The sequence below is a fragment of the Pistacia vera genome, unplaced genomic scaffold, assembly GCF_008641045.1.
Source record: "Pistacia vera cultivar Batoury unplaced genomic scaffold, PisVer_v2 Contig138, whole genome shotgun sequence".
Lineage (NCBI taxonomy): Eukaryota > Viridiplantae > Streptophyta > Magnoliopsida > Sapindales > Anacardiaceae > Pistacia > Pistacia vera.
In genome coordinates this window covers 560,075-702,809 of record NW_022195444.1, presented here as the reverse complement: position 1 = coordinate 702,809, position 142,735 = coordinate 560,075, and the positions used below count along the sequence as shown (strand labels likewise).

General features: G+C 35.6%; 15 protein-coding genes and 2 pseudogenes across 17 annotated transcripts; 10 read left to right on the top strand and 7 right to left on the bottom strand.

The window, feature by feature from the left end:
* Nucleotides 1-1,254: 1,254 nt before the first annotated feature.
* LOC116122817 lies at nt 1,255-2,479 on the top strand (annotated as a pseudogene).
* A 53,828-nt stretch (nt 2,480-56,307) lies between these two features.
* On the top strand, nt 56,308-57,278 carry LOC116122791 (major strawberry allergen Fra a 1-2-like). The gene is made up of 2 exons (XM_031408605.1): nt 56,308-56,593; nt 56,689-57,278. Exons 1-2 carry the CDS (start codon nt 56,410-56,412, stop codon nt 56,967-56,969), a joined length of 465 nt encoding a protein of 154 aa, XP_031264465.1. The 5' UTR covers nt 56,308-56,409; the 3' UTR covers nt 56,970-57,278.
* A 19,791-nt stretch (nt 57,279-77,069) lies between these two features.
* Nucleotides 77,070-77,674, top strand: LOC116122816 (major allergen Pru av 1-like). The gene is made up of 2 exons (XM_031408626.1): nt 77,070-77,253; nt 77,379-77,674. Exons 1-2 carry the CDS (start codon nt 77,070-77,072, stop codon nt 77,672-77,674), a joined length of 480 nt encoding a protein of 159 aa, XP_031264486.1.
* Nucleotides 77,675-78,540: 866 nt separating this feature from the next.
* Nucleotides 78,541-79,294, top strand: LOC116122843 (major allergen Pru ar 1-like). The gene is made up of 2 exons (XM_031408642.1): nt 78,541-78,802; nt 78,901-79,294. The coding sequence occupies exons 1-2, from the start codon at nt 78,619-78,621 to the stop codon at nt 79,194-79,196; spliced, it is 480 nt and encodes a 159-aa protein (XP_031264502.1). The 5' UTR covers nt 78,541-78,618; the 3' UTR covers nt 79,197-79,294.
* A 992-nt stretch (nt 79,295-80,286) lies between these two features.
* Nucleotides 80,287-81,006, top strand: LOC116122863 (major allergen Pru ar 1-like). The gene is made up of 2 exons (XM_031408668.1): nt 80,287-80,514; nt 80,608-81,006. The coding sequence occupies exons 1-2, from the start codon at nt 80,331-80,333 to the stop codon at nt 80,901-80,903; spliced, it is 480 nt and encodes a 159-aa protein (XP_031264528.1). The 5' UTR covers nt 80,287-80,330; the 3' UTR covers nt 80,904-81,006.
* Nucleotides 81,007-82,108: 1,102 nt separating this feature from the next.
* LOC116122867 (major allergen Pru ar 1-like) lies at nt 82,109-82,943 on the top strand. Its single transcript, XM_031408671.1, has 2 exons — nt 82,109-82,350; nt 82,470-82,943. Exons 1-2 carry the CDS (start codon nt 82,167-82,169, stop codon nt 82,766-82,768), a joined length of 483 nt encoding a protein of 160 aa, XP_031264531.1. The 5' UTR covers nt 82,109-82,166; the 3' UTR covers nt 82,769-82,943.
* A 702-nt stretch (nt 82,944-83,645) lies between these two features.
* Nucleotides 83,646-84,432, top strand: LOC116122871 (pathogenesis-related protein STH-21-like). The gene is made up of 2 exons (XM_031408676.1): nt 83,646-83,926; nt 84,018-84,432. The coding sequence occupies exons 1-2, from the start codon at nt 83,740-83,742 to the stop codon at nt 84,314-84,316; spliced, it is 486 nt and encodes a 161-aa protein (XP_031264536.1). The 5' UTR covers nt 83,646-83,739; the 3' UTR covers nt 84,317-84,432.
* Nucleotides 84,433-85,206: 774 nt separating this feature from the next.
* On the top strand, nt 85,207-86,969 carry LOC116122868 (major strawberry allergen Fra a 1-3-like). 2 transcript variants are annotated; one of them, XM_031408672.1, is made up of 4 exons: nt 85,207-85,604; nt 85,689-86,001; nt 86,093-86,140; nt 86,256-86,969. In XM_031408672.1, coding segments are annotated over exons 1-3 (501 nt in total). In that variant the 5' UTR covers nt 85,207-85,417; the 3' UTR covers nt 86,094-86,140; nt 86,256-86,969. The 2 variants fall into 2 exon arrangements, with proteins under 2 accessions (XP_031264532.1, XP_031264533.1); XM_031408673.1 differs by lacking the exon at nt 86,256-86,969 and having other exon boundaries at nt 85,208-85,604; nt 85,701-86,148.
* Nucleotides 86,702-88,422, bottom strand: LOC116122869 (annotated as a pseudogene).
* A 2,105-nt stretch (nt 88,423-90,527) lies between these two features.
* On the top strand, nt 90,528-92,046 carry LOC116122855 (extensin-like). Its single transcript, XM_031408659.1, has 3 exons — nt 90,528-90,640; nt 90,735-90,819; nt 90,913-92,046. Exons 1-3 carry the CDS (start codon nt 90,623-90,625, stop codon nt 91,710-91,712), a joined length of 903 nt encoding a protein of 300 aa, XP_031264519.1. The 5' UTR covers nt 90,528-90,622; the 3' UTR covers nt 91,713-92,046.
* A 1,187-nt stretch (nt 92,047-93,233) lies between these two features.
* LOC116122875 (WD repeat-containing protein 43) lies at nt 93,234-99,783 on the bottom strand. Of its 2 annotated transcripts, none has more exons than XM_031408680.1 (14): nt 99,709-99,783; nt 99,391-99,484; nt 99,140-99,286; nt 98,932-99,047; nt 98,352-98,506; nt 97,606-97,694; nt 96,930-97,479; nt 96,121-96,288; nt 95,270-95,433; nt 95,087-95,166; nt 94,671-94,779; nt 94,362-94,436; nt 94,106-94,272; nt 93,234-93,714 (listed from the first exon to the last, which is right to left on the bottom strand). In XM_031408680.1, exons 2-13 carry the CDS (start codon nt 99,478-99,480, stop codon nt 94,126-94,128), a joined length of 1,890 nt encoding a protein of 629 aa, XP_031264540.1. In that variant the 5' UTR covers nt 99,481-99,484; nt 99,709-99,783; the 3' UTR covers nt 93,234-93,714; nt 94,106-94,125. The 2 variants fall into 2 exon arrangements, with proteins under 2 accessions (XP_031264540.1, XP_031264541.1); XM_031408681.1 differs by having other exon boundaries at nt 95,099-95,166.
* Nucleotides 99,784-102,043: 2,260 nt separating this feature from the next.
* On the top strand, nt 102,044-110,042 carry LOC116122801 (hydroxymethylglutaryl-CoA lyase, mitochondrial). The gene is made up of 9 exons (XM_031408614.1): nt 102,044-102,270; nt 102,751-102,931; nt 103,503-103,689; nt 103,953-104,132; nt 108,364-108,444; nt 108,531-108,694; nt 109,027-109,163; nt 109,440-109,555; nt 109,782-110,042. Exons 2-9 carry the CDS (start codon nt 102,765-102,767, stop codon nt 110,028-110,030), a joined length of 1,281 nt encoding a protein of 426 aa, XP_031264474.1. The 5' UTR covers nt 102,044-102,270; nt 102,751-102,764; the 3' UTR covers nt 110,031-110,042.
* Nucleotides 110,043-110,374: 332 nt separating this feature from the next.
* LOC116122800 lies at nt 110,375-112,627 on the bottom strand. Its single transcript, XM_031408613.1, has 5 exons — nt 112,588-112,627; nt 112,269-112,387; nt 111,239-111,309; nt 111,017-111,103; nt 110,375-110,940 (listed from the first exon to the last, which is right to left on the bottom strand). The coding sequence occupies exons 2-5, from the start codon at nt 112,354-112,356 to the stop codon at nt 110,683-110,685; spliced, it is 504 nt and encodes a 167-aa protein (XP_031264473.1). The 5' UTR covers nt 112,357-112,387; nt 112,588-112,627; the 3' UTR covers nt 110,375-110,682.
* A 2,150-nt stretch (nt 112,628-114,777) lies between these two features.
* Nucleotides 114,778-116,188, bottom strand: LOC116122815. Its single transcript, XM_031408625.1, has 3 exons — nt 115,798-116,188; nt 115,074-115,705; nt 114,778-114,924 (listed from the first exon to the last, which is right to left on the bottom strand). Exons 1-3 carry the CDS (start codon nt 116,186-116,188, stop codon nt 114,778-114,780), a joined length of 1,170 nt encoding a protein of 389 aa, XP_031264485.1.
* A 2,894-nt stretch (nt 116,189-119,082) lies between these two features.
* On the bottom strand, nt 119,083-122,082 carry LOC116122847 (probable polygalacturonase). Its single transcript, XM_031408648.1, has 6 exons — nt 122,035-122,082; nt 121,043-121,360; nt 120,742-120,862; nt 120,481-120,655; nt 120,306-120,376; nt 119,083-119,834 (listed from the first exon to the last, which is right to left on the bottom strand). The coding sequence occupies exons 1-6, from the start codon at nt 122,044-122,046 to the stop codon at nt 119,164-119,166; spliced, it is 1,368 nt and encodes a 455-aa protein (XP_031264508.1). The 5' UTR covers nt 122,047-122,082; the 3' UTR covers nt 119,083-119,163.
* Nucleotides 122,071-125,827, bottom strand: LOC116122814 (probable polygalacturonase). The gene is made up of 4 exons (XM_031408624.1): nt 125,809-125,827; nt 123,371-123,456; nt 122,381-122,698; nt 122,071-122,205 (listed from the first exon to the last, which is right to left on the bottom strand). The coding sequence occupies exons 2-4, from the start codon at nt 123,380-123,382 to the stop codon at nt 122,071-122,073; spliced, it is 465 nt and encodes a 154-aa protein (XP_031264484.1). The 5' UTR covers nt 123,383-123,456; nt 125,809-125,827.
* A 1,831-nt stretch (nt 125,828-127,658) lies between these two features.
* On the bottom strand, nt 127,659-132,196 carry LOC116122813 (topless-related protein 2-like; the record flags this gene model as incomplete). Its single annotated transcript, XM_031408623.1, is given in 14 exon segments — nt 127,659-128,044; nt 128,361-128,536; nt 128,610-128,792; nt 129,574-129,669; nt 129,758-129,886; nt 130,042-130,218; nt 130,375-130,485; nt 130,599-130,751; nt 130,994-131,089; nt 131,180-131,262; nt 131,265-131,334; nt 131,446-131,680; nt 131,765-131,892; nt 132,182-132,196. Coding segments are annotated over 14 exon segments (1,863 nt in total), but the record flags the coding sequence as incomplete, so codon positions are not given.
* Between the last annotated feature and the right edge of the window lie 10,539 nt (nt 132,197-142,735).

Here is a 142,735-nt window from a genome sequence, read left to right as displayed (position 1 = left end):
CGGGTTACAAGAGTTCTTAGAGAATCATTAGCCAGTCTCTTTATAGTAGAATTGCTTCTCTATTTTTTTTTTTTTTGTATACAAGTGTCTTTAACTATCTCTTTGAAGAGGAAAGCTATTTATTTATACTCTTTTCAGCTCAATGTTATGAATATTTTTGTAAATTATCATAATTCGCGAAGATCTATCGTTATCTTGATTTGTGAAGGTCTTTCATCCCTATCCTCAAATTTAATGAAGATGAGAAGGTCACGTACGTTCAGTTGATGGCTGCCTTGTTCTGAATTATTATCAAATATTCATAATTAATTTAATATCATATATTTGTTTTGTTATTTTATTTTATTGACAGGAATAATATAGCATCACCGGATGGACTTAGAAAGTATTATAAATGATATAACCACATTTCACGCAAGCATCCTTTATTTATAAACAAAACTATATTTTTTTTAAAGGAATATTTAAGGGAAAAATGCTAAGGATACCGACGTTTTACACTGAATTTTTATACCGAATAATATGTCCATTGAATCAGACGAGCCACGTATCACGTTAACAAATATTTCGCGAATGAACGACTGTCCATCAAATATCGACGACCATCCATTGTCATTGAACGACCGTTCATTTGAAATGGACTCCTGTCCATATTATATGGACGATCGTCCACCTAGAATGGACGCCTATTCATAATTTAAACTAAAAAAAATTAGACTAAATTATTTATAGACACCCGTCCTCTTATAAGAACGACTGTCTATAATAAGAGAATGAGCGTCCATCTTTTAATATTGAAAAATTTTAAATTTTAAATTTATTTAATGTATTAATTTATTGTTGTAAGTTGTTAGATTCGTTCTTTCGTTATCTTGATTTATGAAGATCTTTTATCCCTATCCTCAAATTTAATGAAGATGAGATAGGTTTCAGTCAAGCTGACATGTACGTTCAGTTGATGGTTGCCTTGTTATGAATTATCAAATATTCATAATTAATATAATATCATATATTTGTTTTGTTATTTTATTTTAGGGAGAACAACTTACACATATCTAAAGTTTATTATATAGATAAAATGGTACCCAAAAGATTTAGAAATGACAAACACCCACTTTTCGTCATGTTCTGTTAGGAATTTTCATTTGTTAAAAGAAAAAAATGGTGAAAAGACTGGAATACTCATCGATCTCCATTCCCAAAGCGCGCCAATAAGGGTCAGTGCCACTGTTTATTATCGAACTTTGTAGAAAAATGTTAAATCTGGTCAAAAAATCGATTGATGATGCAAGAGGGCTGTGCAAACGGGCTTGGGGTGAGAATGGATACGGAGAAAAAGATTTAAAATTTAAAAATTTTGTGACTGTAGATGAAATTACTATACTGTATTTTAGTAGATAGAAATCTCTAACAGAATATGACAGAAAATACTTGTTTGCCATTTCTAAATCTTTTGGATATCAATATGTCTTTATGCCAAACTTTGGATAGGTGGAAGTTGTTCGGCCTTTATTTTATTGACAGCTATAAGATAGCATCACCGGATGGACTTAGAAAGTATTATAAATTATATAACCACTTTTCAGGCAAGCATCCTTTATTTATAAACAAAACTATATTTTTTTAAAGGAATATTTAAGGTAGAAAAAAAAAAAAAAAATACTCAATTCACATCAAAGTTGAATGGGCGGAATTTTTTATTTTATATTTCACATGTTGTTGAATATTCAATTCACACTGGTAGGTGGTACTCTCTAGTTAATTCTTGCTGTAATATTGCTGCAGCTTCCATGGCTATCGCTTGATTAGATGAATCAATATAAATGTTAGAAGTTGTACTTAGACATCTCGCATCGCCAATTTAGTAGACTGTTATGATATATATATTTGATTGTCAATTTAGTAGTCTGTTATGATATATATATATGATTGGACTCCCTCCTCACTTGAGTTAGTTTTGAAGGTGTGTTCACGTATGAAATGGAGGTCATTAAAAAACTCGCCCAGCTAAGATGTTCAAGGCCTTTGTCTTCGATGGTGACAAACTTATCCCTAAGATTGTCCGACAGGCCATTAAAAACATTGAACTCATATATTATAATTTATGATACCTACTATATTTTTTTTCATAATTCAATATTATAGCAGAAAATGATAGCACTAAATTGACTAGTTTATTATTTTCTAAATTGCAGGCAGCCAATTCAATTATGTGAAGCATAAAGTTGAAGCATTAGACAAAGAGAACGTCAGCTACTGATACAGTGTGATTGAGGGTGATGCATTCATGAGTTCACTCGAGAAATTTACTCATCAGATCAAGGTAGCGCTCTCTCCAGATGGTGGATCCATCTGCAAGTACTTCACCGTTGGCGACTTTGAGATCAAGGAAGAGCAAATCAAGGGCGGGAAATAAAAGTCTTCAGGAATGTTCAAAGCCATTGAAGCCTACCTTTCAGCAAATCCTAATGCTTATTAAAAAGGTCAATTTTAGTCTGCTGAGAATGTCTTCTACTCTTTATACTGTGATTAATAAGACTACCAAGTGGCTTGAACTGTTTCATTGGAACAAAAAAGTCTCTTGTTTTCAGTTTACGATGAATTTTCTAATAAATAATAATTATCCTTCAGTCAAGCCATCACTATTTACTAATAATTATCCTTTAGTCAAGCCCTCACTTGAAAATGATGGGTGCCTCATCCTGAATTTTCAATATTCACAATTTAAGTTTTGAGATACCAGAAAACTTGTGCAAACTCATGCAGATGCAAGCTCTTGTTCATAAGGAATGGTCTCTGCAATATTTTTATTTTTTAGTAAAGATAGAGACTACATTATTAAAATATATATATATTTTTTTTGGTTATTTTCAGGTCAATATATTATTGTTGAGTGGTTCATTATAGAACCGCCAGTCTTTGAAGCTGTATTATCAACCATATAGCCGCGATTTCACGCAAGCAATACCATCATAAATGAAACCAGTTTTAAAATAGAATGTTGCCTAGAGCAAATAAAAATATGCCCACTTTTTTGTTTGAAAGCAGAACACAGTCCTTGACTGCAATAATGTCTTATTTTATAATTCACATTCTGTTGAATATAATATCTGAATAATGGTTAATGTACTGTTGGAGAAGATGAGCACATGGTCACAATTATACTGGTAGGTGATGACCAGTTTTAATATATTAATTGTTGTTCTAATAATACAGCTTCCATGGTCATGGCTTCATTTTGAAAAATCAATAACCAAGAAGAAGAACGATGAACGTTTGTTTTGAAACTCCAAATCCCAGATAAGAAAGGGCTCAGTAATAACATTTAACTTCTAAACAACAATAATTTATATTTTAACTCACACGATTCATTCCATATGCAAGATCAAAAACACTAACCAAGTCAAATAGGCTCTGATAATGTATTTGATCTAACAGCTAAATACATTACCCAGACTTTATTGTTATTCCATTCTTACGTTTAAGATCAACTAATTTTACCATCACCACTAAGTGCACTTTATCGAGAATTCATGGACATTTAACACTTTAATTTCTACAAATTTTAAGTTAATTAATCTTCTGTCAATGGTAAAATCTATCTTGCAGCAGTGATTTCCATTTGCTTCTACTTATATTACTTAAAAACTTCTACAAAGGAACTAATATTTTGTTTTGTTTATCTGTTGTGTTAATATTAGAAGGTTCTATCAGGTCCAAGGAAATTTTTTGGCAAGGCATATCCTTAGTCAAGCCAGATTACGTGATAAAAAAGATAAGGGATTTAAATATTCAGCTCTGTGTCATGAAATTCTGAATCCCCGGCCTATAAATAGCACCTCCACTTCTAACATCTCCACCAATCAAATCTCCTTACTTATCAGTAATCACTTCTCATTCTTCCTTTTCATTTTCAGTTACTTAAAACTTTATACTTTTTAAGGTAATCGGGAGTTGTCACCGGTGAAATTGAGGTCGCTAGTGTCCTCCCCCCAGCCAAGATGTTCAAGGCCTCTGTCCTTGACGCTGATCAACTCTTCCCCAAGATTATGTCACAAGCTATTAAGAGTGCCGAACTCATCGAAGGTGATGGAGGGGCTGGAAGCATCAGGAAAGTTACCTTGTGGAAGGTTAGGAATTCACAAATTGTTGTAAAAAATTGTTGCATCCTTGAAAAAATAGCACTAAATCTTGATTGTTTTTCGTTATGCAGACGACAGTTACATGAAGCAAAAGGTTGATGCACTAGACAAAGAAAACTTCGTGCACTGCCTATACCAATTCTGGAAGGTGACATGTTGGCAACAATTCGAGAAAATTAGTTATGAGACCAAGGGGAGTCATCTCCTGACGGAGGATCCATCTTTAAGTCCACTGTCAAATTCTACACCTACCTGGCTTTGATGTCCCGGAGAGAATTGATTATACAAGGCAAAAGAAAAGACAGCCGTATGGTCAAGGCTGTTGAAGCATACCTCCAGGCCAACTAATCTGATGCCTGTTAAAATGGTGTGGTGTTTTTCTTCAAGCTATTTGTGTGGTTTGCTTTACCAATTACCAAAATAAGTGGATCATGGATCATTAATGGTGCTAATAAGACCTTAGGAGTGATAAAAGCGGCTTGTCAAGAGATCTTTTTACGTTTTTTTTTTTGTTTTTGTTTTTTTTTCAAAGAGTGATTAGGTAGGATTGTACCAAATCTTGTTTGGTATATTCAGGATCACCAAAAAACAAGATTCCAAGAAGTCCAATATGTTTGTATCATTTTTTATTGAATACAAGTTAATGAGTATATTAAAATCCAATCGACCAACTTATTAGAACTGTTGAAAATTTGGGGAATTATCCCTGGGCAATAAGGTAGATTATTTGTGAAATCTATGAAATGAAATCAAGAACATAAGATTATTTCAACCCCAGATTTTACTCTAGTTCATATTTCCTTTACATGGGTACCTATTATTACATTTCCATCTATTCACTCTCTTAGAAAATTAATTAATGTTTAAATGAGGTAAATTATAAGATAAGTAAACACAGTTAATTTTGTGTCGTTTGGTCCAAGAAATTTGCTATCAGACTAGAAAATTTTCATCAAAACAGTGTCATGAGATCATATTTTCCGTTAAAAAAAAAATGATAATGACCAATTAAATATTGTTGCCTCCACTGAATATCACAGTTCACAGCAGCCAGTCTCCAGTCAAACTGTGTCTCTTCAATTGAGGATAATTCTTCTCCAGCTCTTTTATTGTTTCTTCAATGGCCTTTGTGCAATTAAAACTTTTTGTCTTCTTCTAACTTTCATGTAACAAATGATAATGACTGTAAGTACCATTATGGATAATATTTTCTCACCTCAATTTATAATTTTTTCATTTACTAACAAGCCAATATGGTTAAACACTTGTCATTTACTGTTTCTTTAATTTGCAAGAGGTAAACAAGTTGCCCACAAAAATAAGATCCATCTAATGGATCACATAAGAGTATACAGTGGAAAGATCATATATTATCCTTGTTTAAACTATATGCACGGACTTATTGATCATGAAGATCAAATAATACAAGACCTCACTCAAACTTTCTTCCGTTTGATTGTAATAATATTTAGTTTAAGGCCACTGAAGCCTATTTTCTTTATTGAAATCCTAGACGCCTGTTGAAAAGGTCGATTTTTGTATGCTGAGAACGTCTTTGCTGTTACTCGCTGAATAAGCCTTGGCGATTGTGACCACAATGGCTTGCAATGTTTGAATGTTTATTGAAACAAACAATCTGTTGTTTCAGTTTACAATAAATATACAAATATTATCCTTTGTCAAGCCACCACTTGGAAATAACTGGTGCCTTTTCCTGACTTCTGAATAATCACTATTCACAATGTATCATATATACAGTAAATTTTTTGGGAACGAGAAAACCTATGCAAAGTAATGTAATCTCTTGAGATGCCAGACATCTCTGCTATATTTTCGGTTTCGATATTTTCAGGTATAACTATATTATGTGGGTGTAATAGTATAAGAGCTTTGGAAAGATAGGGGTATCTAGACCTGTTAACATGTTGAAAGTTCTATAGCATGAATAATGGTTCAAATGATGAAGTCTGTGTGAGTAAGACTTGTTTTCATTTGATCATGGACTCGAGGAAAACGGAGATTGGTTTATTAATACTATCATAGATAGTTAGAGCTTTTGACCCAGAAGCTTGATAACCTAGACAGGAGAGTAAATTATACGGTGTATCGTATATTTGCTCTAAACGAAGAATTGACTCAGATCGGAAAACAATTGAAAAGGTCAATTCTGCACTTCAAAAGGTCAGAATACTGGAACACATCCTAACTATTTTACTAAGCAGTAAATAGGAGATGTCCTTGGTTCTAAGTGACATTGAACAACTGTGGCCTATTGAAGGGTACATAACAAGGGTTAACAGGCCGTGTTAGACCTCTGTAACGAAAAACCCAATATTCGAGAAGAGTATCCGACTTGGCTAGGAGTAAAGCGATTTTGGATGTTATCCAAAAGGCATTTAGTCAAGGGTGCACAAGATTTTATGCTTTATCTGACGAATCTCAACCATTGAAGTTCCGAGTTGGAACTTCGAAATAAGTGGTTGGAAAAGGCTGGGGCGGTAATTCCTTATTGGTACGGCGAATCCCAGCCGGATCCGATCCTAACCATATTAAGAGTCGGACTTTGTAGCTAGCTTAAGGATTGATTCAGATGACCATGGGTGGTCAGGACGTTTTGGATTAGTTTGCGGCAAGTCTGCAGGAAAAATATCCTGGATTGCCTCTAGGTATGCCTAGTTTGTGGCCAAAGAAACCCAAGGAGATTGGGATAAGGTAGCGAATGAGGCATTTAAGCTTCTAGTAAAAAGAATCAGGTGTGTTGATTCTTTGGGAGGAAGGATAGAAGCTGTTAGACAACTCGTGAGAACAAGATGTTTGAGCGTCAAATGGAAAAGAGGCCAAAAACTTGAGTTCAATGAATCTTGTTATCAAAACTTTGATGGAGTGCTAGGACAATTGGCTGTAGTCGAGGAATTCGACTAAACATCAAGTTGGCAAAACCTATGAAACGGAAATGATCATTTGGTACAAAGAATTTTAAGCCGAAACGTTTTCGTAATATGGTAAAAAGACCTGTCACCAATAAACAGAATCTTCCAGATCATGGAAGGTTTATTAGGCGAACAGGGAAGGGTAGACTTAATGCTAAGGAACGCAGAGCGCATAGTTATTGTGTTACTTGTCCATCTAGCAAAAACGCAAAAGATTGTATTTGGGGATTTGTGGTAACAAAAATCTTTGCGATAGCTGCCCTCATAAGGGAAAGAGAAGGCAACGATAAGATTTTAGAAGTCAACGCTGAAAGCCAAACTTCTGAACATGGCCAGTTTGGGATACAAAAATAATTCAGATGACGAGGTTTATGAATAATTTTGGATTATTCTGAAGATTCGAATTCTTCGAAGGATGACTCAAAAGGTATGACTTTTGAGGAACAATATTCAAATCTTCAACGCATAGAGTATATTCATGCAAAGGGCTAGAAATCTTAGTGAATATCCTAGGAATAGTGGAATTGGTGATGAGGATGATCTTATCCCAATTAGAAACGAAGATGAAAATCATAGCTCAGTAATTAGTTCGTCATCTAATTACGAGGATCACTCGAGTAACCCGGATAATTGGATAATTCCGAGGTTAACACCTAGAGAAGTTTTCGTGAAACACTCTAAGTGGTTATTTAAAGCCGAAGGCTTGGAAGATGTACACAAAAAACCTGTTCTTGTAGCTTTCTCTCAGTCTCGAGAAGGTGAATTGGTACTTTCGAACGATGAGTGGCTACAGAAGGTTAGAACTCTTGCCAAACGGGCAAATGGCAAGTATAATTATGTGCAACTTGGTGCTGTACAGATATGTGTACAAGTATTATTCCGTGGAGGAATGAATGTACCTGTTCAGGTTGCTTTGCTGGACAGGCAATGTCTTATGTTTGGAAAAGCTTTAGTTGGCGGTTTTCACGCTAACCTGACTTTGGAAGATGCCCACGGGACTACTAAACTAGGATATATGGTTAGTCTCCAGGATCCAAATCTTAAAGATTATGGTTCTTCGAATTCATACTTCAGGGCTAGAAGACTTGATGGCTTCTAGAGACGGAATCGTAATTCAGTATAGGTTGATTTATCGGTTGATAAATTCTATTAATCCTATACGAATGAACTCCAGTACAAATACTGAGGTTCATGGCCCGGAACAAGATTCTGTATTCCAATTCGACCTATGGTAGTCAATGCTAAGGCGCTTACATGGCCGAAACGATGGGTTTTAAAATATTCAACGCAGCCTAGCGTGGTGGAATTAAACCCAAATTGGGGAATTCAAATCCAGAAACTTGATAATGAGGTTGAGGTTACTCTTCCTACGCCTAGAACTCAGTGTCTTTAGAGCGGAATAAGGAAATTCAACCTATCATATCAAGGAAAAATATACTAGAAACAAATGACACTGCTAGTGATACTAGGAGTAGCAATAGCAGGAAAAGAGTTAGATATAAATCTGTACAAATTCCAGTATATGAAGAGGAAACTCCAAGCACGAAAATGATGATGAGTTATGAAATGCATTGTCATGAGCTAGTTCAAGGTACTATTGACACTTGCATTCGTGCTAAACTGTGTTTTCTAGAATATGAGGAATATACTCTAGATGTTCTTGTAGACACAGGAGCAACCAAATGTATTGCAAGAAAGCAATGTTTTCCAGAGGAGCTTTGGAAATCATTGGAAAGACCAATCCTAAATACGGTTGTAGATGGAGGTCAAAGTATGATCACGAATGTGGTTGAAAACGTGATTGTACTGTTAAATGAGAAAAAAATTACTCTAAGGGAAGTCCTAATAGTGGATTACTTAGAAGTAGATTTTATTCTCGGGAATGACTTTCTGCAAGGGCAAGGCAAATGGGCAAATGGCAAGTATAATTAGTGTAACTTGGTGCTGTACAGATACGTGTACAAGGATTATTCCGTGGAGGAAAGAATGTAATTGTTCAGTGCTTTGTGGACAGGCGATGGCTTATGTTTGGAAAAGCTTTAGTTGGCGTTTCACGCTAACCTAGCTTTGGGAGATGCCTAGGGACTGCTAAACAGGATATATGGTTAGTCTCCAGGATCCAAATCTTAAACGGATTATGGTTATTCGAATTCATACTTCAGGGCTAGAAGACTTAATGGCTTCTAGTGATGGAATCGCAATTCAGTATACGTTGATTTATCGGTGTGATAAATGATAAGAGCTTGAAAATACACATTTAGTTAGTGGCTTTTGGGGGATTAAGTGAGAAATTAGGCTTAATTTGGTAAAGTTGCTTAATATTTTCATAATTGCCTTTTACAGGATCACGGGTGTTTTTGAGTGTTTTTCAGGTCACCAGTGGTTAAATGTTATGCTCGGATGAAGAATCATGTTGGCAATGGAATGAGTGATGAGTGGAAACAAACGGATCAAGAATCGGAGTTGAATCGAGAAGTTTGGAAGTTGAAGTAAAGAGAAGATTCCAGATATGTTCCAGCTTCACATGCCTCAGTATTTGCAAATATCTTGAGCTGTGAAAGTTGGATTAAGACGATTCTAGGCCGTTGGAAAGCTGATTCAAACTTTCCAAATTCCATCGTTATCAAGTTCAAAAATAAACCTCTTTGAAGAAAAGTGGAATGATGCGGGAAAAGGGCAGCAGCTACTGTGCCGCGGCACATTTTTCCAGTAGCTACTGTGCCACAGCACAGTGTTGCAGCACAGTCATAGAAGTCACTAGTTGTTGTCCATTTTTAGCCAGGAGAATAGGGTTAAGGGTTCCAAATCAAATAGAATTAAGGAAAAACAAACCCTAACCCTGTGGGATATAAATAGAAGTCTTTTAGCATTATTGAGGGTACTTTAGTGAGAAGAAAGGGAGAAAAATCTGGAGAGAAGAGAAGTAACAGAAATCTGGAGCTTGACTCACAATATAGAAAAGTTTTCCTTATTCTTTTCTTGTAAACTCATGATGAATGTTTTAATAAAGATGATTGTTTCTTTCACGCTTATTATGAACTAATTTTCTTCTAGGGCTAAGATGTAGCCCAATCTCTTAATTATGTATGATCTTTGATGTAATTTGTATTAAGATTCTTCCTAAGTTTTTATTATTATTCCTAATGCTTTTGATTCTTAAGGGCCCAAGAATTGAATGAACTAAGGACTAGGTTGAGATCGAGAGATGATACTTAGTTGGTCTACGTAGTAAAACCATAGGTTGAGCGAATGCTAGAGAAGGTTACCGCGTGTGAGGTTTTGCTAAACTCCATAGAGCGTAATGATCTCCAATTGCTTAAATCTGATTAGAGATAATTCGGGTTAGTAATTAGGGGTTAATTTGATTTGTTCGAGAGAAAGTTATTGGAAATTTAGGGAGTTTGACCTGTAAGAAGAGCTTAATCAAATTAGCATGAGAGATGATACATATGATAAGAGTTGGTGTGAAGTCTATGCCCTAGGTTAGTCATCTTGTTTTTACCCAAGGTTTATTTAATCGTTCTCTTTTCAGTTTTCCTTTTAAATTAAGTTGTTTATTTAATTTAGGTTTTCCTTGATAAAATTTGATTGATCAAATAGTAATATGATAGTTAATTGGTAATTGATAATAGTAATTCCCTTGGGTTCGATATCCGTATTTTATACACTTTATTACTTGCACGATTTCATACACTTGCGAAAATCAACAACAATAAATTATGGAGAGAATTTGAGTTGTGAGAAAAATGTGAGAGTTTAGGGCCAATTTATAGGAAAAAATGGGAAAGAAAAATGACGAAAAAGACCCCTCCAACGGCTATAAAATGACTATATTTCAAGGGTAAAGGGGTAATTTGAAAAATAAAATAAAATATTTTATTTTTTTTATTTTTTTCGACCAACCCCCTGGGTTGGCTGTTGCAACCTGACAGGTTGGCGGGTCTCTTGCAAAAGAGACAAAACAGCAACCCGCCGAGTTGCGGGTTGCCATTGTGTAACCCGGCCTGCCCGGGGGTTGCTGTCGGGTTTAACCCGCATCTTTACGGGCCGAGTTAGGGTTGACCCGCCTAACCCGGTCCAAATGTTCCACCTCTACTAAGTGGTGCCTTGTACTGACTTCTGAATAATCACTATTCACAATGTAATCATATATACAGATAAATTTGTTTGGGATACCAGAAAACCTATGCAAAGTAATATGTAATCTCTTGAGATGCCAGACGTCTCTGCTATATTTTCGGTTTCGATATTTTCAGGGTATAACATATATTATGTGGGTGTAATAGTATCAAAGCTTTGGAAGACAGGGGTATCTAGACCTGTTAACCTGTTAAAAGTTCTATAGCATGAATAATGGTTCAAATGATGAAGTCTGTGTGAGTAAGACTTGTTTTCATTTAGATCATGGACTCGAGGGAAAACCGGAGATTGGTTTATTAAATACTATCATAGATAAGTTAGAGCTTTTGACCCAGAAGCTTGATAACCTAGACAGGAGAGTAAATTATACGGTGTATCGTATATTTGCTCTAAACGAAGAATTGACTCAGATCGGAAAACAAATTGAAAAGGTCAATTCTGCACTTCAAAAGGTCAAGATACTGGAACACATCCTAACTATTTTACTAAGCCAGTAAAATAGGAGATGTCCTTGGTTCTAAGTGACATTGAACAACTGTGGCCTATTGAAGGGTATACATAACAAGAGGTTAAACAGGTCGTGTTAGACCTCTGTAACGAAAACCCAAATATTCGAGAAGAGTATCCGACTTGGCTAGGAGTAAAGCGATTTTTGGATGTTATCCAAAAGGCATTTAGTCAAGGGTGCACAAAGATTTTATGCTTTATCTGACGAATCTCAACCATTGAAGTTCCGAGTTGGAACTTCGAAATAAGTGGTTGGAAAAGGCTGGGGCGGTAATTCCTTATTGGTACGGCGAATCCCAGCCGGATCCGGATCCTTAACCATATTAAGAGTCGGACTTTGTAGCTAGCTTAAGGATTGATTCAGATTGACCATGGGTGGTCAGGACGTTTTGGATTAGTTTGCGGCAAGTCTGCAGGAAAAATATCCTGGATTGCCTCTAAGGTATGCCTAGTTTGTGGCCAAAGAAACCCAAGGAGATTGGGATAAGGTAGCGAATGAGGCATTTAAGCTTCTAGTAAAAAGAATCAGGTTGTTGATTCTTTGGGAGGAAGGATAGAAGCTGTTAGACAACTCGTGAGAACAAGATGTTTGAGCGTCAAATTGGATAAAGAGGCCAAAAAACTTGAGTTCAATGAATCTTGTTATCAAAACTTTGATGGAGTGCTAGGACAATATGGCTGTGAGTCGAGGAATTCGACTAAACATCAAAGTTGGCAAAACCATATGAAACGGAAATGATCATTTGGTACAAAGAATTTTAAGCCGAAACGTTTTCGTAATATGGTAAAAAGACCTGTCACCAATAAACAGAATCTTCCAGATCATGGAAGGTTTATTAGGCGAACAGGGAAGGGTAGACTTAATGCTAAGGAACGCAGAGCGCATAGTTATTGTGTTACTTGTCCATCTAGCAAAAACGCAAAAGATTGTAATTGTTGCTGGATTTGTGGTAACAAAAATCATTTTGCGGATAGCTGCCCTCATAAGGGAAAGAAGAAGGCAACGATAAGATTTTTAGAAGTCAACGCTGAAAGCCAAACTTCTGAACATGGCCAGTTTGGGGATACAAAATTAATTCAGATGACGAGGTTTATGAATTAATTTTGGATTATTCTGAAGATTCGAATTCTTCGAAGGATGACTCAAAAGGTATGACTTTTGAGGAACAATATTCAAATCTTCAACGCATAGAGTATATTCATGCAAAGGGCTAGAAATCTTAGTGAATATCCTAGGAATAGTGGAATTGGTGATGAGGATGATCTTATCCCAATTAGAAACGAAGATGAAAATCCTAGCTCAGTAATTAGTTCGTCATCTAATTACGAGGATCACTCGAGTAACCCGGATAATTGGATAATTCCGAGGTTAACACCTAGAGAAGTTTTCATGAAACACTCTAAGTGGTTATTTAAAGCCGAAGGCTTGGAAGATGTACACAAAAAACACGTTCTTGTAGCTTTCTCTCAGTCTCGAGAAGGTGAATTGGTACTTTCGAACGATGAGTGGCTACGGAAGGTTAGAACTCTTGCCAAATGGGCAAATGGCAAGTATAATTATGTGTAACTTGGTGCTGTACAGATACGTGTACAAGGATTATTCCGTGGAGGAATGAATGTACTTGTTCAGGTTGCTTTGCTGGACAGGCGATGGCTTATGTTTGGAAAAGCTTTAGTTGGCGGTTTTCACGCTAACCTAGCTTTGGGAGATGCCTACGGGACTGCTAAACTAGGATATATGGTTAGTCTCCAGGATCCAAATCTTAAACGGATTATGGTTATTCGAATTCATACTTCAGGGCTAGAAGACTTAATGGCTTCTAGTGATGGAATCGCAATTCAGTATACGTTGATTTATCGGTTGATAAATGATAAGAGCTTGAAAATACACATTTAGTTAGTGGCTTTTGGGGGATTAATTGTGAGAAATTAGGCTTAATTTGGTAAAGTTGCTTAATATTTTCATAATTGCCTTTTACAGGATCACGGGTGTTTTTGAGTGTTTTTCAGGTCACCAGTGGTTAAATGTTATGCTCGGATGAAGAATCATGTTGGCAATGGAATGAGTGATGAGTGGAAACAAACGGATCAAGAATCGGAGTTGAATCGAAGAAGTTATGGAAGTTGAAGTAAAGAGAAGATTCCAGATTATGTTCCAGCTTGCACATGCCTCAGTATTTTGCAAATATCTTGAGCTGTGAAAGTTGGATTAAGACGATTCTTAGGCCGTTGGAAAGCTGATTCAAACTTTTCCAAATTCCATCGTTATCAAGTTCAAAAATAAACATCTTTGAAGAAAAGTGGAATGATGCGGGAAAAGGGCAGCAGCTACTGTGCCGCGGCACATTTTTTCCAGTAGCTACTGTGCCACAGCACAGTGTTGCAGCACAGTCATAGAAGTCACTAGTTGTTGTCCATTTTTAGCCAGGAGAATAGGGTTAAGGGTTCCAAATCAAATAGAATTAAGGAAAAACAAACCCTAACCCTTGTGGGATAGTCATGTAAGTCATGGCACAGTCATGTAAGTCACTAGTTGGTTGTCCATTTTTAGCCAGGAGAATAGGGTTAAGGGTTCCAAATCAAATAGAATTAAGGAAAAACAAACCCTAACCCTTGTGGGATATAAATAGAAGTCTTTTAGCATTATTGAGGGGATACTTTAGTGAGAAGAAAGGGAGAAAAATCTGGAGAGAAGAGAAGTAACAGAAATTCTGGAGCTTTGACTCACAATATAGAAAAGTTTTCCTTATTCTTTTCTTGTAAACTCATGATGAATGTTTTAATAAAGATGATTGTTTCTTTCACGCTTATTATGAACTAATTTTCTTCGAGGAATAAAACACCATTTATCCAATACCATGATTTCAAGAAAGAAAAATATAAAACTTCTCTAATTGGCGAACGAGAACTGCAAGAATTCCGATCTCCAAATAGTAGCCGTCCTTTCTCCTTCTGTAATCCCCAAAAACATTAAAGACCCTTATTTATAGTGCTAGGATTTTGGGTTACTTAGGAAATAATTAAATGCCTTAACCCTTCAGATTCAGACTAGGAGAATGCAATACCCAAACATGCCCGTGACCCATTGCTGCGGCAATCAGAAACGTCGCTACATGTTATTCTTTTTGTCCCATGAGCCCCGTGATCTTCTGAATTTGGTAAAGTCTCAACACTACTTTGTAGCTCTCTGAATAAGCTTTCCAAAGCCATAAGAATCGTCAAATTCTTTTCTACAGCTCAAGTTATGATCGAAACATCGAAGCATGCTCATCTTAACGGATTTCCAGATTTTACATTGTTCTTCAACGTGTCACAACTTTCTTGTTTCAACTCCGATTCTTGCACCATTTGTCCTACTTGTCATGAATTCCATCACATCATTCTTTTTTTTTTCAAATATCGGTTTAAACATGAAAATACCAAATACACCCGTGATTCCATAAAAGGTATTTATGAATATTAATTCAAATTCCACAAATTAAACACATTTTTTCACAAATAATCCATTAAATCACTAAAAATATATATACTTTCACGCTCTTATCACTCTGATACTTCGGAAAGAAGAAACCCAAAATTTCAACGCTTGAAAGGTACTTCTATGAAGGAAGTTACTTTTGAAAGGAGGTACTCCTAAGAAGGAAAATAGAAATCCCCAAAGAAGCAATGGTTTGCTGGTCTTGTAAACAAGAAGACATGAACGGGCTTATTGTCCACTGCAAAGACAAAACTTATGAGGATTCATCATCACGCTGCAGCGTGGTGATCCCATACACTCCACAAAAACAGTTAATTGATGCGGATATTTGTGAGAGGTTTAGCTTTCCAGAAGGCTTAAGATTAACTCCGGCTAGTCAACACTCTGAGGATTTGGAAACCAAAATTAGAATCACACTGGCGACAGGTTAAGGAAAGTAACTGCAGAGGTGTTTGAGAAGTTAGCAAGAAGGATAGCTTGGCTGGAAGCTGACAAACTGTTTTATGAAGACGAGGTAGAGTCTGTGACTCTGCTTTATGAGCAGAATTCAAAAAATCGAGGTAATGAAAAATGTCATTTGTTTGCATGATAGATCTCAAACTCGAGAATTTAAATAATCTAATAGTGAAATTGGGAAAAACTGCCTTGGCGGATTTGGTCCAAGATTAGCAGTTTATCCTAATGGCGCTATGGATTGTACGTTCCATGGAAAACCTTTAGAAAAGGTTATTGCAGAAATCTTTGAGGAGGATGGATCCACAATGGAAATTGATGTACAGGAGCAATGGTGGACCCGAATATGCCTTGCCAGTTAACAAACGCTATGTGTATTGAATATAAATGTCGACACTTTCACTTGCATGATTACTTCCTCTTGCAAGAGAATTATAATGTTCAACCTGTACAGAATGGGAATTCTTGTAGGAGAACCATGACCGAATTATGTTAGATAACAGGTAAGAATGGATCTTATACACTAGAAAAATTCAAAGAGAGAGAGAAGATTGGACCAGGTTGCATGTTCAAAACTGCTTTGTTAAATCCAAGCTGGAAGAACTTGTTAACGCAAATGTTATTGTCCATATCCAATGGGATAGTGGTGTTTTACCAATATGTATGCAACAATCCAGGTACACTCTTCAACAACCAGCCCAGTTAAGAACGCTACTAGATGTTGATTTACCCCTCTATCAAGTAGACTTTAATGGGGTACTATTGATCTTCTGAGGGTGGTCTTAGCCCACGACCAGAAGCCCAAGAAGATGAGACTCTGAAAGATTTGATCTTATAGAAGTGGATAACTTTAAAGATTGATAAAAATCTAGAGGATAGAGATTTGGACAACCGAAAATGTTCAACACGTAATACCTGCCGTGTATCAACAAGTGGAAGATAATGCGTGGACATCTAGGATTTTGTCGACAGAATTCAACGATTCAGATTAAAAGAAGACATTGATGTTGTGTATTGTCATTTGTTATAATTATATTTTGATATGTAAAACGTGTAATGTATACTTATTCTTTATAAGACACGTGAGAGACATAGATCTCAGTGTCATTATCTTAGAGATAGATGCTATTTTCTTATTAGTTTATTAGTCTTTATGGGTTTGACAAGTCATGTTTAGTTGGTGATTGATTAGACTTTTTGTTTGTGTTAATTTTGATTGTTTTTATGTTCAATTCATTTGAAATCCGACTTCTCTATATAAAGAAATTTATGTACATTTTTATTGGAAGAAAATCAAAATAGTTTCAGTTTGTGAAAAATTCATTCCTCATCTCTGTTTTACTTTTGAGTTACATACTCGAAGCAAAAGAAAGGCTTATTCAAGAAGATTGATACCGGTATGAATTAATCTTTAAAATTGAATCTATGTGTTTTTTTTTTTTCCAATTAATCAACTAGTGTTTTAGTTATTAATTGTAATAATATTTGTTAACGGGTTAACAAATATTATGTGGTGTAATGCTATCAATTATATATAGCACATTTCACATAGCATCCTTTATTCATAATAAACTGTTTTTTTAAAAAATATTCGTTAGGTGGAACGAAAAATAAAACTCCCCTTCTGTTTTATACAGCACGAAGTCCTTGACTTTAAGGTTCATAACTGCTGGTCATTGAAAGTATTATCAGTTTTTTTCAAACGCAAAAAGGGTTCAAATGCAATAAATATGGATTCTAAATGCTTTACCATAAAGAACTTTGAAGAAACTCCATTTGTATTAATTGAATTACAGCTTCATTAAAAATTAATAGAAAAATAAAATTTGCACTCTGTGATCACCACTAAGTGCACTTTATCGAGAATTCGTGGACATTTGACTTTAAATGAGTAAAAAATTGAAGTTAATTAATCTTCTGTCAATTGTAAAATGTCTATGATAGCAGTGATTCCATTTGCTTGTACCTTATTCATAAAACTTTTACCAAGAACTATATTTTGTTTTGTTTATAGTTCTTGTGTTAATATTAGACGGTTCTATCCGGTCCAAGGAAATTTTTTGGCAAGGCATATTCTAGTCAAGCCACATTACCTGACTAAGTAAACGATAAGGGATTTGAATATTCAGCTCTGTGTCATGAAATTCTGAATCCCCGGCCTATATAACACCTTCACTTCTAATATCTCCACAACTCAAAGCTCCTTACTTATCAGTAATCACTTCTCATTCTTCCTTTTCATTTTCAGTTACTTAACACTCTATACTTTTAAGGTAACATGGGAGTTGTCACCGTGAAATTGAGTCGCTAGTGTCCTCCCCCAGCCAAGTGTTCAAGGCCTCTGTCCTTGACGCTGATCAACTCTTCCCCAAGATTATGTCACAAGCTATTAAGAGTGCCGACCTCATCGAAGGTGATGGAGGGGCTGGAAGCATCAGGAAAGTTAGCCTTGTGGAAGGTTAGTTACTTTCACCCAAAATGATCCAAATTGTTGTAAAAACTTTTTGCATCCTTGAAAAATAGCACTAACTCTTCATTGTCTTTGGTTATGCGAGACAGTTACATAAGCAAAGGTTGATGCACTAGACAAAGAAAACTTCGTGCCTGTTATACCATCTTTGAAGTGGCATGTTGGCTAACAAATTCAGAAAAATAGTTGAGACCAAGTGGGGTCATCTCCTGATGGATCCATCTTTAAGTCCACTGTCAAATTCTACACCTTACCTGGCTTTGATGTCCCAGCAGAGAATTTAATCAACAAGGCAAAGAAAAGACAGCCGTCATGGTCAAGGCTGTTGAAGCATACCTCCAGGCCAACTAATCCTGATGCCTGTTAAAATGTGTTATGTTTTTGCTTCTCAAGCCATTTGTGTGGTTTGCTTTACCAATTACCAAAAATAAGTGATCATGGTCATTAATGATTTAATAAGACCTTAGGAGTGATTAAAGTTGGCTTGTCAAGAGATCTTTTTTTTTTTTTTCAAAGAGTGATTTAGGATTATGCCAATCTTGTTTGGTATATTCAGAGAATCCACTAAAAAACAAGATTCCAAGAAGTCCAATAGTTTGTATCCTTTTTATTGAATACAAGTTAATTCAGGTATATTAAAATCCAAATTTGACCAACTTATTAGAACTGTTGAAAATTTGGGAAATGATATCCCTGGCAATAAGACAGAGTATTTGTGAAATCTATTTGCAAATAAATAAAAAACATAAGACTAATTTCAACCACCCCAGATTTTACCCAGTTCATATTTCCTTTACATGGGTACCAATTATTACATTTCCATCTATTCATCTATCTTAGAATTAATTAAAGTTTAAAATTAGGTAAATTACTAAGATAAGTAAACACAGTTTAATATTTTGGGTCGTTTGGTCGAAGAATTTGCTATCAGACCAGAAAATTTTCATCAAACAGTGTCATGAGATCATATTTTCCGTTAAAAAAAATGATAATAACCATTAAATATTGTTGCCTCCGCTAATATCCAGTTCACAGCGCCAGTCTCCAGTCAAATTTGTTGTCTCTTCATTGAGAATAATTCTTCTCCAGCTCTTTATTGCCTTCTTGAATGGCCTTGTGCAATTAAAACTTTTTGTCTTCTTCTAACTATCATGTAACGAATGATAATGACTGTAAGTACCATTATGGATATATTTTCCACCCTCAATTTATAATTTTTTTCATTTACTAACAAGCTAGTCTGGCTAAACACTTGTCATTACTGTTTCTTTAATTTCCAAGACAGTAAACAAGTTGTCCACAAAAATAAGATCCTCTAATGGATCACATAAGTTGTATACTGTTAAAGATCATTTATATTATCCTTGTTTAAACTATATGCACCGGCTTATTGATCATGAAGATCAAATAATACAAGACCTCAACTCCAAACTTTCTTCCGTTTGATTGGTAATAATATTTATGTTCAAGGCCATTGAAGCCTAATTTCTTTATTGGAATCCTAGACGCCTGTTGAAAAGGTCGATTTTTGTATGCTGAGAACGTCTTTGCTGTACTCTGTGCTGAATAGCCTTGGCGATTGTGATCACAAGTGGCTTGCAATGTTTGAATGTTTTATTGAACAAACAATCGTTTGTTTCAGTTACAATATATTATCCTTAGTCAAGCCATCACTTGGAAATAACTGGTGCCTAGAGAAAGCAATCCTTCAGCCCGACCCGGCCCAGCCCGTGTGGGTTGCTGTTAATGGGGGGTCGGTCCTGACCCGCCTGGTGACATTGGCGGCCGGGTTAGGCCTCCCAATATTAAGGAATTGGCTGGTCCAACCCGACCGCCAACCCAACCCGCCGGGTTGGGCCGGGTTAACCCACTTTTTGATTTTTTTTTTTTGATTTTGTTTTGTTTTATTGTTTAAGTTTAAATGTTTAATTAATTTTTCAAATGAATAATTAACAATTTATAAATGAATAAATGTAATTGTTTTTAGTTAATTGTTAATTTCTTTTCAAATATCAATAATTAAATTAAATTAATTTTGTTTTGGTTAACATTCCAAATATTAATTCAATTTTAATACATTAAATTGTAATATAAGATAATTAAATTTATTCATTTATAAAAATAAAATAAAATTACAATAATTATTGCCTCGTTAAAAACCTCACCAAGAAAAACCCAATAGGACAAAAACTGGTAAGGAAAAAGAGTGCAATAATTGCAATTAATTTGTCAAGTTACAATTTACAAAACAACTAATTTTGGGGTTCACTAGGACCTCCCTTCTATATTACAAAATGAAATGATTCTATTAAAGTATCGTCGACAACCTCTTATTGACCTTGATGCGCAACCGTTCCCAATCTCGAAGACATGTGAGGACTCTCATTATTTGTGTGAAAGTTTAGTCCCCTTTCATTTAAAATTCTTCCACTGAACTAAATGTTTGTTCGGATGAGACGGTTGAGACAGGAACATGAAAACGTCCAAGCAAGTCTTGATAATACCGGAAAATACATTTCTGGCTCTCCAATATTCTAAGAGATCAATGTTGTCTCCTGTTGTGATCTACTAGTAACTTTAGGGGTTGCCAATATTGTTGAAGCTCATTACTCTGCGACTGCATGGAAGACATACATTAGTTGTTGTTGGTGGTGGAGCTTCTGAAGGAGGTTGTGCTTCGGATTCGGGTCCTCTTCGGCCTATTCAGTGCACCCCAAAGTAAGTCTTCATTTGTTTCTTCTAATGCAGCTTCCCTGGATGTTTCGCCTCTTTGCGGGTTCCCATACCTGTTTTCATACTGAAAATATACTTCGAAAGTGTATTTTTTACCTCTCCTATTTGATTGGCATATGCTTCGGTTTGTAAATTTTCACATAATTGTCAAAACCATTTTCTAAACCTGCTATTTAATTCTAGGATCAAATGACACTTAACAATAAAGAAAAGGATGGGTTCCCAATATTTAAAAAAAAAAAAATTCCATTGCCTTTATTGGTGCATTTAAAATTACATTGTCTTTGTTTTTTATAATAACTCCGAAATTTTATAATTGTATGTATTACCAATGGACTAGTAGGATAATACACACTGAAAGTTGTAAAGTGGATTGGTAAAAAGTTTTAAGAAAAGAAGAAATACCTTAGCTATTTGCCAATCATTTTCTATCAATAATGAGGACCTCTATTATTTGCTACAAATAACTAATTATATTCATAAGGTAAACATGAATCAAGCATTAATATTACTATTCCATCTAACAGTCATGTCTAATGCAAAAGTTCTAGGAGACATATTTGATTTTATACAAGCTCTTGAAATTCAACATTTATTTTATACTACTAGTAACCAAGCTAAACAATCTCTAATTCTATTAATATTTTCTTTAATTGTTTTCATACCACTTTTCACAATTAAATTATAACATGCAATGCCACACTTGGTGAAAAAACTTCAAATGTTAATAAAGGATAATTACTTTGAAAATAATCTATAGCTTTACTATTAGAACTTGCATTATCAGTTAAACTTATCACTTTACTAACAACATCATAATCTTCTAAAACTTCAACATTTTATTATAAATTTGTTCACCATTATGATCAACATCCATTAATCTAAATCCTAATAAAGATTTATTTAATTTACATTCTTATCAAAATAATGACTAGTCACACAAATAATCTTGTTTAGCTCTACCACTCCAATATCGGCACTTAGAACCACACTAACATGACAAGTATGTATTTTATTTTTTTAAAAATTTTATTAAATCATTTCTAGTTGCAGTTTTAGAATAACTTTTAAATCCTGGAAAAAATGAATTTTGAACAAATCTTTCAAAATACTTATCTTCAGCCATATAAATAGGTTGATTAGTTGCAGCAATATATAAGTTAACTGTTCCCTATATACATCAGAATTATAACCCATTAGTACCCATATTAGTATTGAGTTTGATTGCTTTCTCTATTTCCTATTGATTAATATGTTTATTAGCATGCCTTTTAAAAGTACTAGTACCATTACCTGAATCAACTTTATATTTTCCACAGTATTTGCATCTCACTTTCTTGACTTGAACGCCATTTTCTGTCTCGTAAAACTTTGTTGAAATGCGCCCAAACGTCTGATATTTGTCTGTCTTCGCTTTCGACGCAGTTATGATCCCGCCTCAGCTTGGATGAATTTGACGAGCACGACATTATGAGGATGCTTCTAGAACCACCAGGCTGTTGGAATCGGGGGCATTTTTGAGGTTGTATCGGATTATGAGAATGGGAAAGCGGACTATTTGAATCTCCTTCTGCATTTATGTTAGTAAAATCAGCCGGACTAGGACTAGGACTAGGACTATGATAGTAGTTTCCGTCATCATTGTAATTGATGGGAGAATATCTATCCATTGTAGTTAAAAAAATTGATGTAGAAGAAATAAAAGCTAAAGAAAGAGAATTTGAATATGGAAATATGAATTAAAAAACAAAACTAATAAAAATTAAAATACGCAAATTGATAACAAAGAGATTAAGAGAATAATGAATAATTGAGAGATTAGAGAATATGAGAGAATGAGGAATTTGAGTTGTGAGAAAATGTAGAGTTTAGGGCCAATTTATAGGAAAATGGGAAAGAAAATGACGAAAAAGACCCCTCCAACGGCTATAAAATGACATATTTCAAGGGTAAAGGGGTAATTTGAAAAATAAAATAAATATTTTATTTTTTTTATTTTTTTCGACCAACCCCCTGGGTTGGCTGTTGCAACCTGACAGTTGCGGGTCTCTTGCAAAAGAGACAAACAGCAACCCGCCGAGTTGCGGGTTGCCATTGTGTACCCGGCCTGCCCGGGTTGCTGTCGGGTTTAACCCGCATCTTTACGGGCCGAGTTAGGGTTGACCCGCCTAACCCGGTCCAATGTTCCACCTCTACTAGTGTCCTTGTACTGACTTCTGAATATCACTATTCACAATGTAATCATATATACAGATAAATTTGTTTGGGATACCAGAAAACCTAGCAAAGTAATATGTAATCTCTTGAGATGCCAGACGTCTCTGCTATATTTTCGGTTTCGATATTTTCAGGGTATAACATATATTATGTGGGTGTAATAGTATCAAAGCTTTGGAAGACAGGGGTATCTAGACCTGTTACCTGTTAAAGTTCTATAGCGAATAATGGTTCAATGATGAAGTCTGTGTGAGTAAGACTTGTTTTCATTTAGACATGGACTCAGGGAAAACCGGAGATTGGTTTATTAAATACATCATAGATAATTAGACGTTTGACCCAGAAGCTTGATAACCTAAACAGGAGAGTAAATATACGGTGTATCGTATATTTGCTCTAAACGAAGAATTGACTCAGATCGGAAAACAAATTGAAAAGGTCAATTCTGCACTTCAAAAGGTCAAGACACAAGACACATCCTAACTATTTTACTAAGCCAGTAAAATAGGAGATGTCCTTGGTTCTAAGTGACATTGAACAACTGTGGCCTATTGAAGGGTATACATAACAAGAGGTTAAACAGGTCGTGTTAGACCTCTGTAACGAAAACCCAAATATTCGAGAAGAGTATCCGACTTGGCTAGAGTAAAGCGATTTTTGGATGTTATCCAAAAGCATTTAGTAAGGGTGCACAAAGATTTTATGCTTTATCTGCCGAATCTCAACCATGAATTTCCGAGTTGGAACTTCGAAATAAGTGGTTGGAAAGGCTAAGCGGTAATTCCTTATTGGTACGGCGAATCCCAGCCAGATCTGGATCCTTAACATATAAGAAAGTCAAGTCTTTGAATTCTCCTCAATCTCCTAAAAATATTCTAAGTTTTATCCTAAAATAACATTTATCCAAATCTGATTAAATAAAAATAAAATAAAGTCCTAATATAACTAGAAAAGTGGTGTTTCCAGCTGTAACTTTCGTGCACCAGATCTTCAAAACTTTCAATTGTAAACTGCATATTTGAATTGCATGATAAGGTAGAATGTTCCAGAATGTTAGCAGTGTAGGTGCGTCAACTTGAAGCCCAATTCCAACCTTGATGCAGCAAGTATATCTCAAAACTCAAAACATAAAAGTTGTAGATATTTTTCTTGGTGTTCCATAGCATTTTGAATCATCACAATCGGAGATCGGATGAGAGAGTTATGCCCAGATTATGAAGCAATATCGAAACTGTCCGAAATCACCTAATTAGTTTCGTTTTGCATTTAACGCTTCCTTTTGCATCCTAAATCAAAATAAAATAATAATGAGTACATTTAGGCACCAAATAAGTATAAAAGAATAGACATTAAGGGGGGGAATATGATATTTTGCATTCTCATCAGGTATTCAACTTCAAGAACTTATCTCGAAGAAGTTGCTGGAATTTCCAGATGTGCTGGAAGATAAACACATGTTACAACAATTTCTTGGATTAGCCAATTATATGTGCGAGTATGTTCCTAATCTCGCTAATGTAATCAATGGCTTGACACTTAAGGTTAGTGATAAAGTGCCCTGGGTTTGGACACTTGAAGATACTAACTGTATTAAGTGGACCAAAGCCATAACAAAACAATTAAAACCTTTAAAACTCCCGAAAGATGAGGATGCTCTTATTATACAGAGCGATGCGTCCCACTTATACTGGGGAGGTGTGCTTAAGGCTAAGGGTATTGATAATATTGAACGGATTGTTCGATATGCGTCAGGAAAATTCTCTCATGTTGAGATAAACTATCATGTTTATGAAAAGGAAGTTTTAGCAGCAAAAAAATGTATTGACCAATTTCGATTATTCGTAATCAGTCAGGAATTTACTTTAAGGACAAACTCTAAATATTTAAAAACTTTTATGAAACTGTCTTTAAAGGATGACAAAGTTAGACTAATTAGATGGCAAATTTGGTTTGCAAATTATAGAATCAAATTTGAATATATTTCTGGTAAATCTAACTTGGTTGCTGACTTTTTGTCCAGACATTTCTCTAAAGAATTACAGGATAATGATGAACAAGAAGGAAACTAGAAATCATTTCTCATGTTCCAAGTGTAAACAACGAGAACACTTGAGAAGGAATTGTCCCTTGAAGATAACTTCGGCTCCAAGGGTTACTGTTAAAAAGGAGAAGACTGCGGATAAGCGGGTGATCTCTACTCCTGAGCAGGCTACTGCAGCAAAGCAGGTTAAAGAAGGAAAGAGTCGAGACTATGACTCTGTGACAGGCTTTTCGCAAGTGTATAAAATCGCGCAAGAATTAAAGCTCGAGTAAATGAGTGTCGAATCCCAAGGGAACTACTTACCAAGTACCAAATTAGTCTATTTTGTTACTATTTGATGAAACATAATTTTAAGAATGAATTTAATGAAAAAGATAACAAACTAAAAACAAACTAAAAACTAAACAAAAGCAGAATTTTATGAATAATTTGGTAAACAGATCAATATGACTAAACTTGGGGCATATATTTCACACCAATTTAATCCTATGCATTGACAGTTATTGCTAACCTAATTAAGCTTATTCTAAAGGCCAAATTCCCTGATATACCACTTACTTTTTCTCGAACAATTAGCGAATTAACCCTTAAGAAACAACCTAAAATATCTCTAAGTTAGATTTATGAGTTAAGAGATCATTACGTTCTATAGAATTTACTACAGCCTCATAGATCGCGGTAACCTATCTCTAGCATTCGCTCAATCTATGGTTTTATTACCTTAGACAAATTAGGTTTCATCTCTCGATCTCAACCCAACCCATGATATCATTCAACTCTCAGATCCTTAAGAATTGAAAGCATTATACACAATAATAAAACTTAGAATTAATGCTCAATAAGAATTAACAACAATAAAGTCAACACATATTCATAAATTGGGCTACATCTATATATCTTGATTAACACCATATAATCTCACTACACAGAGACCAAGATGACCCTTAGCAAGGCATCATGGCCACCGATAGATACGGATTCAGCGAAGTAGTTACTATCAACGATATGGTTATCGTACAATTCGATCCTTTCATCATCTGTTATCTCGACAAGACCGAGGCATAAAAATAGGTCAACCTTCGGTTACTCTGTATAGTATTCAGTTACTGGACCAATGACCTGTATAATAAACTGGATAGAACAACAACTCAATCCACTGTGGCCACAGTTTTAGTGTCATTGCCATTACTGAATTGCGTCGTGAGATAACTTCTCCATATCCAGGAGTGATGAATCCCTGTCTATCCACCATAGTCTTGATACACTTCTTGATGTAGCCAATCACCACCGTATTGACAGCTCTGAATAGAACTACGTTAGGCTAGTGTCAAACTATATCATTGGTGCCAAGGCGCTCCGGTGATCTCAAGTCTAAGGACACATGCACCACCTTCGTTAGAGGATTTGTTCCATAGACACTGGGGTACCATCCATATGGAATCCTCTGGTGGGTCAGTCCAGTGAACTTGCCTACAACAAGCACTATGTGTTGCACCAGGTGTCACCAAACAACCTTAACAAGTGAGATCAGTCACTGCCTTTCGACAGGGTCATTCAACACTATGATAGCCTTACCGTAATTTGTGTCCTTACTTCATAATAATATTGGGGCTACAGACGTTTCTAGAATGGTCACCTTATGTGCTCATAGGGTTCTCACTATCCGATTTAAAACACTTGATACCCTCGTCACGGTTATCATTCTAAGGACATATATCAAACATACAATGATGATTAACACAATATGTTATAAAATGCCTTTTATTGATCAATGAACATTATACAAAGAGTCAATTCTCAATAATTGATTGGCCTAGGGCATCTACTCTAACATTACGGTTGGTGATAAAGTGCCCTGGGTTTGGACACTGAAGATACTGACTGTGTTAAGCGGACCAAAACCTTGACAAAACAATTAAAACCTTTAAAACTCCCGAAAGATGAGGATGCGCTTATTATAGAGAGCGAGTGTCCCACTTATACTGGGGAGGTGTGTTTAAGGGTAAGGGTACTGATAATATTGAACGGATTGTTGATATGCGTCAGGAAAATTCTCTCATGTTAAGATAAACTATCATGTTCATGAAAAGGACGTTTTAGCAGCGAAAGCAGTATTGACCGATTTCGATTGTTCGTAATCAATCATGAATTTACTTTAGGACTACTCTAAATATTTAAAAACTTTTATGAAACTGTCTTAAAGGATGACAAAGCTAGACTATTAGATGGCAAATTTGGTTTGAGATTATAGAATCAAATTTGAATATATTTCTGGTAATCTAACTTGGTTGCTGACTTTTTGGCCAGACATTCTCTGAAGAATTATAGGATAATGATGAACAAGAAGGAAACTGGAAATCAATTCTCATGTTCCAAGTGTAAACAACGAGGGCACTTGAGAAGGAATTGTCCCTTGAAGATAACTTTGGCTCCAAGGGTTGATTAAAAAGAAGAAGACTGCGGATAAGCAGGTGATCCTACTCCTAAGCAGGCTACTGCAGCAAAGCAGGTTAAAGAAGGAAAGAGGCAGACTATGACTTGGATACTTTGGAAAGAAGAAACCCAAAATTTCAACGCTTGAAAGGTATTTACAAAGGAAGTTACTTCTGAAAAGGAGGTTACTCCTAAGAAGGACAAACAAAAATCCTAGAAGAAAGCAATGGTTTGCTGGTCTTGTAAACAAGAAGGACATGAACGGGCATTGTCACTGCAAAAGACAAAAACTTTGAGGATTCATCATCAGGCGCTGCAAGTGGTGATCCCACACACTCCACAAAAGCGGGTAATTGATGCGGATATTTGTGAGAGGTTTAGCTTTCCAGATGGCTTAAGATTAACTCCGGCTAGTCAAACACTTGGGAAGATTTGGAAACCGAAATTAGAATCGCATTGGCGACAGGTAAGGGAAGTACAGTTGCAGAGGTGTTTAGAAGTTAGAAAGAGGATAGCTTGGTTGGAAGCTGATAACTGTTTATGAAGAGAAGAGTTTAGAGGAACTAAGTTATGAAGTAGGAATTAAAAAAATCAAGGTTATGAGAAAATGTCATTTGTTTGACATGACAGATCTCAAACTCGAGAATTTAAATAATCTAATAGTGAAATTGGGAAAAACTGCCTTGACGGATTTGGTCCAAGGATTAGCAGTTTATCCTAATGGCGCCATGGAATTGGACATTCCATGGAAAAACTTTAGAAAAGGTTATTGAAGATCTTTTGAATAGAGGATGGATAGATACAATGGAAATTGAGTACTGAAGCAATGGTGGACCTGAATATGCCAGACGCGGTTTAACAAACACTCTGTGTATTGAATAGAAAGGTCGACACTTTCACTGCATGATACTTCCTCATAGCAAGAGAAATATAATGTTCAACCTGTACAGATATGGGAATTTCTTGTAGGAGAACCATGGTACCGAATTATGCTAGAGAGTGTGAATGAGATCTTATGCACTAGAAGAAATTCAAAGGAAAGAAGAGGAAGATTGGACCAGATTGCATATTGCAAAACTGCTATGGTTAAATCCAAGCTGGAGAAACTTGTTAAGCAAGTGCTACTGTCCAATCCATAATGGGATAGATACACTCTTCAACAATAACCAAGCTAGTTAAGAACGCTACTCGAAGGGTTTGATTTAGCCCATTATCAAAGCAGGCTTAATGGAAGATACTATTGATCTTCTTAGGGTGGTCTTAGCCCATGACCAGGAAGCCCAAGAAGATGAGACTCTGAAAGATTTATTGATCTTATAGAAGTGGAAACTTTAAGATTGATAAAAATCTAGAGGATGGAGATTTGGACAACCGAAAATATCCAACACGTAATACGTGACGTCTATCAAACAAGCAGAGAAATGCGTGGACATCCAGGATTTTGCCAACAGAATTCAATGATCCCGATAAAAGAAAGCAAGGATGTTGGGTATTGTCGTTTGTTATAATTATATTTTGATATGTAAAACGTGTAATGTAATATTTATATCTTGTAAGACACGTGAGAGACATGTGGACCCTAATGTCATTATCTTAGAGACAGATGTTTTCTTATTAGTTTATTAGTCTTTATAGGTTGACAAGTCACCTTTAGTTGGTGATTGATTGGACCTTTCGTTTTTGTTTTGATTTGTTTTACGGATTCAATTCATTTGAAATCTGGACTTCTCTATATAAAGAGAAGCTATGTACATTTTTATTGAAGAAAAATAATAATAGTTTCAGTTTGTGAAAAATCAATATATTTTCAGGTTAATATATTGTTATTGACTTGAAAATGTAGAATATCTATCATTATATATAGCCACATTCACATAAGCATCCGTTATTCATAAAAACTGTTTGTTAAAAGGAATATTCGTTAGGTGGAAAAGAAAAATAAAACTCCCTTCTGTTTTATAGCAGCACGAAGTCTTGACTCTAAGGTTCATAAATGCTGGTCATGAAAGTTTATCAATTTTTTTCTAACGCAAAAAAGGGTTCAAATGCAATAAATATGGATAGTCTAAATGTTTACCATGAAAAGAACTTTTTGAAGAAACTCCATTTGTATTAATTGAATTACAGCTCATTAAAAATTAATATAAAAATAAAATTTGCACTCTGTGACACCACTAAGTGCACTTATCAAGAATTCATGGACATTTAACTGTTAAATAGAAAAATTGAAGGAATTAATCTTCGTCAATTGTAAAATGTCTATGATAGCAGTGATTCCATTTGCTTGTACCTATATTACATAAAACTCTTTACCAAGGAACTAATATTTTGTTTGTTTATATGTTCTTGTGTTAATATTAGAAGGTTCTATCCGGTCCAAGGAAATTTGTTGGCAAGGCATCTTAGTCAAGTCTGATTACCTGACTAAAAAAAAGATAAGGGATTTGAATATTCAGCTCGTGTCATGAAATTCTGAATCCCGGCCTATAAATAGCACCCACTTCTAAATCTCCACCACTCAAACCTCCTCACTTATCAGTAATCATTTCTCATTTCTTTTCATTTTCAGTTACTTAAAACTTTCATACTTTTTAAGGTAATCATGGGAGTTGTCACCGGTGAAATTGAGGTCGCTAGTGCCTCCCCCAGCCAAGATGTTCAAGGCTTCTGTTCTTGACGTGACCAACTCTCCCCAAGGTATGTCACAAGCTATTAAGAGTGCCGAACTCATCGAAGGTGATGGAGGGGCTGGAAGCATCAGGAAAGTTAACCTCGTGGAAGGTTAGTTACACCAGGATGATCACTAAATTGTTGTTAAAACTTGTTGCATCCTTGAAAATAGCATAACTCTTGATTGTTTTTCGTTATGCAGACGACAGTTACTGAGCAAAAGGTTGATGCACTAGACAAAGAAAACTTCGTGCACCGCTATACCATCTTTGAAGGTGATATGTTGGCAACAAATTCGAGAAAATTAGTTATGAGACCAAGTGGGAGTCATCTCCTGATGGAGGATCCATCTTTAAGTCCACTGTCAAATTCTACACCTTACCTGGCTTTGATGTCCCGGAGAGAATTTGATTAACAAGGCAAAAGAAAAGACAGCCGTCATGGGCAAAGCTGTTGAAGCATACCTCCAGGCCAATAATCCTGATGCCTGTTAATGTGTTATGTGTTTGCTTTTCTCAAGTATTTGTGTGGTTTTGTTACCAATTACCAAAAATAAGTGGATCATGGATCATTAATGATTCTATAAGACCTTAGGAGTGATAAAAGTGGTTGTCAAGAGATCTTTTTACTTTTTTTTTTTCAAAGAGTGATTATGAAGGATTATACCAAATCTTGTTTGGTATATTCAGAGGATCCACTAAAAAACAAGATTCCAAGAAGTCCAATATGTGTATCATTTATTGAATACAAGTTAATTCAGGTATATTAAAATCCAATCTGACCCATATTTAGAACGTTGAGAATTTGGGGAATTATCCCTGGGCAATAAGGTAGATTATTTGTGAAAATCTACTTGCAAATGAAATCAAGAACATAAGATTAATTTCAACCCCAGATTTTACTCCAGTTCATATTTCCTTACATGGGTACCTATTATTACATTTCCATCTATTCATCTCTCTAGAAAATTAATTAATGTTTAAAATAAGGTAAATTACTAAGATAAGTAAACACAGTTAATATTTTGTGCCGTTTGGTCCAAGAAATTTGCTATCGGACTAGAAAATTTTCATCAAAACAGTGTCATGAGATCATATTTTCTGTTAAAAAAAAAAGGTAATGACCAATTAAATATTGTTGCCTCCACTGAATATCACAGTTCACAGCAGCCAGTCTCCACAAACTTGTTGTCTTCAATTGAGGATAATTCTCTCCAGCTCTTTATTGTCTTTTCAATGGCCTCTGTGCAATTTAAACTTTTGTTTTCTTCTAACTTTCATGTAACAAATGATAAGACTGTAAGTACCATTATGGAGATATTTTCTCACCCTCAATTTAATTTTTCATTTACACAAGCTAATATGGTTAAACACTTGTCATACTGTTTCTTAATTTCCAAGAGAGTGAACAAGTTGTCCACAAAAAATAGATCCATCTAATGGACACATAAGATGTATACAGTGGTAAAGATCATTTATATTATCCTTGTTTAAACTATATGCACCGGACTTATTGATCATGAAGATCAATAATACAAGACCTCAACTCCAAACTTTCTTCGTTGATTGGTAATAATTTTATGTTTACGGCTACGAAGCATTTTCTTTATTGGAAATCCTAGACGCCTGTGAAAAGGTCGATTTTTGTATGCTGAGAACGTCTTTGCTGTTACTCTGCTGAATAAGCCTTGGCGATTGTGCCACAAGTGGCTTGCAATGTTTGAATGTTTTATTGAAACAAACAACTGTTGTTTTCAGTTTACATAAAATAACTAAAATTATCCTTTAGTCAAGCCACCACTTGGAAATAACTGGGGCCTTGTCCTGACTTCTGAATAATCACTATTCAATGTAACATATATACAGATAAATTTGTTTGGGATACCAGAAAACCTATGCAAAGTAATGTAATCTCTTGAGATGCCAGACGTCTTGCTATATTTTCGGTTTCGATATTTCAGGGTATAACATATATTATGTGGGTGTAATAGTATAGAGCTTTGGAAGACAAAGGTATCTAGACTGTTACATGTTGAAAGTTCTATAGCATGAATAATAGTCAAATGATGAAGTCTGTGTAAGTAAGACTTGTTTTCATTTAGATCATGGACTCGAGGGAAAACGGAGATTGGTTTATTAAATACTATCATAATAAGTTAGAGCTTTTGACCCAGAAGCTGATAACCTAGATAGGAGAGTAAATATACGGGGTTATCGTATAATTGCTCTAAACGAAGAATGACTCAGATCGGAAAACGAATTGAAAAGGTTAGTTCTGCACTTCAAAGGTCAAGACACTGGAACACATCCTAACTATTTTACTAAGCCAGTAAAATAGGATATGTCCCTGGTTCTAAGTGACATTGAACAAGTGGGCCTATTGAAGGGTATACATAAAAAGAGGGTAAAAAGGTCTGTTAGACCTCTGTAACGAAAACCTAAATATTCGAGAAGAGTATCCGACTTGGCTAGGAGTAAAGCGATTTTGGTTATCCAAAAGGCATTTAGTCAAGGGTGCAAAAGATTTTATGCTTTATCTGCCGAATCTCAACCATTGAAGTTGCGAGTTGGAACTTCGAAATAATAGTGGTTGGAAAAGGCTGAGGCGGTAATTCTTATTGGTACGGAGATCCCGGTCGGATCCGGATCCTAACCATATTAAGAGTCAGACTTTGTAGCTAGCTTAAGGATTGATTCGATTGACCATGGGTGGTCAGGACGTTCTGGTTAGTTTGCGGCAAGTCTGCAGGAAAAATGTCCTGGATTGCCTCCAAGGATGCCCAGTTTGTGGCCAAAGAAACACAGGTGATTGGGATAAGGCAGTGAACGAGGCATTTAAGCTTCTAGGAAAAGAATCAGGTTGTTGATTCTTTGGGAGGAAGGATAGAAGCTATTAGACAACTCGTGAGAACAAGATGTTTGAACGCCAAATTGGATAAAGAGGCCAAAAAACTTGAGTTCAATGAATCTTGTTATCAAAACTTTGATGGAGTGCTAGGACAATATGGCTGTGAGGCGAGGAATTGACTAAACATCAAGGTTGGAAAAACCATATGAAACGGAAATGATCATGGTACAAATAATTTTAAGCCGAAACATTTCCGTAATATGGTAAAAAGACCTGTCACCAATAATAGAATCTACGATCATGGAAGGTTTATTAGGCGAACAGGGAAGGTAGATTTAATGCTAAGTAACGCAGAGTGTGTAAGTATTGTGCTATTTGTCCATCTGGCAAAAACGCAAAAGATGTAATTGTTGCTGAATGTGTGGTGACAAAATCATTTTGCAGATAGATGCCCTCATAGGGAAAGAAGAAGGCAACGATAAGATTTTTAGAAGTCAAGCCGAAAGCCAAACTTCTGAACATGAGGTAGTTTAGGGATAAAAAATTAATCAGAGACGAGGTTTATGAATTAATTTCGGATATTCTGAAGATTCGAATTCTTGAAGGTGACTCAAAAGGTATGACTTTTGAGGAACAATATTCAAATCTTAACGCATAGGTATATTCATGCAAAGGGCTAGAAATCTTAGTGAATATCCTAGGAATAGTGGGATTGGTGATGAGGATGATCTTATCCCAATTAGAAACGAAGATGAAAATCCTAGCTCAGTAATTGTTCGTCATCTAATTACGAGGATCACTCGAGTAACCCGGTAATTGATAATGAGGTTAACACCTAGAGAAGTTTTCGTGAAACACTCTAAGTGGTTATTTAAAGCCAAAGGCTTGGAAGATGTACACAAAAAACCTGTTCTTATACTTTCTTCAGTCTCGAGAAGGTGAATTGGTACTTTCGAACGATTAGTGGCTACGGAAGGTTAGAACTCTTGCCAATGGGCAAATGGCAAGTATAATTATGTGCAACTTGGTGCTGTAAGTACGTGTACGAGGATTATTGTGGAGGAATGAATGTACCTGTTCAGGTTGCTTTGCTGGAAAGGCAATGTCTTATGGTTGGAAAAGCTTTAGTTGGCGGTTTTCACGCTAACCTAGCTTTGGGAGATGCTACGGGATACTAAACTAGGATATGTGGTTAGTCTCCAGGATCACAATCTTAAAAGATTATGGTTCTTCGAATTATACTTCAGGGCTAGAAGACTTAATGGCTTCTAGTGACGGAATCTAATTCAGTATAGGTTGATACGGTTGATAAATTCTATAATCATATACGAATGAACTCTAGTGCAATACTGAGGTTCATGGCCGGAACAGATTCTGTATTCCAATTCGATCTACGGTAGTCAATGCTAAGGTCTTACATGGCCAAAACGATGGGTTTTAGAATATTCAATGCAGCCTAGCGTGAGGAATAAAACCAAATTGGGGAATTCAAATCCAGGAACTTGATAATGAGGTTGAGGTTACTCTTCCTACGCCTAGAAACTCAGTGTCTTTAGAACGGAATAGGAAATTCAACTATCATATCAAGGAAATATACCAGAACAGATGACCCTGCTAGTGATGCTAGGAGTAGCAATAGCAGGAAAAGAGTTGGATATAAATGTACAAATTCCAGTATAGAAGATGAAACTCCAAGCACGAAAATGATGAGAGTTATGAAAGCATTGCATGCGCTAGTTCAAGGACTATTGACACTTGCATTCGTGCTAAACTGTGTTTTCCAGAATATGAGGAAATACTCTAGATGTTCTTGTAGACACAGGAGCAACCAAATGTATTGCAAGAAAGCAATGTTTTCTAGAGGAGCTTTGGAAATCATTGGAAAGACCAATCCTAAATACGGTTGTAGATAGAGGGCAAAGTATGATCACGAAGTGGTTGAAAACGTGATTGTACTGTTAAATGAGAAAAAAATTACTCTAAGGGAAGTCCTAATAGTGGATACTTAGAAGAGATTTTATTTCGGGAATGGCTTTCTGCAAGGCAAACAGAAGTTAGACCATTTATTCAAGATAACGACCACATTATCCTTGGAGGTCATAAAATCCCTATTCTTGCTAAGCTTGAAGTTTCGAAAGTTAGAAACAGTTTTAGACCAATAAAACTAAGGCAAGAAGTAGATCACATTGTTTTCCAAAATTGGAAAAAAGAAAATGGTGGTTGAAAGCTTCTGAAGCAAAAAGAATGGATAAGGCTTGTAATGTTTTTTTCAAAGATTGTTGTTTAGTCATCATATAACCGGATCGCAGGGGTATATCCAGGAGGTTGTTCCCTCTAGTGCATGTCTTAGAGCACAGATAAATCAATAGATAAGGAGATAATCTTGAAGGTTGAAAGCAAGAGCCAAAAAAACCTTTAAGGATTGAGGGACTTGTAAAATCCTTTAAAGAGGAACTTTCTCCACTTTGATGATCAACCGCTAAAGTTATGGGAATAAGAACTATATATGTTCGCTTAAATAAAGAAGGATGATGTACGAAACTACCAAATCATCCTTATACTCCTGATGCAGAGGAGGAATTAGCAAGCAAATACCGGAATTGCTGGAAAAGCAATTAATACGCACTAGTAAAAGCCACACTCTTCGCCGACATTCATGGTCATGAATAGAGCTGAGCGGGAAAAGGCAAGGTGCAGATGGTTATCGATTATAGGCAATTAAATGATTAAACTATTGATGATGCCTATAAGATACCAAACAAATCAGCTGTTGAATAAAGCTAGATTTGGAAAAATCTTCTCAAAATTTGATCTAAAGGCAGGTTTCTAGCATATCAGAATGGAGGAGTCAAACATTCATTTGACGGTTTTCACCGTCCGAAAGGATTGTTTGAATAGATGGTTCTGCCTTTGGGCTAAGCAGGCACCATCAATATTCCAGAGGAAAATGGATAAATTCTTTGGAGACTTATCTAACTTTTGTGTAGTATATATGATGATGTTCTGGTTTTTAGTAAGACTAAAGAAGAGCATGTAAATCATCTTAAACTGGTGATCAAAGATCTTGATAATGGAATGATTCTATCTGAAGAAAGGTAGAATGGTTTAAGAATAAGGTGAAGTTCTAGGCGTTGAGATAGGTGAAGGAGGTATGGTGTGCGGCGCAGGAACCAAATTAAAATCTAAGAATACATGTAGTAGTGCGAGTAAGGATCGTTCCCACGGAGAGTGTCTAGCCTAGTTTATTGCTACGTGAACAAGGATTGGGGGGGGGGGGGGGGTGGGGGGGGGGGGAGGGGGTTGTTGAGTATAACAAAAACAATTTCAAGAAGAAAAAAAAAAAAAACTAAGGGACAATTCCAATCAAATATTGAAATCAATCAAAGAACAAATCTTGGTCTAAGTTAACATCCACCATCGAATTTTACAACTGATCATCGATGTAAGTTATATCAATTCATACTTGAATATTCATCTGGAACTATTTCCTATCTCTCCTTAGTTGCAGTTAATTAGGAAACAAGCGATCTAATTATTTATTACTAAACAACCAAGACAAGCGCTAAAGGTTTAATCTAGTAGTACCTTAAGAACTAGAGAGATCGATAAAGCGAACAACAAAAACACAAGCTGTTGATTTATTTAGTTGAGCGTTCTTTTTAAGATTTAATAATTCCTGAGTAGCAAATCTTAAATTTTAGTTATCACCAATAGAGGGATTAAACAATTACGAATTTGATATCTAATTTAGCGATAGATTGCAACAAATAAAACTAGTAGGCTCCTAGTAATTAAATGAGACAATCATGAAAACAGGCATAGAAGAACATACATACTCAAAGCATATATTGAACACTAAAAACTGATTAGTTCACAGTTTTATTGATTCTGAGGCCTCGTTCCTTCGACCAAGTTATGAAAATTAGCCGTCATGGCCATCATGAAAACTCCAAAGAGAAGAAGAAGAGAGGGGAAGGAGAGCCGTGTGGTGTTCTGTCCCAATCTGATCTCTATCCCCGACTTAAAAATACCAAAACTCCAAGCACGAAAATGATGATGAGTTATGAAATGCATTGTCATGCGCTAGTTCAAGGTACTATTGACACTTGCATTCGTGCTAAACTGTGTTTTCTAGAATACGAGAAATATACTCAAGATGTTCTTGTAGACACAGGAGCAACCAAATGTATTGCAAGAAAGCAATGTTTTCCAAAGGAGCTTTGGAAATCTTTGGAAAGACCAATCCTAAATACGGTTGTAGATGGAGGTCAAAGTATGATCACGAATGTGGTTGAAAATGTGGTTGTACTGTTAAACGAGAAAAAAATTACTCTAAGGGAAGTCCTAATAGTGGATTACTTATAAGTAGATTTTATTCTCGGGTATTGCTTTCTTCTAGGGCAAGCTGAAGTTAGACTATTTATTCAAGATAACGACCACATTATCCTTGGCGGTCATAAAATCCCTATTCTTGCTAAGCGTGAAGTTTCGAAAGTTAGAAACAGTTTTAGACTTTTTAATCTAAGGCAAGAAGTAGATCACATTGTTTTCCATATTTTGGAAAAAGAAAAATGGTGGTTGAAAGCTTCTGAAGCAGAAGGAATGGATGAGGCTTGTAATGTTTTCTTTCAAAGATTGTATCCTAGTCATCATATAAACCGGATCGCACGGGGTATATCGTAGGAGGTTGTTCCCTCTTGTGCATGTCTTTAGAGCACAGATAAATCAATAGATAAGGAGATAATCTTGAAGGTTGAAAGCAAGAGCCAAAATAACTCTTTAAGGATTGAGGAACTTGTAAAATCCTTTGAAGAGGAACTTTCTTCATGCTTTGATGATCAACCGCTAAAGTTATGGGAAAGGAACGGTATATATGCTTCGCTTAAATTAAAGAAGGATGATGATATGATAACTACCAAATCCTATCCTTATACTCCTGACGCAAAGGAGGAATTTAGCAAGCAAATATCAGAATTGCTGGAAAAGCAATTAATACGCGTTAGTAAAAGCCCACACTCTTCGCCGGCATTCATGGTCATGAATAGAGCTGAGCGGGAAAGAGGCAAGGCGCGGATGGTTATCGATTATAGGCAATTAAATGATAAAACTATTGATGATGCCTATAAGATACCAAACAAATCAGCTTGTTTGAATAAAGCTAGATTTGGAAAAATCTTCTCAAAATTCAATCTAAAGTCAGGTTTTTGGCAGATCAGAAAGGAGGAGTTAAGCCTTCATTTGACGGCTTTCACCTGTCCGAAAGGATTGTTTGAATCGATGGTTCTCCCTTTTGGGCTTAAGCAAGCACCATTAATATTCCAGAGGAAAATGGATAAAGTCTTTGTAGACTTATGTAACTTTTGTGTAGTCTATACTGATGATGTTCTGGTTTTAAGTAAGACCAAAGAAGAGCATGTAAATCATCTTAAACTAGTGATCAAAAGGTTCCTTGATAATGGAATGATTCTATCTGAAAGAAAGGTAGAATGGTTTAAGAATAAGGTGAAGTTCTTAGGCGTTGAGATAGGTGAAGGAGGTATTCAACTCCAAGAGCATATCTCGAAGAAGTTGCTGGAATTTCCAGATATGTTGGAAGATAAGTACATGCTATAGCAATTTCTTGGATTAGCCAATTATATGCGCAAGTATGTTCCTAATCTCGCTAATGTAATCAATGGCTTGACACTTAAGTGTTAGGAAACGATCATCTATGGCAGCAGAAAACAAAATAATTTACATGATAGATCGTTCCTTAGATCCAAGATCAGGGAAAAATTTTATAGTTTATATATAAAATAAGAATCTGCAGAAAATCAATTTAGAGTTTAAGAAATCATATGCACGTTTGAAGGCTCCTCCAACTTGTGTCTGAGTGTATTTCGCTACCGACCCAAGTGTAGGATCAAACCGATGTAGTCCATACGAAGATAACCTCAAGGAACTAAAGAGGGATTTGCTAGATCCTCTTTAGCGTTTAAGAACCAAGAAGAAAAATCAAAGTAATTTGATTCAAGCAAAAAATGCAATCTGGCGTGGAGAGTGTTTCAAGGGGCTGGAGTGTTTTTCTTTTTTTTTTTTTCAGTGAATCAAATGAGTGAATGAATATCTCTCTACACATTCACAAAAAAAACTTACACTTATATAGTGCAAGTGTAATTGCCCTATTCCCTTATGGAATAGGCTTGGGCTCCAACCTAAACACCACTTGTATCCAAACATTCCCATTTAGATATTTTAATTTTAATTTATCATTATCTCAATTAAATTCAATTAATATATATTTATAATATATATTAACATTTAACAATAATGATAATTTATTTAAATATATGCGAACATATATTTGAACGTAATCTCGCTTATTTAATTTTAATATCAAATTAAATAAAGGCCACGACCTCAGCAAATTTAATTGCAGTGTGAAATTACCAAAATATCCTTTCGCCTAAAAAGATGAAAACGCCCTTCATTGACTCTTAAATTATCTTCTATGTGTGTACCCCATAGGCTCCTCATCATACTGGTAGTGTATAGTATCTTGATTAACACCAATTAATCATCTCACTACACAGAGACCAAGATTGACCCTTAGCAAGGCATCATGGCCACCCGATAGATACGGATTCAGCGAAGTAGTTACCTATCAACGATATGGTTATCGTACAATTCGATCCTTTCATCATCTGTTATCTCGACAAGACCGAGGCATAAAAATAGTGTCAACCTTCGGTTACTCTCGTATTATGTATTCAGTTACTGGACCAATGACCTGTATAATAAACTGGATAGAACAACAACTCAATCCCACTGTGGCCACAGTTTTAGTGTCATTGCCATTTACTGAATTGCGTCGTGAGATAACTTCTCCCATATCCAGGAGTGATGAATCCTCTGTCTATCCACCATAGTCTTGATACACTTCTTGATGTAGCCAATCACCACCGTATTGACAGCTCTGAATAGAACTACGTTAGGCTAGTGTCAAACTATATCAATTGGTGCACAAGGCGCTCCGGTGATCTCAAGTCTAAGGATCACATGCACCACCATTCGTTAGAGGATTTGTTCCATAGACACTGGGGTTACCATCCATATGGAATCCTCTGGTGGGTCAGTCCAGTGAACTTGCCTACAACAAGCACTCATGTGTTGCACCAGGTTGTCACCAAACAACCTTAACAAGTGAGATCAGTCACTGCCTTTCGACAGGGTCATTCAACACTATGATAGCCTTACCGTATTATTTGTGTCCTTACTTCATAATAATATTGGGGCTACAGACGTTTCTAGAATGGTCACCTTATGTGCTCATAGGGTTCTCACTATCAAGATTTAAAACACTTGATACCCTCGTCACGGTTCTATCATTCTAAGGACATATATCAATACATACAATGATGATTAACACAATATAGTATAAAATGCCTTTTATTGATCAATGAACATTATTACAAAGAGTCAATTCTACAATAATTGATTGGCCCTAGGGCATCTACTCTAACATTACGGTTGGTGATAAAGTGCCCTGGGTTTGGACACTTGAAGATACTGACTGTGTTAAGCGGACCAAAACCTTGACAAAACAATTAAAACCTTTAAAACTCCCGAAAGATGAGGATGCGCTTATTATAGAGAGCGATGTGTCCCACTTATACTGGGGAGGTGTGTTTAAGGGTAAGGGTACTGATAATATTGAACGGATTGTTTGATATGCGTCAGGAAAATTCTCTCATGTTAAGATAAACTATCATGTTCATGAAAAGGACGTTTTAGCAGCGAAAGCATGTATTGACCGATTTCGATTGTTCGTAATCAATCATGAATTTACTTTAAGGACATACTCTAAATATTTAAAAACTTTTATGAAACTGTCTTTAAAGGATGACAAAGCTAGACTAATTAGATGGCAAATTTGGTTTGCAGATTATAGAATCAAATTTGAATATATTTCTGGTCAATCTAACTTGGTTGCTGACTTTTTGGCCAGACATTTCTCTGAAGAATTATAGGATAATGATGAACAAGAAGGAAACTGGAAATCACTTCTCATGTTCCAAGTGTAAACAACGAGGACACTTGAGAAGGAATTGTCCCTTGAAGATAACTTTGGCTCCAAGGGTTGCTATTAAAAAGAAGAAGACTGCGGATAAGCAGGTGATCTCTACTCCTAAGCAGGCTACTGCAGCAAAGCAGGTTAAAGAAGGAAAGAGTCGAGACTATGACTTGGATACTTTGGAAAGAAGAAACCCAAAATTTCAACGCTTGAAAGGTATTTCTACAAAGGAAGTTACTTCTGAAAAGGAGGTTACTCCTAAGAAGGACAAACAAAAATCCTAGAAGAAAGCAATGGTTTGCTGGTCTTGTAAACAAGAAGGACATGAACGGGCTTATTGTCCACTGCAAAAGACAAAAACTTCTGAGGATTCATCATCAGGCGCTGCAAGCGTGGTGATCCCACACACTCCACAAAAGCGGTTAATTGATGCGGATATTTGTGAGAGGTTTAGCTTTCCAGATGGCTTAAGATTAACTCCGGCTAGTCAAACACTCTGGGAAGATTTGGAAACCGAAATTAGAATCGCATTGGCGACAGGTTAAGGGGAAGTACAGTTGCAGAGGTGTTTAGAGAAGTTAGAAAGAAGGATAGCTTGGTTGGAAGCTGATAAACTGTTTTATGAAGATGAAGAGTTTAGAGGAACTACGTTATGAAGTAGGAATTAAAAAAATCAAGGTTATGAGAAAATGTCATTTGTTTGACATGACAGATCTCAAACTCGAGAATTTAAATAATCTAATAGTGAAATTGGGAAAAACTGCCTTGACGGATTTGGTCCAAGGATTAGCAGTTTATCCTAATGGCGCCATGGAATTGTACATTCCATGGAAAACCTTTAGAAAAGGTTATTGAAGAAATCTTTTGAATAGAGGATGGATAGATACAATGGAAATTGATGTACATGAAGCAATGGTGGACCTGAATATGCCAGACGCGGTTAAACAAACACTCTGTGTATTGAATAGAAAGGTCGACACTTTCACTTGCATGATTACTTCCTCATAGCAAGAGAAATATAATGTTCAACCTGTACAGATATGGGAATTTCTTGTAGGAGAACCATGGTACCGAATTATGCTAGATAACGAGGTGAGAATGAGATCTTATGCACTAGAAGAAATTCAAAGGAAAGAAGAGGAAGATTGGACCAGATTGCATATTGCAAAACTGCTATTGGTTAAATCCAAGCTGGAAGAACTTGTTAAAGCAAGTGCTACTGTCCATATCCATAATGGGATAGATACACTCTTCAAACATAACCAAGCTCAGTTAAGAACGCTACTCGAAGGGTTTGATTTAGCCCATCTATCAAAGCAGGCTTTAATGGAAGATACTATTGATCTTCTGAGGGTGGTCTTAGCCCATGACCAGGAAGCCCAAGAAGATGAGACTCTGAAAGATTTTATTGATCTTATAGAAGTGGATAACTTTAAAGATTGATAAAAATCTAGAGGATGGAGATTTGGACAACCGAAAATATCCAACACGTAATACGCTGACGTCTATCAAACAAGCAGAAGATAATGCGTGGACATCCAGGATTTTGCCAACAGAATTCAATGATCCAGATTAAAAGAAAGCATTGGATGTTGTGTATTGTCGTTTGTTATAATTATATTTTGATATGTAAAACGTGTAATGTAATATTTATATCTTTGTAAGACACGTGAGAGACATGTGGACCCTAATGTCATTATCTTAGAGACAGATGTTATTTTCTTATTAGTTTATTAGTCTTTATAGGTTTGACAAGTCACCTTTAGTTGGTGATTGATTGGACCTTTCGTTTTGTTTTGTTTTGATTTGTTTTACGGATTCAATTCATTTGAAATCTGGACTTCTCTATATAAAGAGAAGCTTATGTACATTTTTATTAGAAGAAAAATCAATAATAGTTTCAGTTTGTGAAAAATCAATATATTTTCAGGTTAATATATTGTTATTGACTTGTAAAATGTAGAATATCTATCAGTTATATATAGCCACATTTCACATAAGCATCCGTTATTCATAAATAAAACTGTTTGTTAAAAGGAATATTCGTTAGGTGGAAAAGAAAAATAAAACTCCCCTTCTGTTTTATAGCAGCACGAAGTCCTTGACTCTAAGGTTCATAACTGCTGGTCATTGAAAGTATTATCAATTTTTTTCTAACGCAAAAAAGGGTTCAAATGCAATAAATATGGATAGTCTAAATGCACCATGAAAAAACTTTTTGAAGAACTCCTTTGTATTAATTGAATTACAGCTTCATTAAAAATTAATATAAAAATAAATTTGCACTCTGTGATCACCACTAAGTGCACTTTATCAAGAATTCATGGACATTTAACTGTTAAATGAGTAAAAAATTGAAGTTAATTAATCTCTGTCAATTGTAAAATGTCTATGATAGCGTGATTCCATTTGCTTGTACCTATATTACATAAAACTTTTACCAAGGAACTAATATTTTGTTTTGTTTATATGTTCTTGTTTAATATTAGAAGGTTCTATCCGGTCCAAGGAAATTTGGCAAGCATATTCTTAGTCAAGTCTGATTACCTGACTAAAAAAAAGATAAGGGATTTGAATATTCAGCTCTGTGTCATGAAATTCTGAATCCCGGCCTATAAATAGCACCTCCACTTCTACATCTCCACCACTCAAACCTCCTCACTTATCAGTAATCATTTCTCATTCTTCCTTTTCATTTTCATTACTTAAAACTTTCATACTTTTTAAGGTAATCATGGGAGTTGTCACCGTTGAAATTGAGGTCGCTAGTTTCCTCCCCCCAGCCAGATGTTCAGGCTTCTGTCCTTGACGCTGACCAACTCTTCCCAAGATATGTCACAAGCTATTAAGAGTGCCGAACTCATCGAAGGTGATGGAGGGCTGGAAGCATCAGGAAGTTAACCTCGTGGAAGGTTAGTTTACACCAGGATGATCACTAAATTGTTGTTAAAACTTGTTGCATCCTTGAAAAAATAGCATTAACTCTTGATTGTTTTTCGTTATGCAGACGACAGTTACATGAAGCAAAAGTTATGCACTAGACAAAGAAAACTTCGTGCACTGCTATACCATCTTGAAGGTGATATGTTGGCTACAAATTCGAGAAAATTAGTTATGAGACCAAGTGGGAGTCATCTCCTGATGGAGGATCCATCTTTAAGTCCACTGTCAAATTCTACACCTTACCTGGCTTTGATGTCCCCGGAGAGAATTTGATTAACAAGGCAAAAGAAAAGACAGCCGTCATGGTCAAAGCTGTTGAAGCATACCTCCAGGCCACAATCCTGAGTCCTGTTAAAATGTGTTATGTGTTTGCTTTTCTCAAGCTATTTGTGTGGTTTTCGTTACCAATTACCAAAAATAAGTGGATCATGGATCATTAATGATTCTAATAAGACCTTAGGAGTGAAAGTGGCTTGTCAAGAGATCTTTTACTTTTTTTTTTCAAAGAGTGATTATGTAAGGATTATACCAAATCTTGTTTGGTATTTCAGAGATACCACTAAAAACAAGATTCCAAGAAGTCCAATATTTTTTTATCATTTTTATTGATACAAGTTAATTCAGGTATATTAAAATCCAATCTGACCAACTTATTAGAACTGTTGAGAATTTGGGGAAATTATCCCTGGGCAATAAGGTAGATTATTTGTGAAAATCTACTTGCAAATGAAATCAAGAACATAAGATTATTTTCAACCCCAATTTTACTCCAGTTCATATTTCCTTTACATGGGTACCTATTATTACATTTCCATCTATTCATCTCTCTTAGAAAATTAATTAATGTTTAAAATAAGGTAATTACTAAGATAAGTAAACCAGTTTAATATTTTGTGCCGTTTGGTCCAAGAAATTTGCTATCGGACTAGAAAATTTTCATCAAAACAGTGTCATGAGATCATATTTTCGTTAAAAAAAAAGGTAATGACCAATTAAATATTGTTGCCTCCACTGAATATCACAGTTCACAGCAGCCAGTCTCCAGTCAAACTTGTTGTCTCTTCAATTGAGGATAATTCTTCTCCAGCTCTTTTATTGTCTTCTTCATGGCCTCTGTGCAATTAAAACTTTTTGTCTTCTTCTAACTTTCATGTAACAAATGATAATGACTGTAAGTACCATTATGGAGAATATTTTCTCACCCTCAATTTATAATTTTTTTCATTTACTAACAAGCTAATATGGTTAAACACTTGTCATACTGTTTCTTTAATTTCAAGAGAGTGAACAAGTTGTCCACAAAAATAGATCCATCTAATGGATCACATAAGATGTATACAGTGGTAAAGATCATTTATATTATCCTTGTTTAAACTATATGCACCGGACTTATTGATCATGAAGATCAAATAATACAAGACCTCAACTCCAAACTTTCTTCCTTTTGATTGGTAATAATTTTATGTTTACGGCTACTGAAGCCTATTTTCTTTATTGGAAATCCTAGACGCCTGTTGAAAAGTCGATTTTTGTATGCTGAGAACGTCTTTGCTGTTACTCTGCTGAATAAGCCTTGCGTTGTGACCACAAGTGGCTTGCAATGTTTGAATGTTTTATTGAAACAAACAATCTGTTGTTTTCAGTTTACAATAAAATTACTAAATATTATCCTTTAGTCAGCCACCACTTGGAAATAACTGGGGCCTTGTCCTGACTTCTGAATAATCACTATCACAATGTAATCATATATACAGATAAATTTGTTGGGATACCAGAAACTATGCAAAGTAATGTATCTCTTGAGATGCCAGACGTCTTGCTATATTTTCGGTTTCGATATTTTCAGTATACATATATTGGGGGTGTAATAGTATCAGAGCTTTGGAAGACAAAGGTATCTAGACCTGTTAACATGTTGAAAGTTCTATAGCATGAATAATAGTTCAAATGATGATTCTGTGTAAGTAGACTTTTTTTCATTTAGATCATGGACTCGAGGGAAAACCGGAGATTGGTTTATTAAATACTATCATAGATAAGTTAGAGCTTTTGACCCAGAAGCTTGATAACCTAGAGGAGAGATAAATTATACGGTGTATCGTATAATTGCTCTAAACGAAGAATTGACTCAGATCGGAAAACGAATTGAAAAGTTAGTTCTGCACTTCAAAGGTCAAGACACTGGAACACATCCTAACTATTTTACTAAGCCAGTAAATAGGATATGTCCCGGTTCTAAGTGACATTGAACAAGTGTGGCCTATTGAAGGGTATACATAACAAGAGGTTAAACAGGTCATGTTAGACCTCTGTAACGAAAACCTAATATTCGAGAAGAGTATCCGACTTGGCTAGGAGTAAAGCGACTTTTGGATGTTATCCAAAAGGCATTTAGTCAAGGGTGCAAAAAGATTTTATGCTTTATCTGCCGAATCTCAACCATTGAAGTTGCCGATTGGAACTTCGAAATAAGTGGTTGGAAAAGCTGAGGCGTAATTCCTTATTGGTACGAGAATCCCGGTCGGATCCGGATCCTTAACCATATTAAGAGTCAGACTTTGTAGCTAGCTTAAGGATTGATTCAGATTGACCATGGGTGGTCAGGACGTTCGGGATTAGTTTGCGGCAAGTCTGCAGGAAAATGTCCTGGATTGCCTCCAGGTATGCCCAGTTCGTGGCCAAAGAAACCCAAGGTGATTGGGATAAGGCAGTGAACGAGGCTTTAAGTTCTAGGAAAAAGAATCAGGTTGTTGATTCTTTGGGAGGAAGGATAGAAGCTATTAGACAACTCGTGAGAACAAGATGTTTAACGCCAAATTGGATAAAAGGCCAAAAAACTTGAGTTCAATGAATCTTGTTATCAAAACTTTGATGGAGTGCTAGGACAATATGGCTGTGAGTCGAGGAATTTGACTAAACATCAAGGTTGGAAAACCATATGAAACGGAAATGATCATTTGGTACAAATAATTTTAAGCCGAAACATTTCCGTAATATGGTAAAAAGACCTGTCACCAATAAATAGAATCTTCCAGATCGGAAGGTTTATTAGGCGAACAGGGAAAGGTAGTTAATGCTAGATAACGCAGAGTGTGTAAGTATTGGCTATTTGTCCATCTGGCAAAAACGCAAAAGATTGTAATTGTTGCTGATGTGTGGTGACAAAAATCATTTTGCAGATAGATGCCCTCTAGGGAAAGAAGAAGGCAACGATAAGATTTTTAGAAGTCAACGCTGAAAGCCAAACTTCTGAACATGAGGTAGTTTAGGGATAAAAAATTAATTCAGATGACAGGTTTATGAATTAATTTCGGATTATTCTGAAGATTCGAATCTTTGAAGATGACTCAAAGGTATGACTTTTGAGGAACAATATTCAAATCTTTAACGCATAGAGTATATTCATGCAAAGGGCTAGAAATCTTAGTGAATATCCTAAATGTGATTGGTGATGAGGATGATCTTATCCAATTAGAAACGAAGATGAAATCCTAGCTCAGTAATTAGTTCGTCATCTAATTACGAGATCACTCGAGTAACCCGGATAATTGGATAATTCCGAGGTTAACACCTAGAGAAGTTTTCGTGAAACACTCTAATGGTTATTTAAAGCCAAAGGCTTGGAAGATGTACACAAAAAACCTGTTCTTATAGCTTTCTCTCAGTCTCGAGAGGTGAATTGGTACTTTCGAACGATTAGTGGCTACGGAAGGTTAGAACTCTTGCCAAATGGGCAAATGGCAAGTATAATTATGTGCAACTTGGTGCGTACAAGTACGTGTACGAGATTATTCCGTGGAGGAATGATGTACCTGTTCAGGTTGCTTTGCTGGAAGGCAATGTCTTATGTTTGGAAAAGCTTTAGTTGGCGGTTTTCACGCTAACCTAGCTTTGGGAGATGCCTACGGACTACTAAACTAGGATATGTGGTTAGTCTCCAGGATCAAATCTTAAACAGATTATGGTTCTTCGAATTCATACTTCAGGGCTAGAAGACTTAATGGCTTCTAGTGACGGAATCGTAATTCAGTATAGGTTGATTTATCGGTTGATAAATCTATTATCATATACGATGAACTCTAGTGCAAATACTGAGGTTCATGCCCGGACAAGATTCTGTATTCCAATTCGATCTACGGTAGTCAATGCTAAGGCTCTTACATGGCCAAAACGATGGGTTTTAGAATATTCAATCAGCCTAGCGTGATGGAATTAACCCAAATTGGGGTTCAAATCCAGGAACTTGATAATGAGGTTGAGGTTACTCTTCCTACGCCTAGAAACTCAGTGTCTTTAGAACGGAATAAGGATTCAACCTATCATTCAAGGAAAAATATCCAGAAACAGATGACACTGCTAGTGATGCTAGGAGTAGCAATAGCAGAAAAGAGTTGGATATAAATCTGTACAATTCCAGTATATGAAGATGAAACTCCAGCACGAAAATGATGATGAGTTTGAAATGCATGTCATGCGCTAGTTCAGGTACTATTGACACTTGCATTCGTGCTAAACTGTGTTTTCCAGAATATGAGGAATATACTCTAGATGTCTTGTGACACAGGAGCAACCAAATGTATTGCAAGAAAGCAATGTTTTCTAGAGGAGCTTTGGAAATCATTGGAAAGACCAATCCTAAATACGGTTGTAGATAGAGGTCAAAGTATGATCACGAATGTGGTTGAAAACGTGATTGTATGTAAATGAGAAAAAATTACTCTAAGGGAATCCTAATAGTGGTATTACTTAGAAGTAGATTTTATTTTCGGGAATGGCTTTCTGCAAGGGCAAACAGAAGTTAGACCATTTATTCAAGATAACGACCACATTATCCTTGGAGGTCATAAAATCCTATTCTTGCTACGTCTGAAGTTTCGAAGTTAGAAACAGTTTTAGACCAATAAACTGGCAGAAGTAGATCACATTGTTTTCCAAAATTTGGAAAAAGAAAAATGGTGGTTGAAAGCTTCTGAAGCAAAAAGAATGGTAAGGCTTGTATGTTTTCTTTCAAGATTGTTTGTTAGTCATCATATAAACCGGATCGCACGGGGTATATCGCAGAGGTTGTTCCCTCTAGTGCAGTCTTAGAGCACAGATAAATCAATAGATAAGGAGATAATCTTGAAGGTTGAAAGCAAGAGCCAAAAGAACTCTTTAAGGATTGAGGACTTGTAAATCCTTTAAAGAGAACTTTCTCCATGCTTTGATGATCAACCGCTAAATTATGGGAAATGAACTATAATATGCTTCGCTTAATTAAGAAGGATGATGATACGATAACTACCAAATCCTATCCTTATACTCCTGATGCAGGGAGGAATTTAGCAAGCAAATACCGGAATTGCTGGAAAAGCAATTAATACGCACTAGTAAAAGCCCACACTCTTCGCCGACATTCATGGTCATGAATAGAGCTGAGCGGGAAAAAGGCAGTGCAGATGGTTATCGATTATAGGCAATTAAATTAAAACTATTGATGATGCCTATAGATACCACTCAGCTTGTTTGAATAAAGCTAGATTTGGAAAAATCTTCTCAAAATTTGATCTAAAGTCAGGTTCTAGCATATCAGAATGGAGGAGTCAAACATTCATTTGACGGTTTTCACATGTCCGAAAGGATTGTTTGAATAGATGGTTCTGCCTTTTGGGCTTAAGCAGGCACCATCAATATTCCAGAGGAAATGGATAATTCTTTGGAGACTTATCTAACTTTTGTGTAGTCATATTGATGATGTTCTGGTTTTTAGTAAGACTAAAGAAGAGCATGTAAATCATCTTAAACTGGTGATCAAGATTCCTTGATAATGAATGATTCTATCTGAAAGAAGGTAAGAGGTAAGAATAAGGTGAAGTTCTTAGGCGTTGAGATAGGTGAGAGGGTATTGGTGTCTGTCGCAGGTAACCAAAATAAATCTAAGAACAGTAGTAGTGCGAGTAAGGATCGTTCCCACGGAGAGTGTCTAGCCTAGTTTATTCTACGTGAACAAGGATTTTGGGGGGGGGGGGGGGGGGGGGAGGGGTTGTTGAGTATAACAAAAACAATTTCAAGAAGAAAAAAAAAAAAAACTAAGGGACAATTCAAATCAAATTATTGAAATCAATCAAAACAAATCTTGGTCTAAGTTAACATCCACCATCGGAATTTTACAACTGATCATCGATGTAAGTATATATCAATTCATACTTTGAATATTCATCGTTGGAACTATTTTCCTATCTCTCCTTAGTTGCAGTTAATTAGGAAACAAGCGATCTAATTAATTTACTACTAAACAACCAAGACAAGCGCTAAGGTTTAATCTAGTAGTAGCCTTAAGACTAGAGAGATCGATAAAGCTGAACACAAAAACACAAGCTGTTGTATTTATTTAGTTGAGCGTTCTTTTTAAGATTTAATAATTCCTGACTAGCAAATTCTTAAATTTAGTTACTCACAAATTAGAGGGATTAAACAATTACGAATTTGATACTAATTTGCGATAGATTGCAACAAATAATAAACTAGTAGGCCTCTAGTAATTAAATGAGACAATCATGAAAACAGGCATAGAAGAACATACAATACTCAAAGCATATATTGAACACTAAAAACTGATTAGTTTCACAGTTTTATTGATTCTGAGGCCTCCGTTTCCTTCGACCAAGTTATGAAAATTTAGCCGCTCATGGCCATCATGAAAACTCAAAGAGAAGAAGAAGAAGAGGGGAAGGAGAGCCGTGTGTGTTCTGTCCCAATCTGATCTCTCTCCCCGCTTAAAAATATCCAATTCAAGTCTTTGAATTCTCCTCAATCTCCTAAAAATTTCTAAGTTTTATCCTAAAATAACATTTATCCAAATCTGATTAAATAAAATATAATCCAATATAACTAGGAAAGTGTGTGTTTCAGCTGTAACTTTCGTGCACCAGATCTTCAAAACTTTCAATGTAAACTCATATTTGAATTGCATGATAAGAAAATGTTCCAGAATGTTAGCAGTGCAGTGTGTGTCAACTTGAACCCAATTCCAACCTTGATGCAGCAAGTATCTCTCCAACTCAAAACATGAAAGTTGTAGATATTTTTCTTGATGTTCTACAGCATTTGAATCATTGCAATCGGAGATTTATGACAGAGTTATGCCCAAATTATGAAGCAATATCGAAACTGTCCAAATCACTAATTAGTTTCGTTTTGCATTTAACGCCTCCATTTGCATCCTAAATCAAAATAAAATAATAATGAGTACATTTAGGCACCAAATAAGTATAAAAGAATAGACATTAAGGGGGGAATATGATATTTTGCATTCTCACAGGTATTCAACTTCAAGAACATATCTCGAAGAAGTGTTGGAATTTCCAGATGTGTGGAAGATAAGCACATGTTACAGCAATTTCTTGGATTAGCCAATTATATGCGCGAGTATGTTCCTAATCTCGCTAATGTAATCAATGGCTTGACACTTAAGGTTGTGATAAAGTGCCCTGGGTTTGGACACTTGAAGATACTAACTGTAATAAGCGGACCAAAGCCTTAACAAAGCAATTAAAACCTTTAAAAACCCCAAAAGATGAGGATGCTCTTATTATGAGAGCGATGTGTCCCACTTATACTGGGGAAGTGTGCTTAAGGCTAAGCGTACTGATAATATTGAACGGATTGTTCGATATGCGTCAGGAAAATTCTCTCATGTTGAGATAAACTATCATGTTCATGAAAAGGAAGTTTTAGCAGCAAAAGAATGTATTGACCGATTTCGATTATTCGTAATCAGTCAGGAATTTACTTTAAGGATAAACTTAAATATTAAAAACTTTTATGAAACTCTCTTTAAAGGATGACAAAGCTAGACTAATTAGATGGCAAATTTGGTTTGCAGATTATAGAATCAAATTTGAATATATTTCTGGTAAATCTAACTTGGTTGCTGACTTTTTGTCAGACATTTTTCTGAAGAATTACAGGATAATGATGAACAAGAAGGAAACTGGAAATCACTTCTCATGTTCTAAGTGTAAACAACAAGAACACTTGAGAAGGAATTTCCCTTAAAGATAACTTCGGCTCCAAGGGTTACTGTAAAAAGGAAGACTGCGATAAGCGGGTGATCTCTACTCCTAAGCAGGCTACTGCAGCAAGGCGGTTAAAGAAGAAAGAGTCGAGACTATGACTCTGTGACAGGCTTTTTGCAAGTGTACAAAATCGCGCAAGTAATAAGCTCAAGTAAATGAGTATCAAATCCCAAGGGAACTATCTACCAAGTACCAAATTAGTCTATTTTGTTACTATTTGATGAAACATAATTTTAAGAAGGAATTTAATGAACAAGATAACAAACTAAAAACTAAACAAAAGCAGAATTTTATGAATATTTGGTAAACAGATCAATATGAATAAAACTTAGGGCATATATTTCACACCAATTTAATCTTTGCATTGACATTATTGTAACCTAATTAAGCTTATTCTAAAGGCCAAATTCCCTGATATTCCACTACTTTCTCTCGAACAATTAGCGAATTAACTCTAAGCAACAACCCAAAATATCTCTAAGTTGGATTTAGGAGTTAAGAGATCATTACGTTTTATAGAATTTACTAGAGCCTCATCGATTGCGGTAACTATCTCTAGCGTTCGCTCAATCTATGGTTTTATTCCTTAGACAAATTAGGTTTCATCTCTCGATCTCAACCCAACCCATGATATAATTCAACTCTCAGATCCTTAAGAATTGAAAGCATTATACACAAATAAAACTTAGAATTATGCTAAATAAGAATTAACAACAATAAAGTCAACACATATTCTAAATTGGGCTACACTTTAGCCCTAGAAAGGTATTTAGTTCATATTGTAGTAATAAAAACAACCATTGTATCCAATAACATGAGTTCAATAAAGAAAATATAAAAACTTCTCTAATTGGCGAATGAGAACTGCAAGAATTCCGATCTCCAAAATAGTAGCCGTCCTTTCTCCTTCTGTAATCCCCAAAAACTAATTAAAGACCTTTATTTATAGTGCTAGTGTTTTGAGGTTACTTATGAAATAATTAAATGCCTTAACCCATTTAGATCGACTAGGAGAATGCAATAACCCAAACATGCCCGTGACCCATTCTGCAGTAATCAGAAACAGTCGCTATGACGATTGTTCTTTCGTCCCAGTTCGTGATCTTCTAAATTTGGTAAATTCATCAACACTAACTTTGTAGCTCTCTGAATAAGCTTTCCAAAGCCATAAGAATCGTCAAATTCTGATTTCTACAGCTCAAGTTATGATCGAAACATCGAAGCATGCTCATCTTAAAGGATTTCCAGATTTTACGTTGTATCTTCGACGTGTCACAACTTTCTTGTTTCAACTCCAACTTGCACCGTTTGTTCCTACTTGTCATGAATTCCATCGACATCATTCTTTTTCATTCAAATACGGTTTAAACCTGAAAATACTCAAAATATACCCGTGATCCCATAAAAGGTATTTATGAAATAATTAATTCAAATTCCACAAATTAAACACTTTTTTCACAAATAATCCAATTAAATAACTAAAAAAATATATACTTTCACGCTCTTATCACTCTGATACTTCAGAAAGAGAAACCCAAAATTTCAACGCTTGAAAGGTCTTCTACGAAGGAAGTTCCTTTTTGTTTGAAAAAGAGGTTACTCCTAAGAAGGAAAAATAGAAATCCCCAAAGAAAGCAATGGTTTGCTGGTCTTGTAAACAAGAAGACATGAACGGACTTATTGTCCACTGCAAAAGACAAAAACTTATGAGGATTCATCATCAGGCGCTGCAAGCGTGGTGATCCCACAACTCCACAAAAATGGTTAATTGATGCGGATATTTGTGAGAGGTTTAGCTTTCCAGAAGGCTTAAGATTAACTCCGGCTAGTCAAACACTCTGGGAGGATTTGGAAACCTAAATTAGAATCGCATTGGCGACAGGTTAAGGGGAAGTACAACTGCAGAGGTGTTTAGAGAAGTTAGCAAGAAGGATAGCTTGGCTGGAAGCTAACAAACTGTTTTATGAAGACGAGGAGTTTAGAGGAACTGCTCTGCTTTATGTAGCAGGAATTCAAAAAATCGAGGTAATGAGAAAATGTCATTTGTTTGACATGATAGATCTCAAACTCGAGAATTTAAATAATCTAATAGTGAAATTGGGAAAAACTGCCTTGGCGGATTTGGTCCAAGGATTAGCAGTTTATCCTAATGGCGCTATGGAATTGTACGTTCCATGGAAAACCTTTAGAAAAGGTTATTGCAGAAATCTTTTGAATGGAGGATGGATCGACACAATGGAAATTGATGTACAGGAAGCAATGGTGGACCCGAATATGCCTTGCGCAGTTAAGCAAACGCTATGTGTATTGAATATAAATGTCGACACTTTCACTTGCATGATTACTTCCTCATTGCAAGAGAATTATAATGTTCAACCTGTACAGATATGGGAATTTCTTGTAGGAGAACCATGGTACCGAATTATGTTAGATAACAAGGTAAGAATGGGATCTTATACACTAGAAGAAATTCAAAGGAGAGAAGAGGAAGATTGGACCAGGTTGCATATTGCAAAACTGCTATTGGTTAAATCCAAGCTGGAAGAACTTGTTAACGCAAATGTTATTGTCCATATCCATAATGGGATAGTGGTAGTTTTACCAAATATGTATGCAACAATCCAGGATACACTCTTCAAACATAACCAAGCCCAGTTAAGAACGCTACTAGAAGGGTTTGATTTAACCCATCTATCAAAGTAGACTTTAATGGAAGGTACTATTGATCTTCTGAGGGTGGTCTTAGCCCACGACCAGGAAGCCCAAGAAGATGAGACTCTGAAAGATTTTATTGATCTTATAGAAGTGGATAACTTTAAAGATTGATAAAAATCTAGAGGATAGAGATTTGGACAACCGAAAATGTTCAACACGTAATACGCTGACGTGTATCAAACAAGTGGAAGATAATGCGTGGACATCTAGGATTTTGTCGACAGAATTCAACGATTCAGATTAAAAGAAGACATTGAATGTTGTGTATTGTCATTTGTTATAATTATATTTTGATATGTAAAACGTGTAATGTAATACTTATATCTTTATAAGACACGTGAGAGACATATAGATCTCAGTGTCATTATCTTAGAGATAGATGCTATTTTCTTATTAGTTTATTAGTCTTTATGGGTTTGACAAGTCATGTTTAGTTGGTGATTGATTAGACTTTTTGTTTTGTTTAATTTTGATTTGTTTTATGGATTCAATTCATTTGAAATCCGGACTTCTCTATATAAAGAAAAGTTTATGTACATTTTTATTGGAAGAAAAATCAAAAATAGTTTCAGTTTGTGAAAAAATTCATTCTCTCAATCTCTTGTTTTACTTTTGAGTTACATACTCGAAGCAAAGAGAAAGGCTTATTCAAGAAGATTGATACCCAGGTATGAATTAATCTTTAAAATTGAATCTATGTGTTTTTTTTTTTTTCCAATTAATCAACTAGGTGTTTAGTTATTAATTGTAATAATATTTGTTAGACAGGGTATAACAAATATTATGTGGGTGTAATGCTATCAATTATATATAGCCACATTTCACATAAGCATCCTTTATTCATAAATAAAACTGTTTTTTTAAAAGAATATTCGTTAGGTGGAAACGAAAAATAAAACTCCCCTTCTGTTTTATAGCAGCACGAAGTCCTTGACTTTAAGGTTCATAACTGCTGGTCATTGAAAGTATTATCAGTTTTTTTTCTAACGCAAAAAAGGGTTCAAATGCAATAAATATGGATAGTCTAAATGCTTTACCATGAAAAGAACTTTTTGAAGAAACTCCATTTGTATTAATTGAATTACAGCTTCATTAAAAATTAATAGAAAAATAAAATTTGCACTCTGTGATCACCACTAAGTGCACTTTATCGAGAATTCGTGGACATTTGACTTTAAATGAGTAAAAAATTGAAGTTAATTAATCTTCTGTCAATTGTAAAATGTCTATGATAGCAGTGATTCCATTTGCTTGTACCTATATTACATAAAACTTTTACCAAGGAACTAATATTTTGTTTTGTTTATATGTTCTTGTGTTAATATTAGAAGGTTCTATCCGGTCCAAGGAAATTTGTTGGCAAGGCATATTCTTAGTCAAGTCTGATTACCTGACTAAAAAAAAGATAAGGGATTTGAATATTCAGCTCTGTGTCATGAAATTCTGAATCCCCGGCCTATAAATAGCACCTCCACTTCTAACATCTCCACCACTCAAACCTCCTCACTTATCAGTAATCATTTCTCATTCTTCCTTTTCATTTTCAGTTACTTAAAACTTTCATACTTTTTAAGGTAATCATGGGAGTTGTCACCGGTGAAATTGAGGTCGCTAGTGTCCTCCCCCCAGCCAAGATGTTCAAGGCTTCTGTCCTTGACGCTGACCAACTCTTCCCCAAGATTATGTCACAAGCTATTAAGAGTGCCGAACTCATCGAAGGTGATGGAGGGGCTGGAAGCATCAGGAAAGTTAACCTCGTGGAAGGTTAGTTTACACCAGGATGATCACTAAATTGTTGTTAAAACTTGTTGCATCCTTGAAAAAATAGCATTAACTCTTGATTGTTTTTCGTTATGCAGACGACAGTTACATGAAGCAAAAGGTTGATGCACTAGACAAAGAAAACTTCGTGCACTGCTATACCATCTTTGAAGGTGATATGTTGGCTAACAAATTCGAGAAAATTAGTTATGAGACCAAGTGGGAGTCATCTCCTGATGGAGGATCCATCTTTAAGTCCACTGTCAAATTCTACACCTTACCTGGCTTTGATGTCCCCGGAGAGAATTTGATTAACAAGGCAAAAGAAAAGACAGCCGTCATGGTCAAAGCTGTTGAAGCATACCTCCAGGCCAACTAATCCTGATGCCTGTTAAAATGTGTTATGTGTTTGCTTTTCTCAAGCTATTTGTGTGGTTTTCGTTACCAATTACCAAAAATAAGTGGATCATGGATCATTAATGATTCTAATAAGACCTTAGGAGTGATAAAAGTGGCTTGTCAAGAGATCTTTTTACTTTTTTTTTTCAAAGAGTGATTATGTAAGGATTATACCAAATCTTGTTTGGTATATTCAGAGGATCCACTAAAAAACAAGATTCCAAGAAGTCCAATATGTTTGTATCATTTTTATTGAATACAAGTTAATTCAGGTATATTAAAATCCAAATCTGACCAACTTATTAGAACTGTTGAAAATTTGGGGAAATTATCCCTGGGCAATAAGGTAGATTATTTGTGAAAATCTACTTGCAAATGAAATCAAGAACATAAGATTAATTTCAACCCCAGATTTTACTCTAGTTCATATTTCCTTTACATGGGTACCTATTATTACATTTCCATCTATTCATCTCTCTTAGAAAATTAATTAATGTTTAAAATGAGGTAAATTACTAAGATAAGTAAACACAGTTTAATATTTTGTGCCGTTTGGTCCAAGAAATTTGCTATCAGACTAGAAAATTTTCATCAAAACAGTGTCATGAGATCATATTTTCCGTTAAAAAAAAAATGATAATGACCAATTAAATATTGTTGCCTCCACTGAATATCACAGTTCACAGCAGCCAGTCTCCAGTCAAACTTGTTGTCTCTTCAATTGAGGATAATTCTTCTCCAGCTCTTTTATTGTCTTCTTCAATGGCCTCTGTGCAATTAAAACTTTTTGTCTTCTTCTAACTTTCATGTAACAAATGATAATGACTGTAAGTACCATTATGGAGAATATTTTCTCACCCTCAATTTATAATTTTTTTCATTTACTAACAAGCTAATATGGTTAAACACTTGTCATTTACTGTTTCTTTAATTTCCAAGAGAGTAAACAAGTTGTCCACAAAAATAAGATCCATCTAATGGATCACATAAGATGTATACAGTGGTAAAGATCATTTATATTATCCTTGTTTAAACTATATGCACCGGACTTATTGATCATGAAGATCAAATAATACAAGACCTCAACTCCAAACTTTCTTCCGTTTGATTGGTAATAATTTTATGTTTACGGCTACTGAAGCCTATTTTCTTTATTGGAAATCCTAGACGCCTGTTGAAAAGGTCGATTTTTGTATGCTGAGAACGTCTTTGCTGTTACTCTGCTGAATAAGCCTTGGCGATTGTGACCACAAGTGGCTTGCAATGTTTGAATGTTTTATTGAAACAAACAATCTGTTGTTTTCAGTTTACAATAAATATACTAAATATTATCCTTTAGTCAAGCCACCACTTGGAAATAACTGGGGCCTTGTCCTGACTTCTGAATAATCACTATTCACAATGTAATCATATATACAGATAAATTTGTTTGGGATACCAGAAAACCTATGCAAAGTAATGTAATCTCTTGAGATGCCAGACGTCTCTGCTATATTTTCGGTTTCGATATTTTCAGGGTATAACATATATTATGTGGGTGTAATAGTATCAGAGCTTTGGAAGACAAAGGTATCTAGACCTGTTAACATGTTGAAAGTTCTATAGCATGAATAATAGTTCAAATGATGAAGTCTGTGTAAGTAAGACTTGTTTTCATTTAGATCATGGACTCGAGGGAAAACCGGAGATTGGTTTATTAAATACTATCATAGATAAGTTAGAGCTTTTGACCCAGAAGCTTGATAACCTAGATAGGAGAGTAAATTATACGGTGTATCGTATAATTGCTCTAAACGAAGAATTGACTCAGATCGGAAAACGAATTGAAAAGGTTAGTTCTGCACTTCAAAAGGTCAAGACACTGGAACACATCCTAACTATTTTACTAAGCCAGTAAAATAGGATATGTCCCTGGTTCTAAGTGACATTGAACAAGTGTGGCCTATTGAAGGGTATACATAACAAGAGGTTAAACAGGTCATGTTAGACCTCTGTAACGAAAACCTAAATATTCGAGAAGAGTATCCGACTTGGCTAGGAGTAAAGCGACTTTTGGATGTTATCCAAAAGGCATTTAGTCAAGGGTGCAAAAAGATTTTATGCTTTATCTGCCGAATCTCAACCATTGAAGTTGCCGAGTTGGAACTTCGAAATAAGTGGTTGGAAAAGGCTGAGGCGGTAATTCCTTATTGGTACGGAGAATCCCGGTCGGATCCGGATCCTTAACCATATTAAGAGTCAGACTTTGTAGCTAGCTTAAGGATTGATTCAGATTGACCATGGGTGGTCAGGACGTTCTGGATTAGTTTGCGGCAAGTCTGCAGGAAAAATGTCCTGGATTGCCTCCAAGGTATGCCCAGTTCGTGGCCAAAGAAACCCAAGGTGATTGGGATAAGGCAGTGAACGAGGCATTTAAGCTTCTAGGAAAAAGAATCAGGTTGTTGATTCTTTGGGAGGAAGGATAGAAGCTATTAGACAACTCGTGAGAACAAGATGTTTGAACGCCAAATTGGATAAAGAGGCCAAAAAACTTGAGTTCAATGAATCTTGTTATCAAAACTTTGATGGAGTGCTAGGACAATATGGCTGTGAGTCGAGGAATTTGACTAAACATCAAGGTTGGAAAAACCATATGAAACGGAAATGATCATTTGGTACAAATAATTTTAAGCCGAAACATTTCCGTAATATGGTAAAAAGACCTGTCACCAATAAATAGAATCTTCCAGATCATGGAAGGTTTATTAGGCGAACAGGGAAAGGTAGATTTAATGCTAAGTAACGCAGAGTGTGTAAGTATTGTGCTATTTGTCCATCTGGCAAAAACGCAAAAGATTGTAATTGTTGCTGAATGTGTGGTGACAAAAATCATTTTGCAGATAGATGCCCTCATAAGGGAAAGAAGAAGGCAACGATAAGATTTTTAGAAGTCAACGCTGAAAGCCAAACTTCTGAACATGAGGTAGTTTAGGGATAAAAAATTAATTCAGATGACGAGGTTTATGAATTAATTTCGGATTATTCTGAAGATTCGAATTCTTTGAAGGATGACTCAAAAGGTATGACTTTTGAGGAACAATATTCAAATCTTTAACGCATAGAGTATATTCATGCAAAGGGCTAGAAATCTTAGTGAATATCCTAGGAATAGTGGAATTGGTGATGAGGATGATCTTATCCCAATTAGAAACGAAGATGAAAATCCTAGCTCAGTAATTAGTTCGTCATCTAATTACGAGGATCACTCGAGTAACCCGGATAATTGGATAATTCCGAGGTTAACACCTAGAGAAGTTTTCGTGAAACACTCTAAGTGGTTATTTAAAGCCAAAGGCTTGGAAGATGTACACAAAAAACCTGTTCTTATAGCTTTCTCTCAGTCTCGAGAAGGTGAATTGGTACTTTCGAACGATTAGTGGCTACGGAAGGTTAGAACTCTTGCCAAATGGGCAAATGGCAAGTATAATTATGTGCAACTTGGTGCTGTACAAGTACGTGTACGAGGATTATTCCGTGGAGGAATGAATGTACCTGTTCAGGTTGCTTTGCTGGAAAGGCAATGTCTTATGTTTGGAAAAGCTTTAGTTGGCGGTTTTCACGCTAACCTAGCTTTGGGAGATGCCTACGGGACTACTAAACTAGGATATGTGGTTAGTCTCCAGGATCCAAATCTTAAACAGATTATGGTTCTTCGAATTCATACTTCAGGGCTAGAAGACTTAATGGCTTCTAGTGACGGAATCGTAATTCAGTATAGGTTGATTTATCGGTTGATAAATTCTATTAATCATATACGAATGAACTCTAGTGCAAATACTGAGGTTCATGGCCCGGAACAAGATTCTGTATTCCAATTCGATCTACGGTAGTCAATGCTAAGGCTCTTACATGGCCAAAACGATGGGTTTTAGAATATTCAATGCAGCCTAGCGTGATGGAATTAAACCCAAATTGGGGAATTCAAATCCAGGAACTTGATAATGAGGTTGAGGTTACTCTTCCTACGCCTAGAAACTCAGTGTCTTTAGAACGGAATAAGGAAATTCAACCTATCATATCAAGGAAAAATATACCAGAAACAGATGACACTGCTAGTGATGCTAGGAGTAGCAATAGCAGGAAAAGAGTTGGATATAAATCTGTACAAATTCCAGTATATGAAGATGAAACTCCAAGCACGAAAATGATGATGAGTTATGAAATGCATTGTCATGCGCTAGTTCAAGGTACTATTGACACTTGCATTCGTGCTAAACTGTGTTTTCCAGAATATGAGGAATATACTCTAGATGTTCTTGTAGACACAGGAGCAACCAAATGTATTGCAAGAAAGCAATGTTTTCTAGAGGAGCTTTGGAAATCATTGGAAAGACCAATCCTAAATACGGTTGTAGATAGAGGTCAAAGTATGATCACGAATGTGGTTGAAAACGTGATTGTACTGTTAAATGAGAAAAAAATTACTCTAAGGGAAGTCCTAATAGTGGATTACTTAGAAGTAGATTTTATTTTCGGGAATGGCTTTCTGCAAGGGCAAACAGAAGTTAGACCATTTATTCAAGATAACGACCACATTATCCTTGGAGGTCATAAAATCCCTATTCTTGCTAAGCTTGAAGTTTCGAAAGTTAGAAACAGTTTTAGACCAATAAAACTAAGGCAAGAAGTAGATCACATTGTTTTCCAAAATTTGGAAAAAGAAAAATGGTGGTTGAAAGCTTCTGAAGCAAAAAGAATGGATAAGGCTTGTAATGTTTTCTTTCAAAGATTGTTTGTTAGTCATCATATAAACCGGATCGCACGGGGTATATCGCAGGAGGTTGTTCCCTCTAGTGCATGTCTTAAGAGCACAGATAAATCAATAGATAAGGAGATAATCTTGAAGGTTGAAAGCAAGAGCCAAAAGAACTCTTTAAGGATTGAGGGACTTGTAAAATCCTTTAAAGAGGAACTTTCTCCATGCTTTGATGATCAACCGCTAAAGTTATGGGAAATGAACTATATATATGCTTCGCTTAAATTAAAGAAGGATGATGATACGATAACTACCAAATCCTATCCTTATACTTCTGATGCAGAGGAGGAATTTAGCAAGCAAATACCGGAATTGCTGGAAAAGCAATTAATACGCGCTAGTAAAAGCCCACACTCTTCGCCGGCATTCATGGTCATGAATAGAGCTGAGCGGGAAAAAGGCAAGGTGCAGATGGTTATCGATTATAGGCAATTAAATGATAAAACTATTGATGATGCCTATAAGATACCAAACAAATCAGCTTGTTTGAATAAAGCTAGATTTGGAAAAATCTTCTCAAAATTTGATCTAAAGTCAGGTTTCTAGCATATCAGAATGGAGGAGTCAAACATTCATTTGACGGTTTTCACATGTCCGAAAGGATTGTTTGAATGGATGGTTCTGCCTTTTGGGCTTAAGCAGGCACCATTAATATTCCAGAGGAAAATGGATAAATTCTTTGGAGACTTATCTAACTTTTGTGTAGTCTATATTGATGATGTTCTGGTTTTTAGTAAGACTAAAGAAGAGCATGTAAATCATCTTAAACTGGTGATCAAAAGATTCCTTGATAATGGAATGATTCTATCTGAAAGAAAGGTAGAATGGTTTAAGAATAAGGTGAAGTTCTTAGGCGTTGAGATAGGTGAAGGAGGTATTGGTGTGCTGTCGCAGGTAACCAAAATTAAAATCTAAGAATACATGTAGTAGTGCGAGTAAGGATCGTTCCCACGGAGAGTGTCTAGCCTAGTTTTATGCTACGTGAACAAGGATGGGGGGGATTTGAGTATAACGAAAACAATTTTAGGAAAAAAAACAACTAAGGGACAATTCAAATCAAATTATTGAAATCAATCAAAAGAACAAACCTTGGTCTAAGTTAACATCCACCATCGGAATTTTACAACTGATCATCGATGTAAGTATATATCAATTCATACTTTGAATATTCATCGTTGGAACTATTTTCCTATCTCTCCTTAGTTGCAGTTAATTAGGAAACAAGCGATCTAATTAATTTTACTACTAAACAACCCAAGACAAGCGCTAAAGGTTTAATCTAGTAGTAGCCTTAAGAACTAGAGAGATCGATAAAGCTGAACAACAAAAACACAAGCTGTTGTATTTAATTTAGTTGAGCGTTCTTTTTAAGATTTAATAATTCCTGACGTAGCAAATTCTTAAATTTTAGTTACTCACAAATTAGAGGGATTAAACAATTACGAATTTGATATCTAATTTAGCGATAGATTGCAACAAATAATAAACTAGTAGGCCTCCTAGTAATTAAATGAGACAATCATGAAAACAGGCATAGAAGAACATACAATACTCAAAGCATATATTGAACACTAAAAACTGATTAGATTTCACAGTTTTATTGATTCTGAGGCCTCCGTTTCCTTCGACCAAGTTATGAAAATTTAGCCGCTCATGGCCATCATGAAAACTCAAAAGAGAAGAAGAAGAAGAGGGGAAGGAGAGCCGTGTGTGTTCTGTCCCAATCTGATCTCTCTCCCCGCTTAAAAATATCCAATTCAAGTCTTTGAATTCTCCTCAATCTCCTAAAAATATTCTAAGTTTTATCCTAAAATAACATTTATCCAAATCTGATTAAATAAAAATAAAATAAAGTCCTAATATAACTAGGAAAGTGGTGTTTCCAGCTGTAACTTTCGTGCACCAGATCTTCAAAACTTTCAATTGTAAACTACATATTTGAATTGCATGATAAGACAGAATGTTCCAGAATGTTAGCAGTGCAGGTGTGTCAACTTGAAGCCCAATTCCAACCTTGATGCAGCAAGTATCTCTCCAAACTCAAAACATGAAAGTTGTAGATATTTTTCTTGATGTTCTACAGCATTTTGAATCATTGCAATCGGAGATTTAATGACAGAGTTATGCCCAAATTATGAAGCAATATCGAAACTGTCCAAAATCACCTAATTAGTTTCGTTTTGCATTTAACGCCTCCATTTGCATCCTAAATCAAAATAAAATAATAATGAGTACATTTAGGCACCAAATAAGTATAAAAGAATAGACATTAAGGGGGGAATATGATATTTTGCATTCTCATCAGGTATTCAACTTCAAGAACATATCTCGAAGAAGTTGTTGGAATTTCCAGATGTGCTGGAAGATAAGCACATGTTACAGCAATTTCTTGGATTAGCCAATTATATGCGCGAGTATGTTCCTAATCTCGCTAATGTAATCAATGGCTTGACACTTAAGGTTAGTGATAAAGTGCCCTGGGTTTGGACACTTGAAGATACTAACTGTAATAAGCGGACCAAAGCCTTAACAAAGCAATTAAAACCTTTAAAACTCCCAAAAGATGAGGATGCTCTTATTATAGAGAGCGATGTGTCCCACTTATACTGGGGAAGTGTGCTTAAGGCTAAGCGTACTGATAATATTGAACGGATTGTTCGATATGCGTCAGGAAAATTCTCTCATGTTGAGATAAACTATCATGTTCATGAAAAGGAAGTTTTAGCAGCAAAAGAATGTATTGACCGATTTCGATTATTCGTAATCAGTCAGGAATTTACTTTAAGGATAAACTTTAAATATTTAAAAACTTTTATGAAACTCTCTTTAAAGGATGACAAAGCTAGACTAATTAGATGGCAAATTTGGTTTGCAGATTATAGAATCAAATTTGAATATATTTCTGGTAAATCTAACTTGGTTGCTGACTTTTTGTCCAGACATTTTTCTGAAGAATTACAGGATAATGATGAACAAGAAGGAAACTGGAAATCACTTCTCATGTTCTAAGTGTAAACAACAAGAACACTTGAGAAGGAATTGTCCCTTAAAGATAACTTCGGCTCCAAGGGTTACTGTTAAAAAGGAGAAGACTGCGGATAAGCGGGTGATCTCTACTCCTAAGCAGGCTACTGCAGCAAAGCAGGTTAAAGAAGGAAAGAGTCGAGACTATGACTCTGTGACAGGCTTTTTGCAAGTGTACAAAATCGCGCAAGTAATAAAGCTCAAGTAAATGAGTATCAAATCCCAAGGGAACTATCTACCAAGTACCAAATTAGTCTATTTTGTTACTATTTGATGAAACATAATTTTAAGAAGGAATTTAATGAACAAGATAACAAACTAAAAACTAAACAAAAGCAGAATTTTATGAATAATTTGGTAAACAGATCAATATGAATAAAACTTAGGGCATATATTTCACACCAATTTAATCTTATGCATTGACAATTATTGTAACCTAATTAAGCTTATTCTAAAGGCCAAATTCCCTGATATTCCACTTACTTTCTCTCGAACAATTAGCGAATTAACTCTTAAGCAACAACCCAAAATATCTCTAAGTTGGATTTAGGAGTTAAGAGATCATTACGTTTTATAGAATTTACTAGAGCCTCATCGATTGCGGTAACCTATCTCTAGCGTTCGCTCAATCTATGGTTTTATTACCTTAGACAAATTAGGTTTCATCTCTCGATCTCAACCCAACCCATGATATAATTCAACTCTCAGATCCTTAAGAATTGAAAGCATTATACACAATAATAAAACTTAGAATTAATGCTAAATAAGAATTAACAACAATAAAGTCAACACATATTCATAAATTGGGCTACATCTTTAGCCCTAGAAAAGGTATTTAGTTCATAATTGTAGTAATAAAAACAACCATTGTATCCAATAACATGAGTTCAATAAAGAAAAATATAAAAACTTCTCTAATTGGCGAATGAGAACTGCAAGAATTCCGATCTCCAAAATAGTAGCCGTCCTTTCTCCTTCTGTAATCCCCAAAAACTAATTAAAGACCTTTATTTATAGTGCTAGTGTTTTGAGGTTACTTATGAAATAATTAAATGCCTTAACCCATTTAGATTCGGACTAGGAGAATGCAATAACCCAAACATGCCCGTGACCCATTACTGCAGTAATCAGAAACAGTCGCTATGACGATTGTTCTTTCTGTCCCACAAGTTCGTGATCTTCTAAATTTGGTAAATTCATCAACACTAACTTTGTAGCTCTCTGAATAAGCTTTCCAAAGCCATAAGAATCGTCAAATTCTGATTTCTACAGCTCAAGTTATGATCGAAACATCGAAGCATGCTCATCTTAAAGGATTTCCAGATTTTACGTTGTATCTTCGACGTGTCACAACTTTCTTGTTTCAACTCCAATTCTTGCACCGTTTGTTCCTACTTGTCATGAATTCCATCGACATCATTCTTTTTCATTCAAATATCGGTTTAAACCTGAAAATACTCAAAATATACCCGTGATCCCATAAAAGGTATTTATGAAATAATTAATTCAAATTCCACAAATTAAACACATTTTTTCACAAATAATCCAATTAAATAACTAAAAAAATATATACTTTCACGCTCTTATCACTCTGATACTTCAGAAAGAAGAAACCCAAAATTTCAACGCTTGAAAGGTACTTCTACGAAGGAAGTTACTTTTGAAAAGGAGGTTACTCCTAAGAAGGAAAAATAGAAATCCCCAAAGAAAGCAATGGTTTGCTGGTCTTGTAAACAAGAAGGACATGAACGGGCTTATTGTCCACTGCAAAAGACAAAAACTTATGAGGATTCATCATCAGGCGCTGCAAGCGTGGTGATCCCACAACTCCACAAAAATGGTTAATTGATGCGGATATTTGTGAGAGGTTTAGCTTTCCAGAAGGCTTAAGATTAACTCCGGCTAGTCAAACACTCTGGGAGGATTTGGAAACCTAAATTAGAATCTCATTGGCGACAGGTTAAGGGAAAGTACAACTGCAGAGGTGTTTAGAGAAGTTAGCAAGAAGGATAGCTTGGCTGGAAGCTGACAAACTGTTTTATGAAGACGAGGAGTTTAAAGGAACTGCTCTGCTTTATGTAGCAGGAATTCAAAAAATCGAGGTAATGAGAAAATGTCATTTGTTTGACATGATAGATCTCAAACTCGAGAATTTAAATAATCTAATAGTGAAATTGGGAAAAACTGCCTTGGTGGATTTGGTCCAAGGATTAGCAGTTTATCCTAATGGCGCTATGGAATTGTACGTTCCATGGAAAACCTTTAGAAAAGGTTATTGCAGAAATCTTTTGAATAGAGGATGGATCGATACAATGGAAATTGATGTACAAGAAGCAATGGTGGACCCAAATATGCCTTAGGAGAACGAATAAAAGAGCTGGAGAGGAATTTTCTAAAATAACGACTGAAGGAAACAATTAAATATTGATGTCCCCATACCCCATTGATGTCCCCATACCCCATTGATTTCTCCTAAGGCTCTTGACCAATTAAAACTATTCTTTATTCTTGCAACTTACATGTTACAAACGATAATGACTGTATAATTTGCAAGGACCATTTTAGATAACAGTGTCTCAAATTTTCACACTCCATTCTTCATCTCTAACCTCAAAATCTACCTAAAAATCAACCAATCTTCCTCCTCCGCATTACTATCCTCTCTTCAATTAATTAAATGCATCTAAGTTAATTACAATGGACGGCGGATCCATGTGCAAGAGCATATCATGGAAGAGCAAATCAAGGGTGGGAAAGAAAAGGCTTCAGGAATGTTCAAGGCCATTGAAGCCTATTTTTTAGCAAATTTTAGTACGCCTATCTCTTCTCTATGTGTAATGGTCTCCGCAATAATTTTAGTTTACGATATTTTCAGGTGAATATATTATTATTGACTAGTAAAATATAGAATATCTATCAATTATATATATAGCCACATTTCACAGAAGCATCCTTTATTCATAAATAAATTAAACTATTTTTTAAGAGCAATATTCGGTAGGTGGAAAAGAAAAATAGACTCATGACACCTTCTGTTTTATGGCAGCACAAAGTCCTTGACTCCAAATATAATTATACATAGAAGTCGAATGGGAAGGAATTTTGAATTTTATAATTCACATTCTGTTGAATATTATATCTGAATATTGGTTAATGTAAGTACGTGGGAACGTGGTCACCATCCAGACTGGTAGGTGATAAGTTCTAATTAATTAATTCTTGTTGCAATATTTAACTCACACGTCCATTCAATATGCAACATCAAATCACAAACCCAGTCAAATAATCTCTGATAATGTATTGGATCCAATTGCCAAATGCATCAACAAGACTTCATTGTTTTGTTATTGTTATTATAATTTTTTTAACTCAAAATAGGGTTCAAATGCAAGATAGATCACGGATAGTCTTAATGCTATAACATGACAAGAATAAGTACCTTAATGTTTGTCTTTCCAAAGAAACTCCGTTTGTACTAACTGAATTACAGCTTACTAAAAAAGAGTAAACAACTTTTTCCCACCCAAGGTTTGCCTTAATGATATTTTTCCACCTAAAAAGTTTCAAAATACCAGTTTACTACCCATAGCACAGTTCCGTTAGTAAATTTTATTGTGAAGAAGGACAAGATGGTCAAAAGTCTGTTATAAGTAAGGGTATGATGATCAATTAACCTACTCTAGAAAACCCCCATCGCCACCTAAATAAACTCAATCTTTTTATCTTCCGCATAACCTTAACTTTGTCGACGCTGCCGCCGGCCATTGGGGTGTTGTTTTCTGTCGATTTCTTCACCAAATAAATAGATCTATTCACCCCTTTCATCCATTGAGCCATTCCCTAAATTTGCCCAAGATCTGGTTGAAATCAAACTTTTTTTTCGCAAAATCCTCCACCGCATTAGACAACCAAACAAGGCCTTATCGGCCCGTTTTCGACATCGACAACTACCCCCGACACCACCAAAACACTCCCCTCAACCTCCTAAACAAAACTCATGTTTCCCCTCCCTATTCGTCCCACCAATCACCGGCTACAACCCATTGTTTTGGCCGAGTGATTTTTGCTAATTCTAGTCAACTCCTTCACCGAAAACCACCCCTGTCACCACCATTCTTCTCACCAGCACCCCCTATCCAAAACCCCCACCCCGACACCGTTCACTTGTCGATCACTGTCCTCCTCTCTAGGGTTTGTTTCTTTACAAAATTGGGGTTTTTGCTCATCTAATGAAATTAGGGCATTTTAGAGGTTGATTTTTGAAATTGGAAGTCGTAAAAGTGCTTTGTGTGTGTGTGTGGATTTGATTTTTTGGCCGCCAGTGGCCCCCTATCGTCGGATTTCTGAAACTCTAAACCACCTCCACTAACTACTTGATGAAAGTCCCAAGCCAATTTCCAACAACCCATGCCTGTGTGCGCCACGCTCAGGCGACTGCTTCTACACGCACGCCGACGTGACTGCTTCTACACGCATGCCGATGACCCCTTATTTTCGAATTTTAGAGAGTTGTTGTGTTTGTTTTTACTATTGATTGGACTTGATTGAATGGTGGGTTGATTGATTAAAAAAATTAGATTAGATGGAGGTGGTATTGGTGGTGGTAGTGGAGTAGGAGAAGGAGGAGGTGGAGTTGGTTGTGGTTTTGGCCACAATGGAGGCTAAGAAGAGAAGAGAAGAAGAAGGGTATTTCCATCTTCACAATGAATATCACTATATTTAGCAAAAATTATTAACAAAACATAACGTTTTGTTGGTAAAGTGGTATTTTGAAACTTTTTGGTGGAAAAGTGTCATTAAGACAAACCTTGGGTGGGAAAAAAATGTTTATTAAAAAATAAATAAAAATAAAACCTGCATTCCGTGACTAGGCTAAATCCATTCATTCTTAAATTTAAGTTGAACTAATTCTACCATTGAGTGACTTTATCAAGAATTCATGGACATGCATTTAGCGCTATAATGACTAAAATTTTGAACTTCATCATCTTCATTCTTTTGCCAATAGTAAAATCTATTTTACAGCTGAGATTTCCATTTTCTGTAGGTACTTATATTACTTAAAACTTTTACAAAGGAACTAATCTTTTTGTTTTGTTTTTTCGCTCTTGTGTTAATACTAGAAGGATCTGCCCAACCCCAAGAAAATTCTTCTGCAAGGCATATTCTATTTAGTCAAGTCAGATTACGTGATTAAAAAAAAAAAAAAGATAAGCCAATTAAATTTTCAGCTCTCATCAATCACGAAATTCTATATCCCCAGCCTATAAATAATACCTTCACTTCTGACATCTCCACAACTCAAAGCTCCTTACTTATCAGTAATCGATTGTCATTCTTCCTTTCCATTTTCAACTACTTAAGGTAATCATGGGAGTTATCACTGATGAATTGGAGGTGACTGTAAATTTGAAGAATTGTATTTTCAATTCATTGATTTATCACTAAGGAGTTACACCCTTTATATAGGGAGTATATGATCTCCTAAATCCCCTAATTATGTCTATTACAATTACACAATATTATGTCTGACATAATTAAGAGATTACATAATCTCTAGAATATTCTGAGATCATATACCTGGCATAACTAAACGATTACATAATATTTACATGATTACAAAAGATTTACATAATATTATGGAAATCTTAACACTCCCCCTCAAGTTGGTGCGTAGATGTCACACATGCCCAACTTGTCTAACACTTGAGAGAAAATACGTTTGGAGATAGCGTTGGTAAGAATATCGGCCAATTGATCCTCTGATAAAATCTTTGGCAGTTCAATAATCTTTTCATCCAGTTTTTCTTTGATGAAAAATCTATCTATTTCAACGTGCTTCATATGATCATGTTGAACTGGATTGTGAGCAACGTCACATGCTACTTTACTGTTACAATATAACTGGATTGGTTGATTAGGTTGATAACCCAAATCTTATAGTAAAAATCTTAGCCACAAAGCTTCACAAATCTCAAGTGTCATTCCCCTAAATTCTGCTTCAACGCTTGAGCGTGCCACAACATTCTGTTTCTTGCTTCTCCAAATGACTAGATTACCTCCTACAGAAGTGAAATAACCAAAAGTAAATCGTCTGTCATCCACTGCTCCAGCTTAATCAGCATCAATTTATGCATGCACATTTTGGTAGTCCTTATTTTTAGAAAACAAGATTCCCTTTTCAAGAGCATGTTTTAAATATCTTAAGATACGCATAACTGCGTTCATATGCTGCTCTCCAGGATTATGCATGAATTGACTGACTATACTCAATGCATAAGCAAGATCTGGCCTAGTGCGAGACAAGTACATCAATCTTCCCACAAGTCTCTGGTATCTCCCTTTGTAAAGTGGTATTCGATCAGTCTTGACTCCTAATTTCAAGCCTTCTTCGATTTATCAGTTAGTTGACATGCTGACATACCAATTTCCTACAACACATCTAAGGCATACTTTCTTTGTGATAGAAAGATACCTCTGTTAGATTGAGACACTTCAATTCCAAGAAATATTTTAAAGAACCTAGGTCCTTCATCTCAAATTCTTCTAATAAGTACTTTTGCAGAGCCTTCCTTTCTTCTGGATCATTTCCTGTAACCACCATATCATCCACATATACAATAAATGCAGTGATTTTCCCTTGCTGTTTTTTAAGGAATAGTGTCTGATCTAAATTGCTCTGATGGTAGCTCAAAAACTTCATCGCTTTGGTGAACCTCCCAAACCATGCCCTCGGAGGTTGTTTTAACCCATACAGTGACTTTTTAACTTACATACCTTTTGGCTATGTTTCCCTAGTAAAATACACCCTGATGGAGGATCCATATAGATTTCTTCAGACAATTCTCCATGTAGGAAAGCATTCTTCACATCAAACTGTTGTAATGGTCAATCCAGGTTTGCAACCAAAGATAACAAGACACGTACTGTGTTGATTTTGGCTATAGGTGCAAATGTCTCTATATAGTCTATCCCATGAGTTTGAGTGTACCCTTTTGCTGCTAGTCTTTCTTTAAATCGTTCATTCATACCATCAGCTTTATACTTCACAGTGTAAACCCATCGACATCCAACAGTCTTCTTTCCTAGTGGACGATCAACAAGTTCCCAAGTCTCATTCTTCTATAATGATTTCATCTCTTCATTCATAACAGCTTTTCATTTTGGATCAGATAAGGCTTCCTACACACTATTAGGAATAGATACAGTAGATAATTGATTCACAAATGACAAATTTGATTCTGACAGACGATGGTTAGACATCTAATGACTCATGGGATATTTGACCTTACTAGATGGCTAAAGTTCGTAAGTTGGTTTAGGAATCCCTCTAGTACTCCGTGGTGGTAACTGTTTTCTAATTGGTTTAGATCTATTGGTTTAGACTTTAAATCAGGAACATTTGTAGTGAATAGTGGTTGTGATATACCAGGAATGAGAGATTTAGAGTAAGATGAAGTTTCTATGGATAGAGATACCACCTCGACATTTTCATCTACTTCATCTTCTTGTTGATCAACGGGTCTAGTTTCTAACTCTCTCCCACATCTTGAACAACATAGTTAAGAGTTTGAATTTCTTCCTAACAATACTCCCCCTGAAGTTTAGACTCAGAAGAAAAATACATCAGCTCTTCATGGAACACAACATCCATGGTTACAAATAGTTGTTGAGTTAGAGGATGGTAACAGTGATACCCCTTTTGATGAACACCATACCCAACGAAAACACATGTCAATGCTCGAGGAGACAACTTGTTGCATTAATATTTATGGAGGTGTACAAAAGCAACACAACCAAAAATATGAGGTGGTAAGTTCGCGACTGTTAGAGCATTCACTGTTTTACCAAGAGCCTGGAATCGGGTCTGGAACTCAATTGAGCTAGAAGGTATTCGATTAATTATATAGGCTGCAGAAGTGAGTGCTTCTCCCCAAAAAGACAATGGCATGTGAGCTTCTATTAAGGAAGCATGAACAACCCCCAATAAATGCCGATTTTTGCTCTCAACAACACCATTTTGTTGGGGTGTGTTGGGGCAAGTAGTTTGATGAATAATACCATGTGTTGTCAAGTACTACTAAAGGTCTGTACTTTGATATTCTCCTTCATTGTCACTTCATAGAACCTGAATTTGAGCATCATACTATGTACGAACCATTTGGTGAAATCTTTGAAAAACCAAATTGACCTCCCCTTTAGATTTCATCAAACAAACCCAAGTCATCCTTGTACAATCATCAATGAAAGTAACAAACCACCGTAAACCACTTAAAGTATTAACTTGGGAGGGCCCTTAGACATCAGAGTGAATAAGCATAAAGGGATTTGAACTTTTATTCAATTTTATTGGATCAGAAACTCGATGACTCTTTGAAAGTTCACAAACATCACAGCGGAAACAACTAACATCACTTTGCTTAAACAAACTTGGAAACAATTTCTTTAAGTAACCAAATGAAGCATGTCCAAGACGCCAATGCCATAACCAAATGGAGGATTTCTGGTTGTCATCTTCTAAGCCACTGACTATAAAAGCTTGTTGTACTATGGCAATTTTTTTTCTCTAAATCCAAGAAATACAGCTTCCCTTGTCTAATACGACAACCAATCGTTTACTTTGTTTGAATCCTCTTAAACACACAAACGTCAGGCTAAAAAATCGCCACACAAGATAAAGTTTTGGTTATTTGTGAGATTGACAACAAATTGTAATTTAGAGAGGGAACAACTAAAGCTAAATCTAAGTTTAAAGTATTTTGGAAGGCTATTGATCCTTCTTCAATGACTTGGGTGGACTCAATGTTGGCAGTAGACACAAATTTTTGTGAGGATGGTTTAAAGTGTGAAATATGCATATAATTAAATGTCATGTGATCGGTAACACTAGAATTAATTATCCATGCACTATTAGAAACAGATGTACACATATGTAAAGACTTATTGTCATTTCTAGTAGTTGCTACAAATGATGAGCATTGATCAGCATCTTCTTTCTTTTCCACAATAGCAGCAACAGAGTTTTTCTCGGAATTCTTCTTCCTTTGATCACGACTGTGATCCCACCAGTCTGGATATCCAACCAATTCAAAACATTGGTTCTTGGTATGACCATATTTGTTGCAGTGGGTGTGCTTCTTGTCTGTGTCGTTTGATTTGCTGGATTTTGCATGTTGGCTTCTATTTTGGGCTACCATTACTGAAGTCTCAATATTTCCTGATTCTCCCTTCAAGGTAGTTTGACAGACTACCTCTCGTCGACTTTTGGGTAACTCTCTTCCAGATTTGGAACGGATTTTTTCTTAGAATTTCTCCACAAATTTGTTCAAACTCTCCATCCAAACCTACAAGGAAAATGTGAGCTCGTAATTGCTTGACAGATTTCTGATATGCTATTATGTCATCGGGATCCTTCATAACCACTTTATTTCGGTGGTTTAATTCCTGAAATATTTATGTCAATTCTCCATAATAGACTGAGAGTGGCCTTCCATTTTATTTAGCAGCGAAGGCTTTCTGGTGCAAGGAGAAGACAAGTAACTCATTGCTTCCATCATAGAAAGCTTTGGATAGAGCACTCCAAATTTCGTGAGCAATGGATAAGCGTAGATAATGCTTCATAATCTCAAGAGACATGGATATCAACAACCATTGTTTGACTTTCTGGTTTTTAGCATATCATTTTTTGTACCCCTCGTCGGACTCTTTTGGTGGTGGTTTCTTTCCACAAATATAGGAAAGTTTTTCTCTCTCCGCAATATGCATTTCCATAAGCTGAGACCACACATCATAGTTTGATTTGGTAAGAGTAATTCCTACATTGAAAGCTCCATCGAGTTGAATAATAATGGGTTTTGAACCTGATGATTCAGACATTGTTGACTTTGACCTTTTTTTTTTTATTACTTGGACTTGGCTTTTCTTGACTTTTTTTTTTTTAAATATTACTTGAGAATAATAAAAACTAAAGAAAATAAAACTAAAAGGAAAAATAAAAATAAAAAAGTTAAGAAAAAAAACACAAACTCTCGGACAAACACGGAAGGCAATTCAAGGTGGCGCAGCAGCGGCCGATCAAAGTCGCCAGTAACAGAACGGAGTTGATGTTAGCAGATCAGTGACGTTAGCAGCAGTCGAAGATGATGGCGACAGTGGTTGAGACAACAACAAATCAAGGACAAGACGACAACACATTGGCAGTTTCTCGGCGACAAGCTTCAGCGTTGATCTGGGTTTTTTCATCATGTTGATCTAGTTTTTTCCCTTCTTGGCTCAACGACAGCAGCGTGGTGGTGTTTCTTGGTGATTGAAGTTGTTTGGGTGATTGGGTGATGAAGTGGATTTGCGGCAGATTGGTTGAAAAAGGCTAGAGTTGTTAATTTGTTTTGGATTGGGATTTTTGGTGTTTTGTGGTTTGCAGCGGACAGTTGGTGGTTGGGTTGGTGGGTTTAGAATTTAGATTGTCGTGTTTTCTTCTTTTCGAATTGATGACAGCTGATGGTAGGATTTCTCACCAGTTAATTTCCTGGCGGTTGCTCTAGAGTGAGCAATTTTTTTTAGATCAGAGAGTGGCTCTAATACCATGTAAATTTGAAGAATTGTATTTTTAAATTCATTGATTTATCACTAAGGAGTTACACTCTTTATATAGGGAGTATAAGATCTCCTAAATCCTCTAATTATGTCAATTGCGATTACACAATATTCTGTCTGACATAATTAGTAGATTACATAATCTCTAAAATATTCTGAGATCATATACCTGACATAACTAAAGGATTATATAATATTTACATGATTGCAAAAGATTTACACAATATTATGGAAATCTTAACAGTGACTTGTGCCCTCCTCGCAGCCAAGATGTTCAAGGGCTTTGTCCTTGAGGCTGATGATATCTTCCCCAAGGTTATGCCACAAGCTATTAAGAGTGCCGAACTCATTGAAGGAGATGGAGGGGCTGGAAGCATCGGGAAAGTTAACCTTGTGGAGGGTTAGTTTACACCACAATGATCACTAAACTGTTCTAAAAACTTGTTGCATCCTTGAAAAAATTAGCTCTAACTCTTGATTGTTTTTAGATATGCAGGCAACAAACCCGCTTACATGAAACACAAGATTGATGCTCTAGACAAAGAAAGTGATCAAAAGTGGCTTGTTACAAAATCTTTTATGAATTTTATTTTTCCAATAGTGCTATTATGTAAGGATTAGGTCAAATCTTGTTTTGTTTTCTTTTTTTTATAATAGGAGGGTTCGGGCCAGCTTACGCATACCTCAACTAATCCCTGCGGTCCATTAAACATTCTATAAGCCTAATGGGGCTAGGTAAATCATGAATGTGGTAGGTGATCACTTTGTGGGACTCAAATACAAGACCTCTGGATAGCCTACCCAGATGACTAAATTCTTTTCATCTGGCACATGTTCATAGAATCTACCAATAAACAAGACTTAAAAAGTAAAAAATGTTCGTATCATTTTTATTGAATACAAGTTGATGCAGGTATATATATGATTAAAACATATATAAGTTTCAAATTTGACAAACTTAGTACTGCTAATTAAAAAAAAAAAAAAAATCAAGAATGATATTTCCTTTTCTAGAGGACCTTAATTCTAGAGGGCATTAATTAAGGTACATTATTTGTGAAAATCTACTTGCAAAGGAAGTCAATGAACTTAAGATTAATTTCAACCCCAGAGCTTACTCAAATTCATATTCTCTAAATACTTCTTGTTGATGTAGGATAGCATACATTGATGGGCATCAATTCTAGAGGGCATTAATTAAGACATCACAGGGGGTTTATTGGATTTGGCCAAACCTCAGGGGGTTTATTAATCCAGTCAATATATCATCACTGGAATTTGAAAGTACTATCAATTGTATAGCCATATTTCACGCAAAACTATTTTTTAAAAGGAATATTAGTTAGGAGGAAAGAAAAAATAAACTCACTGTGTTTCATAGCAGAACAAAGTCCTCCACTTTAAGGGTCTATTGATCGGTTCATAACTTATAGAAGTTGAATGGCTGGGAATTTTTATTGTATAATTCATATTCTTATTCAAGTCACATTACGCGATGAAAAAGATAAGCCAAACAAATATTCAGCATTCTGTATCCCCAGCCTATAAATAGCTCCTTCACTTATACCCTTTCCACAACTCATAGCTCCTTACTTATCAGTAATCACTTCTCAGTATTTCTTCTCATATTCAATTATTTAAAATTATATACTAATTAATTAGGTAATCATGGGAGTTGTCACTTATGAACTGGAGGTGACTTGTGCCCACCCCCCAGCCAAGATGTTCAAGGCCTTTGTCCTTGAGGCTGATAATCTCTTCCGCAAGGTTTTGCCACAAGAAGTTAAGAGTGGCGAACTCCTCGAAGGCGATGAAGGTGTTGGAAGCATCAAGAAAGTTACCTTTGTGGAAGGTGCTCCTATAACATAATCCAAATAATTAATCAGAGCACATGGAGCCATTTTATTTAGTTTACACCACACAGTTTTGAAAATTGCTTTGATTATTAGCACTAACTGTTTGTTTTTTGATCTGCAGGCGACAAAACCACTTACTTGAAGCACAAGATTGATGCAATAGACAAAGAAAATTTTGTATTCTGCTACACCAGCTTCGAAGGTGACTTTTTGGTTAACAAATTTGAGAAAATTAGTCACGAGACCAAGTGGGTGCCATCTCCTGATGGAGGATCAATCTTTAAGTCCACTACCAAATTCTACACCTTACCTGGCTTTGAGATGCCAGAGGATTTAATTAAATATCATAAACAGAAGGCCACTAACGCGGTCAAGGCTTTTGAAGCATACCTCCAGGCCAATCCTGATGCCTGTTAGGAAGTTATGTGGTTGATTATTTCAAGTTTTGTGTGTGATTTGTTCGCATTCATTACCAGTTACCATAATAAGTGGATCATAGATTCAAAGTATTGTTTGATTTGAATTTTCCTTTAGCATGATTATGTTGCTTAATAGACCTTGGGAGTGATCGAAAGTGACAAACTTAATTAGAACAGTTGAAAAAATGGAGATCATATTATTGGACGAAAACAGGTGATAATGACAGAAGGAAACAATTAAAAATATTGATTTTCACTGCAGCAAGTGTTCAGTCAGCTTGTTTTTTCTTAAATGAGAATAATTCTTCTCCAGCTCTAGTTTTGTTTAGTATGTTTTCTCCTAAGGCACTTGACTGATTAAAATTTTTCTGTCTTCTTTGCAACTTACATGTCAAAAATGATAATGACTGTATTAGTATATTGTAACATAACAGTGTCTCAAAATTTCACCATCAGTTTATAAAAATGTTTCAACCACTTCCAAGTCTAGTAATTAAGCACTTGTCATGAACTCGTAAATCGCTAAATTTCAATCTATAATGGAACTTGTGGTGAGAATGATCTTATATATTTTCCTTCTTTAAACTATGTGCACCGGACATAAAGATCAAATAATCCAAGAACTCCATGTCAAAACTTTCTTTTGTTTGATTAGTAATATTTATTCATTGTAGATTTTACACTTGATGCTCAGATTTGTTCTTTGTGCAACCATTTAAGAATTACATGTTGATAATTCAGAAAAGAATGGAGGTGAGTACAAAATTTGGAATCAATTCATCACTTTCTACACAAAGTTGCCTTCAAATTTTAGTCTATAAATATAAGGCTCAATTCCCTTCATCTCTCACCTCAAAATCTCCCTACAAATAAATCAATCTTCCTCCTCCACATTGCCACCATTCTTGTTCCCTTCAATTAATTACAAGCATCCAAGTTATAATGGGTGTGTTCACTTATGAAATGGAGGTCACAACAAAAATCCCTCCAGCTAAGATGTTCAAGGCATTTGTTCTTGATGGTGACAAGCTTATCCCTAAGACTGTTCCAGGGGCCATTAAAAATGTTGAACTCATTGAAGGAGATGGAGGGCCTGGTAGCATCAAGAAAATTACTTTCGGCGAAGGCTAGTTTACGTCTTAATAACTAAATTTTTTGGATTTCTTTATGGGAAAAAAAATGAAAGCACTAAAGTGACTTGTATTATTCTTTTTTCACTTGCAGGGAGCCAATTCAATTATGTGAAGCATAAGGTTGAAGCATTAGACAAAGAGAATTTTAGCTACAGCTACAGTGTGATTGAGGGTGATGCATTAATGAAATCACTTGAGAAAATTACTTATGAGATCAAGATAGCATCTTCTCCAGACGGTGGATCCATCTGCAAAAGCAACAGCAAGTACTTCACCGTTGGCGACTTCGAAATCAAGGAAGAACAAATCAAGGGTGGGAAAGAAAAGGCTTCAGGATTGTTCAAAGCCATTGAAGCCTATCTTTTAGCGAATCCTAATGCCTATTAAGAAGGTCAATTTTATTCTGCTGAGAAGGTCTTTCACTCTTTTTATTGTGCTTAATAAGGGTTCGCTATTGTGACCACCGAGTGGCCTGTAGTGTTTCAATGGAACAGAGTCTGTTGTTTTTTTCAGTTTACAATAAATATATTCAAAATTATATGACTTTATTAAAGTTTTTTGTTATCTATTTAAAAATAAGATCACTTTGTTTCATGGCAGAACAAAGTCTTACAGCTTCCATGGCTATGGTTTTCATTTGATGAATCAATAACTAAGAGGAACAAAGGGATCAGTAATAAGATTTAACCTCTAAACAAGTATAAAATTCAGAAAAAATTCAGGATAGGTATATATTCTTCTCTGAATGACTTGAATATATGGCCAATTCTTGATCTTCTAGAAAAATGCAATGACCCACCAGCCCGCGAGCTACAAGCGAATCATATAATAGGATTTCGAACCAAAGAGTCAGAAATATGACACATTCTCATTGAAAAGAAGAGGATTCAAGGTCAGTACTTTAAGCTCTATCAAATATCAATTTCCTTCATTGAACGATTAAACCGGTATTTATTAGTCTGTTAGTATAGGTGCTAATAGTATTCATAACATTGAACCTTTTTTTTTTTTTTCTCTCTTCTTTAATCATAATGAAGACCAAACTTTCATTTCCACAAGGAGTTGTAAAGAGTCAATAAATGCCGCCTAAGTTGGTTGTGATAGACATCCCCAACGCTCATCATCAAGATTTAGGTCCATTTCTTATAGCATATATGATGCCCATTTTTCAACTCTCAGTTTATCAATCTTCCTGGAAAGCACAAAAGAAAAAAAGTTACGGCATTGAATAGGTTGAATAAACGGTTAGAATCATTTCCACATTAACAATCTGCCTCACAAAAACAGATGTGTCTCTCAAATTGACTACAACATTGATATATAATATTTGAGCATTTTAATGATGAAGAAATGAACCTGCATTAAATATTTACCAAAAGTTTCTGAAGCCATTACTTACTGGACAAACTAGTACACTGTCTTCTCAATCTATATATACCACCTTTGGCCTTCACCATGATAACCCATTCAAGAGCTTTCCTATTTTAATTGGTTCATCTTTAGTATTGAAACAAAGCAATCATGGGTGTCATCACTTTCACTGAAGAGTTCACCAGCCCTGTCCCAGCTGGAAGATTGTTCAAAGCCTTTGTTCTTGATTTCGACAACCTCTTACCGAAGCTTATGCCTCAAGCTTTCAAGAGTATCGAAACAATCAAAGGCGATGGGGGCCCTGGAACCATCAAGAAGCTGAACTTCACTGAAGGTCAGTTGCATTTACTTAATTTCACTAGTTTTGACACTTACATTGTAGGAATAATCAAATTTGAAGTGTTTTTGTTGTTCTGTTACTATGCAGGTGATGGAGCTAAGTACTTGAAGCACAGGATTGATGCATTGGACAAAGAGAAGATGATATACAACTATACATTAATTGAGGGCGATGGAATGGACAAGGTTGAATCAGTTTCTTATGAGATTAAGTATGAGGCCTCCCCTGATGGAGGGTGCAAAGGCACCAGTGTTAACAAGTACTACCCAAAACCAGGCGTCAAACTCGACGAAGAGAAAATTAAGGAAGCCAGGGCAAAGGCCATGGGCATTTACAAAGCTGTGGAAGCCTATCTCTTGACAAATCCTGATGTCTATGCCTAAGTGCTTGCAGCTCACAAGAGTGGCTGCACTGTTACCTTATTAAATCTAAATCAGGCAATTTGGGTTAATGAATAAAAGTCTTGTTTCCTTTTCATCTTATTAAGTTTGATCTTATGTTCTGTTTGAACCAGAAATGCCTTGTATAATAGAAACTTAAAGATGAAGCAGATCATTAATTAATAGAAAGACTAGATTTTTCATGGAATAAATCAATCTAATTACAGAAGACTGAACTGCTTAAACACTTTGGTATGTTGGATTAAATATGATAGAGAACAGTCTATAACAACAGTAATGTAATATTTAGTAACAATTTCCTAGTTAAATATTTTATCAGAAGGAGGCAGTCTATTTGAGTTTCTAAAGTTGTGATACTTTGCTACTAATGGAGACAGTAAAATGAAAATATGTACTGAACTTTCTAAATGGCTTCTGTTAAAAGAACGATCTGCATTTACCGAACAGCAGATACTCTTTGATAATTAATTGATAGCTGAAGTGATTGATGATTCAATATTTTAAGGAGTTGAAGCAGGCAAATAAATAAAGCTGAATATAATAGGAAAGGTAATCTAATCTTCAGAATAGGATCTGAATATGCTCAAGAACAGACAAAAATGGCCGATTTAGTGTCTCGGATATTTCAATGTAAAAGCTAGCCACATCTTAACAAATATTTAATTCTCCCAACATTTAAAAAAACACTGGATTTACCAACAGGGTTTCTCCAAAATGACTAAACAAAGAACTCTACTACGATTATAACTGTCTTAATATGTACCAAAATTTGAGAAATCGAGGCCATTTTACTTGTAGAAACCTAAAAAAATTTCGGATCGTTTATGCTTTTGATATGCATTCTTGGTCCTATTTTTCATGATCAGAATTTGTCTTCAGTATGTGTTTAAAGCTATTGGAACTCAAGTTTTGTTCCTTGCACTTGTATTATGAAGTCTGAAAATGCTTATCTAAAAGGATTTTAGTGCCATATTTGATATCCTTAATTTTGTTGTTTGCATTTGTACCAATGTAGTTTCAGCTGTTTCAATTTACTCAGTCTCTGGTCTTTGGAAAATCAGCCCTGAAAATGATTTGAATATTTTTTAACAATTGGAAAACAATTTCAAGAACAAGTATTCAACCAAATCTTGAAACTTATAAATACCAAAGCCCTCTCCCATTATCCCATATCAAGTTTGAAAACAACTCCCCACTTCTCTAGTAATCAAGCTCACTCTTTTGTTACAATTTCTCATAGGTATCATGGGTGTCTTCACTTACACTGATGAATATACTTCCTCAGTACCTCCTGCAAGGCTTTTCAAGGCTTTGATTGTTGACTCTCACAACCTTATCCCAAAACTTATGCCACTTGCTGTAAAGAGCATTGATATCATTGAAGGTGATGGAGGGGCCGGGAGCATCAGGCAGATCAACTTCGGCGAAGGCAATACATTTGGACTATCTAGCATACATTTTCATATATGTTCATTTATGTACCAAAGTTTCCAAAAATGAAACTACTAAAAATAGACTAAATGCAAGTGTTCTGGTTTTCTGATGCAGGTAGCCAAGTAAAGAGTATGAAGAACAGAATTGATGAGCTAGACCTAGAGAATTTTTCATACAAATATAGTTTGATCGAAGGCGACGGACTAATGAATAAGCTTGGCAAGATTACTTATGATGTCAAGTTTGAGCCAACACGAGATGGTGGTAGCAAAAGCAAGATGTCAAGCACTTACTATACTAAGGGTGACATTGTGCTGACTGAAGATGAAATTAAGGAAGGCAAGGAAAAGGCCTTGGGAATGTACAAAATTGTAGAGGCCTACCTCCTGCAAAACCCAGACGCATATGTTTAAATGTTTTCTTTTCCTTATCCCTTGTGCTGTAGTCCTGTCACTTTTGCTCTGGCCTGGCTATGGTAGCCTTTGCCTATTTAATAAGGATGTTAACCCTCTTGTGATTGTGGGTTGACTGCAATGTTTATGGTGTTCTGTTGTTTCAGCTTGAATACAAAGGCCATTGAAAGAAGTTGGCAACAAAATTATGTATACATTTGCTAAAACTGTTTGACTGAATTTTGGCATTCTGGATTTTGCTGAGGTATAGCCAAAAACAAAACTGAAAAAACAGAAAAAATTAATAACAAAAAATATTCTGCCGGCCTCAATGCCATGTACCTCTGCAGAGTTTGTTTATTGTAATATTTATAAAATTGGGCTTATTTTCCATGGGCTACAAAACTGGTCAAGTCCTAGTGTTCAGATTAGAAAGGAATGTTCTCTGGGCTTGATTCGCTTTTATTTTCTGAAGTCTGACCAACCACTTACATGGACCATGTGAGCCTACATTTTTCTGCATTAAAAGCTTGTTGAAGACCAACCGAGCCATATGCTCTGGATTTGTCCTACAAAAGAAGCTTCACATGTTGTCATTTTCAGGTTCATAGACTTTTCTTGATGTTGAGGAGAAGTGATCCAGTTTTCATTAGATGGAGAGTTGGCCATCTAGAATAACAGATATTTTCTTCTAAGTTAATTAAAACAAATTAGAATGTCAACAATTTCCCTTCCTAACTGAGCATAGAGATTCCAAGTAACTTCCAAAATTTTCATATATTCTAGATCACTAACAGTCACCAAGAAAAAATATTCTCAAAAGAACCCTCTATCGGTGTTGAACACTTGAACTGGTCAAACTTACGCCATATTATTATCCTTTACTTTGAATTTTTATGTGACCGGTATACTTTAAAGATAAAGCTAAATTTTTCCCCAACTCTTATCAATCATAGCACTCCTCTTGATTGTCCCAAACCACAGAATTCAACATGGGTGAACCCAAATCAATAACTCAGTCATTTGTAGCTCAGGTGACTCCTGCCAGGATGTTCAAGGCCTTAATCCTCGACTCCCATAATATCTGCCCCAAGCTCATGTTTTCATCAATCAAAAGCATCGAATATATCGAAGGTGACGGAGAGGTTGGCTCCATCAAACAGATCAATTTCACTGAAGGTTAGAACTCACATAGTAGCTCATTTTCTTTTACTATGCTATACATTAAAATGCAAAGTAACAAACATGTCTGTTTTGTTTGAATTTCCAGGAAGTTCAATAGGATATATGAAGCATAGAATAGACATGCTTGATAAGGAGAATTATATGTGCAAATATACATTTATAGATAGTGATATATTGATGGACAGGCTTGAATATATAACATATGAGGTGAAGTTTGAAGGGCATGGCCATGGAGGGTGTGTCTGCAAGATCACAAGCGAATTCAAACCAAAAGAAGGTGTAGAGATCAAGGACATTGACATTGAACTGGGGAAGGACAGAGCTATTGGAATGTATGAAGTTGTAGAAGCTTACCTCATAGCACACCATCATGATTATGCTTAAAAAGTTCAGTTCTGCAATTTTTTTTCTGGAATTTCCATCTCTTGTGCAAGATATCAGGGTGAATCTCTGGATCAATCTATGTTAATACATTTAACACACTTTTTATTTATTTCGATCTTTTTTTCTAGAAACGAATGAATATATAATTATAAAGAAGAGAACAAACTATTTACAAAAATTACGACCCATCTAAAGGATCGCAAAAAGATGTATACAGAATATATATCTAACGATCATTAAAAAGCTATACCAGTAACAGAAGATATGGTATAGAGATCCTTTTAAAAGAATTAAATCAATAACAAAAGTTGGGTAATTAGGAAAAGAAAGGATTAAGGTATAGCAAAAGAGCAGAGAGATAAGACTTTGCACCATATAAGCTTTTGAACTTCTGCAGGCTGTTGGGCGCCTGAACAATCAGTTCTTGTGGTTCAGTACAATGGAAACTATTATTAGTATATCGCACCCAATGACTCAATTAAGTCGCGCACTGCTAAAGAAAAGTTTGGCATTTGGGTTAATAACCACTTGGATACCCTCCTCTTACAAGCCGGTTTTAAGGGTGAGTTCCACCCATTTGTGGTTATTATAGTTATTATCAGAGCAACTCCACACCAGGAGTCCCTTGTTGCATTTGCGAAGTCATGTGGGCACCCTTTCCTACAATCCAATTTTATGGGTGAGTTTTACCCATTTGTGATTGTTAAAATCCATCTAAAAGTAGTGATTAGACACTAAACCAAAATATTCCACAAATTTATACAATTTATTCTTAAGAGGTCCAGTTTTTAGTTTTACTACGCAGGCAGTTCAAAGCAATGCCCCAGTTCGGTAAGCCCCAACTAAACTCAGTTGGCGCAGCCCTTGTTTTCCATTGAGTAATATCTTTGAAATTTAATACAAGAGAAGTCCAGCAGCCACAAAAAAGTCCTTGAAAAGTCTGTGTTTCCTGTAGTTGCATTGTAACTCTAGTCTTTGTAATCATGCTTAAGGAAATTTGTTACCAAACCCACCATTTATAAATACTTCAGAGTAATCCTTAACACTACAAAAGAATCTTGTGTGATCTCCTCTTCTCTTTACTTCAATCTACAAACAATCATGGGAGTTAGTACTTTTACACAAGAGTACAAGTGTCCAATTGCACCGCCGCGCATGTTTAAGGCCTTGGTTGTGGATTCCAACAATTTGTTTCCAAAACTCTTTCCCCAATTCATCAAAAGCGTCAATGTAATTCAAGGTGATGGTGGAGCAGCTGGAAGCATTGAGCAAGTCAACTTTACTGAAGGTTAACAATCTCTAATGACAGACTAACCAAATTTAAGTTAAGGTGGTGCTTTTCATAGTACTTATGGAGGCTTTTTTTCTTTTGGTAACTTTGCAGGCACTCAATTTAAATATGTGAAGCATCGAATTGATGAAATCGATGAAAAGAATTTGGTGTGCAAGTACACCATGATTGAAGGAGATGCATTAGGAGACAAGCTTGAGTCTATTGTTTATGAGGTCAAATATGAGGCAGATAGTGATGGTGGTGGTTGCATTTGTAAGATGACAAGCCATTACCACATGGTGGGGGAATTTGAGATCAGAAAAGAAGAAATTGAGGCTGGCAATGACAAAGTTGCAGGAATATACAAGATTGTGGAAAACTACCTCTTGGACAATCCTCAAGTTTACGCATAGTTTGTGCATTAAATATTGTGTAGTGTGTCTTTATATTCTAAGCATGATTGTTGTTTCTCTTGTGACATGTCCCTCTGAATTTTTTTCCAGGATTCATGTATGCCAATGAATTCCCGCTTGTATCAGTGAAAATAAAGGGTAATGCCGCCCATGCATTAAGATTTTGAGAAATTTATGAATGATTCACTTCAAGTACTTAATAAAAACCAATCAGGACCATGACAATTTGATATCTTATTATGAATAATGCCAGAATTTAAGAAACAAAGTAGGACAGCGATCAGAACCTAGCAATGTCTTTGTCAAGGAAGGAATGGCAGATTGAGGCACATTGGTAAGCTGATGAAAAGAGTTATGATGCTGCTGTGAAACTCCAATATAAGTATTTGAAATTCCTAAAGAGTCATAAGTGTACTGAGACCATTGTGGAATGGCATTGGAAGGAGGAACAGGAACTCCTTGATGAGAAGTATTGGAGAACTTTGCTGGCACAAAACTGGCCGCTAACAATGCTTGAGCAGGTTCATTTGGCTGAGCCTGGAACGAATTTCAAGGAGGCATTGAAGGTGTGTGTACTGGAGAGTGAAACCCCTTATAACCATAGTCAAATCTATGGTAGAGTTGCAGAGCGGAGTGGAGTGCTTTACCACACACTTGACATATCCGTTTTGGCCTAAAATATCCTCTTCTTCTACCTTCCTATACATAAGCATTGGGTTTCGCTAGAAGGTATGCATCAACTGCCTTAGCCATTGACAAGACCCTTGTTTTTTTGAAGATATGTATCAAAAGTGTTGTCAAAAAGAAGATGAAGACTTGATCAATCAGTTTTGTATGGTTAAAGAAGTTACACCGATGAAAACTGATGTTTAGTTATGTGATGTTGTCATGTTAAGTTATATCTTAACCGTCAAGATAGTTTTGTGATGTTATCCCTTTAAAAATCTATATAAAGTGATTGAGTGTAAAGTTGTACTATGGCACATGTATGAGTTTTTTATGAATGAAAATTATCTTTTCTCATGCATGTGTTTATCTTTATGAAATCGGAAGCCTGAACTTGATTTGTTTGCCTTTCAATTTCCAACAAATGGTATCAGAGCCCTTTATCTTAAGGGACCTGTGAGAGATGTGAGATATTGCTGAATTTTGTGAATGAATTCAGTGAGGAGGAGTAAGATCTTCCTGAAGGATTGTGAAGAAAATCCTTGCAAGTTTGGCAGAAAGAGTGGCTGCAAAGTTGGCTGCAGAAGTGGCAGCAATGCAACAAGTTTGGCAGCAAGATAGGCTGCAAAGTTGGCTGTAGGATTGGCGGCAAAGCAGCAAGAGTGGCAGCAAGAAGTGACTGCAAGAGTGACGACAAGAGCGCTGCAAGAGTGGCTGCAGAATTCACAGCAAGGCAGCAAGAGTGGCTGCAAGGTTGGTTGCAAGAATGGCTGCAAAGTTGGCTAAGCATGTAATGTGCTTGGTTGTTTTATGCTTACCGCAAGGAGGAGTAAGCTTGATGATGGCTGCAAGAATGGCAGCAGGTATGGCAGCAAGTATGGCTGCAAAGTTTGATAAGCATGTAATGTGCTCGGTTGTTTTATGCTTACTCACAAGGAGGAGTTAGCTTGATGATAATTGCAAGAATGACTGCAGAGTTTGGGAGTTTACAGCATTATTGATGCAAGGAGGAGTGTTGAAGATATGCATCAAAGGTGCTGTCAAAAAGAAGATGAAGATTTGATCAATCAGTTTTGAACGGTTATGGAAGTTACATTGATGAAAACTGATGTTTAGTTATGTGATGTTGTCATGTTAAGTTACATTTTAACCGTCAAGGTAGTTTTGTGATGTTATCCCTTTAAAAATCCATAAAAAGGGATTGAGTGTAATATGGCACATGTATGAGTTTTTTATGAATAAAATTTATCTATTCTCATGCATGTGTTCATCTTTATGAAATTGGAAGCCTGAGACTTGATTTGTTTAGCTTCCACTTTCCAACATGTTTAATGTTTGCAGCATTTCCTTCAGATAATAAGGTGTCCCCCAATATTCATACTCTACATTCATCTTGGCCAAGCAACCGCCTTCTCTGGTTGATGTGAAACTAAACTCTGCCACATAAGCATTCACTTTGAGGCCAAGGGTACCACCTCCAACGATAGAGTACTTGAATATATACATGGTTCTCGTGATCCATCACTTCGACGCGATCCTTAACATAGTTAAAGTCCTTAATAGCTGCAGTAAAGTGTATTCATATGTTATTGGTTAGATATTAAGTGAAGAAGATTAAGATCATAAACTTGTTAGGATTAAGATTCATTATGTCACAAAACATCAGTGAGGTTGAACTTTTTGATTGTGCCAACCCCACCATCTCCTTCAACAATTTCAATGCAGTAAATGACAACAGGCAGAAGCTTAACCATGAGGTTATGTGCATCACAAATTGAAGCCTTCCATTAAAGCCAAAGCCTTAAAATAATTAACTTATGCAATGATCTTGGATAAGTTTCTAATTTTTCCTTTCTTCTCTCCTGGAGGTTGATTAAGAAAACATGAAGTTGGGTTATGACCGACGCCCATGTACTTATCTTATTATACAAGCAATCTCAAGAGGGTAAGCTTTAATTCCTAAGTAAATTAGATTTACATAAGACATTAATATAAGTCAAATCAAGAATGGGAATATAGTGTTTTCATTTTTTTCTCACATAATTCTTCTGATATGAAAATGAGTTAAGCAATTGTTGACATGAGAGCCAGCCTGTATATTCCCACAAACAACATGCTAGAAATTTCCTGCTTTCAATCATAGGAGAATTACTCACTGTAGGCTGAGACTACATATGTCCCTCGTACTCGGAGAATCGCATAACATTGGGAATTCATATTCAGTATGTTACCAAATGATGTTTTAGATTACTGAAACATAGTTAATATTATCGAAATATCGTATAGCAGCAAAATCCATCAAATCTTTTTTGCTCTCTCTTTTTCCTTGCAAAAGTACTCCATTTGGTACGACTCTTGAGATTGTTAAGGGTCAGGATGCTCAGTGGTGTGAAAGCACAAAATGATATGAACATAACTGTCCCCAGAATTGTTATCTTCTTTCTGGACTCTAGTAACAGTAAAAAATTCATTAATATTCACTCATTCATTGCACCTCATGCTATGCTGAAAGATAGAAGGTCAAATATGTTGCTCTCGTGAACAAGCCAAATGATCCGAGCTAATTGAAAAGATAATTTCTCTGCATTAAAAAGCCTCAACAAGATCAAACAATATTCAACTTTAAGTTCTCCCTGCCAAACCCATTAGTCTAAAAACCAACTAAAGCACAAAAACTCACTCTTGACTCTTTTAAGTTTTAATGCCTCCATCTCCACTAGGGGCAAATTTTTCTCATGTATTCTGTTCTGCAGACACCTGGTCTTTCAGTCAAAGTGATCGTCGGAAAGGTTATCAATTAATCTTCATTAATCAATATTATAAAAATGAGAACTCAGCAGATATTTAATTGTCCTAAAGAGATTTGGCAGATTTAAAATGGTCAGACTCAAGAAACATACCTAAAAGGACATTTTACATTAAAGCATTGCACTATGTTCAAAAGTTTATAAAGTTTGGCTGGGATGGAAACCTCAAATCATCAAATAATTGCACGGTGGAATCTCCATTTCAGGCAATACTCACAAAAGGAAGATACTGCTACCAAAACTTTGTGAGATCTCCATTTCAATAATGCACTGAACAATCTCACTAATTAAGATCTATTACTTTAATCAAAACAAAGGATTTGATGCTTATTTGATTAACAACTTAATGTTTTCGAGATAAACGTTGCAGAATTTTTTGGAATCAAATGACCCTCCAGTAATTTTCTTGGCTATTGATACCAAAACCAAAAGGTTATCAAAGTGTGGTTTATGTCTCAATCACAAGGTAAAGCTCCTAAAAACCTTTTAAACAAATGTAAAGAATCTTCCTTTAAACCTTCCATCAATCTTTATGACAAAAACGAAAGGTGGGTTATGCTTTCCAGCACAAATAAACAAGAAATTTTGTCATTTTTAATTGGTACAGTGTTACTTGTGACAAAAGGATTCTCCAAGAGCGGAATTGGATATCCTTACACCTAAAAAGCTACTTTGACTCTTTTCAGTGCTGATAATGAAGCCATGAATGTAAATAAGGAAAACAACCATCATCTGCTCTTGTTCACTTTTAATTTCCTTTTTTATGGTCGGTTTTGGATATCCAAGACTGCATACACCTCTCTCAATTATAAATGGCCATCCATACAAAAGCAAATTCCCTTTGCCACACTATTTCAAGGTCCATACAAAGCACGCCGACCCCCCCTCTCTTGAACCCACCTCTGCTCTCGTTGCCCCTTTAAGATTTGTCATTTGATAATGACTTCTAAAAGCCAATCAAGCAGCAATATTATCTTCCTTCGAGAAAAAGAGATTCCTTACATGTCCCACACCATTTTGCCTTTCAAATATTCCTTCCTGTATACAAATAAATGCCACCTATTGACTCTTCATTCTCACTCTCCGCCATTTCCATCCCAGACAAAATATTTCTCTTTGGTTTCCTCTATTTTCCTCCATTTGCCTAATGATTCCGGAGTTAGAGGTACACTTCCTACCATTAATGGAGATTTCAATGTTTTATTCTTACATTGCACAAGATTTGTATCTCACCATTTTTAATCTCTCTTTAAATGCAGAAACCTAGAGTTACTGAAATACAACTTCGAATGGACTGCAATGGCTGTGTACAGAAGATCAAGAAGGCTTTACATGGCATCAATGGTAAATTGCATCTATTATCCTTTAATATTTTTCATTCCATTTCTGCAGCATTAGCATGGAAACATAATTGTGAAAGCTCCTTTCTGTTTCCAGGTATATATGATCTCTATATTGATTTCCCTCAACAAAAATTAACGATTATCGGGTGGGCAGACCCCGAAAGAATAATGAAAGCTATAAAGAAGACAAGGAAGACTGCCACAATATGTTCCCATTCAGAAGTCACAGATTCTAGCGATCAGCCACCAGAACAACCACAAGAGGGTGGAGGTGGACCACCCCCTGAAACAGCAAACCCTCCCCCACCATCACCAGAGGGTGGTGGTCCACCACCAGAGGGAGGCGGTCCACCAGCAGAAGCAGCACAAGCAGCTGAACCTCCGAAAGATCAAACACCACCACCACCACCTGAGAATCCACTCCCTCCACCAGAGAATCTGCCACCTCCACAGAATCCACCCCTAGTGGTGCAACCTTCACCCATTGCAGCTGAAACCAATGCCAGCCAACAAGCAGGTCCCTCTGGGCCAAAAGACATTGGAGACGTCCATGTTATATACCACCACCCTCCTGATTACGCCTACAGTTATGGCTACGCACCCAGCTACAGTAGGCACTGGAACAGATACAGTAATGGCCAAGGGTTTCAACAAGTTGCACCCCAAGGTCCACAACCCACCTATGTCACTCACAGTTACAACACTTACAAGCCATCACCTTATGTCACAGAATATGAATATGTCAAGTCACCACCAAGACATCAAAACTATAGCCGGGTGGACCACTACAGTGAAGATTATCATAGTAACAATGGCTATCACAACAATAACAGCAATGGAAACATCACATCAATGTTTAGTGATGAAAATCCGAATGCATGTAGGATAATGTAGAAGGGTTTCAGAGTTGATGATCAATCTGAACACGTAGCTGATGTTTGGTTGGTTTTGCTTCACAGGGAGAAACTTGAAAAAGAATAATTAATTAATGATGAAAGAGTCCCGTGGAAGTAATATTTTGTAATGAGCATGAGAAATTTTTTAGCTAGCTAGGGAAGAATGAGATTCTAAGCTTGTAAGTGCTGGGAGAATCGATTCTGCCTTCCACTTGTGAGATGGCTAAGACTTGGGACACCCGGCTGGGTAGTTCTTTATTGTAGAAGAATACATTAAAGATGTTATTATATTCTACAAAAGCACTGATCAGCCTTCCATTTTTGAAAGATTAACATCCTTCAGATTATATATCATCTATATCTCCTCCCTTCTGCCATGTCAAAAGATTCCATAAAGATAATAATGTCTTCGTAAAATGCCTTTCCAAAACAAAGTTAGTGTTTTTCTCAAACAAGTAATTCCTGAAACTTCCTTTTTCCTTCTTTTTATCATTTTTCTCCACCAAGTTTTCACATCAACAATCTTTATTAATTGATCTAAACCTTTAAGAAAACAAAAGGGAACCCGTATCACAGAAATTTCCAGATATTCAAACAGATGCAATCAAATCAACACTGGATACAAAAACTAACGAAAATATGTTCATAAGGCACTGCAACAAATTTTATGTAGACTATGGATCAAGAACCTTGTTTTGTTGCAGTGCCTTGTGAACAACATATTTTTCCGGTGGATCATAGCAAGGTTCTTGATCTACTCGAAAGACAACAATTCTGCCCCAAGTGAAACGCTGATAATTACACAAAGAAAAAATAACTACAATTGGTAAATCCTAAAGGTGGAATCCGGTGCTCAAAAACACTAATGAACGGATCAGGAGGAGGATGTTGACAAGGTAACTTAAATAACCGTGGAATCATGCAAATTAATATTCTAAAGACCCTGATTTTGCTTCAAGGTGAAAAAGGTTTTTATTAATGGCAGTTAAGGACCACGGAGCCAATGCTTGAGTATCAACCAGATCCGTACCACAAAACTAAAAGGTAATAAAAATCGGTGTTTCCTGTCCTTGATTTTAAAACAACATGTTCTTCCTTCCTTTTGGACTCACATTGATACAAGCACTAAATCAAGATTCCATTACACCAAATATGAACCAAATCCACATATTCTAAATTCACACATTGGTGGATATCGAAAAACATTAAATTAACGGCAAAAATTGTATCCAAACAGGTGATTGCAACTTCAAGAACACAACTTTAGAGAAAAGTTCCAATATGAGCATTCCATAAACTGACCAAATCCTCAGCAAAAACTGTAAGCATGGAACAGATATAGATATGGTACAAAGGCAAAAGACTCGCGTGAGCTTCATAATCTTGTAATTACTTAAACAAAATCTAAAATTTGTTCAACCATCTTTAGTACAGTCCTCTCATTAAGAAGTGGCTTTCAAGTATACACAGCTGCACATAAACACAGGCAAAAACATACAACAGCAGTGGCTAAATAAAATTGAAAAAATGCTTGGCTTCTATATATTGTAACAAAAGAACTCTCATCTACTGGTACTTGTGTTTTAGGGGGTAAAAATTACAGCAATGAGACAACAAATGCAAAAAAAACAAAAAATGTTACATGTACCCTTCCATTGATAATCCCCAAGAAAAGAAGAATTCTCGCCCCATGAACAAAAAAAAAATGTTACATCTACCCTTCCATTGATAATCCCGAAGAAAAGAAGAATTCTCACCCCATGAACATGACCCATAAAAAAATAGTGGACAAGAAAAGAAGGGATACAATTTTGAGGAATAAACAGGGATGGGACGAGACCCTCGCAGGGCTGGACCATGGAAAGGTTTAAGTTACCAAAATTGCGGCACCAAGAATAAGTCAACAAGCTGGTGAAAAATGATGGACAGCTAGCCCTTGTCGGATTAAGCCTCTCTGCCTTAAACCCACATATGGGGCACAACCATATGTAGCTTTTGAACTGTGAAGCAGAAAACAAGCAATAAGCCACAGAAGTCTGATTGCTTAATAGAAAGTTTTATGTCGAACATTAAATCAAGCAGCAAAGTTCAGTACCTTCTGATATTAACTGAGCCAACAAGCGGGAAAGAAAGAGAAAAATCAGAGCATGGATAGTGGCAGCCAACACAAGGCAAAAATTCAAAAAAAACTGTAATTTTCAGTTGTGTAGTAGTCTATCCAATTTATGCAACCTGAGCTAGCAACATCATCTCATAGCTAAACTATAAAACCTCCAATAATCACAATTTAAGAAAAGTACGTTTGCCCAATCATTTTCAACTGAAAACCATTAAAGTTCCATTATAAGCAATACTCAAAGCAAAGAATATCAATTTATCAAAGAATATTACCTATTGTAGTAACATGCAGTTTAGTCATCCTCATCACTACTTATTTGGGATTCATTATCTACTTCACCATAAAGAAGTTCTTCCCAATCTTCATCCTCATCCTCACTTTCATCTATTTGGTCATCATGTGATGGGATTTGAATTTTGTCATCGGTTGCCTTGTCAATCTTTTAGAACACATTAAATTAAAATCAGCAAATTATAAACATAATTGCACAACAATATCATATCAAAATGAGAACATTAAGCTATAAACCTGTGCCATTATAAGTTGCAAACGTCCTGATAATTGAAGTAAAGGTTGAAAAGCCACCTCTCTGGATTTGGTAATCTGGAAGAAGAAAAACATTATTTGAATCTGCCACAGAATAACTACAACTGAAAATATGGTCTTCTTACTAGTGATCGATCAGGAAAGCTTGGGTTGCCCCCCAGTAGGGAAGGGATTAAGACAGGATAAGGATACAGTGTACTTATTAGGGGTGACAAGTTATTTCAACTATTAAATTTTAGATAAAACATTTAAATGCATGAACCAACATTAAGAAGTTTTCTTCCACATTACCTTGTATAAGGAATTAAGCATCGGGTTTAACGATTTCTGAGACAAGACATGACTATGATTCACCAATATACTGTATATCCATTGAAGAATATGCTTTCCCCTATCTGACCTGTTCAACAAAGATAACTTCAAATTTCAGTCACTTTATTCATAACTATGGTATAATTGCTGCAACAGGGATTTCCTCAATTAAAAAGATTAGAATTCACAGATGGATAAGAAAGGTATTCATCCCATCATATACAAAAAGCAATAAAAGCTTCATGTTTGACCAAAGATTAATTCATAATTTTGAATCATTATTTTTAGATTCATTCATTCATTAGCCTGCTAAATAAAATGTATAATAGCATAAAAACAGAAATTTAGAATTCCAAACACTTATGTATATTAACGTAAAAGGTTGTGCATCAAACCTAGATTGCCACATGTTAACCAAGACTTCCAATAACTCGCATGCATTGCTAGGTGACATTGACAAAACAGCAGCTCTCATCTGATAGAGAAGAAAATAAAGTCATGATACTAGTTGTTATTAAATAAAAAAAACCACAACACATGCAACAATAAACTCATTTCTTATCTGCAAGTAGACAGACCTTCTTTTCAGGCATATTAGCTTCAAGATCAATATCATTAAACAGTGTTGATTTACATGCTAAGTTCAATCTAGGATCATCTTTGCCACTGAGTATCCCTAACAATCTCAATCTATCCTCCATGCAAACCATTGCAGAGTCTGCTTCCACTTCTACTGTGTCATCTGCACAGAAGAATCATAAATGCATAGGACCAAGAAGTACCATAATAACATTTTTTGCAGCAATATGCTTCAACATGAAAAGTAGTCAATCAAAAATAATGGCCATAGGTTAGCGAGAATATAACTTGATAACCAATACTCCTTCCATCTCATATGCCATGTCCCATCTTTGTCACGAAAGTTGTGATTTTTCCGCTTTGGAAAGGCAAAGCACAGAAATTGCTCTATCTCAAGCTACCCATAATGCTATAACCCCACCCCTCAAACCTAAATTATAATTACATGTTTAAGAGTCAAAGAAGCTTAAAGATACCTAGGTGATTTCGTATTTTTATGCTGTGATTACTTGGAACATTAAGTAATTTGGTCTGATGCAAGGCCTCTCTCTCTTCTCTTACTCTGCACCTAATTTCTTCTAAATTTCTTCCTTTTACAATTGAAAGCTACAGTTACAGTTCCCATATAATGCTTAAAATTACAGTAGATATCAGTATTCAGAGACTATTTATTTCACAATTTTTGAACTTTCACCATCTACCAAATTTTTCTTTGAAACCCTCACCAAATCTCAAACCTTGAATCCTGTACACATCTAAATTCTAAAATATCTTAAATTAGCCGACATCAAGGACTCACATATCTCATTGATAAAATTAGGCAGAACCGATAAATGGACATAAAACATACCTTTGCTCTCCACAAACTTTGCTTGAATTTTGCTGTCAAGTGAGTCAGCCATTACCTCACCAGGGTCAGTAATCAAAGTTTGATGTCTATTCTTCTTTTCATGAACATCTAAAATCTTTGGAAGTGGAAGTACAGCATCCTCTGCATATGCACGGTCCAATGCTGTGACTGTTGAATTAGGAAACGAGTAATCAGAGAGCCATGAAAAACTGAGAATGCAAATTAAGATTGAAAACTAAAGTAGACCAGACTTAAAAAGACTTTGATATAAGAACCCATATGCAGGGCGGTAATTTGAAAATAGAGTATCGATAATGAACCAGAATCCAATAAGTGTCCATACTGATTGCAGAAGAATTTTCAAGCTAATCTTAAACCTTTTATTAACTGTGAATTATGAAGAGATAATCGGAATAGAGTGCTTTACTATAAGGATCCACCAGATTAAAGAGTTATTAGAAACTTTTCAACCCACCATAAGCTTGACACTAATTTTGACCATTCAACAAATATCTGCATGTCTTAAAGAGATTTGGAAAAGTTAATGAAAATAATCCAAAATGATCATCAAGCAGAAGAAAGTTTGTCCAACTAGATGAATCCAAGAATAAATAATTTAACGTCATATTGACATTAAAAAAGCTCAAAAATAATGAAAAAAATTTACAGTTCTTTTTCCTTATTTTTCTGATAAGTCTGAGGGTTTTATGGTTTATAGAAAATGGTTTACAATGCACAAAATCCCGAATCAAGTGATCTAGAAAGTGAGCAGAGATGATCTGACAAGATTACTTGTGTTCAGGCCTTACCTCTGTTCTGTAAATCTAACCCTTTCTTAGATTTGATGACAGACTGGCTCATTGGCAGGAGGACTCCATCCTGAGAACTATGCAAAGTTATATCTGTCCCGGAATGCACTAAAATCTTCTGAAATGATGGCTTTATTAGCAATCCATGCACAACAAACGCGTGTGCAGAAGCTGGCTTGGCAATGCCTTGCAATTTTGCAGCAAAAATTGCAGGAAATGCACCCTTCTGATTTTGAGAGATAATACCTTCAGAGGATATTGAAATTTTTGTGGGCTTGGTATTGCGTAATTCATCAATATTCTTTCCATACCAAAAATAGCAAACACCAGTTTCTGAGATAGCCAAAACATATAGACCTGCATCATCAACTTCCCCACTATCAATGCACCTGCCATCAATGAAAACAGCTGGGTGTTCCATTGCAAGAACACAGCTAGCTGACTGTCTTTTTCCACCATCTGTTCTCCATAATGCAATACATCTTTCTCCAACAGCAGATGAGAGGATATATTTCCCATCTTCAGTAAACATCATAAAGCGAACTGCTCCCTATTAAATATAGTATAAAAAACAATTGGTTTATTAAAAACATCAACAGAAAAAATAAGACCAGATACAGACCAAATCACACTATGAAATTGAATAGGTGAAATGCACAATTCAAATATAACTCACAGGATGGCCCGAAAACTTCTGTATCTTTTTGTGGTCAGAGCAGTTAAAAGTCTTCAATTGTCCAGCAGCAGTTGCTAACATCTTGCCATCTACCATCAAGGACCACCCATCAAATAAAATGGCATCAGAAAAAAAGAAAAAACCAATGCCACTGAGTGATAAAATGAATTTCATAAAGATAAGGAGCAGAAACCAGCGAGCTTAAAATTTTTATTAATTAGAAGGATTCTCTTCAACTATTAAAAATTTCAGGGGTAGCACATGGTTAACTCAAATAGTTCTTCCTGTGGAATCCCAGCTACAATTCTCAAACAATCAAGTCTCAACACAACTAAATTACTTCCAGTTTGTTATGTCTTTTGTCACTCAATACTTGAAAATTAAACAATATTTTTCCAACCTCTGAAGTGGCCTTAAAGAGGCCCAGATGACATCTCAAAAGCTTGAGCATTAGCCACCACCTTACTACTATAGTTCAAATAGATATATTATTTTTCAGTTCAATTACATATATAACAGACAACACATCTAATTGCAGAACTCCATAATTCTATAGTTCAAATAGATATATTATTTTTCAGTTCAATTACATATATAACAGACAACACATCTAATTGCAGAACTCCATAATTCTAGACTGGATGCTTCCAAAGATAATTAATTCAGCCAGAGATCCAATCCCAAGGCATGAAAGAACAATGTGGACATAAAGTAATAGCATAGCAAAAACTCTGACAGATACATACCAGGAGAAACAGCCATACAGGATATTCTGTTTGTAGAACCTCTGAACTTTCCTATCAGATTTCCTGTCAGTGAATCAATTTCACAAATCATTCCATCAGCACCAGTACTGTAAATGCATGAACCATGGGTAGCAAAGGAAACAGCACTAACACCCCTGTACATGAGAGAGAACAGGAGAACAAAATGAGATTGACTGAGAAATCTAAAAATACATGTTAACATTACATACATGCACTAACATTGTCTTTTTTTAGGCTAGGAAATTAGACATGACATAGCATTATCCATTCCATGAGGCATCTAGTTAAAAAAATGCAAAAAACACAAGACCATATAGCCTCTGCCTTGCTTACAAGTAAAATAACTTTTTCCAACAAATAAGTGCTTTGAGATACTTGTGATGGTTCAACAAGAAGTCCTCACTTTCCAATACATGTCTAGCTTACTACATTCCCATGAGTTTCCAAGTCTTGAGAGATTTCCAAACCCCTTCAAAGCCGCTATAAATATCTGGAGCCAATATTTATACTGAACCCACCCACCCTTATCATTTAATGATTGGTTCAACAAGTAACTCACCCAGGATGGCAGTCACTTATTCTCCACTTCAACTGACCAGCAGCTACATCAAGAGCTAAAACATCCCCACTACCAGTTCCTAACACTAGCAATGAACTCCCAAGCTTTCGTTTTTTCTGCAATCATTGAAGTTTTTGCCAAAAGTTACTTTCAAACATAAAGATACAAAATACAAACACAAAAAATCCTCATTTTGATTTCAATCAACCTTTTTATCCAAAGCCAACCACTTCATACATGTGTAATCAACAGAAAGATGCCCTCTTTCCGGTTTATTAGAGTAAAAACTAGTTGTCTCAGTCGACGCAATGTCTGCAAATTCAGTCTGAACCTGGCCCTTCAAAGTATCCCATATCTAGCAACACCAAAGCAAAATCAAAACTTACTCAAACCCCACCATTTCTCTAAAAAAAACAAACAAACAAACAAACAAACACAAATAAATAAATAATGAAGTACCTTGATTCGAGCATCTCCAGCACATATAGCAAAATAGTCCAAAGAAGGACTGAATGAAGTTAAAATATCTCTAATATTTGACGACCCCATAATCCTGAATTATCATAATAAACCAAATAAGCAAATATATATGTAGCCCTTCTCGTAGTTTAAGCAACTCAACAAAAAAGCATCCTACGGGTTACTTGTCAGCTTGAACATTCAATTAAAGCAACCAACTTTGACAAACATGTCACTGTGAATTGACATTCTCTTAAGATATTTATAGTGAATATTTACGTAGAGAGTGTTAAGAAGAACGAGAACCCAGAGACTAACCTGACGAACGATGAAGTAGACGGCGTTGTGGGAGGTGAAGAGAGCAAGCGAGGTGGCGCGCCTCGCTCTGGTTTAGGTTGTTTTATAATTTTTTTTGGGTCTACGTTTGATTTACTCCTGGGCTTGGAATTGGGCTTAATATTGGGCTTCTGTTGTTTTTGTGGGCTGGATCTATTGAGGCCTTAGTGTCGAGTGGTGCTAAGAAGTCCCACTTAATTCTTCATTTTTTTTATTACAATAAAATCTTTGATCGCAATTTTATAAAAAAAAATAAAAAAAATGTTAATATCATTTGACAATTCAGTTTAAAATATAAAAAATTCCCTTTACAATCATCTTGTCCAATATGGTACTTTCATTTTTCTTCACATGTTGTGTACGGCTGCAGGCACGGAAAAACTTTTCTTTCATTCCTTTCACAATCTCGTTAAAATATACGAATTATATGATGTTAACTTTTAAAGTTCGAAAGAGTGATATTATGAAAAGAATCAAAGATCAAGTCAATGTTCCCTTTTCAAGCATTGAGATATTAAGTTTTGAAATGGTTATTAGAAAAATATCAAGTCAAAGGTCCTCCTTTGAAGCATTCTCTTTTGGTAACTATTTATTTAATCATAAAATCATTTTCCACTTTGGGTTCCTTCTAATCTAAAGACTCGGTACCTAATCCCCTTGTGTCAATACACTCAAACTCCTGTTCAATTCTATGCAATAAACCAGATTTAACTACTTCTCGTACTGATGGGACTCTGACCATACACGTGGCATGATGTGATTAGAAGAAAGGAGAGATTTTTTAACCGGTGCAACATCGCGGCCGATACCAACCACTTGACCAAACATGAAACCTACACCGCACACGTACCTTCTAGAACAAACCCTGCTAGCCAGTAGTAGCTAGCCAGGCCAACCACGCACAAACAAAACATAGCCAGTTTGGCGCGTAAATTTAACACACACAACACACGTGAGACAAGTGGCCAGCCGGCAGCCACCCCTACTAACTAACAAACTCATTTGCCCCCATTAAAATTCAATTTAAGCCACACGCCACGCACATGCCTTTAATGCTCCTAGTCCAAGCTATTATTATCTTTGGTAGGCAGTAACTGCCTTCAATAAATTAGAATCACAATTGAAATAGGTCGGAAAATAATAATAATAATAATAATAATTATTATTATTATTATTTGAAAGTCTCATTGTTATTCTTCTTGAAAATCATCGCTATTATAATATTATTTATATATTTTGGTAGTTGTTGAGCATTCAAATTCTCTGACCTACATTTGTGTCACATCTTCTCTTTGCTAATTCTTTTATTATTTTATTTTAGAGTAAACGACTTTTTCTCACCCCATGTTTGCCTTAGTGACCCTTTCAACCCAAAAAGTTTTAAAATACACTTTTCCATCCAACATTTATATTCCTTAATACTCAAAATATACTTCACTTTTTCGCCGATGTTAATGAGTTACTAGAAGCCAGTTAAAAGAGTTTTGTAAAGTGAGATTGCGTATCAAATGGTGTAACTATTAAATATTGTCTCGAAATCAATTGGAAATCAATTAAAACAAAAATTATAACTTTGTGTGATCGACAATCAACAAAAATTATGTCAGAGTGAAAGTGGTTTTGTAGGAGAATATCAGATGTTCAAATGGTGGTGATGAGAAAATTTACATTATCAGAACGATCGAAATGGCTTTGGGTAGTAATGAATATTAATTATATTTGATGTAAACACTTGATATTTTAAAACTTTTCGGATGGAATTGTCATTAAGGCAAACCTGAGGTGTGAAAAGTGATGAGTTAATAATGTGAAAATCTTTTTGAATAAATTCAACAATTCAAAAAGTCGTTTACTCTTTTATTTGAAGGGTTCTCGGAGTGAAAAATAATTAAGTTTATTTTAATTTAATCGTGGAGATTAGTATAAAGCAAGAAAGTATTAATCTCTGGATTTATATTTCAATATTTTCTTTATACTGTATAAATAATTTATTAACTTAAAATCTGGACACAATCTTTAAACAATTTTATTTTATTTATCTTAAATCAATTTCTCAAATATTATAATATTAAAACACACCTTGCATGCACTCCTTATCTTACGAAATAAGATAATTTTAGAAAATAAAGATGAAAAAAAAAAAGTCCACCAATAGGAAATTACTCGGACCGAGACACCGAGACAATGGGAACGGAGGCGCCAAGAATAAAAAATAAAAAGTAAAAATAATAAATAGTGAGAGAAAGTGACCTAACCTCCAACTGAAAGCTACCTACCACCAGCGTTCCTTCTTCCCCAGCCGATTCAATTCAAGTCAAAATTCAAAAATTAGCAGAATTTAATTAAATCCGAAAATGCAATAAAATAAAACAAAAATTATTACGCAAAATTACAAAAATCCGTCTTTGAAACCTACAAAACCACAACTACTCCTGCACGTTTCTTCCTTTTCCATCTGCCTATCTAACCTTTCTTTTTCACAATTTTATTCTTTCGAATTTATAATTTATTTCATACTCTCTGAAATCCTAATCTTCTGCTCAGGTCCGTCTGTTTTCTCCTCTTTTTTATTTTGTTTTCATATTTGATTTTGACTGGTATATGCTCCGTTTTGTTTAGTTTCCGAGACACCGACGGAATAATTAGAATTTCACTTTGAAATTAAGTTTGTTAGTTCAACTATTTGATGTATTTATTTGGAATGAGTAAGGTGATGAGAATGTGAGATTTTGTTTGTTTATTGTGTTTTTTTAATTTGCCTAATTTTCTTCGCCACCAAGCAGAGTCTTGATAATTGTTGATCTTTTGAGTTGTTGATTGATTATTAGGTGTTTATTTGATTAAACTACTCATGCTGGGATTATTTTGCTTCTAATTTTTATACTTGTATGTGAATGCTTTGTTATGAATCGCCACCAAATTTTATTTTATTTATTTATTTATTTATTTTTGGTGTTCTGCTTGTTGTCATTGTGTCTCTTGCATGTTTGTGGTTGATGTGCTTATGTCGTGTTCATGTTGCAGTGTAAAGAACAACCATGTCGAGTATGGAGGAGCCACTTGGGTTTGACAAGTTGCCAAGTATGAGAACTATTGATAGGATTCAGAGGTTTTCGGGTAGTGCTTGCCGGCCTAGTGGGGATGATATGGGAATGGGAAACTGCTGGATTGAAGGAATGAGTTGCAGCACCTCCAACAGTTGCGAGTGAGTGGCCATCCTTTAATCTTTACATTCTGTTCTTAGGAGACTAAATCTTTTTGTGACAATGTGGGATGGCTTCAGTAGTAAATTTGTATGAAACACATTAGTAGAGCTATTTGAAGTTTTCCAGCCTCTGGTTAGGGGAAGTTGTAGTAAGTAAATTGTGGAGCTATTGGGTGGTACGCTTGTTATTTGCTCTTATTACCACAAGGTCTGGGAAGATTTTTCAGAGCCACTTGTCTGGTAAAATGGCTAGAAGTTTTTTGCTTTTCAATGATTTTAGGGTTCAGCTGGACCCCAGTTTCAAATTCAAATTGGCAGAGTAGAATCAGGAGAATTCTAGGTTATCCAAACGAAAGAAAAACCAATTTCTCTTGTAACGTTACTTGAAGATCATGATGACTTTCTATAGTTTTGCCAAATCCTTTTATCTTGTAGTAGCTCAAACTTGTATTTGCTTCTTATATCTATGAATTATCGCCTCTGAGATTAATATGTTTGTTGCAAGTCACCACCATTTTACCAGTTGTATTTGTTGGTTATTACTGATACTTCTGTCTCCTGTTATTTGCAGTGAAGATCGTGATGAATATACACGGGAAGCATTCCCATGGAAAAGGCATACAAGAGACATGTCCCAAGGGGAGACCTTCGGTCGAAGGACAAAAAGCTTGGGAAGAAATCATATGATATTTGGAAATACTCTTGACAAATACAATTCCAAGTGTAATGATAACGACATACGAGATATAACAAATAAGGTAATTTAGGAGCTATAATAAAACCGCAATTTGTTATTTGTCTCAAATTTTATGAGCGTAGTTTCTCCAATTAGTAAGGTTATTTCTGAGTTACTTATTGTTTTCCTCAGTACTGGGTTATGCAATTGTTTCAGTGGCTAAACTTCATGATTTCCCTCTTTTCTGTTTATTTTTGGTTGTGAATGTTAAATTTACTTTTTTGATCAAATTTACTTTTTTGATATTAAAGGTTCTTATTTTGATCTTTTATTTGGATGAATCAGTTTTTGAAAGGCATACCATGGTTTGTGAAGATAGTAGAAGTTGGTGCTAGGGATGGATTGCAAAATGAGAAGAATACTGTACCTACCTCTGTAAAGGTGGAACTGATTCATAGACTTGTGTCCTGTGGGTTGTCTGTTGTTGAGGCTACAAGTTTTGTATCTCCGAAATGGGTTCCTCAGGTAATCTTGATTCCAGTTCTAGGTTGATATGTAACTTTCTTTCTTTCGTTTTGTCCCTTATTTGCTACAATGCAATCTCGTTATACAACTTATTGGTGGATGCAAAGAAGTTCCCTGGTTAAACTGTTGTTCTTGAAATTAACTCTCTTATTTCCATTTGTACATGCTTATGTATAATTCCTGCATATATTTATGAAAATATTTGTTTATTGTTTACTGTATCAATGCCTTATTCATTCAAATTGAATCTTGTGAGAATTACAGCTGTTAAAAACTATTTCTTGTTTGATGAAAGTAAGAGCTCCATCTTAATTCCCATTGTANTAAATTTAACACACACAACACACGTGAGACAAGTGGCCAGCCGGCAGCCACCCCTACTAACTAACAAACTCATTTGCCCCCATTAAAATTCAATTTAAGCCACACGCCACGCACATGCCTTTAATGCTCCTAGTCCAAGCTATTATTATCTTTGGTAGGCAGTAACTGCCTTCAATAAATTAGAATCACAATTGAAATAGGTCGGAAAATAATAATAATAATAATAATAATTATTATTATTATTATTTGAAAGTCTCATTGTTATTCTTCTTGAAAATCATCGCTATTATAATAGTATTTATATATTTTGGTGGTTGTTGAGCATTCAAATTGTCTGACCTACATTTGTGTCACATCTTCTCTTTGCTAATTCTTTTATTATTTTATTTTAGAGTAAACGACTTTTTCTCACCCCATGTTTGCCTTAACGACACTGTCCAATCCAAAAAGTTTCAAACTATAACTTTCCAACCCAACATTTATATTCCTTTAATACTCAAAATATACTTCACTTTTTCAGTCGATGTTTAGTGAGTTATTAGAAGTCAAATTAAGAAGAGTTTTGTAAAGTGGAGATTGGTGAATCGAATGGTGATAACTAATTAAAAATTCGTCGTCGAAATCAATTGTAAATCAATTAAGAACAAAAAATTCTAGTTTTGTGATGTTCGACAATCAGCAAGAAATTACACGTCGGAGTAAAAGTGGTTTTATGGAGAGAATATCAGATGTTCAAATGATGGTGATGGAGAGAATTTACATTGTCAAAATCATTCGAAATTGGTTTTAGGTAGTAATAGAATATTAATTTTAGGTGAAAAAGTAATATTTTGAAACTTTTTGAATGGAGAGTCATTAAGGCAAACTTGGGGTGTGAAAAGTTGATGAGTGAATAATGTGAAAATCTTTTTGAGTAAATTCAACAATTCAAAAAGATCGTTTACTCTTTTATTTTAAGGGTTCTCGGAGTGAAAAATAATTAAGTTTATTTTAATTTAATCGTGGAGATTAGTATAAACCAAGAAAGTATTAATCTCTGGATTTATATTTCAATATTTTCTTTATCTAAATAATTTATTAACTTAAAATCTGGGCACAATCTTTAAACAATTTTATTTTATTTATCTTAAATCAATTTCTCAAATATTAAAATATTAAAACACACCTTGCATGCACTCCTTATCTTACGAAATAAGATAATTTTAGAAAAAAAAAATAAAAAAAAAAGTCCACCAATAGGAAATTACTTGGACCGAGACACCGAGACAATGGGAACGGAGGCGCCAAGAATAAAAAGTAAAAATAATAATTAGTGAGAGAAAGTGACCTAACCTCCAACTGAAAGCTACCTACCACCACCGTTCCTTCTTCCCCCGGAAATTCAATTCAAGTCAAAAATTAGCAGAATTAAATTAAATCCGAAAATTCAATAAATAAAATAAAAATTATACGCAAAATTACAAAATCCGTCTTTGAACCTACAAAACCACAACTACTCCTGCACGTTTCTTCCTTTTCCATCTGCCTATCTAACCTTTCTTTTTCACAATTTTATTCTTTCGAATTTATAATTTATTTCATACTCTCTGAAATCCTAATCTTCTGCTCAGGTCCTTCTGTTTCTCCCTCTTTTTATTTTGTTTTCATATTTGATTTTGACTGGTATACGCTCCGTTTTGTTTAGTTTGCCGAGAAACCCGGAATAATTAATTTCACTTTAAATGAAGTTTGTTAGTTCAACTATTTGATGTATTTATTTGGAATGAGTAAGGTGATGAGAAGGAGTAATTTGTTTGTTTATTGTGTTTTTTTAATTTGCCTAATTTTCTTCGCCACAAGCAGAGTCTTGATAATTGTTGATCTTTTGAGTTTGATTGATTATTAGTGGTTTATTTGATTAACTACTCATGCTAGGATTATTTTGCTTTTAATTTTTATAATTGTATGTGAATGCTTTGTTATGATAGCAATTTTTTTTTTTTTTTTTTTTTTTTTTTTTTTTTTTTTGGTGTTCTGCTTTTTGTCATTGTGTCTCTTGCATGTTTGTGGTTGATTGCTTATGTCGGTTTTCATGTTGCAGGTAAAGAACAACCATGTCGAGTATGGAGGAGCCACTTGGGTTTGACAAGTTGCCAAGTAGGAGAACTTTTGATAGGATTCAGAGGTTTTCGGGTAGTGCTTGCCGGCCTAGTGGGGATGATAGGGGAATGGGAAACTGCTGGATTGAAGGAATGATGTGCAGCACCCTCCAACAGTTGCGAGTGAGTGGCCATCCTTAAATCTTTACTTCTGTTCTTAGGAGACTAAATCTTTTTGTGACAATGTGGGATGGCTTCAGTAGTAATTTGATGAAACACTAGTAGAGCTTTTGAAGTTTTCCAGCCTCTGGTTGGGGAATTTTGTAGTAAAATTGTGGAGCTATTGGGTGGTTACGCTTGTTATTTGCTCTATTACCACAAGGTCTGGGAAGATTTTTCAGAGCCACTTGTCTGGTAAAATGGCTAGAAGTTTTTTGCTTTTCAATGATTTTAGGGTTCAGCTGGACCCCAGTTCAAATTCAAATTGGCAGAGTAGAATCGGAGAATTCTAGGTTATCCAGAAAGAAAAACCATTTCTCTTGTAACGTTACTTGAAGATCATGATGACTTTCTAGTTTTGCAAATCCTTTTATCTTGTAGTAGCTCAAACTTGTATTTGCTTCTTATATCTATGAATTATCCCTCTGAGATTAATATGTTTGTTGCAATCACCACCATTTTACCAGTTGTATTTGTGGTTATTACTGATACTTCTGTCTCTTTTATTTGCAGTGAAGATCGTGATGAATATACGGAAGCATTCCCTGGAAAGGCATACAAGAGACATGTCCCAGGGGAGACCTTCGGTCGAAACAAAAAGCTTGGGAGAAATCATAGATTTTGGAAATACTCTTGACAAATACATTCCAAGTGTAATGATAACGACATACGAGATATAACAAATAAGGTAATTTAGGAGCTATATAAAACGCAATTTTGTTATTTGTCTCAAATTTTATGAGCGTAGTTTTCAATTAGTAAGGTTATTTCTGAGTTACTTATTGTTTTCCTCAGTACTGGGTTATGCAATTGTTTCAGTGGCTAAACTTCATATTTCCCTCTTTTCTGTTTATTTTGGTTGTGAATGTTAAATTTACTTTTTTGATCAAATTTACTTTTTTGATATTAAAGGTTCTTATTGTGATCTTTTATTTGGATGAATCGTTTTTGAAAGGCATACCATGGTTTGTGAAATAGTAGAAGTTGGTGCTAGGATGGATTGCAAAATGAGAAGAATACTGTACCTACCTCTGTAAAGGTGGAACTGATTCATAGACTTGTGTCCTGTGGGTTGTCTGTTGTTGAGGCTACAAGTTTTGTATCTCCGAATGGGTTCCTCAGGTAATCTTGATTCCAGTTCTAGGTGTATGTAACTTTCTTTCTTTCATTTTGTCCCTATTTTGCAACAATGCAATCTCGTTATACAACTTATTGGTGGTGCAAAGATTTCCCTGTTAAACTGTTGTTCTGAAATTAACTCTCTTATTTCCATTTGTACATGCTTATGTATAATTCCTGCATATATTTATGAAATATTTGTGTATTGTTTTACGTATCATGCCTTATTCATTCAAATTGAATCTTGTGAGAATTACAGCTGTTAAAAACTTTTCTTGTTTGATGAAAGTAATCCCATCTTAATTCCCATTGTAGATATTTTATAACCGCATTGCTTCTGTTCTTTTACTTTTAAGAGCTCCATCTTAATTCCCTTGTAAATTATTATAACCGCATTGCTTCTGTTCTTTTACTTTTTAAAGAGCTCCATCTTAATTCCCATTGTAAATTATTTATAACAGGCATTGCTTCTGTTGTTTTACTTTTTGACATTAGCAGATGCAAAGGATGTAATGGAGGGAGTTCGCAATTTGGAGGGAGCTAGATTGCCTGTTCTCACCCCTAATATGAAAGTCAGTTTATGTTCTCTAAAAATCCATATGATTCCTGGCAGTGCTATGCCAGTCTGACAATTTCTAACCTGTGGCTCAATATCTAGGGCTTTCAAGCTGCTGTTGCAGCTGGTGCTAAGGAAATTGCAGTCTTTGCATCAGCTTCTGAGGCATTTTCGAAGTCAAACATCAATTGCAGCATTGAGGAAAGTCTTGCTCGTTATCGTGCAGTTACTCTAGCGGCTAAAGAACTCTCAATACCTGTTCGTGGGTATGTCTTTTTTCCCCTTCTTCCCTTTCTAGCCTTCTTTGTCCTACCCCCAGCCACCCATCTGTTTCTCTCCCCTTTCCAGGGATATTCTATTTACTTCTATGAATTGTTAGTGAGAATTCTTTATGCTCAGGACCATTCTGTAAGTTTTGTATGGTTTTAGTTCTGTCTTTTTAATAACTTTGCTTGCTGACTCTGTATCTTTTGGTGTAATTCACGTTTAAATGGTTCCATTGTAAGGGAACCATATTTATATTGAAAAATTGTAAGGAGACCATATTCTTTATCAATTTTGCTGGGTCTGAGATGCTGAACAATTTGAATTCTTTTAGGTATGTATCGTGTGTTGTCGGATGTCCAGTGGAAGGAGAGATTCATCCATCCAAAGTGGCATATGTGGCAAAAGAACTTCATGATATGGGTTGCTTTGAGATTTCCCTCGGTGATACAATTGGAGTTGGTACACCAGGTAATTTTCTAAACTGCCTTTTGTTTTCTTAGCAAAAGTACTTTTGAATTAAATAAGAGTGTGACTAGTGTCAAATTATTCTTGGAATTTTATTTTATTGAAAACTATCCTTTTACTTATTTTGTTTGGGTGGGGAGAGGGAGGGAAACAGGGAGGAGGAGGTGGGCTACACCTTTACAGGATTAGACATTAAATTTTTTCCTTTCTGATGAATGGATTCTCAAGTTTTGGAGTACTTTATTTCATTTCTGTTTTCTTTCTTTTTCTTTGGCTCAGGTACTGTTGTTCCAATGCTTGAAGCTGTTATGGCCGTTGTTCCTGTTGAGAAGCTTGCTGTTCACTTCCACGATACTTATGGACAATCTCTTTCCAATATTTTAGTATCCCTTCAAGTAAGCCATAGTAGATCCAATCTTATGATGATAGACATTCTTATCTAGTTGATCAGTCTTCGCTAATGATCACCAGAAGTCCATTTACATTAGCCCAGATTTCTTAGAGATGAAGCCACATTCTTTTTCACTTGGATTTGATGATATTCTGTAGTGACTAGCTCATCATGTTTTGTTTTTGTGAAACTGATGTTAATTTCATTTCCTTTTGAATTTGTCGCCACAGATGGGGATTAGCGCAGTGGATTCCTCTGTTGCGGGTTTAGGTGGGTGTCCATATGCTAAGGGTGCTTCTGGTAATGTGGCTACCGAAGATGTGGTATATATGCTTCACGGGCTTGGTGTACAAACCAATGTGGATCTGACGAAGCTCCTGTCTGTTGGCGAGTTCATCAGCAAACAGTTGGGTCGTCCATCTGGTTCCAAGACAGCCATTGCATTGAACCGGGTAACAGCGGATACCTCCAAAATATAATATGGTATTAGATGTATCTAATATATGAGTAAACATGTCAAGTCAGGAAGAGATTTGATTCTTACGAGGCATATTCATAATATGTATACTACCTGGTATATATATTATGTATAATACAGGAATAAAAGTAACTCGAAGCCATGAATCCAGTGGTTGTAATTTGTTTACGAAAAAATTCAGCGTGTTCAAGTATTTCAGTAGCTGATTATCCAAGGCAGAATCCATTGTTAAAAGTGAATGGGAATTGCATCATCTTAAAAGATGATTCCTTGTATTCTCTTGCGGAAAACAGTTATTCATACTTAGAAGTAGAACAAATCAATTCTCACATCATTTACATTCATCAAATGAAGTATTTATGTTCTTTCTGATTGCATAATAGTTGTGTTACAACTTATAAGATGATTAAACCTATTTTTGCGTATAATTTCACTGTATCCAAGACCCAATTTGTTCACTTAATCGAGATTATCTAACACTTTGGATCGAGTAGGTACTTCATATTTAATGAAAGCTTAATCAGACATTAACCAATATGATGAACACAAACAAATAGAAAACTATCAGTATCTTTGACTCCAGTGAAACAATATTAATTTGTCTCCAAGAAGCTGAGTTTCCTACTGTTGATTCCCCAGTAAGTTTGATATGCTCAATGGCGCTTCTTATTACCGCCTTTCTTCTTACCATGGTGCTTCTTTCCCCTTCCTTTCTTTTTCCCTTTGCCACCCATAGGTGTACCGGGATCACTGTTTCTTGACGGGGTTCCATGTAACAGATGCTTCACATCAAGTACACCATTTCTAAAACGACCTTCAGTCGACTTAAGCACCCTATCCTCAGGCCTGCGCTTCTCCATTGGTTTTTTGGAGCCAGCAAACTTCCCTCCAAATCGTCCAAGAATTGCCCTCTAAAAACCACAGTTGGTTAATACAAGTGCATCAAATTTTGCAACAAACCATTAGAAGGGTGAAGAAATCAATCACCTCTTCTTGCAACTTCTGTTCTCTTTCCTTTTGTCTCTTCATGGGTACTCGGGCCACACTTAATGGTAGTCTCTGCTTCTTAGGAGGCTATTGAAACAACAAGCATGAAAGAAATATTCAGGAAGAAATTAAATTGCATTACAGTATATAGGGCTTTAAAGAACATAAAAATAAATAAATAAATAACTGTCCTCAAAGCTTGCATGCTTTGTGAGTTCTTACCTTTCCACCTAAAGATACAACCCTTTTGTTCTCCAGTTCTTTCCTCTCTTTCCATGTCATGTGCGAGGAACCTGAGATGGCAGAATATCAAAGTTAACAAAAAAAAAAAACTAATTTGCATTCATGCATCGACTGTGGAGGGGCAATAACCTAAAACAAATTAAAAGAACAAACAACCATGGGATGAAATTGATTACAGTAGCTCACCAGCAAATACACACAAAATAGTACAAACCCTCTCTTTGTCAAAAGTTATAGCATTCCTACACATCCAGAGAATCAAATCATGGCTATCAAAGTGCAAGCTCCAGAGACTTATCCTACAGCTAGATAGGATTTAAAATATAAAAAAAAACCCAAAAACAAGACCAATGATAAAATCTGGCACAGGAGATTGAAGCTGAGGCAAGTGAGGCAGGCAGGAGTGCTTCAGGTACTGCTATGTCAGAGAAAAAATTTACATCCTATAACAGCATAGTTATTTGGTAAATTTCATTCTTCACTCTCATCAAATTATTTCTGCTACTACATTTCCACCCATCAATGAAACTTATAGTAAAGTAGTAGCATTAGATCAACCAATTTTCGCCATGCGAAGGTCTTAATCTGACAATTGTTCAAAAGAAAAATTAATTCCCTTCAAGAACATTAGGACCAATAATGATACTCCTATAAAGTACTTCCCAATACAACAAACTTTCTTCAAGAAAACACTAAGGAATTCTAAGCAGAATTCACAAATATCACCCCTCTATTTAAATTCAATTTCGAAATTGTATCTTTCTCTCCCTCTCTGTCTACGAAGCTCTCAGCCCACGACATAAGTTCAGAAGAAAGCATTTGAATTACTTAATTGCTTTTTCTATACTATATTAACCCCAAAAACGAGAACAAAAAAAATCCAATACAAACAGTTTCCACTAGAATCAACAAAAACATGCATCAAAGAAATATTTGATAATCCACGTACAAATATCTTCACAATTAAATGGAAAAAAGAAATTAAGCTGAAATAAAAGTAAAAAATTACCCAGAAACTCTATGTCTTTCATAATTTTCCTCAAGTCCATCTCTTCCTCCTTCGTCTCCATATCTCTGCTTTGCTTCTTTTTATTCATTTTTTTTTTTCTTCTCTGCACTTCGCACGTCCTAGTTCAGAACAAAAATTCAAAGATTTGTGAACCAAAGATATCAATACTCAATAGAAAGAAATTGTAGCGAAGGCGAAACAACGTAACAGTGAGAGAAACTAAAGGCTTGACGAGTGTATAAGCGACACCGGCGGGAATAAGAATCTACAGCGGCGGCCGTGGCCTTTAAAGTATTTATTGGGTTATCGGAAAGAATACCCTTTAATGGTTAAACCCTTTCTTCTTCGGGCGACTTTTTGAGGGCTCGAAGGTAGAGGTTTTTTATTTATTAATGGGCCGATATTAGCCTATCAAGGTTCCGAGAATTTAAATGGGCTCCACTCGGCCCAACTATTTGATTTGGACAATCCATTTAGTGGTCCAATCTCATAATGGGCCAATAGATGTGTACTGTAAATGGGCTAAATTTGGCCCAAATATTTGAAATTAGACAATCACTTAGTTGTCCAATCACATTGTGGGCCTCCTTGGACCAAGCAAGGTATGGCCTAAACCATTTAAACTTGGGCGGGTAGAAATAGAACCGTAGGACTAAGAATTTAAGTCCTAATCAATTTGATATATCCACTTTTGAGATATCTTAGTTCAATTTGAATATGATATAATAAAAATCTCTTTTTTTTTTTTTTTTAAATAGGTGTCCGAACTAGCTTGCGCAGACCTCGACTAGTCACTGTATCTGTATGTAACTAGGACAACATCCCACCACCATATTCACCTGCTTAAATCTGGAGAGCAAGGGAGATTCGAACCTGAGACCACTGTTTTAAAACTCAGACCGGAGGACAATCCGCTCTGCTACCCAAGTCACGGGTCAATCGGTCCAACTAGTTGGATCGGTGACGTCATCATACTGACGTCAGCACTGCAAAAAAAAAAAAAAAAAAAAAAAAAAACCTGTTTTTTTTTAGATTTTGAGATTTCCATGTTTTTAATATGACAATAACAACTTAATTACTGCCCTATGATTCAACGTTCAAATTCAATGACAATCCCAACATAATTTAAGTATTTAATAACAATCCAAAGTCCAAATCCAAACATGATATTGTGTTCATCCATTATATATTAAATGACAAAACACATAATAATTAATAACAAAACATTGGGTGCAAGTGTTTTTTCTTTGATCCGTTTTCATGTTGATTGAGCTTCACACACTAGCATCAAAATTCATCATCATCATCACCATCACCATCATCTACATAAATTTCAGTAAAAAAAAGAAATCATAAGTTAAAACTTGTAATTTAATTTAAAATAGATACTAAGTTACTTAAATATTTGAAACCAACCTTCTGAACCATCGGTTGAATCATAAAAAGAAGGGTGATCAACAACTCCAGCAAGAATAGATCCTTCTCCATATAACATTTGTTTCAACTCCTCATAATTAAGTTCACTAACCTCCTCTTCATCGTCAACTATCCAACCTTCAGTTTTATCGATAGTTTCATAATCAATAGAATCGAAACTTATTTTCTTAGAACACCTCCTAAAATACCACAATGAAATATTAAAAGCATGACAAGTAAAATATCAAGGAAAATAATAGATAATAACAATAAGAATGATGCATAATTGAGTAATTGACAATGTTTTATACATGTTTTGCAAACGCAAGTTATAGTGAATAAAAACAAGATCATTCAACCTTTGATGCTCCAATCTATTCCTCTTTTTAGTGTGTATGCGCTAAAAAACACTCCAATTTCATTCACATCCCGAAAAGCTTGAAGTTTGGCTAAGAATTTTTATTGCAAACTTTTGCAAATTTGGAGTACTATACCCAAATGATCTCCACCATTCATCTGATTGAAAATTAAACATAATAAATAAATTAGACTTAAAAAACAAAAGAACTCATAAATTTTATAACTATTATATAACAGGACGTGTAGTTTTCGCGGTTTCAAGAACAAGCCCACGAGAAAAGCTTTCCTCCCGGTTTGAATATAATCTACTCTCTTCTATTAACCTTGTCTTGTTCAAATTGAATGCACTTGCTTTACTGTCAATAGTATCAAGGAAACCACTCATGACTTCTAGCTTGGCACAAAAAGATGCTTCGTCATATTTAAAGGTAAGATTCAAATAATAAGCCGCAACATGGATATCACGGCGCAACGTCCTATCCCAACGTAGCTTAATGATTCGTGTATAAGGCTTGTACAATCTCTTTTTATTCTTAAAAAACTTCTTAATTGCATTTTTCGCTCTGTACATGTCATCATACACATATCATATTGCAGGCATCTCATCTGAGTCAACAATCTGTAGCAAGTGCATCAATGGACTCACAACTTTAGATATCTTACCCATATCATCCCAAAAATCGTTATCTAGAATTATGCCAATAACATGTTTGCCTTTATTACTTTTTGCATATCAAGAATCGACAAATGACTTATTTGTCACCATAGCTTGCAAGTCATGTTTGTGCTCATGAAGACTTCTTATTGCAATGAAAGTTGTAGCAAGACGGGTTGCGCCCAAACGGACAATTTCTTTCCCACCCTGAATTTCTTTCCAACCCTGTTCAATTGATAAATAATAGATGTTAGTCAATTATAAAAAATGCATATTATGTTATGACTTGACAAGAACATGAGCTAAAGGTATATTACCTATCTTTTCCTCAACCAAGCTATCAAGAATATATGATTATATACAAATTTCGTCACCTCAAAAGCACGTCTCACAAGATAAACTATGTGATCTATCTCAGCTATGTCTTTTAAAACCAAATTTATGCTATGTGCTACATAGAGCGACCAAGTAATACTCGGATATTTCTCAGATAATATTCTTCCAGTAGCTTTATAGTTGGATCCATTGTCTGAGACAAAATGGACAATACTATTTGGTCCAATCCATAAAGCTACCTCCTCAAACATCTTCAACAATGTCCTAGCATCCTTCACAACATTTGAAGCATCAACTGATTTCACAAAACAAACTCCCTTAGGACAATACACCATAAAATTGATTAATGACCTATGTGAATTATCAGTCCAACCATCAGCCATTAAAGTACATCCAACATTTTCCCAAATCTTTCTACAACTATCAACAAGAAGCTGCACTTCCTTCTTATCATCTCTTAACAAATTGACACGCAAACCATGATAATTTGGGTGTTTATACCCAATCCCAATTGCAGCTATAGCATCCACCAAAGGCTGAAGATAAATTGAATTTACAGCATTAATTGGGATGCAAGCATCGTAAAAGAATCTTACAAAAGTCATGTCTACTCTCAACATCGCATCTTTTCCAACTAAACAACTCCTAATTGATGGTTGAGATCCAACAACTGTCCTTGGAGCAAAATAGTCACCAACCCCAATAGGTTTTTTCTTTTTGATTTGTCTAGCATTGTACTTTGTTTTTTACTGCCAAACCTACCTTCATTTATGTGAATTTCTAATAAATGAAACGCTTCACTATCTTCGTTTAGCATATCTCCTTCAAATCCATGTACGGTAGCACTGTAAGGAGTATTATACTTACTAGAATCAGTCTTCTCTTTATTCTTTATCCCAATGTCTTTTAGTGATTCTCTCATCAAGTATTGAACATCAAAAGAAACTTTTAAACAAGCACCAACATCCCCATTTGTTCTAACTAGATGTTGTTTCATTCTAAAAATACCTCCCCCTCTAGTTACTTTCCCATAGTGAAGACATTTTAATGTCTTCCTTCCATTTGGATCTACACCCTCAATAACATGTGTCCATGTTATATCAGTTTTACCTCTACTAGATTGTGAAAAAGACCTATAGCCAGATGTTGACATTGTCTGTTTTTAATCTTTATCTACTTGTCACACAAGAAATAACAACAATTTAGTATATACTTGGCATATTAAAACACCAGCATATTATGGACGCATTCAAGGATTGAATCTAATTAATGCAAATCTGCACTGAAAAGAAAGGACAAACATGATAAAAGCTACAAGATCCATAAAATTATGCCAAAGAAAAAGAGCAAACACATAAATTAAGTATGATATGGCCCGCAATAGCTTAATGGACAAAAAAGAATTCCACTATATTTGAAGTAGTTGGCATACAAGACTGGAGTTCTTGCCATAGCCAACTGTTATGAAGTATAATTATTAAGGGCTATGTTTGACATTAACATCTCTTGCATGCTTCAACACACTAAGTCAATCAAACAAAAAACACTACAAGGTAGAACAATTGGCTGAGCTACTTTCCACAATAAAACGGAATCACATTTTTCAAAAGAATCATTGTTTCCAAATTTCATTGTTAGATAACTTAAAATATAAACTAAAAACTTATATTTTTAAGATAGCTCAAATAATCTATATATGACTTGTTTACGAATAAGCAATACAAGCTTTGAACTATAAGATAACAGTAGAAATTACACAATTACATAGCTATACAGAGACTTGATGCAGTTTTTCCATAACATAAACTTCCCTATAGACTGATAAATAATCTCTAATTCTCATAATCAAAGGCAATGTATTCCTCAAATTATGAGTAACATCATTGGCATAAATCAAATGCCCATTCTCACCCACATAATTAATTCAAGATAGACATGACTGGTGAAACAATCTAGATAAGCTATAAATTATTTCCTAACTTATCATCATATAACAAGAACTTAGATACATCAACTTGATAAAAGCAAATTACCTTTTACACTTGCCTCAAAAGGGACATAAGTGCAAAATATTCTAGTATCAATCAAAGATTAATTGAGTAAAACAGAAACGAAATAATACCTTGGTCAGACACAAGCAAATTGAATATCTTAAAACCTAGATTTCAACAATCAATTTCATAACAAATTTGTAAATTAATTTGGGTTATTTGCTACTGACTACTGAGTTACTCCTGCCACTCTTAAAGAACAACGTTACAGATGTTTCTTAACCTATATTTTCTCCATTGACAATATGAAACTAGATCTGCAAAAATGAAAAGGGTCGTGACTCATGAAAAACTTACACTTTCTGAAATGGAGTTGTGTTGTTGTCCATTTCCAGTGAGGAATGGAGCTTTCGTTGTCGAGGAATGGAGTTGTCGTCGTCGTCGTCATCGATTTCCAGCGAGGAATGGAGTTATCGTCATCGTCGTCAATTTCTAGCAAGGAATGGAGCTGTCATCACTGATTTCCGGCGAGGGAGGAAGGCGTCATTGTCGACTTCAGAGAGTAGAGTTGTGATTGACACAATGGTTGCGATTTCAGACTTCAGAGAGTAGAGTTCATTGAGATTGAGTGGCGATTTGAGTGGGTAGCTTAGATTTCAGATTTTCAGAGGATCGTTGCGTAGAGAAAGTAGAGAAGCTGGAAAGACAATGGTGTTACCATGTTAACGGTTTTTTCCCCTTTTGAATATTGGACTAGTTTATCAAGCGGTTCGCACTATTTTCTCGGTTCAATGGCGGTTCATAGCGGGTTATGAATATAACCGGGTTTTATATTGATTTGGACCAGACATGTGACCGGGTCGCGGTCCAACAGATTGGACCGGCCGATTCAATCCGGTTTTTAAAACCATGCCCGAGACCGTACGCGTAAAAATTAAGCTTTTAAATATATACGTTACAGTTATATAAATCATCCAAAGTTTTGTGTTTTTTTTTTTTTATCATCAAGGGGGTTTGGACCAGCTTGCACACACCTCAATTAATCTCCGAGGACCCTAGAACTGTCCAACCGATTGGACCAGCCGATCCAGTCCGGTTTTTAAAAACAAGCCCGAGACCGTACGCATAAAAATTAAGCCTTTAAATATATACGTTACAGTTATATAAATCATCCAAAGTTTTGTTTTTTTTTTTTTATCATCAAGGGGGTCTGGACCAGCTTACACACACCTCAATTAATCTCAGAGGCCCTAGAACTGTCGATCGGGTAAGAGCTTTAGTGACTATCCCTATTAGTGCTTAGGGGACCTCGAACTTAAAAGCTTATAGAACCTTCTTTTACTCTTTACCATCATGTCAACCAATGGTGGTTAAACTTAAATCATGCAAAGCTTATACTTTGAAATTTTGATTTCCAGAAAGCAATGGATAAGATGATAAGATCAACTCAATTAAGGGGAAATTAAAACCTGCAACTAGATGAGGATAGAATTAAGGTATAAGTTTTAGGAGAATAATTTAGTTGTTCCTTTAAAGTAAAGAATATAAGAAGACTCTTCAAACATGGGAAGGGAGCTGGGATTCTTTTTAAGATAAATCAAGTTGGCTTTTATTAAAGATGCAGTGCCTTCCAAGTTAAATGGAGACCAAGCATGAGTCATTGCCAAATTCAATCACACTGGCAATGGCCATAAGGTATTAAATCAAGATAGGATGATATCTAAATATTTTCTTATTTCCAGGCAAATGACTTGGAATTTTTATATCTACCATTTCAACCCAACATGTCAATTCACATAAAATAAAAAATTTTACACTGGAAATTATACTGCATCAAACCTTATAAACAATGAAGGATTTCAATTTAGATAGCTATATGAAAAACAAAAGAAAACAAAAATTATGCAAGTCCCTTTTATGTGGATTGAGCCGACGCTACCAAAAATTTCCTTACACATGAATGAAGATATGAAACTGTACATGTAATCTGCAGATAGTGAAACATGTGAAAATGGGAATATGGCAAACTATTCTAGACATGTGTCTTATTGGAAAGAATCTGACCTAATTTTTTGAGATGGTAAATGGTAGAAGAAAATGATTTTTCCAAGTGGGATTTTAGCATGAAGAATGATAATCATAATACTGAGGCTCTACCATAAGAATTAATGAGATGAAAGCAAGTCGAGGAGGAAGTATATGAGCTTTCAAGGTCAGGGCACGGTTCAGGGGACACTGACTCTGAAGATCCTTGAACATATGAACATGACCAAATATTGGAAGAGGCAGAATTGATTGATAAGGAAATATTGGATAAACATATATTGGTTAAGGGAGATTCTTGTATTCCTGTGAAGTTTCCTGCTATTGTAATGTTTTTTCCGATGATATCTTGCAAGGTGATTTGATCAAGAACTGGGAGAGCATTTGGATCAAAGTTGTCGTCGGGGTGGGTCCCGCAAAGACTGCTGGCACCAAATGCCCTTTGGATGTTTTGTAAATCAACATCTGATATAATAATCTCTTTAATATAAGCACCTCTACCCCTGGTTGTTCTGAACTCAATGCCATTTAATGAGTTGTAAAGGTGGACCTTCTCCACCAATACATTAGAAATGCCACCAGACATTTCACTACCAAAGGCAATAGTAGAACCTGAAGATGATTGAAGATGGACCTTTCTTATATGTATAGCTGTGGTCGGCCTACCATAAGCAATGCCGTACTCGTCCCAACCACTCTTGAGAGCAATTGCATCATGCCCCATGGCAATGCTGCAGTCCTCAATGCAGACATTATCGGAAGAATCTGAGAGTAACAATAAACTTATGTTAACATTAGACAACAAAATCTTCCAACATGATTGTCCCAAAACACAAATGAGATAGGCAGAATGCGTATAAACAAGTGAAATCATAGGTTATATATTTTGGAAACAAGGGAATGTGAGGGACAGTTCAGCTCCACCTAAAAAAGCAATATGAAATTTGAAATTGTAAACTAGTTTGAAGCTCAGTATAAAGATCTCAGCACTCAACTACTAATTCACTGTACATAAGAACACTTGGAAAGCATATATTCCTTTTTTTTCTACAAAATATCTTCTTCCCTGATTGTCGTTGAGCTTTAAGAAAAAACTCAGAAAGAAAAGACCAAAAAGAATAAAATGATATCTTTATATAAAGGCACTACATGACCTACAAAAATATGCAGTAAGAGACCAAGAGTGAGCAGAAGATGTAATGTGATGAAAATGGGAGTTAATCAATTTTCGCATACCTGGGACTATACCAACTGTGAAAGGGGATTCTGGCGGAGAATAAACTGATATGTTTTGGATGTGTACATTACTGCATCACATAGAATACAATTCTATATTCAGTTCTCTTTGATCAATTAAAAAATCAGTTAAAAATCAAATGAGTACAGAAGTATTGCTTCTCTAAGTACCTACCTGCAATAGACGGGGTGAATGTTATATGCAGGGGCATTTAGGAAAGTAAGATTTGAAACTACAACATGTTCTGATAATATAAATTCCACTAGATGAGGACGACTGTATTTCAATGTATGGGAATTGAACCAATCCCACCAAACTGAGCCTTGGCCATCAATGGTTCCATTATCACCTAGATTGTTCATGTGGAATTTCTTTAGCAACAATTCCAACAGGGAAAACAGTGATCAAACAGAACAAAATTAGTGGTTAACCTACCTGTTATTACCACGTCACGCAACATATAACCATTTATCAAACTTCTATATCTTCCTCCAGGAAGTTCAATCCCTCGACCATACGAGGGTAACGGTTCCACAACATCCCAGTGTGATGGGTCCTATGCCAACAAGAAAAAATTGAAAGACAATTACTAGCCAACCAAATAAGTCCAGTCCAACTGGTTTTGTAATGTTACAAGTATTTTATTGCACTATTTTCACGATGATGCAAATTGCAGATATAAGAGGAACAAGTATTAAAAAGTTCGGAAAAACTAGAAAAGAACAAATGAACCTACCTGAGATCCCAGGATGATAGCACCCTTCTCCAAGAAGAGAGTGAGGTGGCTGGTGAGATTGAAACTTCCAGTGAGCCACCTCCCGGGCGGCACATATAGCTGAGCGCCACCCTTATCAGCAAAGGACTTGAGATAGAAAATGGCATTCTGGAAGGCAAGAGTATTCAATGTTTTTCCATCACCAACAGCACCAAACTCTTGAATTGACACGCTGTGAGGTCTTGGTTCTAATATCAAGTTATAGTCACATTGTCCATCGCTTTCTTCACCATTAACTTTAATAGCATTGCACAATGCCAGCAGCAAGAGCAATGCCACCTGCAAGAAAGCAAAAACAACACAAGCCAATCCATTCTTATTAGAATTCAAACAGACTCAACCTCAATTAATCAGTTAAAACAGAGGAATTGAGGAATTATCTTATGACAATGTACTATATGCGACAAAAGTCAAGTTGTAATCAGACAAAAGAGCAAATGATAAGGGAACAATTAATTTTGCTAGATGAAACAAGGCAACATAATGTGTAAGTTAAACTATGATTTGGTAACTCCAAAAGCAAAGCAAAATAATGCTGGAAAGAAAGAGCCACTAGAAAAAGTTTTAGATTCCAGTGAAAGCAAAACTCTGTTCAGAAGGACAAAAACAAAAGAATAAAATTCCAGAACTGAAGAAAACTAAACAAAATCATATAGAACAAAAAGAAAAATCAAAAAACTCGTTCTACTCCATATAGCAACCACATCAAGGAGCACTTTCAACTGAAACTAATCATGATAACACAACAAAGAGTTCATTATCTGAAGACTGAATTTCACCACAATCTGATAATCCCACCAAAGAAATAAGATACATAGTTAAAAAAAATAAAATTGAAAAGAATAAAATCCAAGCAATCAAGTACTAAAGTTACCCGATTTGTCAACAAATAAGATAGAAAAACTAAAAGAAAAAACAACCCAGAAATTAAATAAATAAATAAACGTACTTACTGGCATCTTCATGAGTCACTGCTTCCGCAACAGTTATTAAAGAGACGANCCTGTTATTACCACGTCACGCAACATATAACCATTTATCAAACTTCTATATCTTCCTCCAGGAAGTTCAATCCCTCGACCATACGAGGGTAACGGTTCCACAACATCCCAGTGTGATGGGTCCTATGCCAACAAGAAAAAATCGAAAGACAATTACAAGCCAACCAAATAAGTCCAACTGGTTTTGTAATGTTACAAGTATTTTATTGCACTATTTTCACGATGATGCAAATTGCAGATATAAGAGGAACAAATATTAAAAAGTTCGGCAAAACTAGAAAAGAACAAATGAACCTACCTGAGATCCCAGGATGATAGCACCCTTCTCCAAGAAGAGAGTGAGGTGGCTGGTGAGATTGAAACTTCCAGTGAGCCACCTCCCGGGCGGCACATATAGCTGAGCGCCACCCTTATCAGCAAAGGACTTGAGATAGAAAATGGCATTCTGGAAGGCAAGAGTATTCAATGTTTTTCCATCACCAACAGCACCAAACTCTTGAATTGACACGCTGTGAGGTCTTGGTTCTAATATCAAGTTATAGTCACATTGTCCATCGCTTTCTTCACCATTAACTTTAATAGCATTGCACAATGCCAGCAGCAAGAGCAATGCCACCTGCAAGAAAGCAAAAACAACACAAGCCAATCCATTCTTATTAGAATTCAAACAGACTCAACCTCAATTAATCAATTAAAACAGAGGAATTGAGGAATTATCTTATGACAATGTACTATATGCGACAAAAGTCAAGTTGTAATCAGACAAAAGAGCAAATGATAAGGGAACAATTAATTTTGCTAGATGAAACAAGGCAACATAATGTGTAAGTTAAACTATGATTTGGTAACTCCAAAAGCAAAGCAAAATAATGCTGGAAAGAAAGAGCCACTAGAAAAAGTTTTAGATTCCAGTGAAAGCAAAACTCTGTTCAGAAGGACAAAAACAAAAGAATAAAATTCCAGAACTGAAGAAAACTAAACAAAATCATATAGAACAAAAAGAAAAATCAAAAAACTCGTTCTACTCCATATAGCAACCACATCAAGGAGCACTTTCAACTGAAACTAATCATGATAACACAACAAAGAGTTCATTATATGAAGACTGAATTTCACCACAATCTGATAATCCCACCAAAGAAATCAGATACATAGTTAAAAAAACAAATTAAAAAGAATAAAATCCAAGCAATCAAGTACTAAAGTTACCCGATTTGTCAACAAATAAGATAGAAAAACTAAAAGAAAAAACAACCCAGAAATTAAATAAATAAATAAACGTACTTACTGGCATCTTCATGAGTCACTGCTTCCGCAACAGTTATTAAAGAGACGACAAGAGTCACTGAATCTCAAAATTCCAACCAAGAGAGACTGCAACAGAGAACAGAAGAAGAAGAAGAAGAAGAAGGAGAAGAAGAAAAGAACAGGCATGTGTAAGTATGTGTATTATGAGCATTAATTATATATAAATGACACAATAACTAATACATTTTTTTTTTTTTTCTTTTTACTTATTTGGAACTAAATAATTATATGGCAAGTAAGTAATAAATAACATATACTATTGGAAATGACAGTTTTCCATGCAAATCAAAGATGGTAAGTGCAAACTACAAAGAGAATAATAAGATAATATTATAATAATAAAGATATTAATTGCCACTAATTATTGCCATTTAACCTCTATTACAATATGATTATCAACGTCTCTCGCCGACAAATGTGTTTGAAACGGCCCTCCATTAAGAGAGAAGTTTGTGTTTTGTGTTTGTAATTTTGTACTGTTAAAGTCTTTAACTAAGCACTTCCAAACTCTGTTTTCTACATCTGTTAAGATATCATTTGTGTAAGAACAAAATAAGCGAAGTAGGTGAGGACAGAGCGGCCATGTGGAGGCATGGAGTTTTGGTGCAGCAATGTGTGAAAGTTGGGTGGCTGAGTACCCATTTGGACACGTAATGAGATACAAAAGATGGTATGAAAGAGTGGGTGAAACTGTGGGTAATGGAGAATAAAATAAGTGAAGAGAGTGCATGGGGTACTGAGACCGCATGTGGCTTGACAGGGCAGAGAGGTCTGTGTGGTTCCCACCTCAATCATGAACAAGATGCTAGCCTGGCATCAATCACTTGACAGAACATAACACAACAAAGACTCAAAACGAACCAAACAAACAAAGAAAAGAAAAAGAGTTGAATTTAGCGCCAGTCATGCTTGTTTATGGGTCCAGTTAACCATATTACTCCTGCATTTTATTCTTCAAATATTCTCATTTACGAATGTTTTGATCAGTTCATTTCACGTTTTAGGTGATAGAATTTGTGGGATTATGTTGCTTTTATTCAAAGTTTGATAGAATTTTGTGATTTGCAGAGCTGGATTGGGCAAAGACCAGTCATGCATAAGGCATTGTTCACGGAGCAAAAAGGGCGAAAAAGCTCTTGTGAAAGGAATCAATTTGAGACATTCTCTGTATATATGGAAACTACAGCTCACCCAATAGGCTATAAGTCTACAACCGTCCAATTAGATTCATAAGTTCTTTCCGTATTTTTGACTTAACCACTGTGAATTTTTCAAAGGCCATGAGGATTTTACAACTTAGATACGATCATCATATTCATATGGTGATGAAATATTTGCTTATGCACAGTTTAGATTTTGAAAAAAAAAAGGGTAATTTTCTTGAGGAGACCAGGTTTTTATGTGGGTTGTCACTTTGGATACTTCTATGCCCACTTTTTTTATTTTAGTGCAGTGTCCCACTACGCAGTCTTGAGTTGGGCAACTTTTTATGAAATTCTATCTAAAACTTTTAATCTACGCTGATAAAAATAGTGTTTTAGTCGCCAACTTTTCTGACTTTTCATCGAGAACTCAAATATTTCATACAACATATCCTCGAGCCTTGTTGTAATCATCAAAAAGCATGGAGAATTTTGTATCAATATAAAGAAGTGTTAGATTAGTTTATAATGAATTAAACTTGGGGGCCGGACATGCAGAGTGAACTGGTAAAGTGCCTAAAGGATCTTGACATTTGAATGCAATATTCAGAGAAAGACTCGAAGATATGAACAAGAAAACAAAAATTTGTAGTCTGAACACAGAAAGCAGAAGTCTTCATTACTAACTATTTCATGAAACAGATTAAGTAATCCTTATCCTGTTATGGTCATTTTTTCTTTTGTTGGTTAACTTGAAATTGAATCAAAAAGCCAGATGTAACCGCTACTTAATCTGTAAGTTTCTGGTCCAATGTCAGAGCCTCAATTACTACAGGACCATCCTATATAAGCACCACAAAGTTCACAATTATAGGTATTCAAAACAAATAGGTTTTGGACCTTCCTGCAGTTCACCCTCACAAATAATTCAACCTAGCATGTGAATAATTGAACAGCTACGGGCCATACAACATAGATATGACAAAATTACTTATTGGAATATGACAAGATTCCTATAATTGAATAAGGTCTATGAGTGAGAGGCTCTACAGTATATTATATACTGGAGATCATATCACAGTTATTACCCTTCCTCTTTGGGAAAAAACAGGATTGGGTAAGTTTACTTGAAGCAAATATTCTGATGAAGGATGATAGAGATATAGACTAATGGGTATTAATAATAATGAGGTGAACAAAAGGATGTCATGTCAGTGTCAATGTCAAGAAGAATCCAAAGCAACAAGACCCTTAACGAGGTGTAAAAGATACATACCTGATACAGCAGGACAGTGAGTTATAGGTATGAATAGATGGATATTTGTCTATTATCATTTTCTTCCTTCATCAGGATGGGCAACCGTTTCCTTAGCCAAGGCCATTGCACATGCCATGATAAAATGAAATCATCAGCTTTTCAATCTTAAGGAGTAAGGACCCTTCAAGAATGAAGCAATTTCTAGCTAAGATATTACTTCTAACGTCCCCCACCATGTAGCTGTCTTCTTGTTTTGTTCATCAATAAACAGTATTCAGGGAACAGGATGCAGGAAGAGAAAACTTCACTGTCAGTTTATTCAGATGAGAAAATTTACAGATTGACAGCTTAATCAGGCATTTTCTTGTTTTATAAGCTTTGCTCAAATCTTTCTGGTTTCACGATCTACCCATTTGTGGATGGATTTGGATGGCCAAGATATTCATTTAACCTCTATAATAAATTTACAATACTGCACAGAATATGGAAGTATGAAGAACTATAATGTAGAAATTATTGTCCAAGTACTAAAACAAAGCCACAAAAAAAAAAAAAAAAAAAAAAAAAAAAAAAAAAAAAAACAAGAGAGAAGAGAGAGACCTATAGCAGTTCAAGTATAATTGCAAGTGTGGTGCGTGCAGACTTCAGTGTTTGATTCATGTAAATTGTGATCAACTAGTCTGGTGACTTTCAAGTTTAAACAAACAAATACTATTTTTTAACCTAAAGAGAATATCACAACTCATTGAGGGTAGGTACAGGACACAACTAAAATAGAATATGTCTTGTAGGGTAAATGCTAGTCTGATATGCAAATCAGAGTAACCAGCTGCATATTTCATTACCCTTTCAGTTTCCCACAAGAATATCTTATCATAGCAGACAACATCTAAATCCTGCCCGACCTTGGCCCCAATCCAGAAGGGCAGAAAAAGAAATTAAACAAATTTAGGAATCAAGACATAAGCATCTTGAACTGCACCTGACTGCTTTTTCTGGTTTCTTGTCCATCCTTGCAAAAACAGAACAAAGAAACTTCTCTCAATTGTTTTGAAATCAAGTTTTGGTGTCCGAATATAAACTGTTGGAGTCTCACACCTACTAGGCACGCTCAAGTCTATTAGTTTATAAGAGTGAATAATTCTCTCATTCAACAAGACCTTATTGAGTGAGGAGTCAGACTCAGCTCAAATTCTATCATGCTATCAGAGTTAAGCCCAGTTGAGCTACGTGCTTGACCCTCAGGTGAAGAGTTAGAGCTAACAATTACCTCCATCAACAGGCATGACTCAAGACCCAATATATGAGCTTAACCATGAGGGGAGTGTTAAAATCCCACACTGACAGAAGTTAGAGCCAGCAATTACCTCCCTCAACAAGCATGACCCAAGACTCAACATATGGGCTTGACCGTGAGGGAGAATGCTAGAGTCTCATACCAACCAGTCACACTCAAGCCTACTGGTTTACAAGAGAAGGTAATCCTCTAAACCGACTAGGCACGCTCAAGCTTACTAATTTATAAAGATGGATAATCCTCCACATCAATTAGGCACGCTCAAGCCGCTTTATAAGAAAGGGTAATCCTCCTATTCAACAAGACCTTGCCACACCTCAAATTCTATCATAAACACAAGCATTGAAAACATAAACATTCTCGCTGAACATACTGAGATCAATTCTCCGAGGAGCCTATTCTTGGTCTTAATTACAAGTGGTAAAGAGGTAGAAGAAGTTTGAGAAAATTCAAGTCTTACCAATCGAGCTACAAAATTTGAATAAGATAAGATGCATAAAGTTCCTTTGTTCAAAATCTCCACTTTGTGGTTTCGAGTACAAAATGCATACAACAAAAACACAGAATTAAATACTTGAAGAAATAATAAGATATCGCATTTATCTGAGAAATCAATGTATAATATACATGAAATTATCGCACTCTAACTAATTCTTTTCCTTGACTCACACATTTGACTAGAAATCTATGAAAGACCAACCTACTATGGTACATGATAATATACAAATAAAAAAGATGCAGTTTTATCATTGGAGCTGCTCTGGAGTGGGATTGTTAGTAGCAGATGATGTAGCTGTCCTGCTGTTCTCTGTTCCATTGTCAACAGGCACTGCAACTCCCCACTTCCTTTCGGTCTCTGAAGGTTCTATTACTTTAATGGATCCATCAGTGAGCCCAACACCCAATTGATTTGGCTCCTGGGGGTGCGCTGCTACAACTAATGGGTACACAGTTTGGCTGTTGCACAGTAGAATATAGAAATTAAGAACAGATTTTGAATTTGAACAAAATTGTCATCAGTCAATTAGATTTTAATACAGGAGAATGCTTTTCACCATAACATCAAACATTTTCTCTCTTATATGCACATTTTTTGAAAATGTGAACAAAGAGGGGAAACAGAAATGCAATGCTTATCACAGATCCAAAGGAATAAAATATAGCCGGTAGATAAGAAAAGGATCCCACATCACATGACTGATGAAATAAAAGCCAGGAAGTAACTCTTTGGTGGTAGTAGTGGCAAAACCATGTAAGTCAACAATTTACATACCTGTTCGATGATGCCTGGGATATGTATGCTGATGGGGCTATACGACATCTTAGCCTTAGGCTATCAGCATCAAATACTCCAATGTTACCATCAGTGAAAGTAGCATAAATTAGTTGGCTGTTGCAGGAATATACAGCACAAGAAATGGGCGAAGAAAGTACGTCTTGTGGCACCCACTGCAATTAAAAACATGTTAGGAATTTGTTGCAAGTGAACTTAATTTACATGTGCAAAAATTAGGCTTCTCACCTGTCGAATGCGTTCCATCTTCGCTGCATCATATAGAGCTAGCTGAGTCTCATGGCATACCAACAGACAGACTTGATTGGAGTGAAATTGCACTCTAGTGTCACCAATAGGTGCCTTTCCAGCAGGCAGTTGAATTGTAACTGATTTCCTCTTTTCCCATGTATCAGTGTTCCAAAAGATAACCTGTAAAAAGTATACATTCAAAGAACCAATAGTTTCAGGTGCAGGCTTATCATATGCGGGCATAAGAACCACTAGACATATTCATCTACCAAGTAATAAGTAAATGAAAATGGCACATATATTGCATAAAAACTCAGACCAGAGGTACAAATCCAAACCATATCTGTATTATCCCACTCTCATTAGAAATTTTGTAATAAATAGGATTGGTCCACAAAATAGCCCACATTACAGGAAACTCTGTATTCAACTCCAGTTATATTGCAGATCTAAACAAAAGCCTCCAAAAGATTGAACTACCTTACATGTCAGCCTTCAATAACAAATAGAACTTTATTGGTCAAACTATTACCTAATCAATTATAACAACAAATAAGTCGGATTGGACGATATTTAATGGCTCAAGGGCTGTTTAGATGCAATTCTGACTTTAGTATGAAATGGATTTGAAAAGTTAAAACCAGCTCATGGCAATTAATATTTTTGTCAACAAAACTTTGTTGAGCCCAGTTTCGTTTTCCAACAGACCTCAAATGGAATTAGATTAGGTTAATATATGGATAAGCAAATTCTTGAAAAGCCAGATCCACTTTCAAAGTCAGGTTAAATAAGGTTTCGGAACCCAAAAATCATTTGGTTCCATCATCTAGTCAACAAAACAAAACAAATTGCATATATATGATAACTTAACAATGTGTCAGTTTACGAGCAAGTGCAGCAACAAACAAACAATTTTGCTTTTCTTATTATTAAGTTATAAAGTATCATGGGTGCAACATACCTGAGCATCAGCCCCTGATGAGACCAGGATATTAAGACTGGTGGAAAATGCCAAACCAGTAATGCGCTTTTGGTGACCCTTTAATTTTGTTTTGACCTATTAGTAGCAGAAGTTGATTTCACATTGGTTACTGACCAAGCAGCTAAATCATTACATAGCCTTAAATGACTATTAAATTAACTACCTCATCCACCCTGACATTGTAGATTTGGATGGTTGAGTCTTCCATTCCAACTGCTATGATGTTATTGTCTTGAGGATGAAATGCTAGGAAGGTTGAAGCTGGTGGAGGTTGCATGAATGTAGTCATCACCTACAAACCAAGGCAAGTCCCCAAGTTATATGATCAATAGCTTCAAAAGCCATAATACATTAAGGTTCAAACAAATGCAGTCAGCAATGATGTAAACAGTACACAGGCACTTCTCCACATGAAAGCAAGCATTGGCTGAGGATAGCTAAATTTACCTTAAAGTTCATCATATTAAACAATGAAACTTTCCCACCACAGGCAGACATGACATATGAGTCATTCTTTGAGAGTGCTATGCACGGAACCGCTTCTTCTGAATTCTCTGGGACATCATTGGTCATAAGAAGACCATTGCTTGGATGCCAATGTTGTGGAACAACACTGGTAGTGGCCTTTCAAACCAACAAATAAGTGAGAAATTTCAGCCAGAAAAATTTGCTACAAATATTGTTGATTCACTACATACATATACATTTAGATTTTAGATGTAAAAATAAAAAGACAGATGTATGCATGCATGTGTACATCAGTTAGTATAGATCAATTACCTTTCCACCAGGATTCTGTTCACTGCGGCCCCATTTCCATAGCTTCTGAACCCCATTTGACCCTAGGGCCAGAATGCCAACACCAGAATTTGTGTAAAGAAGTCGAGCAGCCTTCATAAGAATGATGCAATTATTATTAGATTTACCACTTTAGGTGCTATTATGGCATCTAGTGTTTCATATCTTTTTCAAGAAAAGCATCAGGAAGAAGTTCTTCTCAAAACCTTGCAAGCAGAATCAGTGCCTTCTGGCATGGTGACAGCCCGACACTGAACAAGATTGACAATCTCAGTCAGTTCCCAAGGCTTGGCTTCATCAGATACCTCCTCCAAATTTCTTGGCTTTTCTATGCCTGTAGCTATGGATTCAACTCCATTCTAGAATGAACACTTTTCAGAATTAGATGGCAGTACAAAAGAAATTGTTCAATACATCAGAAACAACTAAAAAAATAGCATGAGGTCATATTGCTAGTTAAATCTTTTAAACAAGACGCAATACAATAATCATTGATACTTTAAGTTTACAGGCCAATCCATTGCATGAAAAGTTGTAAATAATCTAATGGTAAGCTTCCAAAAGATAATAAAATTAGATTCCTGTCATTTGTATAGCATACAATTATAGGAGTGGACCTGACAGGGGAGCTTTTGTCTACACATTCCACTTTACTAATAACTGGACTGATGCTTGTAACCACAGCAGAACTAGAAACCTGATCCATGAAAATTAAACAAATCAAGATAAATAGAAGTTCAAATTAAAGCAAGAGGGTTCAGGTACTCCGGGAACAGAATAAAACTACCTTCATCTCAGTGGTTCCTTTGGATGTTTCATAAGTTCATGTTTCCATTGCTTTAAAGGCTCTCAGACCATCAGCATTTGCATCTTAAGTCCATTGTCAGCTGTAGTAACTATAAGCAAATTTCCTTCCCTGTTGAATCTCAACCAGGGAAGACACTGAAGCAACCCAATAAATGATATCAGATTATAGATGCAAAACAGAAACATCTGACGATTAAAACTAGAAAACCAGTAAGGAAACAGTAAAGAAATAGTCAAGATGCTGACCGGAAGTCCACCCTCGGCCTCAGTACTTGTGAGCACATTGGTGTTGTCCATATCCCAAAATTTTATCTGGTTATCTTCACCAGCAGCCAAAAAGCGATTTCTTGTTGTATCAAATTGCACTACACCAGCAGATTTCTTTCTGAAGCCAATATAACTCCTCTTTATAGCTCCTTCACTTTCATTCCATTCAACAAGGAATGAGTCCCCATCTTTACTAGTCCCACAGGAGAACAATCTGAATTCCAAGAAAGGATGCTTACATCTCAATTATGATTTCACCATTTTCACGAGCATATCTAAAGGCTTAGTTATTACTTACCTACTACCATCAGCACTGTAGAGCATAGTAGTACACCACAGCCCAGGAGCATCATAGTCAACCCTAGAGCCCATATTATCATACGGCCAAGCCTTAATTTTCCCATCGATAGTAGTTGAAAATATAAACTGAAAAGTTGAGTTGAAAACCAAAATATCAATGTCCAATTCCTTTGCAACAAAATGCTTCACATTTGAAGAAAATTCTCTGTGCTTATTCAAACACATATCATGTTCAATACACTTGAATCCAACTATACTGTTAAAGAAATCCCGCCTTGTAAATGTGGCAAAAATCACAAGCATGAAAAACGAAAAACAAGGACCATTTTGAACCTACAACATTTTAAATAGAGCACAAGTTGTTCAACCAACATAATTCAGGGAAAAGATGGATAAAAAAGCTCATGGGAATTACTTCTTTTGATTCACAAATGTTTTATCCCCATATCAGCTTGCAAGGAAGTACATACAAAATCAGTCCCACATGAGCTGGTGCAATCTTATTGGCGACCAAATACACAACTGCCACCAAGTCCTCAGGTGTTGTATCCATGACAGTCCTCAACATATTACACACAATATTAGTAATCACAATCTGCCCCGTTTCGTTCGAAATCATCTCAAATGCCAAACTCAAGAAAATAAACAGATATTCGAGAAACATTAAATTCTTACTATCCCCAGGTGAAATGGGGCTGATTATGGTGGAAATGAGTAATCAGCAGCAAGATGGACTGATTCGTAGTGGAAAGAAGACCAAAGGATGCTAGAAGTTGAACAATTGCAGACGACGGCAGCCGCTGAAGAAAATGCTCCAAAACTTCGTGAGAGGTAGATCAGGTCACGAGGAGTCCAAATATGTGACTTGGGAGACGAAACGACATCAAAAAGTGAGCGAATGACATCGGGAAGGTGAAGAGACATGACAGTGAAATGGCTTTTTTCCGGTGAGATTTTGAGTCAACCAAGCTTGGGAAAGGTAGATATGACCTTAGGGAATATGGACCCATCCTTAGGATGTCTAGAAGTAGCCGGAAAACGAAGAAAAGTCACTGGAAAGATGTCTAGGTCATTTTTGTTGTAGTGTGGGGAGAAAAGAGGAAATTTAACCGGCCAAACCTCTCCAAGTTTGCATTTAAAAAAATAACCTGAAAATATTTTGCAATTTTTTTAAGTTAGAAAAACTTACATGGCACACTTAGGATTCATTAAACTTGTAAAACGAGTTAAACTGAAAAGATTTAAACATATGTAGGTAGTATTATAATTAATAAAAGTTTGTTTAAATTTTGAAAATTAAAAACAACCCCTGTCATTCAAAATCGTTTAATTGAGCAATATACCCAAAAAACGACCGACGAACACCCTTGAATTCTCCGCGATTTCCAGCGATAAAAGTGCCCTATTTCCGGCAAATATTCAATCCTAAAACTTCCTTACACAAAATCAAGGCTGATATTCAAAAAAAGGAGGAAAACTTGTAACGCCTAACAAGGAGGTACATGATTTAAATTATGTTTTATAGCCTTTAGTTGATTTTTGTTAGAATTATTTTAAGAGAATATGAAGAAATTGCCTTAAACTTGCATTAAGGGTAAAATAGTCTTTTCACTTAAAATTAGTTGAAAAAGTGGGGAGTGAAAAGAGAGAATTTCATAGAGAATACAATAAAAATGAGAGCATTATGGCAATTGACTAAGGGACAAAGATGAAATTTCTAAGAAAGAGTAAGGGCAAAATGGGAAAGTGTGTTTATAAAATAAAATGTTAAGGGTTTGAAACCCTTATTTCTCTCATTCCACCGCCACTCTCCTTCTCTATTTTCTCTCAATTTTTCACTCAATTCTCTAAGAATTTTGAGGGCTTTTGAGTGGATTTTAATAGGGTTTTGATCCTAGGCAACAAGAGGTAAGAATTTTTGCTTTTTATCTATGATTTATTTGTGTAAAAGTTGAGTTCTTATGAAGTTTATGCTTAGGGTTAAGAGAAGGTTTGAATCCAACAAGAGTAGAGAGCTTAGTAGAGACTACTCAAGTATAAGGTAAGTAAATTCCACTCAAAATCCAACCTAAATTAAAGTTTAAGAAATCAAGTGAGTAGAGATTTCTTTTAAGCATGCATATGTTAAGATTATTGAGAAATTGAGATAAGATTGATGATTATTTATGCTTGTTTGGATATATTTGAGTATGAGAAGTGTATGTGATGGTATGATGATGGGTTGAAATTAGAAGAATTGGAGAAAACTTTTGGGAGTGTTTTTGTCGTGTAGGTATGATGATGATACAAGAGAGGTTTTCTCTCAATCTGGATGGTTTAAGAAACAAATAGAATGATAATTAAATTAGGGTTTGTATATGCACATTTAATGTTTGATGAAATTCCTAAGAGAAACATACGTATGAGTAGAAACCTTAATTTTATGTAACATTTCATATTTGCATTTCATGAGTGCATTTAAGTAAGAATTTTAAGCATTAGTCATCCATATGCATATATTTGTATATGTGTAATAATTTAAGAAAGAATGAAGAATTTTTAAAATAAAACACTTTAAGAGTAAAGAGAAAGAAAGAATAAGCATTAAAGAATTAAAGAAAGAAAAAGTTGTAAAGAAGAGAAAAGAATAGGTTGGTGTGATGGGGAACCGTGAGTATTAAGAAGAAATTCTCATATACACGCCACCTTAATTGAATGGCATAAGAAGAAGAAAAATTGTACGACCTGTAAGTGTGTATGTGGATGAGGGTTGTACCAAGAAGAATTTCCTACATGCACGCCACCTTAATTGAGTGGCCTAAGGAGAAAGAGAAATTTGTACGGTCCGCAATAGTGATGTAGATGAGGACTATACTCACTCACATGGTCAAGGTTCCAAATCCATGTATCAACCGAGTCCGATCTACAAAGAATAAGAAAAGAAAGAATAAGAAAGAATAAGAATAAGAAAGAATAAGAATAAGAAAAGAAAGAATAAGAAAGAATAAGAATAAGAAAAAGAAAGAATAAGCAAGAATAAAAACAAGAAAAGAAAGAATAAGAAAGAACAAGAAGAAGAAAGAATGAGAAAGCTTGAACAAGCAAAGAAAAGAAAAGAAAAACAAGAAAGAAAAGAGAAGCATGAGCAAGCAAGACAAGAAAGAAAAGAAAAGAAAATGAATAGAATAAGAAATAGAAAGAAGAAAGAAGAAAGAAAATGCATTTTTATGCATTATTGCACATGCATTTCATTCATGCATATTACCATGTATCCCATGATGGTTAGAAAGAATAGAAAGAATAGGAATAACAGAGAGAAGGGAAGAACAACGAGAATTAGGAAGAAAGAAAGAATAGTAAGAATGAGAAACAGAGAAAGAAAAAAGAAAGAAAGAAGAAGAGAATTAAGTAAGGAAAGAACCAAAGAAGGAGAAGAGTTAAGGGATTTACTTACTGAGCATTTTTTATGCTTACCCTGTTGTTTTTCCATGTTTTTTGGCAGGAAATAGGTGAGCAGAGGTCGGAAGGGAGTAGTCGAGCGGAGAGAATTGGCATTACTGTCCACCGCTGCTAAGTTTTTGTACTTGTTATTTTGATATTTGTAAAGAATTATATTTTGTAAGTAAAGGAGAAAATTTGGGCCCAACTATTTTCATATGTTAATTATGTATGTTTTCATTGTATATATTATAAAGTATATTAGTAGAAAGAAGTCATTACAAAACCCAACTCCATTCCAAATCCTAAAATGTAATACCCACATTCAGAAATATGGTAGGGATTATTTTATAGTCACAGTGAATATATTTAACTAGTTTTATAAAGAAATTCCATTAAAGTTTCAATAGGGGCAAAATGGTCATTTCACATAGAATCATGTGTTCAAGTGAAAAGTGAGTATAATAAATATAATGTATTAAGTGTACTGGCCATGAGAATAGAGTGGTAAAAAGATTATAGAAAATACACGTGATGTGATGCCGAGATAAATACGTGTTTGTAAAGTAATAGGAAGAAATTAAAAAATAAGGGTAAAATGGTCTTTTCACTTACAACTAGATGAAAAAGTGGTGAGTGTAAGGAAGCAAAATAATGTGAAGAAGATAATACAAATGAGAGTAATTAGGTAAATGACTAAAGGACATAGATGAAATTTCTTAGAATGTGCTAGGGCAAAATGGGAATGTATATATATATATATATATATATTTTATTAGTTATAAGGCTTCAATTGACAAAACCCTAGCCATTCTCATCCCTTGAGCACGCCACCTCTCATTCATTTTCTCTCAAGCTTCTTCAACAAATTTCAAAAAGAATTCATAGGGTTTAGCTTAAATTTTTGTAGATTTTCAATCCTAAAGCATCCAAAAGTAAGATTCTAGCACAAAAGTATGTATTTAAGCTTTAAAGTTATGAATTCTTATGTTTTTAAATGATTTAGGTCCAAAAGGAAAAGAATATTAGCAAAGGAAGGTTGAATCATTAGTGTTATACAAATTCAAGGTAAGTAAACACAATCTAAGCTTTAATTTGAGTAGTATATGTGTAAGTTGATTCTTGAGCGTTTGTGTATGGTGTTTGATAAGAAGTATTGGCTATTTAGATGCTTGTTTGATGGAGAATAATGTGTAGAAGTTCAGCCAAGATGAGTAGTTATCTAGATGTGATGTTTTGGTTGAACCTTGGATGAAATTTTGAAGAGTTGATGTTGGAATTTGGAAGTGTTGAATCGGCCAGAATATGGGCTGAGTTCTTGTTGAATTTTCTTCCAACTTTAAGGTATTTGGAGAGATGTGGTGGTGTGGCCAGCCATGTACTTATATGTGCATGTAAAGTGTTTGGTGAAATTTCAAAAAGAAATTCATGCATGAATTTATCAAATATTGTTAAAGATATTGTTTGAGAAAGGAAAGAATTGATGTTAAAAGGTTGTATTAGACTTGACCAAGTATAAGTTTAAGTGTTTAAGAGTGCATTTTATTATGCCAAAATTTAGAATAACACTTGGTTATGTCAGTTCAATGAAATGAATGACCTTTAGTGCATGGTTTAAGTTGCTTGAATTTTTAGCATTAGTTTGAATGGCATATTGTATTTAGTCATTGAATTATGAGTTTTGAAACTTATGACTTTAGAAAAGTGATGGCAAGCATTGCATATTAAATTGTTGCAATAGTGTAGTATTGATGATAGTAAAAGATGAGTGATTATATTATAATATTACAATATGCCACAATAAATTGTCAAGCTTGTATGCTTGAAATTAGAAAGATCATTCAAAGAATGGCTTAGCCCAATGAGGATATTGTTGTTTCTTGTTTTGAGATATAAATAATATGCAATAAGTGATTTTATTGTATAAAGAATAGAAAAGTTTTCCCAAGTATAGATATCAAAAGAAACATCAAAGAAATAGAAGTTTGGTTTATGTATTAAATACATGACCATTTTAGAAATTGATTGGTATGAGTATAGTTTTCATGCCTTATTATATATTACAAGCTATAGAATTGTGCTAGAAGATCTTGAGGATATGTTGTATTGACCAAAAGTTTAGTTAAGAATGTTAGAAAGAAATTAGAATTTAGTCAAAGTATATATGTTATGCTATATGTTAGATTGTATTTACAATGATTAATATGACAATATAGATTAATGTATAGAATATAGCCAAAAAAGAAGAAGAAAGAAGGGCATATATAACAATGTTAATGGTCATGTTAAGAGAATGCAAATTTATGGCATTAAAATTTGTATTTAGAAAGTTGTACAAGACATGTTTGTAACATTAGAAAATATTAGAGAGTAGTTTAATGACATGGTTATGTGATATATATATATAAATTTGAGAAAATCTAGTAGCATAATTGGGCAAGTCAGTAGACTTAATACCTAAGTTGTGGCATAGATTTTTATAGAAGAAATTAGATTGCTCAAAATGTAGAATTCATTCCCTAGTTGAATTGTGTCGTTTTAATATCTTACTAATAGAATTATAGAAGAGTAGAATTTGTGAGAGATAATGTAATTGTGTACGTGTACATTTTACATAGCATGACGGAATTGAAGAATTACAGAATTATGTAGAAATTATAGAATCGCGTACGTACACACAATGCATAGAATTCAAAAATAAAGAATAAAATAGAAAATGTTTAAGTTAAGTGTCTTACTAGAATAGAACTTTGGGCTTTCCATAAAAATATAGAAATAAAAGCCTTAAACTTAATAGAATACATGCTAGAGTCAGACACATAGTTTGGGATCATGCATAGACAGCATATAAATACATGATATAGCATATCATGTATTTATGAAATTTAAAAATTATTGGCAAATGTCTAGCTAGTTATTTTTCAAATTTACATAGCATGTTTTCAGAGGGCTATTGCGATGGGGAACCTATGAGCATTCGCTGCATTAGTTAGTGGTGACAGAGATGCAGAAATTTCCCACATGCACGTCGCCATCAGTGAGCGGCCTTAGAATAGAAAACAGAATTGTATGATCCGCTAGAAGTGCATGTGGATGAGGACTGTACCCAAAAAGAATTTCAGAATACGCTCACATGGCCAAGGTTCCAAATCCATGCCTCAGCCTAGTCTGATCGGCAAACCAGAACAGAATACAGAAAGAGAAAAAGAAAAAAAAAATAGAATAAGAAATAGAAAACAGAAAGAATTTCAGAAAGAAAGGAAAATAATTTCAGAAAGAATACAAACATGATCATTTGCATATGCATCAGACATTTTATGTGCATTGCATTTTATGCATTTATGCATAGATTAAAGAATTTATTTTATTATTGCATGTCTGACTAGCCAAGAAAAGAAAATAGAAGCCCATAAAAATAGAGAAGAAAAGAAAATAGAAGCTCATAAAAATAGAGAAGAAAAGAAAATAGAAGCTCATGAAAATAGGGAAGAAAAGAAAACAGAAGCCTACGAGAATATAAAAGAAATTAGAGATATACGAGAAAGGAAAAGAAACTAGATATATGCTAGAAAAGAATAGAAATTAGAAACATGACAAATAGCAAGGAAACTTAGCGATTTGTTGAGTAGAGAAAGAAATAGAAAGATATAATCAAGTAGAGAAGAGAAATAAAATGATAAAGAATAGCACAACACTAGAAAGATTTAGAAAGATTTGAGACAAATAGAAGACTACTAAGTAGTACGCCTGAGAATAAAGAGAGAAAGCAAGCAGAAATTTAGAAGTAGTGCAGCAAAAATGGGGACAGCGGAGTAAGAGCATAGTTAGATTTGATTTACTTACATAGCATTTATAGCTCACCCCGTTGCTTTCTTTATTTTTGTAGGTATTAGATTGTAGCGGTTGGCAGACGTCAAGCTGGCGAGAGGGTTGCACACACTGTCTCAGTGAAGGAATTAATGTGGATTTATGTACGTATTTTTGGTAGTAATAATATTTAGAGAACATCTTCACGCGTTCTAGTTCATTAGAAAATGATTCTTATTATTTTTATATATGTGAGAAATAGTCATTGTGTAATAGTATTTTATAATTGGATTGAGGATAAAAATTTTAGACGAACACCGTTTTTAAGCTAGCAATTCTTTGGATGCTCTCAGCAGGATACTCGGTGAATACTTCTCTGGTGAGATATTACAAGACTCCGGCGGCGATGGCTATTCAAAGGCTATCGAAGAAGACGCTTTGGTGGATCATCCGATGAGTCAAGGTGGTCTAAAGGCAGCGGAGACAATGGCGGCACAAGAACAGAGAGAAGAATCAAAAAAATGGTTCTGAAGAAGAGGACGTTGGCGAGAATTTAGGCGAGGAGGAGGACGCCGGTGAAGAAAAGGTACGTTTTTTATTGGTGGTTTTGAATTTGATGAGAAATTTGATTGATTTGTGCGAATTTGGGGGATATGTAATTAGTTTTATTGTTACGGTGGTTGTGGCGTTTTGTGGAGCAGTTAGCAGGCATTGGGGGAGTGGCTTTGTTTAGGTTCCAGAGGATGAGGGAAGGCAAGGGAGGTCGTAGGAGGTTGTTTGTGGGAGGTTGGAGGGCTAGCGATGGCAGGAGGTGGCGGAATAGGAGGCTAGAGGGCTACCCTACAATATGCAAGGCAGCCCTCCAGCCCCCCTTTTCTGCCACCTGCTACCATCCTCAACCATCTCCAGTCATGGAACCTGCCACAACAGCCTCTATAAGGTTGTATTGGCTTCCCTAGTCATCTCAAGGCCAAAAACACCCACTCCCTGATGCCTTTGAAGCCCATATCCCCCAAATTGGCATCCTATTGGTTGCTTTGGTTTCTTCTTTTTGCTGATATTTAGTTTATTTCGATTGTGCAGATTTTTTGATATGTAAATTATAAAGACTATGGGTTGGAGGTTGTAAGCGATAAAGTGTCGTACTTCCCCGAAAGGGTGACAGTTAGGTCAAGTTGGCAAGTTTTTACGAGAATAATAGAGATTTTAGAGAAATAAAAGAAGGGTATGGACCGATTCAAAGGGAGCTGTTTCGGTAATTTTGTGAACATCGGAGAAAATTGGAAAAAAGGCGTTCTGGGGTAGGGAGTACATCATATGTTGCTACACTCAGTTAAAAGCCAAAAAAAAAAAAAAAATTAAATGTGGTTCGTGATGGATGGGAAGCCACTACATTTTGCGCTGATGGAATATGCCCTGATGACAGGCTTAAGATGTGGGGCATTTCCAGATGCGAAAGAGCCAAAAAGAATAAAGAAGAGTAGGGCAGCCGATAACTTGGCTAAAAAGGTTTTTTTTTTTTTTGGGGGGGGGGGCGGAGGGAGGCTTCTATTACGGGACGCAATTTAGAGGAGAGGTTAGGAGAAGGTGGGTATACCTCTTTAGAGAGGTTTAAGATGTGTCTGGTGTGGTTCATGCATTCGATCCTAATGGCTTTTGACTCAACAAAAGTAGTTAATATGGATTGGGTGAAGTTTGCAAGCAACATGGACTTATTTAATACTTATTAGTGGGGACGGGTATCATTTCAGCTAACCATGGACTCCCTACATGGAAAAAGACATGGCGATAAAGCATCGACAATCTGTCGAGAAGAATAGACCAAGCACATACAATTTGTTTGGCTTCCCATGGGCAATGCAGGTAAATATTAATAGCTTTTTGTTACATTTTTTGTATTATATGTGTTTTAATTATGATATGGACTGTTTTTTACAAGTTAGCCTTGGATGTATGAGGTTGTCCCTGTCCTGGCTAAGGTGGGGGGATGGGAGGGGGGGAAGAAGACTTCGGATGAGCGACTGCAATTTCCTAGGGTGGCATATCGAGAAGTGTACCTATTGGGATTGAAATTCAAGCAGCTCAAGTAAGATTAAAGCATTAATCTTTTGAATATGCACTTGGTTTTAAATGTGGCTTAAATTTGATTGATTTTTTTTTCTTATTGTAGGAAGTCTTCAATTTCCTAGGATGTTGCGGTGGCATATCGAGAAGTGTACCCATTGGGATTGAAATTCAAGCAGCTCAGGTAAGATTAAAGCATTAATCTTTTGAATATGCACTTGCTTTTAAATGTGGCTTAAATTTGATTGATTTTTTTTCTTATTGTAAGGAGTTATCCGTCCCTTCCTCACCCCTCTAGGGGTAAAGCGGGAGAGGAGTATGTTACATCGTTCAGAGCATTGGATGATGCAACAGATGAAGGGATAGACTGCCTAATGCAGGACCTAGAAGGGGTCACGCATGTGAGTGCAGTTGCAGGGCCACTGCTTGAGAATGTTGTTGACGCCGAGGATGATGAAGCTCCAATCGATGGGAGGGATGAGGAGGAGGAGGAGGATGAAGAGGTTCATACACCTCTACCTAATTGGCAAACCGGTACAACAAGTACCATTTTGTCGAGGCGTCGGGGTCGGGAGAATGAGGTGGTTAACCTCATAAACGGCTGTTGTAAGTTTTACAACAGCCATTTATGAGAGGTTTGAGAAGATGGAAGAGCGGATGAAAATGGTGGCGGAGAAAGTTGGTAGGGTGGAGAAGGAAGTTGGTGGGGTATTGAAAGTGGTTAAAGTGCAATCTGAGCATAAAAGAGAGAGCCGAAAGAGTAAGCACGTAATTTCTCCTTACACGGTAGTAACATATGGAAAGAAGAGGAAAATGAAGAAAAAAAATGAGGAAGTCCGTGAAAATGGAGAAGCAAAAATGGAGGAGGGTAAGGAGGAAGGCGGAGGAAGTGGCGAAGTGAAAATGGAGGAGAGTGAGGCGGGATACGAAGGAAGTGGGGAAGTGAAAATGGAAGAGGAAGGTGGAGGAAGTGGGTAAGTGAAAACAGAGGAGTTAAAGGTCGATTTGTATAGGCCAATAGATAAGGAAAAGAAAAAAAACTCTTTTATGCCCATTACAATGATTCTAGAAGTGATGGGCATCTGAAGTCCAAGATCGGGGATTATCCCTAAGAGTGGTTTGAAAAGATGTTGACAATGGGCAAGTTGCTTGACGACTCGATGAGTTATTTCCCTTTATTTTTGCTTATGTTTTCCATGAGGTATTGTATACATATCATGTTGTTTTTATTTGATGCAGCACATCGATGAGGTATTGGCACTTATGAGGCCATGACAGAGCAGTAATGGTGATATTTTGTATTCACACTGTGCCATCAACGATGTGGCCTTTGGCCAAATGGCAATGGTAGAGGTGCAACAAGGGGAGGCAAGTGGAAAAGATTGGCCACAGATGAATTCGATGATGTCCTTGATGATTTTTGGTTTGATGACAGGATGATGCAGTATGTACAGGGGAAAGGCTCAAACATGGCAACAGTTGGGCAAACATTAAAAGAGTATACTACATCATGAACATTAAGGATACGCATTGGATAACCGTCGTCGCGCTACTAGAGGAGGGCTTGCTACAGATCCTTGACTGCAACCTAAGTATTTGTTGAGAGAGGTAGTTGGAGATAGAGTTGCAGTCGTTATGTATATTGTTCCTGAGGCTGTTATGTGACTACGGGATGTTTCAG

Coding starts and splice junctions, on each gene's coding strand:
- LOC116122801 (XM_031408614.1), top strand. CDS start 102,765: ATGTCGAGTATGGAGGAGCCACTTGGGTTTGACAAGTTGCCAAGTATG. Junction 102,932..103,502: donor AGCACCTCCAACAGTTGCGA/GTGAGTGGCCAT, acceptor TGTTATTTGCAG/TGAAGATCGTGATGAATATA. Junction 109,556..109,781: donor ATATTTTAGTATCCCTTCAA/GTAAGCCATAGT, acceptor TTGTCGCCACAG/ATGGGGATTAGCGCAGTGGA.
- LOC116122868 (XM_031408672.1), top strand. CDS start 85,418: ATGGGAGTTAGTACTTTTACACAAGAGTACAAGTGTCCAATTGCACCG. Junction 85,605..85,688: donor GCAAGTCAACTTTACTGAAG/GTTAACAATCTC, acceptor TTTTTTCTTTTG/GTAACTTTGCAGGCACTCAA.
- LOC116122867 (XM_031408671.1), top strand. CDS start 82,167: ATGGGTGTCTTCACTTACACTGATGAATATACTTCCTCAGTACCTCCT. Junction 82,351..82,469: donor GCAGATCAACTTCGGCGAAG/GCAATACATTTG, acceptor TTTCTGATGCAG/GTAGCCAAGTAAAGAGTATG.
- LOC116122863 (XM_031408668.1), top strand. CDS start 80,331: ATGGGTGTCATCACTTTCACTGAAGAGTTCACCAGCCCTGTCCCAGCT. Junction 80,515..80,607: donor GAAGCTGAACTTCACTGAAG/GTCAGTTGCATT, acceptor GTTACTATGCAG/GTGATGGAGCTAAGTACTTG.
- LOC116122815 (XM_031408625.1), bottom strand. CDS start 116,188: ATGTCAACATCTGGCTATAGGTCTTTTTCACAATCTAGTAGAGGTAAA. Junction 115,706..115,797: donor AGAAATTCACATAAATGAAG/GTAGGTTTGGCA, acceptor CTCCAAGGACAG/TTGTTGGATCTCAACCATCA. Junction 114,925..115,073: donor TTGTGAGACGTGCTTTTGAG/GTGACGAAATTT, acceptor TCAATTGAACAG/GGTTGGAAAGAAATTCAGGG.
- LOC116122855 (XM_031408659.1), top strand. Junction 90,820..90,912: donor GGCTTTACATGGCATCAATG/GTAAATTGCATC, acceptor TTCTGTTTCCAG/GTATATATGATCTCTATATT.
- LOC116122843 (XM_031408642.1), top strand. CDS start 78,619: ATGGGTGTGTTCACTTATGAAATGGAGGTCACAACAAAAATCCCTCCA. Junction 78,803..78,900: donor GAAAATTACTTTCGGCGAAG/GCTAGTTTACGT, acceptor TTTCACTTGCAG/GGAGCCAATTCAATTATGTG.
- LOC116122875 (XM_031408680.1), bottom strand. CDS start 99,480: ATGGGGTCGTCAAATATTAGAGATATTTTAACTTCATTCAGTCCTTCT. Junction 96,289..96,929: donor GTTAGATTTACAGAACAGAG/GTAAGGCCTGAA, acceptor CTAATTCAACAG/TCACAGCATTGGACCGTGCA. Junction 95,167..95,269: donor CTAATATGCCTGAAAAGAAG/GTCTGTCTACTT, acceptor CTTCTCTATCAG/ATGAGAGCTGCTGTTTTGTC.
- LOC116122816 (XM_031408626.1), top strand. CDS start 77,070: ATGGGAGTTGTCACTTATGAACTGGAGGTGACTTGTGCCCACCCCCCA. Junction 77,254..77,378: donor GAAAGTTACCTTTGTGGAAG/GTGCTCCTATAA, acceptor TTTGATCTGCAG/GCGACAAAACCACTTACTTG.
- LOC116122800 (XM_031408613.1), bottom strand. CDS start 112,356: ATGAATAAAAAGAAGCAAAGCAGAGATATGGAGACGAAGGAGGAAGAG. Junction 111,104..111,238: donor TTGTATCTTTAGGTGGAAAG/GTAAGAACTCAC, acceptor TTGTTTCAATAG/CCTCCTAAGAAGCAGAGACT. Junction 110,941..111,016: donor AACAGAAGTTGCAAGAAGAG/GTGATTGATTTC, acceptor TGTGGTTTTTAG/AGGGCAATTCTTGGACGATT.
- LOC116122847 (XM_031408648.1), bottom strand. Junction 120,656..120,741: donor GCGTGACGTGGTAATAACAG/GTAGGTTAACCA, acceptor TGAACAATCTAG/GTGATAATGGAACCATTGAT. Junction 119,835..120,305: donor CACAGTTGGTATAGTCCCAG/GTATGCGAAAAT, acceptor TGTTACTCTCAG/ATTCTTCCGATAATGTCTGC.
- LOC116122791 (XM_031408605.1), top strand. CDS start 56,410: ATGGGAGTTGTCACCGGTGAAATTGAGGTCGCTAGTGTCCTCCCCCCA. Junction 56,594..56,688: donor GAAAGTTAACCTCGTGGAAG/GTTAGTTTACAC, acceptor TTCGTTATGCAG/ACGACAGTTACATGAAGCAA.
- LOC116122871 (XM_031408676.1), top strand. CDS start 83,740: ATGGGTGAACCCAAATCAATAACTCAGTCATTTGTAGCTCAGGTGACT. Junction 83,927..84,017: donor ACAGATCAATTTCACTGAAG/GTTAGAACTCAC, acceptor TTGAATTTCCAG/GAAGTTCAATAGGATATATG.